This window comes from Pagrus major, chromosome 10 (assembly GCF_040436345.1).
Source record: "Pagrus major chromosome 10, Pma_NU_1.0".
Lineage (NCBI taxonomy): Eukaryota > Metazoa > Chordata > Actinopteri > Spariformes > Sparidae > Pagrus > Pagrus major.
Window position 1 is genome coordinate 1,884,962 of NC_133224.1, and position 143,493 is coordinate 2,028,454.

General features: G+C 37.9%; 10 protein-coding genes and 2 long non-coding RNA genes across 14 annotated transcripts; 9 read left to right on the forward strand and 3 right to left on the reverse strand.

Moving 5' to 3' along the window:
• The first annotated feature begins 6,797 nt into the window (after positions 1–6,797).
• LOC141003192 (butyrophilin subfamily 1 member A1-like) lies at positions 6,798–9,859 on the forward strand. Its single transcript, XM_073474477.1, has 5 exons — positions 6,798–6,936; positions 7,078–7,419; positions 7,869–8,150; positions 8,255–8,374; positions 8,806–9,859. Exons 1-5 carry the CDS (start codon positions 6,828–6,830, stop codon positions 9,276–9,278), a joined length of 1,326 nt encoding a protein of 441 aa, XP_073330578.1. The 5' UTR covers positions 6,798–6,827; the 3' UTR covers positions 9,279–9,859.
• Positions 9,860–22,615: 12,756 nt separating this feature from the next.
• On the forward strand, positions 22,616–25,076 carry LOC141003195 (butyrophilin subfamily 1 member A1-like). Of its 2 annotated transcripts, none has more exons than XM_073474481.1 (5): positions 22,616–22,677; positions 23,054–23,175; positions 23,881–24,219; positions 24,488–24,772; positions 24,886–25,076. In XM_073474481.1, the coding sequence occupies exons 2-5, from the start codon at positions 23,079–23,081 to the stop codon at positions 24,999–25,001; spliced, it is 837 nt and encodes a 278-aa protein (XP_073330582.1). In that variant the 5' UTR covers positions 22,616–22,677; positions 23,054–23,078; the 3' UTR covers positions 25,002–25,076. The 2 variants fall into 2 exon arrangements, with proteins under 2 accessions (XP_073330582.1, XP_073330583.1); XM_073474482.1 differs by having other exon boundaries at positions 23,054–23,148.
• A 1,458-nt stretch (positions 25,077–26,534) lies between these two features.
• LOC141004054 (high affinity immunoglobulin gamma Fc receptor I-like) lies at positions 26,535–31,541 on the reverse strand. The gene is made up of 12 exons (XM_073475549.1): positions 31,511–31,541; positions 31,286–31,345; positions 30,329–30,592; positions 29,991–30,236; positions 29,565–29,810; positions 28,682–28,753; positions 28,160–28,276; positions 27,829–27,903; positions 27,617–27,691; positions 27,406–27,480; positions 26,797–26,852; positions 26,535–26,599 (listed from the first exon to the last, which is right to left on the reverse strand). The coding sequence occupies exons 1-12, from the start codon at positions 31,539–31,541 to the stop codon at positions 26,573–26,575; spliced, it is 1,344 nt and encodes a 447-aa protein (XP_073331650.1). The 3' UTR covers positions 26,535–26,572.
• Positions 31,542–41,778: 10,237 nt separating this feature from the next.
• Positions 41,779–47,231, reverse strand: LOC141003191 (butyrophilin subfamily 3 member A2-like). Of its 2 annotated transcripts, none has more exons than XM_073474476.1 (7): positions 47,184–47,231; positions 45,781–45,881; positions 44,670–44,770; positions 43,938–44,279; positions 43,371–43,646; positions 43,147–43,266; positions 41,779–42,914 (listed from the first exon to the last, which is right to left on the reverse strand). In XM_073474476.1, exons 3-7 carry the CDS (start codon positions 44,767–44,769, stop codon positions 42,334–42,336), a joined length of 1,419 nt encoding a protein of 472 aa, XP_073330577.1. In that variant the 5' UTR covers position 44,770; positions 45,781–45,881; positions 47,184–47,231; the 3' UTR covers positions 41,779–42,333. The 2 variants fall into 2 exon arrangements, with proteins under 2 accessions (XP_073330577.1, XP_073330576.1); XM_073474475.1 differs by lacking the exon at positions 47,184–47,231 and adding an exon at positions 46,118–47,104.
• A 2,659-nt stretch (positions 47,232–49,890) lies between these two features.
• Positions 49,891–62,612, forward strand: LOC141003190 (uncharacterized). Its single transcript, XM_073474474.1, has 20 exons — positions 49,891–49,918; positions 50,594–50,696; positions 51,880–52,221; positions 52,394–52,687; positions 52,883–53,005; positions 53,735–53,901; positions 54,017–54,154; positions 54,382–54,486; positions 54,698–54,745; positions 54,911–55,024; positions 55,795–55,899; positions 56,937–56,981; positions 57,306–57,434; positions 57,923–58,039; positions 58,548–58,619; positions 59,087–59,203; positions 59,509–59,583; positions 60,129–60,257; positions 60,523–60,627; positions 60,762–62,612. Exons 2-20 carry the CDS (start codon positions 50,600–50,602, stop codon positions 60,912–60,914), a joined length of 2,475 nt encoding a protein of 824 aa, XP_073330575.1. The 5' UTR covers positions 49,891–49,918; positions 50,594–50,599; the 3' UTR covers positions 60,915–62,612.
• Positions 62,613–71,213: 8,601 nt separating this feature from the next.
• Positions 71,214–75,406, forward strand: LOC141004055 (butyrophilin subfamily 3 member A2-like). The gene is made up of 5 exons (XM_073475551.1): positions 71,214–71,340; positions 71,972–72,313; positions 72,737–73,030; positions 73,137–73,254; positions 75,394–75,406. Exons 1-5 carry the CDS (start codon positions 71,253–71,255, stop codon positions 75,404–75,406), a joined length of 855 nt encoding a protein of 284 aa, XP_073331652.1. The 5' UTR covers positions 71,214–71,252.
• A 698-nt stretch (positions 75,407–76,104) lies between these two features.
• LOC141003198 (uncharacterized) lies at positions 76,105–78,061 on the forward strand. Its single transcript, XR_012179691.1, has 3 exons — positions 76,105–76,188; positions 77,141–77,245; positions 77,992–78,061. It is a non-coding gene; the product is annotated as an uncharacterized lncRNA (long non-coding RNA).
• On the forward strand, positions 78,062–84,042 carry LOC141003196 (lamin-A-like). Its single transcript, XM_073474483.1, has 10 exons — positions 78,062–78,108; positions 78,783–78,887; positions 79,089–79,121; positions 79,530–79,589; positions 80,396–80,440; positions 81,605–81,661; positions 82,082–82,144; positions 82,913–83,035; positions 83,267–83,374; positions 83,579–84,042. Exons 2-10 carry the CDS (start codon positions 78,831–78,833, stop codon positions 83,723–83,725), a joined length of 693 nt encoding a protein of 230 aa, XP_073330584.1. The 5' UTR covers positions 78,062–78,108; positions 78,783–78,830; the 3' UTR covers positions 83,726–84,042.
• A 5,767-nt stretch (positions 84,043–89,809) lies between these two features.
• LOC141003193 (uncharacterized) lies at positions 89,810–104,928 on the forward strand. Its single transcript, XM_073474478.1, has 16 exons — positions 89,810–89,818; positions 90,914–90,989; positions 91,657–91,998; positions 94,859–95,146; positions 95,249–95,371; positions 95,672–95,763; positions 96,854–96,937; positions 97,249–97,323; positions 97,571–97,675; positions 97,883–97,927; positions 98,298–98,420; positions 100,829–100,933; positions 102,401–102,448; positions 103,282–103,395; positions 103,644–103,751; positions 103,905–104,928. Exons 1-16 carry the CDS (start codon positions 89,810–89,812, stop codon positions 103,986–103,988), a joined length of 1,821 nt encoding a protein of 606 aa, XP_073330579.1. The 3' UTR covers positions 103,989–104,928.
• Positions 104,929–119,226: 14,298 nt separating this feature from the next.
• LOC141003200 (uncharacterized) lies at positions 119,227–120,114 on the forward strand. The gene is made up of 3 exons (XR_012179693.1): positions 119,227–119,504; positions 119,608–119,727; positions 120,029–120,114. It is a non-coding gene; the product is annotated as an uncharacterized lncRNA (long non-coding RNA).
• Positions 120,115–128,391: 8,277 nt separating this feature from the next.
• LOC141003194 (uncharacterized) lies at positions 128,392–135,608 on the forward strand. Its single transcript, XM_073474479.1, has 12 exons — positions 128,392–128,461; positions 130,303–130,405; positions 131,143–131,430; positions 131,516–131,626; positions 131,931–132,112; positions 132,195–132,269; positions 132,473–132,577; positions 132,785–132,832; positions 133,274–133,384; positions 134,035–134,139; positions 134,299–134,343; positions 134,897–135,608. Exons 2-11 carry the CDS (start codon positions 130,312–130,314, stop codon positions 134,341–134,343), a joined length of 1,164 nt encoding a protein of 387 aa, XP_073330580.1. The 5' UTR covers positions 128,392–128,461; positions 130,303–130,311; the 3' UTR covers positions 134,897–135,608.
• A 1,181-nt stretch (positions 135,609–136,789) lies between these two features.
• On the reverse strand, positions 136,790–140,432 carry LOC141004056 (butyrophilin subfamily 3 member A2-like). Its single transcript, XM_073475552.1, has 7 exons — positions 140,369–140,432; positions 139,232–139,573; positions 138,788–139,075; positions 138,654–138,706; positions 137,796–137,900; positions 137,403–137,501; positions 136,790–136,810 (listed from the first exon to the last, which is right to left on the reverse strand). Exons 1-7 carry the CDS (start codon positions 140,430–140,432, stop codon positions 136,790–136,792), a joined length of 972 nt encoding a protein of 323 aa, XP_073331653.1.
• Positions 140,433–143,493: the final 3,061 nt, after the last annotated feature.

Here is a 143,493-nt window from a genome sequence, read left to right on the forward strand (position 1 = left end):
ATAGAGAGGAGGCCAAACAAGCTGAACACAGGTGAAGATTTTACAGCCAGACTTTGATCAGGCATGTCATTTCTGCTAAGGTGAGCTGATTCATTGACACATTCAAATCAGGTAGGTGAGCTTTGAGGAATTCAATTCTCGTTTATAAGATTTTTGTTTCAATGAAGATTATTATTAAGATGCCTGTATTTTGTACAAGAATATCCATTATCGTCTATTGATGGAGTTTTGTGCTATTTATCTCCCAAACGTCATGAGAGATTTAGCCGATGCTGTATGTAGCTGTATGTCAACAAACCATCCTACAGTTTTTACAGAAATGTCAGAGGCATCATTTATCACTGTGTGATTGAACAAGGCATTGCTTACCATTCATCACTATTACGAGTTTTAGCGCGGGTAATATTTATACTGCTATACAAGCTATATGTTGTGTGGCGACTTTATCAGCTCAGACACTGTACTTAAGAACAGTTTTTTATGTATATGCACTTGTGCTTTCATTTATTATCCTCCATTATATTCAAGAGGTAAATATTGTACTAGTACTACTTTAATTATTTGACAGCTTTAGCCACATTACATTAGTGTCATTGAATTTTACGCTAAATGTAACTTTGCATTAGTATTAAGGAATTTTACAACAAATGTAATTTTGCATTTGTGTTGTTGATGTCATTGAATATTAGACTAAATGTTAGTCTGCAAAGTGTCATTGAATATGACACTGAACTTTATTGAATATAACACTCAGAGTTACATTGCATTAGTGTAAATGTTACTTTGCATTAGTTATTGAATATCAATTATTACTTTGCATTTGCATTAAGATTTTACAGAAACATAAAATTACCTTATATAAGTGTTGGTAAAAAGACAAAATTATTATGTCTTCAAACTCGCTTCAGCTTGAGCAGTTGAAACATTAAATTGCAAGTTATACATTGATAAATCAATACCACTGATCTAATTTTGTAATATATAATTACAGATTATTCACGTGGGCGATTTTTCTGCAAAATTAGACGTTTTGGAGAATATTTTAATGATAATAGCTTTTTATTCATATTTGTCCTATGGAGTAAAGAGTCATTGTAGGGGGGGGAAAAAACAATGCAGAGCCGGGGAGGTGGATAATTGTCTGTTAAAAAAAGCGTCTTAATTTCTGAGGTCAAAGTCCAAAATTTACAAGAAACAAACCTCAAATGTTCTCTGAGATTAAAGTTTTAAATGTATGATCTTTCATAAACCTACAATGGCCCTGATACTGAATGATGTCATAGTAAAATCGTGACTGTATAACTGTTACTGTATTAGAGTTTTCTTCACTGGGGTATTGTTATTTTAGTAAAGGGTTTCAATACTTTCTCCATCACTACCTGTTTACATGATTATTAAAATATTTCACATTACTGTATGTCATTACTTAATTACTGATTGTTTGACAGAATATGTCATTATTATAACATCAGTTAATATTTAATCGATTAATATTTTGTATTTCAAATGTGTTTTTTTAAATGTTTTTTTGTCATTTAAAAACAGTTTTTTTTTTCTTCTGTTTTTTAGAACTTCAAGATGAGGACGCGCAGAATGGCCTGTACCTTGTGGAGTCTTTTACTGTTTTTAATACTCCTAGTCTTGTGTGGAGGTAAATCTTTCACCAGTGGGCTAGAGTTAAATACTCGAAGCATAATAATCATGTGATGTCTAAAGTTAACAGTTAACACTAAATTAATGAATTTCAAAGTGAATGTTTCATTGGATACGTGTCACATCTTTCCTCAGGTTCCTCAAGACCCTTAAAGTCTAGTGACAATGCAGAGGAGCAACGTGAGTCACAGTGACATGATAATAACATAGAAATGTTAACATTACCATAACTTTCTAATCACATTATATTTATTTAACTATGATAACAATTTCTTCATGTTTCTTAAAAAAAATAGCATCATAAATATTTCTTAATTATCTATTAAAATTGTTTTTGAATGCCTTTTTCTTTTTTTTTAATAATTTCAGCTGGTGACTTCTCCATCACATCTCCATCTTGTTGTCCTTACTGTATCATTGTTGGCTTGCTTAGTGGCATAGCTGGTGGACTTGTATTGATCGTTGGTCTCTTTATTGTCTGGAAATGTACAAAAACAAAAATCAGTAAGTAAAAAACATTTTTAATATTTTATATTAATATGTCAATATTATCCATGTTAATACAAATAATGTGTAAATCTTCAGAAATGTTTTATCCTTTTTCAATATTGTTGGTCTCTCCTTTTGAGAGTAAATCGTATATTACTACTACATTCATGAGCTGGTAAATCTTTCAGTTAGTATTATTTGTATGATATTTAATTCTACCATCTGTGTCTTTTTCAGCGTCCTACATTTTCTCCGCAAAAAAGAAGGATTTGTCTGACAAAAAGGATCAGCTCCGGAAACAATCCAAGAAGACACAAGAAGAACTCAACACATGGGTTGCAGCTTTGTCTCCGTTGATGGAACTGAAGACTGGAGTGGGGAACCAGAGAGAGGCATTCAGACTGCAGCTAGAAGAAATAGAGAATGAAAGAGAGGAAAACAAGGAGAAGGTTCAATTAGTGGAGAAGGAAATAGCAGCGAGTGAGATAGAAAAGGCAACTGACAAGACAGAGGGCTACCTGAGAGAAAAGAAAGCCCTTTTAAATGCTCAGTGGAAACTGGAGAAAAGAAAGGAAGAAGTAGAGAAGCAGCAGCTGAACATGGAGAAGCTGCTGCAGAAAACAGAGGGCATGATGGTGACAGTGACAGACAGGAAGAGGAAAGTAGAGAACCAAATGGAAGTGATTAACTTGTCCCTGGAAGACGTAGACAGTGAAGATGAAAACACTCACCTTCACAGAGAGTAGTCAGAAAGTTGACTTTTGTTTCTAGAATTGGTTATAAACACAGATTCAGTTTTATCATCATTAATGATTATATATAAATAAATATATCAGAAATAAATACTTTGTAAGCTGTACCTGATATATAAACCTTTTCAATTAATTAATAAATGGCTTATAAAGCATTTTATGGTATGTTAGAAATTATATATTTACTATGGTTTGATTAACTCTAATGTAGCATTTATTAATGATGGTTGTTATAAAATGTTATTCTTTCCTTTCTGTGGTTCATTATCAACGGTTTGAATAAAAAGTGACCCTTGCAGTCGAAATCTTAAAAAAATAATTTACAAGCTGTAAGTAAAAATGGTCCTACTTACAGAAAATATACGTGTTGATTTAGTCCAAATTAGTAAAAACTGTACTTGGACTTAAAACTGGCATTTGAAAGAAAAGTTGATTTTTGAGTCTCATTCCCAACTCGTCAAATAATTACGCTTTGGGTTGTTGGACGGGGCCGCCGCCATCCCAGAGCACCATTTAACAAATCATCAGGTATCACTCTATGCTAATGACATTCAGTATTTGTTCATTCTTAATAAATCTTTCTCACATGTAATTAATCATTTTTTTGCTGTTGGGTAGTTTGTTGATTTCAGATACAAGTAGCAAAATTATGTAACTATATAAAATGATATTCCTAATAAAATGATAATTATATCAAGTCATGTAACAATTGACTGCATGCAACATTTTCATTTGTAAGGTATCAATTGGATTTTAGTGTCTTTGATTTAAATGTTTTGTTATGTTGCATTTTGCATGTCTTCTTTTTTTAAAATATATTATTATGTTTTGATGGACTTCATTCCTCTGTGACAAGTAATACGTGTGTGTGTGTGTGTGTGTGTGTGTGTGTGTGTGTGTAAACACACTCCTGTAACTGCATGTCTTGACTATGATGTCTGTCCTAAATAAGTTTTCCATCAGAATAAACGCAGCAAATCACACTGAGGTTAATATTTTTACATTTTATTAATACAACAAACAATAGCAAACTTGACCTAAAATTACACAGGTGCAGTTGAGTCTATGTAAAATTAGTGTGTAAATATACAATGTCTAACGTTATAAATGTGTCTGTCCTCGTCATTGAGATCAAAATAAAGAGATTACAGTAAATGTGCCTTGGACCATGTTTTCAAGTGTGTGCACATTAAGACATTCAGTACACAGGGTGCAGACACTCGCTGCCTTCTGCTATTAGAGTAGGTAAGCCCTTATGGTCTTCTAAAAGGAAATTAAAGACCTTAGTTTTTAAGTTTTTTTTTTTTTTTTTAGTTTATTTCATTGACTTTTATTTGTTGATCTTTAATTTATATATATATTTTATTGTTGTAATTTTTAGACTGACATAGTTTTGTTTGTCGCTTACTTTTTATCATTATCTTTAGTCTGTGTTGTTTCAAGCACTTTGGGCTCCATGCTTGTACGAAAGATGCTACAAGAAACAAAGCTGAATTGAGATATGTGCTTAGAAACCAACCAAAACTGCAGGAGATGAGTTGGAGGGGAACAATCTTGTCCTCTGTGTCTGTGTTATGTACATCTTTAAACATATAAATACATATGCACTTTATTCCTGCTGTTCCATACCCATTTGTCAGGTTAGGAGAAAGTGGTGAGGACCCAAATGCATAGACATACCAAGCTGAAATCCAAAAACCAAGAAGTGCAAAATGCCCCCAAAAATAAAAAAGTAGCAACACAAAAGCTAAAACAGTGACTCAACGAGCAAAGCACAAGTCGGGAAAAACACGAGGAATGAAGCAGAAACATAATGCCAGGAACAAAAACCAGGAACAGGCTCAGGGGAATAACACAGGATGATCTGAAAAAGACTGCAGGGAGAACACAGGCTTAAATACAAACTAAACTAACGAGGGGATGAGGTGCAGGTGGAGTGAGACGGAGAAACACAGGTGAAGGAAATTAATGGAGAAACACCAGAAACAGGAAAGAGGCTGACTGCAAATCACTGGAAGAAAGTAAAGGCTACTGAGGGAGATGCAGTGCAGGTGTGGAGGGACAGCAGACTGGAGAGGAGCACAAGAAAACAGGAAACACATATAAAACACACTCAACCATGACACCCATTCCCTTTTATACATCTCATTACTTCACACCACATTGCTTTCTTTAACTATTTTGCTATTATTCTGTTTTCCTTTTATTTTATTTCGTTATATTTGATGTTGACTTACTTTGCTATTTTTGTAGCCGAGTCTCTCAACAAATAATTTCACGAGTGTACTTGGTGTCCAACCAGAGTGACAATAAACATGTTGAATCTTGAATCATCTGAACATTTCAGTTACAGAATAAAACCTATAATATTATTCATGTTATATATGCAACATACAGTAACTTATTTCACTGAAGTCTAGGATTGAACACAGTACAGTACACACCTTATCAGTTAGGTCAAAGCACACTTTTTTTTTATTGAAGGACTTTGGCCGTTTGGCTACGTTGTCTGAGGTGAGAACGGACTCAGGGATACAACAAGTAAGAGCCTTTTGTTGAGTAAACATATTTTTATTTAAATCTTAACGGTGCTTTCACTACTTTTTCATTTAAAGAAATGTGTTGTTTTATTTTGTGGAGCAAAAGCAAACTGGTTATTTACACCGTTGATAAGAGCAGCTTCTGTATCTGCAGCAGTGTGGCCGACTATTTCCTACAGTGTTTAGCATGTGTGTTCGATGTTTTCTAGCTTTGACTCAATTCATTTGGGTTTTTTTTTAATACTCTTTATTTACCATTTTTAGAAAAGAAAAGAAACAAACACACAGTAGGAAGAATCAACAAACAGAAGAGAAAAAAACAGACAAAAGACAAACAAAAAACTAAAAAACAGACAACACTTTTGTGTACTTGTGTCGGTACAAATGTCCACAGGGATTCATGCATGCATATCTTAATGCGCACCTCTACATTTCATGTGTTTTAGTTATTCACAGATATAAATGCTGTGAGTTTCAATGTTTGTTTTATCTTTGCAAAAAAAAAGTCTCAATCTCAATGTGGCTTACTCCACATATAATCTTAATGTAAGGTCTGTTACTATGAGTTACAACAATATAGAATTGTAATACAGTTTAACTTTACAACTAACTGTTCTACTGTGTGTCTATTGTTGCTGTTGAACTGTAGGTGAAACTAGTTTTAACAATGTGCAGCATGAAGGGCATGAACGTCATTTTCCACTTCTGTCCACAATAATAAAAGTGAAATATCATTAAGACCAGTTTCAAGCAAAATGATGCGGCTGAACCACTGCCTCCCCTTCTTGGTGATGTTTTCCTTCTTTTTAATGCGTCACGTATTTGTATAAGCTGTTATATTTAGACAAATACAAAACATAACTTCAAAATGGCGGAAAATGACTATCTGATACAGACAGAAAATGGCGGCCATCCTGCTCCGGAACAATAGTGACGTGAGGCGTGGTGGATTATGTTTTATTACCTAGAAATGTGGCGAGGGTCAGACATTTAATGTGCTATCTGTAAAGTTCACTGAAGGAGGAAGCACCGACCGGTGCCGGTTCTTGTGAATTGTGCCACAGGCCTTTTAGTTAATGAATAGTATTCTTAATGCTAAAGCATGCAGTGATATTTCTGATCACTGTTTGTGTGTGTATGTTACATTCTGATACCATTTTTGAGCTCAAATTAATGTAAATCAACATTAATATGGCATTGTATTTGTGCCTCAATTTTGTGCATGTGATGGAAGAGAAAAAAGAAATGACTGTATCTGCTCAGAAGTTAGTCTACATAGCTAACCAGCTAACTAAAGCTATGGCTGATTCAATGATTTGACAGCCAACAGCATTTTGGTCCTTTTTTCTAGAAATTAACATTTCAAAATGTTGTATTTCCCCAGAACTCCAGGATGCTTGGCCTAAATGATGGATTGTTCCTTAAACCTAAGCTCAGTTGTTTCAGAGCTTTGGTTCTCCAACACACTGTGATCCTCCTCCTACTGGCAGGCTATTGTAGAGGTAATTTACATCAGCACTATCTTAAGCCTGTTTAAAAAAGGGGAAAACAAAACAAACATATTCATAAGCCACTCATGAAAGCCAACAATGATTTTGTGAACAAGTTCTGATTGCAAGACTTAAGAACCTGTGTTTTTCCAGGCCAGTCTCAGGCGGCTCAACCATCTCAAAGAATCGTGACATTAGTTGGTGAAGACGTCGTCCTGCCGTGCCGCCTGGAACCTCCCCTGGATGCTGTTTCAAAGAGTGTGGAGTGGGGGAGACCTGACCTGGAGCCCAGATTTGTCCATGTGTGGCATGAAGGTCAAAACCTCCTGGTTAACCAAAACCCGTCTTACAGAGGAAGAACATCAGTGTCCATTGACAATCTGAAGCAGGGAGACCTTTCTCTGCATCTGTCTGCAGTGAAACTCTCTGATAATGGAGTATACAGATGCTACTTTCCCTCACAAGACAAAAAATCAAATGTTGAACTTGTTGTTGGTGAGTGGGCATATGCTTTTTGTGCATTTTTTTTTATAATGCTTCTACATCTCATTTGTAGTGCCTCCAATCATGACAGGAGAAAAATATTGCTTTTATTTAGTCCCCAAAAATACAGGTGGAAAATGTCCTGATGTCTTACTATAAAGATTTGGTTTTGCCACAAATATGGCTGGAAAATGTCTGAATATCTTGTTTAAAATATTAGTTTTTGGTCAGCACAAACATGGCTCAGAAATGTTCTGACGTTTTTTTTTTTTAAAAAATCAGACTTTGTTGCCTTGACGTATTGTCTTGGCATCCTTCCCACCTAGCTCAAAAACCATGTGAATATGGTATGGTATACTGATACAAATTTGAATATGTTTGTGTTTTGCAGAAACAAAACATGCCAACATAATATATTATATATATATATTATAGTAATTTCTTCTCTTTCTCATCCTCAGGTTCTGTTGCGTCACCAGTCATAGCTTGGGTTAACATAAACAGCACTGCAGAGGTTGTACAGTGTACATCTACAGGCTGGTATCCAGAGCCTGAGGTGTTCTGGCTGGACGCTGAGGGAAACCTCCTCTCTGCTGGACATACAGAGACAGTCAGAGGTCCTGATGACCTCTATACTGTCAGCAGCAGAGTGACTGTGGAGAAGAGACACAGCAACAGCTTCACCTGTAGAGTCCAACAACAGAGAATCAACCAGATCAGAGAGACTGAAATCAAGGTTTCAGGTTGGTTTTGTCAGTTCTTTTCTCTAATGTCCTTATTTTTTCTTCAAACGGCTGAATTATGGTTTAATATAACCACTGTTCTGTTGTGTGTTTTGTCATTTCAGCTGACAGCCTCGAGGCCACATCTTGTTCTGCTCTTGTGGGTGTTATAGTGGTTTTAGTGCTCCTTTTTATTCTTGCAGCAGCCTGTGTTGGGTGGAAATGGAGACAAATCCAAACCAAAGGTGAGTTTAACTGATGTCATGTGAACAACTGGCCACAAGATGTCACTGGTAGCTGGGATTTAAAAATAATATAAATAAAGGCTTTAGATCATGGTGTTTATTAAAGAAAAATCATTAAAGAGGTTAAAATATAACTCTAAGTTTAGTACACACCGGTGACTTGACCCGGATGAGCCTTGCGTCACAAGCTGGTATTGGTTCCAGTCCACCTTGAAACTGCAGACAGGATCCAACTGAGTATATCAGAAATCAGATCCTGTTACAGATGGTGTTTAATTTTGTAGTAAAACACTGTATATGCTGTAAAATATTTAAAATGTTTGTATTTTGTCTCTGTGATGTTCACTCTGACACCTTTTCTCTACAAAATGCATCAGCAGAACAAGTCTGAACTGAATCTAACACTGTTACCTGTTTTTATATTCACACAGACACAGACACTGAAAAGACAGACAGTCATCAGCTCATGGGAGACAGAAAGACAATCGAGGATTTGCAGGAAAAACTGGCAAGACTTGAAGAAGAGTCACAGAAGAAGGAGGAGACATTGAGGAAGAAAGAGGAAGAACTGAAAGACTTTGAGCAGGAGGTTCATAATAAACTGACTGAACAAAGTAAAGAACTGCAAAACCAGAGTGAGCAACTGAGACAACAACAGGAGGACATGGAGACAAACGTTAGAGATATGGAGAAGAAGATCGAGTCAGTGGAGAAGACGGCAGAAGGTGAACAATTCTTTAAAATGAAAGAAATCATATTAGCTGCCAAAAGTAAGCTGACCAATAGAAAACAAGAAGATGAAAAACTTCACATGCAAACACAGACAATACTGAGCAAAACAAATGATTTGTTAAAGAAGGTAACAGACAGGATGAAGGAGGAACCACAAGAAGAAACTCAGTGAGCAGCTGGAGGAGATTCAGAGGAAACTGATTATTAGACTATCAATAAAGTTTAAATATTTTCTGGTGCTGATAAAGATTTGGTTTTAGCGGTGATAAGAGACATGTCAGGTGAAATCATAATGTAATTCTCATAAAGAAAGATCATAACATTACATATTAAAGCTGCAACCATTTTTACATTTAGGTGGAATAATGCAATAATGACTTTATTATGGCTTTGACTGAACCATAATATTATTAAATGTAATTTTTCTTGTCATTATTTTCTCCAAAAGTACATTCAAAGCAATTTTGCTGCCATGTGAATTTGTTAATCAATGTCAGCTAGAAATTGTACAACTTCTTACAACTTAATGTACATAGTATGTGTTTGTGTGTATGTTTCTTTTGTGTGTATATTTCATTTTGTATTGTTTTGGCTTGTTTTTTCTTTACAACACCTTATATAGACAACTGTTCCCTGCTTAAAATGCATTTAAATATTGTCTTTTATTTTGGGGTGATGATAGATGTTCTGTAAAATGGCTCAACTCCTTTTTTATCTGTGAAATATTGATTAAAATATTAAAATAAAATCATATTCTCTGTCCAACAGAAACTCAATGCAGCTAAATTATTTATTATATTCTGCAGTAAAGGAAATTACATCACATACAGCAGATTATTGAAACCCATTCATTTACATTCTTTATAGCTTAGCTACAGTATATTTACAGTGAGTGATGAAAGACTCAGCAGCTGTTAGCATCAAAACCAAAGAGTGATCATAGTTCTCTGTGGACGAGCAAAGCCACAGCCTCTTTTCACAGAGCTGTGGAGACGCTCAGGTTATTGTGCACAGCATCCGTCAGGGTTACACTAAAAAAACTATGAAAAGGAATATGATTATAGAGAGATTGTAGGGTATAAAAACACTATAAATATCTCTACCTGCATTCATTTTCATCTCTTGATCATACAGCTTCATCTTCTGAAGGGTTTTATAAAAATATGACAAGTTTAAGAAGTTGAATCAGACAAACCAGATAGATTCACTTTTCATACACATAAGACGAGGCATACAATACCAGAATAAGTGATTTTCTGTACAGAACGTATAACATTAGTACATTATACATATAGTCACAGCATCTCGCTCGTCACTTGATGGACAGAAGTCTCCAAGATCACAGAAGCAGCTGAACAACATACAGTATGCTGCCCTACAAAGGCAAATCACAGATACTGACTCGAACTGAGAAAAACTGGTTCAAAACATTTTGACTGTCCAGCCAAATGCATTGTAAGTGGTTATGTGCTAATTAAATATGCATCATCTCTTAAAAATCTTGACCAGTTATTTGACCTGTATGACCCTAAGAATAAAGATACTGCAATCTGCATGAAACTTTGTTTTAATGTTGTTTGCAAGTTAAAAAAAATGAGATGAGTATTAATAGTAATAGTAATTAGGAAAAATCAAGCAATCTTCAAGTATGACTTTGTGAGGTTTAGCCTAATAAGATGGCTTACTGTATTTAGTTGTATTATTTTTAGAATTATATATATGCTCTCATATATTATAATCAAGTCCCTTTCTTAATAGAAATAAGCATCCATCAGGTTGGGAGGAGTTGTCAGAGAGACACGGTTACATGAGGTTAAAAGGTAACAAACAAATTCAGGGACCTGAATGCTATTAAAAAAAACTGAAAATGGTAAATGCCACAACTTAAAGATAGCATGAACGCAGCAGGTGTACATTTATATGTGTCTGCCTCAGGTCAAACAGCTCTAACAGCGTCATGTTGGTAGTCGACCACAGCGAGTGTATTTAAAAGATGCAGCAGCTCTGTTCTTATAAAAAGCGTTTTCAGACGTATGAACAGATGCCTGGAACAATGTGGTTTAACTGTCACGGTCTGAGAAACCACTCACTGCTAAAGATAGACAGCAATGCAGCATGTTGGCTGAAGCCCACAGATGAAGGGTTGATATTAATGATTAAAGTCACGTCTCTGTTTGTTGAACATCAACTATTGTGCAAAATGCAGTGCATTTGCCACAGAATGCCGGGTCATTAAAGATCCACTAGTTTACTGTAAAATATATAATATTACTCCCTCCTCATATCCATGTACAATAGCACAGCTTTAAGTTCCTCTCTAGGCCCAAGTTTCTGCTCTCGTCGACCTATAAGATAAACAAGACTCTCATTAGTTTTCAAATACAATCAAGCAATTACATTTTTATTTTTACAAGTCTCCTGGAGTATCTGGGTTCCACTTTCTTTACCAGCTTTACCATTTTCAACCCCACTTGTCTGATTCATTCGTTAAACAAAGGTCCAGTGAGTTGGATTTAGGGGCAGACAGCAACCACACTGCTAGATGCCACAAATCCTACCCACTGGACCTTTAAATTAAACATGCCTTCAATTAAGAACTTGTTAATGTTGGTAATATCATCCGTCATATTTATCATCCTGTCTAATTTAAACCGGTCAAAGGTCAGAATGTACCAGTATTATTGTTCTGTAATTTTGACAATGTTTTTTACCGTTGAAATTGCTCCTCCTGTCTGGAAAATAATACCAATCACATCACCACTAATTATCTGCTTGTTTCTAGTCCATGAGAATGATGCTTTAAGAACAGGAATTAGTCACATCATCAGACTTTTACCCTCAATCCCTGTATTACACTCACCTTATCTGGACTGTAGAATAGACGACATCTTTGTCTGTTAAATAAGATTTGGCGCCTGCTGAAGATGTTTGCCTGGCTGAGCTGCTGGATCCTTCGGGTTCTGCTTTAGAAACAAAGTCAGAACAAAAATCTAAAAGTTAGCTCTGTAAGATAAATAAGTTTTATTGTCATTCAACTTTGTCCTATGCATGTCTGACGTGTGGGGTGCCACAGGGCTCAATTCTCTGGCCCATATAGTTTGAGTTCAATTATAGCTCTGCTCATTTATGTATGTATCAAAATATATGATACAATTGGTTCTCTCAACATGACAGATCATACTGCCATTTAATAACTTGCGATGCTAAATATACATTTAATCTGTTTGCTGATGATCCCTATCTTTAGATTTCTGTTTAGCTATTTGGCTATTTATGTTCTCATACCAAATTCTGGAGTGATGGAATGTTTAAATATTTACACCTCGGTCAATCCACCAGAGGGAGAGTCGAATAATATGTAGTGCATCTCGCAAATAGCCAAAGTTCATCTTATATCACACCTACATTGGCTTAATTGTAGAGGTTATAAAAATAATTCCAAAGCCTAGTGAGGGAGTACTTTATATGTGTGTTTTTCTCATGTGGTTTGTGTCTAAAAACTCAAAGAGCAGTTCAAATGATCAGCTGCACAACATAATGAAACATGACCGGTTGGAATGATTTCATAATCGTCCGTTGTGCGTTTGTTTTTATATTTTTACTGCACACAACACAAAAACAATTTCTATTGTCAGACGCAACTACAGTTCTAAACAGCAGCAGGCACTTAAAATAAAACTGCATTTTAAATTTGTTTTACTGCAATAAAGACACTATTGTAATATTATGTGTTTTTACTAAAATGTAAAATTCTAAGTTGTTGCATCACCAATTTGCCACCCCAGTGCCCAAAAGAAAGTAAACACAGTAGTCTAGTAGTAATATAAAATAATGTGTGCAAATGATTGTACCTCTTTTCTTACGGTGTTTTGTAACAACAGCATATGTAGCTGTGTTTTGATCAGCAACACCCGCCTCCCCAGAGCCTGAAACATAAATAAAATAGAACCATAATTCTCCAAGTGTCTGTTAAGCATGAGCATTAGATATAGTATAATGCAGACAGAAGCATATTGCTAATTGAGCCAGTTTTTCTTATTTCTATTTCTATTTCCCTGTTGACGTTGATTTATAAAGATAGTCATTTTCATTTCTGGTAGATGGTTTGTTGTTGTCAACATAATTAGGTACTGTAGATGTATAAATATTGAACTATAACACTAAGTGTTATGCAGACTCTGGATTCAAGATAACTTTAATTGTCCTGAGCAAAGATTTTGTCATGGACATAATGGCTGACCCACCTGAATCTGTTCCTGATGTTGCGTCTGAAGAAAAGCAGCCAACTAAAGAACAAAAAATGAAAAATAATAGTGTGGATACAATAATGTATATGTCAGTAGCTCAAGGATTTAGCATATTTTTTTAGCCTTGGGGTGAATAGCGACACACTGATGTATTAATTGGTGCAGACTGTGGCGTGATTTGATTTATTTCTGAGTAAATAAATGAGGAGGCCCAACCACTGTGGCTGAACTGGCACAGAACTGTATCACATAGATTATTTTAAACATGCTCTGGTTTAATACATAGCAAAACTGATCTTTACCTTTGTGTTTCAGGCAGTGAAGTAGTCCCACCAACAACAACAGGACAGCCACAGACGAAATGGTGCAAACCACTGGTAGAAGGATCGGGACCTGAGGGGACTCGTCAGTTGAAGGAGTCTCTGAACTCTCTTGAATCTCTTCAGGTGATAAAGTAATATGTGCTGCAACGTGAGACAAAATGGTGTGGACTTTTAAACAGTAAGTAATATATGACATACTAGTCATATACTATACTACCACCATCCCTGTGGCTCCGGGTCTTGCAGACGTAAGTATAAAGACATAAAACCAACACCAGAAATATCCACCTCATCACAGTGCTGGATGAGAAGTCAGTCATCCCATAGTGCCTTAATGTTAGAATAGCATGTTTATTTTTTCAATTATGTGTCTTCTTGTAATTGTCGTTACTTTCAAACTATATTTTATATGCAGTTGAGACAAATATTAATATTAATTACACAACATAGTAACTTTTGCCATTTTCAACTTCTGAAAACAACTTTTGACAGATATTTTTTTTTTGGTTTGAAAACAGGTCATCTCACCTCCAACAGCCACCCAGCTCTCTGCTGATTCTCCACGTCCAGAGATACTACACTTGTAGAGTCCTTCATCAGATTTAGAGACACTGTTGATGGTGTAGGTTCCTGTATATCCAGTTGTAACCAAGAGGCCATCTTTGTAAAAATCAGCGAAAGGGTTGGAGGTCTTCATTCTGCAGTACAGACTCAAGTTGTCTCCCTCGGTCACAGGCAGAGCAGGACTCTCCAGGATCACATCACCACCTAACCGACATGAAAACATGATTTTGACATGCAATTTTGCTGTTATCTATGAATTTTCATTTTAAAACTTTGCCTCAGTGTGACAGTGTGTCGCAGACTGTGATTGTTGTTTATTGAAATAGATTCTAAGGCTTACATATTAGTTAAGTAAAGCTAGTAAAAACTACCCTGAAGTTTTGCATTGTTGCGAAAAGAACCCATTGCAAAATTAGGATGCATGTATAGGCACTCAGGAACAGTCTCTTTCTCTTTAGTTAATAATACCTGTGACTGTGATGTTGATACTGTTGCTTCTTTCCCCCTCTTTATTTTCACACCAGTATTCTCCACTGTCTGATGGAAAGGGTGGATTAATGGTAATGGATCCTGTTGATGGTTCCAATAATTGGGTGGTATTTGTTGAATCTTTCTTCAGCTTCCTCATCACTCTACATTCAGGTGAGCAGTCCAAATGTTCACACTTTACAGAGATTGGATCATATGCATAGAACTGCAGTCTGTTTGGTTCAATACGAGGGAAAGCTGCATCTGCGACAGAGACAAAGAAAGAGGAAGATAAAGAGGTATTTACCCAAACTTGTTATTTGAAAAACATGAAGCACACACTAAACAAAGTCACTGCTTGTAGTTCAAAAGCAGATCTAACTGATAAACTCCTGCCTTGTAAAGACGTAACAGGCAACAACTGTCATTTATTTGCCTGAAAATAAATAATGAGGAAACCTCGTGCAAATATCAGGCTGGTGTATAAATAACAACAGTAAGAAAATTATTTGAATAATACGTACCTAATTTTTGAGCATAAGAACAGTTCTGAACTTGTGCAGCAAGCAGCAGAAACACAGTCATCACTAGAGAGACAAATATTAGAGCTTAATACCAGATACAAATGATTTCAGAACTAATGTGTCTGTTAAGTAAAACATTTACATAACAATCAGAGGAACATTCATATATCATATGAATATGTGATTAAATTTTTTTGATCAATATGCAACATTACTTGGACTTTGTGCCTAGAATGATGTAACACAACTCTCATGAGTTTGATGACATACAAAGACATGTTCATTCTGTATGCCTCACACAGAATGCAGTTTAGTAATTTAATTAATATCACATAAAGGGACAGCAAATGTGACAAAATACAAATGTAACCACCTCTATATCTTGCAAGAAATAGTTTTTAGTAATTTATTACTGTCTTTTAGTCTAAAGGACATTTACAAATGAATCATGCTCTTCCTTTATCATGCCAGAAACAACAAAAATCACAAAGAAAACCACATTACAGTCTACAAGTATTTTATTCTGCTTAAATATAGTCAATATTAAAAGATTGTTAATTCAGATACTGATGTCTATAATGTGGTTGAGAACTACATAATTTAATTTGTCAGTACTCACACAGTCGGGTGCAGAGAGCTGTAGCCTCCATGTTGTCTTGCTGCTGACTGAACATCAGACTGAAACATTTTCTTAATCCCTCCCCTTCCTGGTTCACTTTCTAGAAAAAAAATACTTAACTAGTTGTGATGTTATTATTGGTGTGGATTCAGAACCAACAGCTTCACAGAGGATGCCTTATCCCAGGGCCGGCCCTGGGCATAGGCAGTATAGGCAAATGCGAAGGGCGCCGTCATCCACGGGGGGCGCCGCAAACGGGGGGAGAAAAAAAAAACAACTTACTATTTTTTACCAGTGCTATTACTTATATTATTTCAAAATATTATATAAGCCCCCAGCAACATAACCTTATTGCAAAGCCTATTAAATAATGGAGAGGCCTTTTTTCTGGGTTCCTGGCTCGTTGCACTGCACCTGCCCTCTGTGAGGGTGGGGGGCGGGGTCGAGAGGTGAGCTGCCTGAATCTGACCAGACCGTGACCCAAGAGAGAGATTTATTGATACTGTAGCGGAACCACAATGTCCAAAAGACTGAAGCCATCCGGTGTCCAGGGAAGGAAAAGAAGGAAAGCAGAGGAAGAAACACGTGAGAAAGAAAGAGGTACAGTAACGTCAATGTGATGAAGTGAATGAAACTAATAGTTTAATGCTTCATAGTTACCATTGTTGGAGCAGAGTGTTAACTTGCTCGCTGACTTCGGACGATAGTAGCATTGTTTAATAATCAGTAAATAGCTGAGTCGACGTAAGTTAATGTTACTCCACCTTAAATTCATCAGGGACATTTGGAAAGTCCTCAAACATCAGGCCTGTTCAGGTGTTATTTTAACCTGTCGGCTGTGTTTTCCTGCTTGTATGTCAGTTAAAATGCTGTTAGTTTTCCACATATATATATATAGATATATATATACATATATAAATTTCACTGCACTTTACTGCTTTTTGCACTCTGGTTAGACTGAACTGCATTGCACTGACGATAAAGTTGAATGAATCTCATCGTATTTTAAAATGTAACATCCAGTGGTCACATATACTTCTCTTCTCTCTTCAGATGCACTTTTAAAGTATTTCACCACCACCACCAGTGATACCGCCATGCTCCTGTCCCCTCTACCTCAGCACACCAGAGTGACACAGCATCAGGACTAAAGGCTGCACCATTAGACCCTGTTGACTGGCCATCTCTTCTAACTGACAAAGTAAGAAAGGAGTTAGTTCACAGAGGACCATTTCAAATAAAAAACAGTTACACATTTCCCAAAAACAAAGATGGGAGAAAGTGTCCACATGACTTTTTTACCAGAGTCAAAAGAAGCTGGCTGATGTACTCAAAAAATAATGATAGCTTGCACTGCTTGTGCTGCAAAAGGTTTCCTCCCAAAGAATACAGACTATTTTTATTTTGTATGTAAATAGAATATTCTTTAATGCCAATAGTATACCAGTGCAATACCTTATTTATATTGTATTTTTTATTTATCATTTGTTTCTTTCTTCAGTTTTTATTTGGTGTGATATTTTTGACTTAAAAGAAATAAAATCTTGAATACATACATGTAGTTTCTGTGTGAGTGTATGAAAATTGATTGTAAAATTGACTGCGATGCAAGGGGGCGCCAGCCAAAATCTTGCCTAGGGCACCAAATTGGTCAGGGCTGGCACTGCCCTCCGTGTAGTCTTCACACGCTTTGAAAATAAGAACTACATCAGAATGCTGTTTGTTGACTTCAGCTCAGCATGTAATACAATCTCACCCATGAAACTTAAAATTTAACAATCTGCACTTGAGTACATAACAGACCCCAGACGGTTCAGATTAGCAGCCATGCCTCCTCTACATTAGTGCTCAACACTGGAGCCCCCCAGGCCTGTGTGCTCACAATCCTTCTGTATTATAAACAATGATGAGAGTTCATATCAGGAGGAAATGGACAATCTTGCAGAGTGGTGCCTGCTCAACGTCAGCAAAACCAAGCCTTGCCTTGCAGACCTTACTTCTTAGTGACTAACCTGACCTGAACCCACAGGCTCTTTTCACACAGATGCAGAGACAGTGTGGTTAATCTGCACAGCGCTAAAGAGACATGTACTGTGACCAGAGTGGATAGTAGGCATGTAGACACTCGTGTTTAAAAAAAAACATAGAGACAGAGAAGTGCACATCATAGAGAGGCCATGTGGTTTGAAAACGGATATCTTAACTGTCTTCACCTCTGAGAAACGTGTTCTCATGATACACAAATCTACTTATAGGCTTAAAGTATCACACAATGTCAAACATCAGTCAATGGAGTGATATACTCACAGAAAACGGAAGACCCCACTCAAAAGTTTTTTATTATGTTTGTTAACAGAAAAGTACAAATCTGACATTTGCACACACATTTGCAGTATTCACTTTTATCGGATTCCCTTTATGTCCTGATCACTAACCAAGACATAAAACATACAAACATCTGAAAATAACATATCAAACAAATACAACGTATAATGTAACAGAGTTGAAAGTTGTTTTTATAAAACAGATCCTGGATTATTATTAAAAAGTTGTAACTGATTGTACAAGGATGTTACATGTTTGTGTATGATCAGTTTTAGTTGGAGGTCGTCTCAGCTTCTCTTCTGTCCATCTTAGTCATCTGTAGAAAGTACAGCAGAAAAAACAAACACGTTTGCTTGTGTTTACATTGTTTTGATGAAATGTATTATTATTCTGTATAATTTAAGTTTAGTTTTTTCTGCTGGTTTATTTACTCCACGGTAGCTTGAAGATTAATTTGCTTTAATTTTGCTTTAATTTGGCCAATTTAAGTAAAACAATGAACTCACTTGTCATTATGCTGATCAAAATTTACTCTGCTCTATCACCAAGCTACCACAGACCTACAGATGTGTGTCTCTACCAGTGTGTTGAACAAATCGATGATTGGATTACATCATTTCCTCAACCAAACACACAAAAACGCTAATTGAATTTGGTGCAAATGCAAGACAGCAAATCTGTGAAAATGTTTCCATCGTTTCATATTTTTATTTCTTTATTTACTCATTTTTACCTCGATGAGAGTGACATTTCCTCAACACCAATAGCAGCAGAGCCACCAATACAATGGTGGCAACAGTCCTTATGAGGAGGTAGAGGAGAACAGGAAGTTGGTCAGAACAAAAGGGAATATTCTCTTTTGGACAATCTGGAAAGATAATAGAAAGTATTTATTATAATTTAGTCAAACAAGCCTCAGAGTTTAAAAAAATAAGTTTTAAAAAAATCAAAATTATAATCTAGCATATAACACATTTTTGCAATACCAAATTTGGGGAATTTGCGTTCTATCACAAAATGTAACATGTATCTTAAAGTTATGAATTGAGTTAAAATATTAAAAATTTGCACTGTATCTGACCTCTGACAGCCAGCCAGCTGTCTGGTGATTCTCCAGCTCCAAATATGTTGCACTTGTAATGGCCCTCATCAGACTTGGAGACACCGTGGATGGTCAGGTTCCCATTTAAGCTGTTTCCAATAAAGAGTCCATCTTTATAGAAATCAGCTGTAACGCTGGTCGTCATCTTGTTCATGCAGCGTACAGTCACATTGTCTCCTTCCATCACAGGAAGGACAGGACTCTCCAGGATCACAGCACTAACTGATTAACATGTGTTTCATAAAAAATGTTAATCAGAAAAGCAGTTTATCAAACAACCAAAAAAAAGTTTCCCTCTTTTTAATTCCCCATTTAAAAACTATATTCAAAAATGTCATTGTATTGTCAAATTGATTGAAGGATTTCACCTTCATCCGTGTTAAATAAGTTTATTCTTTTTAATTTGGTTATCTTAATTCATGAAAAGCCTTCAGATGACACAGCTAACTTACTGTAAGCAGCGTACACAGTATCATTTATCATCTGCATAAAACTAATGTGTCTCACCTCCTACTGTCAGCCAGCTCTCAGCCGATTCACCAACTCCAGAGATGCTGCACTTGTAGGGTCCTTCATCAAACTTGGAAACACTGGGGATGGTCATGTCTCCCTGATAGCCGGTCCCGATATGGACGCCATGCTTGTAAAAATCAGCTATGTTATTTGTGGGATTGTTCTTCTTTCTACAGCGGAGAGTCACAGCGTTTCCCTCAATCACAGGGTAGATGGGAATCTCCAGGATCACAGCACCAGCTGATCAACATATGAAAAACATATTTCATTATTGTGGTCAGGTTTGTCAGGAATCAAAAATACATCCAGTGCATCTGCTCCTTATCATAACTGCCATATCTGCATGCATGATCTAATATCACCATGTTGGCCTTCACGTTTTTCTACATAATGGAATAGCTTTGCATCGTGGGGAAAAATATGGACATGGGAGAAGTTATGCTTTCAAATGCATGTTAAACATGGCAAAAGGGTGTATTTCATCCCCAAGCATCTGTTACTAAACCTAATCAACCAAAATGTTTTGTTACATAAATCTAAACAAGAATTTTTGTTGCCCAAACCTAAAAATAATGAATATACATTTTGATGATAAGTTGGTCATATAATATTTTCACAATATATTAAAAGCAACTGTACTAACAGCACATTACAGACAGTTCTTATAACTCAATATATAGACAGAATATTTCATTTTTTAGTGCATTGCAAGGTGATTATTAAATATATATTGTAATACATATGAAGGTGACTCTAATTTTAAACATTAACATGAATCAACTCTTCATAGCAGTATAATATGTAATTACAAGGTAAGAATATTGTCATAACACTGTTTTATTGACACAAATAATGAAACAAACACCTTTAACATCAATATATTATATCTAATGAAAAAAATATATATTTCCATTACATAAGGGGTGATTAGCGTTACAGTGAGTTGTTGTACTATATTTTGTATAGTGGCCCACCATATCATGCTGATCACAGAATTGAAATTATAGAAAACATCTATTTTTGTCCATCACTATGTTTCATAATCCCCTCACCTCTGACAGCCAGCTGGCTCTCTGGTGACTCTGCAGCTCCAGAGTTACACTTGTAGAGTCCCTCATCAGACTTGGACACATTGTGGATGATCAGAGTTCCAGTGTCACTGCTCCTGATGAGGACGCCGTCCTTAAAGAAATCAGCTGTGGGGCTGGATGAAGCCATCTTGTTTCTGCAGCGCAGAGTCACAGTGTCTCCTTCAATCACGGGAACAGCAGGACTCTCCAGGATCACAGAACCAGCTGATCAACACATTAAGAAAACTCGCATGAGACAAAGCTTGATGTATTTAAAACTCAAAACTAATACAGACTTGACAGGCATGAGACAGGATGAAAAACAGACTTAGATAAGGTAAGAACAAGTACACTGTAGTTCAAATTGTTTATATCGTAGTCTCATGGTGATAACTGGTCCTTTTTTCCCACGGTGAACTACTTCTTTAAGGTTTGGAAAGATTGAGGTTTACTGTTAAACCAAGACTACGATCTTTTGTGCCAAAAATTCTAACTATTTTAAAAATCATTTACACTTAATGTGGAGCAGATGTTTTTTTTTTTTTTATCATAATTTCCTTGAATTTCGTTCAGTGATGCAGTTTATTATCTACTCACCGGCTTTTTGAACTTCTACAAGAAGCAGCCACAACACGTTCATCACTGGAGAGAAAGAGGTAGAAAGCTTTGTGTCAATGTAAGTAAATGAAAAAGAGGAACGAAAGATGAAGCCCAAAGAGACTTCATGTTTTGTCAGAAACATTTTGTGTTAGTCATCTTGTCCACTGTGATAAACTTATTAGTTGTGTACATTTGAATGTCAATTGATACGTAAAGTAACAACTGAGGCAATATTTCCCTTTGAAATGTAGAGGTGTTAAGTTGAACAAAATATGGAGGACAAATTCCTTAAAAGGTCACTTAAGTATATAAACACAGTCAGTCAGTAAATGACTGTATATGATGTAACTAAATGAAGAAAACAAAGGTTTTTGAGTTGGGTTTGGTTAATGAGGACTTTATCTTAGCCTCAGTTCATTACATCATAATATGACAACAATATCCTTAGACATCTGCCTGCTTATGTAGTTTTACTGATCCTATTACTGATAATACTTTCAACAGGGAGACTCAGTACTCACATAGTCTGATGCAGAGAGCTGTGACCTCCATGTTGTCTTCCTATTGAAAGTCTGACTGAGGTGCAGCTCAAGTGAAATGTGTGTGAGACCCTCCTCCAAACCTAAACCCTTCCTCTGCAGCTCGTCTCTGGTGGTCAGACGATGGTAAACTGGTCTGTGTTCATATCTGATCTTACAGCTGTTTCTGGGTCAAAACCTCTTCTCAAGACTTTTTTATCTCATTCATGTATTGTCTCTGTCCAGATGTTAATAAGTTCCTAAAACATGAAATTATAAGTCATTTATTGTATCTCTCAAAATAACTTCATTGTATTTCTCACACTAACTCATTTCCTCATTGGCTCATGAACACTGTCGTGAGAAAGAAGCTCTATTCCACCCCCTGCTGCAGGTCAGCCACCATCACAGATATTCATGTTTACTGATGAATTATTCACTTAAACATGTCTTTAGATATAAAGGCTCTACATCATTAATTATCCTTTAAAGCTGACTGTTATGTCCAAAGAACAATATCAACCTACTGACCAGTAACTCTCAAAACAGATGATCATACCTGCTCACATCTGTCTCTGGGTTGGATTGACACACATCCCACAAGAAACTAAGACCCTCCCATTTCCTATGTGCTAGTGGTAACAGTGTTCACATCCCAAGAGTTCACACCTGCGCTGGATGGACTGCAGCTGCAACAGGTACGTTCTGCAGGTTTATAATCTATAATCTGTATATTTGTAGAATATTTTACAGGATATTTAAAGTTGTTGGTCAAAGTTTGTTGCTGAGTTGTAAACTGTTGGTGCCTGTTATATTTCCCAATATATTCCAAAATCAAGTTAAACTTAAACAACGAAGGCCAAACCGGTGATACAAACCCTGCAGAGCTTCAAGCTGAACCTTGCACTTAAATAAATGTGTATATGAGTTAAATCTGCAATCTTTAAACTAATTTGCTGTCAGACGTACATGTTGTCCTCTCCCTGAATTGCTTTTGTTACCCTATGTAATGCTTTATTCAGACAATAAAACAATATTTTTTTAAATAATTTGTTTTTTTAATTTATGTTTCAGAGGCCCAGGATGTGTTACTTAAAAGATGGACCATGTTTTAAATCTTCACATACTTGTTTTACTGCTGGTCCTTTCTCAAGCGCCCTGTGTTAAGGGTAACTTACTGCACACAAACACATACAGTAAGTAACAGCTTAATGAAAGTTAAAGTACATGAAATGATTTCATTTTAATATCTAAAATGAACTGACATCACAGTAATGTGAAGAAAGTAGTCACTGTTTTTAGATTTGACTTGTTGAAACACTCACATGCAAATTTTAACTGTCGCACACTCTTCAGCAGGTGTTTTGACTGAACATTATACTATCTCTCCTGATCCCACAGTCTTTACATAAAGCAAAATAGTCTGGACCCAAACAGAACACACAGGCAGGCAGGGTAAAGAAAAAATAAGGAGCTTTTTATGACAAAAGCTGAAACCAAGACCTGAAAAAATACAACATACAAAGCCGAAACACAAAAGCTAAACAGAGTTCAAACCAGGAAAAACACAGACATGAAGACAGAGGGACAGGCTCAGGGGGACAAAAGAGACAAACTGACAAAGACAGCAGGGAACACAGACTATATGAACACAAGGGCTGATTAGACACAGGTGAAACACATCAGGAAGACAATCAAACTGGAGGGAAAACACAGGGAAGGGGTAGAAAAGGAAAGTGAGAAAAGACACATGAGGATAGAACTTCAAAATAAAAGAGGAAAAAACAAATCCACAACTCAAACTCTAACAAACATCACTGTAGTTCCAGGACCGCTGAGGTTTAATTCGACCAATGAGATCATCAGAAATGTTGTCAGTTGATTCATTGTTTTTTCTTTAGGTCGGGTTCAGGTCGTCGGTCCAGCTCAGCCAATAGTGGCAACAGTAGGTGAGGACATCGTTTTACCATGCCACCTGGAACCTGCCACGAGTGCTTTAGAAATGACAGTGGAGTGGACGAGACCCGACCTGGACCCCAGATTTGTCTATGTGTGGCGTGACGGAGTGGAACTGGAGAGTAAGAAACATCCGCTCTACAAGGGAAGAACGTCAGTGTTCACTGATGAACTGAAGCTCGGAAACATTTCACTGAAACTCTCCAGAGCGAGAACATCTGATGAGGGACGATACAGATGCTTCATTCCAGATCTGGGTGACTCTTCTGTTCGGCTCATTGTGGGTAAGTTCATGTAAAATGTATCCATCAATGAAATCATCAAACTTTTTTTTTTGTTTTAGTACTTTTTACAATCACACAAATGTGAAATGACTCTTAACAAACTGGAGCAGGGCCTTAAATGAACTGACACTGAGCACACAACATGAGGAAGTGCTGTTAAACAAACATGCAAATGTGCCTCGATTACTCTGTTTTATGAGTTCAACGAGCAGATCTGTAAATGTGCATCAATAACCTGCCACCTGTTCCTCCTGTCCTCCATCCTCAGGAGCCATCTCCTCACCTTTCATAGTGAGTATAGAAAAAAGCAGCAGTGGACATGTGGTTCTACAGTGTGAGTCCACAGGCTGGTATCCAGAACCTGAGGTGTTCTGGCTGGACGGGGAGGGAAACCTCCTCTCTGCTGGACCTACAGAGACAGTCAGAGGTCCTGATGACCTCTATACTGTCAGCAGCAGAGTGACTGTGGAGAAGAGACACAGCAACAGCTTCACCTGTAGAGTCCAACAGAACCACATCAACCAGACCAGAGAGACACTCATACATGTTCCAGGTAAACATGTTATTATAAGCCTTCTTCAGTTTTAGTTTCAAAACACAAATGTCCGTTTTTCTATACTGTATATAATTTAGTACATTATGTTGTTTGTGTTTTTTACATTTCAGATAACATCTTCAACGCCCAGTACAGCTCCAGTACTGTCACCGCTTTGGCTGTTTTTTTGTCCCTTTCTGTCTTTACTAATCTTTTCCTTTTGATATGTTATCTTCGGAAGAGGTAGACAACTTGCTAATTTACTTCCCTGGATACAGATAATGTTTTTTTGTTAATCCTTGTGGTGTTACCTAGTTCGTATCTGTTGTGAATGTGTGGATGTGAAAATATATGCTGCCTAAATATGATTATTAAAACCTCTTTTTAAAAAAAATCCTGTTGTCTATGGCTTGTTATTAAGAACAGATATTTAATTCCAATCATACACTGAGTAACTAATTGTTGACACAACAACAGCTTCACTTGTAGAGTCCAACAGAACAACACCAACCAGACCAGAGACCAGATCATTTAAACTCTATGCAAACTGGTGTAGAATGATCGATAACAGCAATATTGACAGAAATATCAATCCATTATAACTAACAACACTATTAGCATTCTGTTGCTAATGTAACCTATATTAAAATCATTTGCATTGTCATTACCAAGATATTACCTGTTATTAGGGAAAAAAGTGACATGCCCTTCTGACTTAACATTTTTTCCTTTCTTGTTGAACAAATGATTAATCAGTCAGACTGTACTCTCTGACTCCCGTCCAGCTGGTGGCGCTCCAGGCCTGAAAACAGCCCTGCTGCTGCCTGAAGTCAGGGACAAACTGTTGATCACACTCTAGGTGCTGCAAACTTCTCTGCATGCATAATTTGAGGTTTAGATTGTAATTATTAAAGTTAGAAGCACATTTTCTGACATTTTTATGGGATTAGACTATCGTGATTTGAATTGATCAAATGCTAAAACAAACTCAAAGATCCCAAGTTTGTACAGGGATGCGTGTCTACATAGTTTCTGCCATATGCTGAAAAAAAAAGCACAAGATAGATGATGCTAATGTCTGCAACAGACTGTGGCTGTAAACTCTGTGTGTCTGCTTCAGGTCAAACTGCTGCGCAGTCACCACCACAAGGAGTCTTTTTAAAAGCAGCTGCAGCGAAACAAAGTGGTTAAACTGATACCTCAGTAATAGACTCATGCTGTGGGTTAGCTGAAGCCCTCAGATGAACACTTGTGATGATGATAGTATCATCAGCCTATTCTGAAATGCTTTAAAAAGGCCATTTATTTTTGATCCTTGTAACATAGGCTGCCATCAAACTCTGCACAGAAGGTACAGGAAGACTCATTAAACAAGTAAACTTTAAAACAACAGTTACTAAAGAGGTGTTTACATTATTATGTAAATATTAGACACCCACAGTTAAGTAAAAAACTGTTTATTAAAAAAGATTGACAATTGCTGTTACATTGCTGTTTTACATATAGTGACCAGGAAGAAAACGACCAGACAGAAATAAAATGATGCAAAGTCGTACTTGATGGAGGGATGACTGAGATAAAAAGAGAAACATAAAGATAATACAAACAAAAAGAACAATGACAAAACTTGTACTCGGCTTTGGATAAAATTCATCGCAAACTGTACTCTGGTTAAATTTACTGACTACCATATGTAATATCCATCTAAACACATGTTGCATACTGCCAACTGAAGTACTAAACACTAAAAGCACAAGTTTATTGATTACTGCTACAACTTCCTCGCACATACAACACAGCGTGATGTAAGCATCTTCTTCAGTACGGGGATTCTCCCTCCATAGTCTGTAACACACACAGGAAGTACATGGATAAATGATACGTTCATGTACAAACTAATATTTTAAATACCAGCAATTCAACGCCACATCACAGCTGACCACACATACAACAATTTTCAGTATTACATTTTTACCGTGGGTACATTTACTTGTGGCTTTAATATCATACTTAATTTTGAAGAGGTATCAAATGTGTCGTACCGTATCGATGGAAGCATATTGGGGATCTGGATCTGTTAAAGGTGGGTCTTCTGATTCTGGAAAAAATGGAAGCAAATTGAATTGTTTCAGCCTTTCCTTTGAATTGTTCATTGTAGAACCCAAAAAAATCTGCATTATTATCTTTGGTTGTTTAGTCCTATTTATTTGGGGATGGTTTGTCATCAGAAACATGTCAATGTAACAAATAACTAATAATGAACGCACAGTTTCATAACAACTAAGACGTGACAAAATGAATAAAAATCTCATTGTGTTCATATTTTATGAAAGTACCAATGGTTGTCGCAATTGAGATATCAAGTGATTTGGTCAAAAAACTGGAAAATGTTTTTCACCCAGTGAGTCACCCAGTCCTAGCTTTAATAACATGCTTTTGTGCAGATTTAAAAATATAGACATATTTCGTGTATTGTGATATAGCCTTAAAAATATTGCAATGTCATTTTAAGGCCATATCGCTCAGTCCGATCCCAGTTTAATGAAGCTTTAAAGAAGCTCTTTTACTGATGCTCTAAATGTGTAAAGGTGCCCTGAGGTACTATCTTGAGAAATTAATTTGATCTTCAATCGTTACAGGAACATGTTTACCATTTTGGAGAGCTTGTGAAGTGTCATCGTCGCTGAAAGAGGAGTTAAAAGAGTGAGGCAACGGTTCCTCCTGATCTGAAAGAGACACAAAGTAACACAAATCAACATACACAAAATGACGTATCATGTAGTTGGTTTCAAGCTAATATCAGAATGCTACTTTGGTCCTGTGGAGGACTGCAGACTGAAGGAGCTGAGGGGCTCATCTTACCTGTTTCTGTCTGTGGTTTTGTGCCGTGGTTTGCATCAAGATAGGGGCTCAAATTACCAGCAGCGTCTGCAGCGTCTGAAACGCAGCACCGTGACACATAGATGATGTGAACTTTTACAGCACAGGTTCTCAGACATTTGTGGTTACACCCTCAAACTGACATCTGTCTAGCTGCAATTGCTGTCACAGTTGTTGAACTATTTAGCAATTACCTTCCTTTTTCTTGTCTTTTTTGATGACATCATGCAGGTCCTTGTTTGGATCATTCATCCTTGCCTCAAGTAGGACTGCAACATATACAAAAAGTGTTTATTATCATCCTGTAGACTGTTTCTTTAAGAACAATCAAACTTCAATTTAAGAGAGGTAGGTCGCAGTGATGTTGTTGAGAGGTGATGTAAGCCCGTTATAGGCAGGTGGTTCGTCCAATCACCGACCAAGACTTGTATTTTAAACTGCCTCCTTCAATCATTTCTAAGCTTTTAGTCTTTGCTTACTTTGGCGTTCCCTTTGGATTGTTTGTATTAGGTATAATTTTGGTACCTAGCTGTTTCTTCCGGTAAAGAAGTCCAATAACCAGCAGCTGCAGCACCAATACGACAATGATGACGATCCACAGCAGGAGGAAGTAATGGTGGGAAAAATGAATCTGTTTAGATACTGGAAAGATGACAGAAAGTACTTTGTTCAATGAAAGGCTCTGTTTCCATGAGATACGTTACAAGGGGTTTGTAAATCAACACTATCTGGTGCATATCTGAGTGTGTGTTTTGTAAACTGCAACCTATTGGTCAAAACTTGCACAGTTCAGCTTTATGAATTCATCTCTCATCTTTACGTTTAAGTTATAAACCAAACAATTAATTTATCACTTCAGACAGTAAGTTGCAGATTAATAAAAATAGTCGTTAGTTGCAGCCCTACTTTGTACAACATGTTGTTCAACCACATCTTAGCACAAAAAGTACTTATGTCCTTTTGGTTTTGGTCGTCTGCCCTGACTGCTTTTGCCCTCTGCTGAGTGCTGTTTGATCATCGACCTAGTAAATCGACCTTTTGCCTTACCTGTTCTGTCTGTGCGTTCTGCGTTTGAGTCCTCACTTTTTTTCTCTGAGCCGTCATACTTTGGGCTCTCCTCTAGAATTTGAGATAAAGTTCTGTGAGTTCAGTGATTTGCTGCATTACATGGGTTTGTACGGACTCACCTACTCGCCTAGAGTATGCTGTTTTGGATTAAAAATGTCGAGAAAACCATCAGTTCCACATGTGACTTGATACCCAATCGACAGAATAAATGTTGGCCAGGTATGTTTCAGCAAACCATGGATATGTTTTTACATTTCCTAATGTTCAATTGTATGTTGTGACAACACTGTGCTTACGGTCTGCTTAGGTTTAGGCACAAAAACCACTTGGTTCGCATGAAGGAAACCTAATGTTTTGCCTTAAATGTGTAGAAACACTATCTCAAACAGTGGTCTCTGGCTTGGCAGCTTTCTTGCCAACATAATCCCCTGCACTTCCCAAAATGAAAGTCAACGTATATGCATTTAAAGTGAACATGATATAACACATATTTTAGAGATGTTGATATCATATGTATTTACAGATTACAGCTTTTGTATAAGATCGACAGGTGCGTAGGAGAAGACCGAAGGCTGACAAGATCAGGAAAAAGTCTCCTGCACACTGTCCACTCCACTTGCAACTAAGTTTTTGATGACAACAACGTTTTGTTACTACGACCTTCATCAGGTTATCTGAATTGCAAGTGAAGTGGACAGTGTGCGGGAGTCTTTTTCCTGATATCATATCTATGAAACATACATTTGAATGTATCTTTGGTTTGCAGGGATGAAAAAAGCCAACATGTTATTCTGGCGACTGGGCTGGTGATTGTCCCTGTATGTGCAGACCTGTAATCATGTTTACTGACAATATGCCTCACCTTTGACGGACAGCTGTCTCCCTGGTGATTCTCCAACATCAGAGATTTTGCACTTGTAGAGTCCTTCATCAGACTTGGAAACTCTGTGGATGGTCAACTCTCCAGTAGAGCTGCTCCTGAAGAAGTGGCCATTTTTGTAGAAATCTGCTTTGAGGTCGGTGGAAGTCTTCTGGTCTCTACAGCGCAGAGTCACAGCGTCTCCCTCCTTCACAGGAACAGCAGGACTGTCCAGGATCACAGAACCATCTGAACAATGCCATAAAAGATATTCATGACAATTTTATGCAAACAGATTATAGATGGGTCAGAGTTGCCATTTCAAGCACACATTGAAGGTGAATCAGTTAAGTTGCAGCTCATATTTGGAGTTGACTTGATAAAACAATGAAAAAAATACTAACACGCCTTTCACTTTATCACATATACCTCTCACATGCAGCCGGCTCTTTGGTGATTCTCCAGCTCCAGAGATGTTACACTTGTAGAGTCCTTCATCAGACTTGGAAACACTGTGGATGATCATCTCTCCTGTAGAGGTGCTCCCAACATGGAGGTCAACTTTATAGAAATCAGCTGGCAGGTTGGAGGAAGTCTTCTTCTTTCTGCAGCTCAGAGTCACATCTTCCCCCTCCATCACAGGGCTAACAGGACTCTCCAGGATCACAGAACCATCTGAACAACATTAAAAACTGTTTAGAGGCACAAGTGTGATAAATAAGGTTCTTTAGAAATACAGAATGAGGGACTTCATACAATCAACATACCAGTGACAGTGATGTGAACAGTGTTGCTTCTCTCTCCTCCTCCACCTTCACACCAGTATTCTCCACTTTCTGATTTATACACATACCCAATGGTGCAGGTCAAGGTTGACGTCACTGTGACATTTGAACATGTTTTCAAGAATTCGTTGGCATTCCTCACTCTCCATCCAGCCGAGACATTAACCCCCAAACACGTAAATGAGACGGACTCGTATTCAAAGACCTGCAGTTTGGTTGGAACGATACGAACAGCTGCATCTGACACTAAGCAACAGAGGACAAGATAAATTAAGACTCAGTTTATTTACAGTTCTTGTGCAAATATCTTAAGAAAGTAGACGTAAGGCAATCAAATAGGCTTGAGTCATTAGATTGTTTACTCAAATACACAGCTGAAACATATCTGGTTAAGACGGGAGTTTTTTTGTGCATGACTTGTCAAAATGACAGTTATTAAGTGCTTCGTGGAGCGTAAACGAAGATAGGAATACTTTAATGACACAAAAGGTAAGCAGTAAACCTAAAGAACATTGCAACTATTGCAGTGAAAATGCTTGTCATCAGAAATACATCTCAAGAGGGGATATCAACTGCATGCTTAAACAGAAGGAGGCTTATGCAAAGAGTCTAAAGCCATTAAGCTCTGATAACAAAGTCAGACATCTCTAGTTGTATGCAAACAGAACAGTTTAACACAGGTTATGATCTGACTAATACGGGGGTTAACAGTTCATAAAGGTAGAATTGGACCACATATTGGTTAGCCTTTAATGTTAGTACTAAAAACCAAACCAAGTTTACCATGGATTAAATAATATATCTTATTAGCTGTCATTTACTGTCACAGACTGCTAGAATTCCCAGGGGAGACTGATAAATTAGCGGAGAGTTGTCAGCATAAAAGTCAACTTTCAATTGTTGTATCCCGTGACATTTAATGAAGCAACTTGTACTCACCAGATTTCTGAGGGTAACTTTGCTGAACTTGTGCAACCAGCAGCATCAACAGGTTCATCACTGTGCAGACAAAAACGGAGAGCTTAACAGTTGCTTTTAAACTGTATACGTAGAATTTATAATCAGTTACTAAATCATATGTAGAGACATATCCAAGTTGCTTACTGTTGTTTACTGTGTTCATATGGAGACACAAGAAATGGAGAAGATGAATTCATTACTCACACAGTCTGATGCAGAGAGCTGTAACCTCCATGCTGTCTCGCTGCTGACTGAGCGTCAGACTGAATCAAAGCTAAATACAGCACAGTGCAGTTGAGAACCTCCCCTTCCTGTGTAGATTATTTCTGGTTTTAGGCAGGCCTTAGCTTCAGTGTTACAACCACTTCTGTCAGGCAGATGTACTCTAGAACATTAATTTATCTTTCACATTACTTGTAGTCATTTAGTGATGTGCTTTAGACTTCAAATGTCTTTGATAACTGCTTCACCCTGCAGCTACAACTTGGCTTTCTCCTTAGGCATTTTATAGCTTTGTCAAGCTTCACTGTCTGTCAATAACATGCTCTTGTGTGTGTGTGTGTGTACATATATATATATATATATATATATATATATATATATATATATATATATATACATATATATATGTATATATATTCAACTGTTTTGGCACCTAAGTACACTGATGAGCCCCGACATTTGACCCTGACAGGTGAAGAGAGTATCACTGATGATATCAAAGGACTTTGTTGGGAAACCTTGGGACGTGTCATTCATGTGAGTGAGAAGCACCGCCCACCCAAATACAGTTGCAGACCGAGTACACCCCCTCACGGCAACAGCACTCCTCAATGGCAGCGCCACCCTGAACAGGACAATGTGCCCTGCCACACCCTAAAAACTGCTCAGGATTGACCCAATAAATTTGACAAAAAGCAAAGTTTCACCAGTTGGATAGTCAAGGAAGAGGGAGGAGAGAGACAAAAGACCTAGTGTGACTTTGCATTGTCAAGTCTGCCAAGGGTATCTTCCTGTTTGAACTTTTGCTGAACTCCTGTCTGATATTGACGGTGTGGACATGAAAAAGATGTCCTCTTCTGCCCCCTGCAGACCTGTCGTCTATCTCATGCTCCATTAGACAAAACAATAAAGAATCTGTTATCATGGCTCTGGTTTCATTGGCTTCAGATGTGATCATATGTAGTATTTTACAGTTGTGGTCATCAGTTACCTGGCAACTGGATCAAAGTTCTTTTATGTAGGTCTATATGTTACACATTAACAGGGACACTGAACATTTACAGGCTACAGCACAGAGACATACAGCAGTATACTATTAGTCTAACATTTTAACGAACTAATCAATGAAACAAATTCATTGATTACCATTTTTTCAGACTTTTATATCCTGAAAACAACACACTTTAAGGGGTTTCCAAAACACTCATAAAACTATTAATCCTGATGTGCATGGACCCTTTTTACAGCAAGTCATACAGACTAGAATCTAATAGGCTGAGCGTGGGTAGGGACTTAAGAAGATAAGACAGAGCGGGCGCAGTGTGAAACTGACTGAGAAAGCAACCAAAAGGTAAGACGTTCTCTAAAAATAAAACTTGCTGTTCTGATTTTATTTTAGTTTAGTGGAAATTCCATTTTTTTAAAGAGAGTTTGCTGTCACATATAGTACTCTATCAAACACAACTAATTTTTTAGAGTCCAAGCAGGCCAACTTTTGTACACAATATCATATATAAAATATATTTTAAACATAGACATAACATTTACATAGCTCACAATGACTAAGTCACATAGTAGCTTAATTTAAATGTGTTATAGGACGGCACGATTTCAGACAATTGATATGTTTGTTTTGCCTGAACATCAAAACATGTTTTCTGTTGAAATATACGGTTTATTCTAATTTTCAGCACTGCACGATGCCTCACCAGATGGACAGGCTGACCTGTAAATCTTTGATTTTCCATCATGCTGTTGTCTTTCTTCTCCTAACACACTCTCGTGAAGGTAACTTATAGATTAATATTACGATGAAAGGTCATTGTTGTCAAACTTATTGTGGAAAAATGATGAAAAAACTATAAATGCTTTTAAATAACTGACTTTACCACAAATAGTCATTTTAGTGCACAGACCGACATTTGAATAAAATGATCTCACCTGTTGCAGTTCGGCCACAGTGGAGGGCGCCACACTCCCACTGTAGATAAACTGGTATTGAGTGGTGAAAATGAAAGTGAAACTAACCCTCTTGTTTACTGACTGATACTGCTTGTTTGACTTTGGGAGGTCAGTTAGATAACGTGCTGACACAAATCATGTCTGGGTTGTATTGAGAGTAAGATGCAATGGCATGGGTTTATCATTAACTTGTCCCTGTATTGCTGTGCAGAGTTTATTAGAGTGATCACAGGTGCCGGTGTTCTTTTACAATATGGTTGTTATCCAGAGGTCAATGCATATGTTAATTATTTATTGAAAACAAATTATATTTTTAGCCATGCTAACAGCGTAGGTGCGGGAATGGCGTTCATGGTACCCATAGGATGAATCCTAATGACTGTGGTCCCCTGACTTTAATCTGGAGCCACCAGCCGGTCAAAGTTTCACTTATCCTGTGTAAAATCTTTATATTTAGTTGAAAGATCAAACACTTGTACACTCATTCATGGTCCCCAGAGAATAATCAACATTGTGGTGTCACAACATACAATAGAAAATTGAACCTAAAGAAACATAATGTTGCAACATAAACAAACATGGTGTGGTGGATCGAACAATGCCAATGTTTATTCTGGTGATCGAGTAAAGTTTGGTATGCCAAACATTTTGTTTTCCTCAGGTCAGTGTCAGGGGAATGGTCAATCGTCTGAGATAATATGGGCATTGCTCGGTGAGAACATCACTTTGCCATGCCATGTGAGCCCTGCCACAGATGCAGTTAACACGATGCTGGAGTGGGCGAGACCTGACCTGGACCCCAGATTTGTCCATGTGAGGCGTGATGGTGAAGACCGTCTTTTTGATCAACACTCATCCTTCAAGGGCAGAACATCAGTGTCCATCGATGGACTGAGACGGGGAGACATATCACTGAAACTCTCCAAAGTGAAGTTTTCTGATGGGGGAACCTACAGATGCTACACTCCAGGATTTGGAACAGAAACTAGTATTGAGCTTGTTGTTGGTAAGCAGCAAACATGTTGAGCATGCTTTTTAAAATTATTTTTTATCACTTGCACAGTTTTGTTCTGTGTGCTCATAATTAACTTGTGCTAATCACAGTCTGGGTTTTCTCTTTCTTATTATCAGACGTTTTCATTAAGATAACCAATGTCAGTCGTGGAGTTCTACGGTGTGAGTCTAAAGGCTGGTATCCAGAACCTGAGGTGTTCTGGCTGGACGCTGAGGGAAACCTCCTCTCTGCTGGACCTACAGAGACAGTCAGAGGTCCTGATGACCTCTATACTGTCAGCAGCAGAGTGACTGTGGAGAAGAGACACGGCAACAGCTTCACCTGTAGAGTCCAACAGAACAACACCAACCAGACCAGAGAGACACTCATACATGTTCCAGGTATAGTTGAGTTATTTAAGGTTGATGTGATAACTGTTCAGTGTCACACAGCTGTGGTCTAGTTAAAATAAATATGTTGTTCTGTGTTTCAGATGATTTCTTCAAAGACCCGCCGGGTTCTGGTTCGTCTGCTGCTGCCATCATTTCTGCACTTGCTGGCGTCACGTTAGTTCTTGCAGTTTGCTTTGTTGTATGGAAACGAAAACAAAAGAGAAACAGTAAGTCAGTGATGTGATGTTACAGCATCATATCTCAACATCAATATAACAACAAAAAAATTGGACAATGAACAAGACAAATGAACAAAAAATTTTTTTCTAGAAATAAGACAATCAAGCACAGTCTCACTCCTGATGTGTCAAATACAGCAGCCTGATCAATAGCCTGAGGCTAGTTTGACGCTGTGGTTACCACTCTCACAAGTATAAAGAGCAAGAAAATCCAAGTCAGGATGTGGTTGGGATGGTTAGAGTATGAAGAAGACTTTCCCTTTGGCAACTAGACTTCACATCCTGTTTGTGATAGTCAAGAGTGATTTGTTTTTAATTTAAGTAACTTAAGCAAGTTAACATATGTAAATGCCATAAGTGAAGTCACGTACATGAATTGTATTAGTCATTTTAACCAAAATAATTATCTTTTCTTCTCCTGTTAGTAAGATAGTTATACTGAAGCATTGGGTTTCCCAACTCATTAAACGGTTTGGGATTGAAGGTCAGATCGCCCGCCATCCAAAAGCATCGGTATTTGACTAGTTGGGAATGAGACTCAAAAATCTATTTTACTAACACGAGCTTTAACCTAGGTAAGTCGTTTTTTTGGTACGGAGGGCAATTCCAGAGGAAGAATATAAAAAATATTGATGGTACTCTGTCTGTATTCTGACCCAAAGTGACGGTATTTGCAACCTAGGAAAGAGATTCAACAATCTGCTCTTCCTCCAGAATCGTCTTCCTTACCTTTAAGCGAGTTGGATAATAGAGCAACCTTGTTTAATGCTTCTTCTTTTATGTTGTGTTTTTATACATACTTTTAAAATTCTATGTAATTGATTTATTTTGTATTTATTTATTTATTTATTCCTATATTACTTCTCTATATGAGGCCATTAAGATTTGGATTATATTATCCAACAGAGGGAGACGAGACCAAAATGTACTGTGGTGATCAGGTTGTACTGCCACTTGTTGGTCGGTGCAATACTGTGATGCCTCTGGTAGGACAGGTATTGTGTCACCCTCATGCACAGATACATACAGGTCTTTCCTCAGACGTGTCCACAAGATAAGTTAAACAGGGACCATCTCATACAAAAACATAGTGCTACATTTTGTTTTATACACCCTTTAGAAATGTAAATGTTGTATTTTTATGTATCAATAAAAATCATAGCTATTTTGAATTAGATCATTTTTACTTTTTCATAACTGATGACTGTTTCTGCACACAGACTCAACAGGAGAGAGTGATGCTTCAGAAAAGGAGCCCCTGACGAAAGCAGCAGGAGAACCATTGAAGAATCAGAGCAAGGTGGAAGAGGGAATTAACAGTAAATCTGAACAAACAGGACCTTCAGGTCAGATGGAAGAGGAAAAACAGTCTGAGCAGCTCAAGATGGAAGCAGAAGCTAAAAATATTCTCATCCAGACACAATCTGAACATGTAGGAACAGGGTCTCAATGTGTGATGGAGAATGAAAGGCATCAACATGAATTCCAGACAACGGAAGATTTGGACAACAGAGAGAAAGAGACTAAATCACTAAGTGAAGGTAGTCCAGATCAAGCAGAGACAGAAACACTCATAGAGAAACCAGAGAAGAGCGAGGACATGGGAGACCGAGAGGAGGGGACAAAGTCTGAAACAGAAGGTCAGGGTCTGATGAAGGGAGGAGGACAACCACTGGTCGGGGCAGGTGAAGAAGCAAAGACTGATCCTCACAAGGAAGAAAATAAAGAGCGAACACAAACTCAATCAGCAGGTCAGAGTCCAGCTGATGGAGGAAGACAAGGCAATCATCCCCCAGCAGGAGAAGGGACAAATCCTGATTTGAAGGACAAGATGGAAGAGACTAAATCAGTAAGTGACGGTAGTTCAGATCAAGCAGAGAGAGACACCCTCATAAAGAAACCAGAGAAGAGCGAGGACACGGGAGACCGAGAGGAGGGGACAAAGTCTGAAACAGAAGGTCAGGGTCTTATGAAGGGAGGAGGACAACAACTAGTCGGGGCAGGTGGCGAAGCAAAGACTGATCCTCATGAGGAAGAAAATAAAGAGCAAACACAAACACAATCGGCAGGTCAGAGTCCAGCTGATGGAGGAAGACAAGGCAATCATCCCCCAGCAGGAGAAGGGACAAATCCTGATTTGAAGGACAAGACAGAAGAGACTAAATCAGTTAGTGACGGTAGTTCAGATCAAGCAAAGAGAGACACCCTCATAAAGAAACCAGAGAAGAGCGAGGACACGGGAGACCGAGAGGAGGGGACAAAGTCTGAAACAGAAGGTCAGGGTCTGATGGAGGGAGGAGGACAACAACTAGTCGGGGCAGGTGGCGAAGCAAAGACTGATCCTCATGAGGAAGAAAATAAAGAGCAAACACAAACACAATCGGCAGGTCAGAGTCCAGCTGATGGAGGAAGACAAGGCAATCATCCCCCAGCAGGAGAAGGGACAAATCCTGATTTGAATGACAAGACAGAAGAGACTAAATCAGTTAGTGACGGTAGTTCAGATCAAGCAAAGAGAGACACCCTCATAAAGAAACCAGAGAAGAGCGAGGACACGGGAGACCGAGAGGAGGGGACAAAGTCTGAAACAGAAGGTCAGGGTCTGATGGAGGGAGGAGGACAACAACTAGTCGGGGCAGGTGGCGAAGCAAAGACTGATCCTCATGAGGAAGAAAATAAAGAGCAAACACAAACACAATCGGCAGGTCAGAGTCCAGCTGATGGAGGAAGACAAGGCAATCATCCCCCAGCAGGAGAAGGGACAAATCCTGATTTGAAGGACAAGACAGAAGAGACTAAATCAGTTAGTGACGGTAGTTCAGATCAAGCAAAGAGAGACACCCTCATAAAGAAACCAGAGAAGAGCAAGGACACGGGAGACCGAGAGGAGGGGACAAAGTCTGAAACAGAAGGTCAGGGTCTGATGGAGGGAGGAGGACAACAACTAGTCGGGGCAGGTGGCGAAGCAAAGACTGATCCTCATGAGGAAGAAAATAAAGAGCAAACACAAACACAATCGGCAGGTCAGAGTCCAGCTGATGGAGGAAGACAAGGCAATCATCCCCCAGCAGGAGAAGGGACAAATCCTGATTTGAAGGACAAGACAGAAGAGACTAAATCAGTTAGTGACGGTAGTTCAGATCAAGCAAAGAGAGACACCCTCATAAAGAAACCAGAGAAGAGCAAGGACACGGGAGACCGAGAGGAGGGGACAAAGTCTGAAACAGAAGGTCAGGGTCTGATGGAGGGAGGAGGACAACAACTAGTCGGGGCAGGTGGCGAAGCAAAGACTGATCCTCATGAGGATGAAAATAAAGAGCAAACACAAACACAATCCGCAGGTCAGAGTCCAGCTGATGGAGGAAGACAAGGCAATCATCCCCCAGCAAGAGAAGGCACAAATCCTAGTTTGGAGGAAAAGAGAGAAGAGACTAAAGCTGAAGATGGAGATGAAGGAGTAAAGACAACATCTACTAAAGAAAACTAAACACCTCGGTCTCCAGTGGATGGACAAACAGGTCAGCTCAAAGACACAGATGGACAGAATACTTTGGACCAAAACGATAAACACAAGGAAGCAGAAATATCTACAGATAATGTAACAGCAGGTCAGGGACAGACGGCAGGACAAATACAACATGATGAGGACGAGGCAGACCAAGGGATAAAATCTGAAGGAAACACCGACTCTGAGTAATGGAAGAGAAACTTCACCTTCAGCAAATCAAGAAACAAACAGAGGGCAGCAAACTGGTTAAGAGCCAGAGAAGAGTCCTAAGAGCAGCGATGGAAACAAGAATAAGACATCAGGAGATGATTCAACGACACCAGACCAAACCCCAGCAGAAGATGGAGACAAGGCAGACAAAGAGAAAAAATCTGATGAAGACACTAACTCTGTGAGTAATGAAACAGGATCTCTATCTTCAGCAGATATGGAAACAACCATTCAACAACCAGGTTCTCAGACTGGTTTCGATGGAACAGTACGAAAGCAGGTGGATGAGGATAAAAGGTCAGATGATGGAACATCAGTTTAGAGTTAAAAGCAATTTACAGCAGAAAAGGAGGGACACGTCACTGATAAACCTGGGAAAAGAGATGAAAAACCTGGAAAGAAAAAAAACAGGAAAGAAAGAACGAAGGAGCTTCAGCGCTGCTTAAGATGCTGCTGTAGGAGAGGAAGCATCAGTCAGGGTAGAAGGACAGAGACAGCTATAAACAGGGTATAGGAGCGGAGAATATCTAATGAAAACACAGTCAGGTGGTGTTCTTCAATACTTTGTGAAATACATTGCTAAAAAGTTGATAAAAATCATTTATTCCACTTTCTTGTCGTGAAAATATCCATAATTATTCAAGATATTTGGGGAAATTTGTTTTTTTTTTGCAAAACTGTACTTTTATGGTCATTCACAGATACAGATTTTTTATGTTATTTTACATTAAATATGTAAAATCATAGTCAACTTTTGTGATATTATTGATATTTCGTTATATTCAAAAAATCTGTCAAATCAGGTAGAAACATTGTAGATTTTTTTTTCATGCAGAGAAAGAGAGAAATAACAAATGTCTATTCCAGGGTGTATAAAAAGTCACATTTAAAATTAATTATAATGATTGACAAAAAGTCACCAATCTGTCATGTGCTTTAGTCATGATGACCAGTCATTCATTCATTATCATTATAGACTCAATAATAGAATAATTATCATGGAATTGATCTTTTCTGTCTGGTTCAAGTTGTTGTTGAAACAAAGTTTTCAGTTTTCCAGCTTTAACAAACTCAAAAATCAACCAGGAGCTGGAACTTTAATTATCAATGAAACATTATTATTGAACATAAGAGACTAGAATTTGTGCAAAATGTTATTTTTCATACTTTCTAGATATTGTGATGTTTCTTGGTCTGGGTACACTGTGAAAGCTCAAAAGGCTCTGGCTAAAAAAAATGTAATCTGTTTATGTGTTGTTGTTTTTTTAAGCTTTTACCATCATATTAAAATTTCTGAATTACCAGCTTTTAATGTTTTATTAGTATGATGATTTCTCCATCTTAATCCTTCAGTAATCACTTGTACATTAATGAAATAAACCTTAAGATCTGTCTGTCTTGCACTCTTTCTTCATATATTAAAAGCATTAAGTTTGCATTTTCTGCAAACTTATTAATGTTTATACTAATTAACTATAAAGATTTGAGGACTCTGTAGCTGATAATGATGAGTGACGTGAGAAATATAGAGTTTTTAAACATGTAATGATTAGCTGATGGTGATCTGTGAACCAGCATACCGACTTGACACTGACAATAGATTGCTGACCAGCAACAATCAAATGTACTTTAATTAAAAAGGGAACAAAAATGTTCATATATGGACCCTTGTTACTTTATGATTATGCAACAATTATTAACAGCTGCTGTGGCCTCTCAAGCAAATAAAACATCATCCTGCAGAAATAAATGACTACAGAGTTTGTGATTGGAATTGTTCCTTAATAACAAACCAGAAGGAGCAGAAGTCTGAAAAAAGTTTTAATTATCATATTCAGACCACATATCCATTAATATTTACATCAATAACAAATGTAAACCAGTTATCTTGCAAAACACATTTGTTATTCATGAACATTCAACGTATGTCACACACAGTGGTTGTTACCACCAGGGCCTGTAGGGAGACCCCCAGCTGCCAAGAACCTGCGGGAACAAAGTATTTAAAGGTTTATTTAAAATGTAACACTGGAACAGAAATGCTGGCAGTCTGGATGGAAGTGGAGAGAGGAGAGCCCACAGGGGCCGGACTTTAAACTGCAGCTTGAGTCACAAACAGTGTGCAGGTCAATTCAACCACATGTAGATCATTAACTAAGATTAACTACACATAAAAATCTCAGTACTGAGTACAACAGTTCTACCATGAAGTCGACTTTTACGCTGACAATGATTCAGTCTTTTGGTGACACTGTCACTGTTAATCAAAATAAATATTTCAGCATTGCGATCATAATAATTGTTGCCGTTGTCCTGGATTGCTTTATAATCGAAGGTGTCCCTGTTTTGTTGTACTTTCCATTTATTTATTTATGCAGGGGGCATGATATCAACTGTGACCTCAGTGATAAACATGGAACTGAATTTACACATCTACAAAAATGTCAAAATGTAACATCAGCAGTTCAGATAAATGCAAGAATGTTGTATTGGGTTACAATAGATTGTAAACATAAAGTGGGCACATGTCAGAGGAAACGTTTGATCAGGTTTTTTACCCTGTCAGCTTTGTCTGAATCCTTAATATTGTTTTTTTATGTGTTGCACTATGTGAGCTTTTCTCTTTAATATAAATATATTCATGTTTCTATTGTCATGGTTTCACATCAGTAGTAGTAGTTCTTATGTTTTTTTAAAAAAAGACTAAGTTTTGTAAAAACCTTTAGTTTGACTCTGTTATCTAATATGTAAAGATGTATATGTTTCCCTTGCCTGGTTGACTTCATTTATTCAGTCCAACCTGCATTTTACATCTTAGTGTTGTATTTGTGTTTGTCATGTACTATGACTCCATCAATATGAGGTCAGGAACAATTTATAACAAACAAGTAATGCAAAAATAATACAAATGCGATCGATACAAACAGAAAAATTCAAAACAACTCTTCAGGCACATCAGCAGTATTTATTTTGAGTTTGTGTCATTTGTGTCTTCATCATCATAAGTTATCCAGTGTGTTACGTTTCCCCAGAAAGCAAAACCTGAAGGAAGGCGGTCGCAGGCTGGGAAACTAACAAAACAACTTACCAATCACAAAAAGCGTTAAAGCAAAATTTCTGACAAACAAAAGGATTAGACCCCAAACCAAAGGTAAAGTGAGAGTCACTGGACAGGGGGCAAAACAAAATGTATGGAAACTGGCCAAAAGAAGAATCTCAAACACACTGAACTCAGATTTTCACTCAAACAGAAAACACAGAGAGCCGACTGACGGTGTTGACTCCCTGGAGACACACAACCAACCGAGCAGGGGAACTGCAACCCCCTTATATAGCCTCCCACCTGAATGATTGCAGTCAGCTGAGGCAGAACATCACAGGTGCACCAAATAGCTCCTGATGACCTGCGACCGAGATCTTGTGAAATCTCACCCCTGAGCTACACAGCTGTAAAAGGGAACCCAATAAATACATGAACTATTAGTTTTCATCTGGTGAAATTAGGATCTCACAAAATGTCCATGTGCAACAGTATGTACACTAGTGTCTGTCTTTTTTGTTCCCTGAGCTCGCTGTGACTCAGCCTGAGGTTTCTTTTCACTCTCACAACTCTGAGCACTGAATATCTCAATGTTTTTTGAAACTGTTGCATCATTTTTTAACATTTTTGTGTCTTGTGTTAACTCCTTGTCTTCACCTCTAGGTTTTGTGTCCTGTGGAGGATTCTGAAATTCTTCTATTCTTTTCTGCACTAAACTTTCTTTACCATCTGATGACAGCTTTTTAACATCCTGTTTCTCTGAAGCTTCTCCCTGCATACTAATTTCTCTCTGGTTTCCTACATATGTTGTATCTGTCCCTTCTCTGTATTTCTGTCCATTTTCTCTCTTTAAAAGGTCTTTACAAGGTATTTCCTCTGAGTTTTTAACTGGTTTTAAAGTTAAAGTCTTATTTTCTCTTCCTTTGTCTTGATTCAGTGTTGCTTCTTCTTTCTTATTTCTTCCACCTCTCATAAGATCCTGATGTTCAGGGTCATCACTTGTAGATTTTTTCTTCTTCTTTTCTTCATCCTGTTTATTGTCTTCAGGAGAACAGGAAACACATTGTTTTACTTATTAATGTATTTATTTTATTGGAATGTATACAGTATGTCATTCTTTATTTGTATCTCATCTCTGCTTTATCTCTGTCATCTACTATTTCAATGTATTTTTATGATGTTGCATGAGTGAACAGAGGGGAAATAGAGTCAAGAAGTAGGGCATAAGATGCAAAAGTGCAAGGAAGAAAGACAAGAAGGGAGACAGACTTACTAGTTTTCTTCTGTCTCCATTTCCACAGAATAACGACTGCAGCTGAAATAAACACGATGCAAACAGCCAAACCAATAATGATGGGAGCAACAAAACTGGACTGGACCTCAAAGAAATCATCTGAAATTAAAAATGCAGACAACGTGATATTGATAGAAAAGTAGACCTCAGCTGTTTGAAACTAAAACAATGAACACATCATTAAAAAAATGATGATTTCCTACCTGAAACATGTATGAGTGTCTCTCTGGTCTGGTTGATGTGGTTCTGTTGGACTCTACAGGTGAAGCTGTTGCTGTGTCTCTTCTCCACAGTCACTCTGCTGCTGACAGTATAGAGGTCATCAGGACCTCTGACTGTCTCTGTAGGTCCAGCAGGGAGGAGGTTTCCCTCAGCGTCCAGCCAGAACACCTCAGGTTCTGGATACCAGCCTGTGGACTCACACTGTAGAACTCCTCTGGTGTTGTTATCCATCTCAATGACAGGTGAGGAGACAGAACCTGATGATGGAAAAGACGAGAAATGATTTTGGATAAAGGTTTAGTGACAAGTCAAATAAAAACACTATCTGATGTGTTACTTTTGGTCCATTTGCATGTTTATGTAAGTAAATAACAGTGATATGAGTTTGTGTCAGAATACTGAAGGAGGAGTCTAAATTAAAACTACACACATACATACTACATACTGGACCGTCAATATATAAAAAATGTGAGGCAGATGAATAATAAATCAGTATCCTTGATGGATCTGTGTTCAAACATGCAGTACAAGTTGCAATGGGCACTTACCAACTACAAGCTTAACTAAAGATGATCGACTCAGTCCAGGAATGAAACATTTGTATGTTCCCTTGTCAGATATTCTCACTTTGGATATGTTCAGTGAAATGTTTCCATGCTTCAGTTCCTCAGTGAACAGGAACGTTCTTCCCTTGTAGAACTGATGCTTTTTATTCTCCAGTTCAACACCGTCACGCCACACATGGACAAATCTGGGGTTCAGGTCAGGTCTCGTCCACTCTACGGTCAATTCAGAGGCATCCATGGCAGGTTCAAGGTGACATGGGAGAATTATGTCTTCACCAACTAATGCCACTATTGGATGATCTGGACTAGTCACCTTCGACTCACCTTAAAGAGAACATAATTCATTACAACAGATTGCTTTCAACACATCCTCATACCTAAACGACAGAAAAGCCAGTGAAGCCCAAATTACATATCACCACTTGAGAGTACCATATCAGTCAACTGTGCAAGCAGCCTATTACGCCTTGTATTTACCTTTATGTAGCCTGTAGTGCCTGTAGTAATTGTTACCCTTTAAAACACGACTCAAATTACCAGACTTCCTCCTTTGTGTGCCCTTCATTATTACCACAACCACTCGAAGTCGCTGCTTAACAATAACAGAAATAAGGGTCTAGTAGCTTTTCTTCTATATTTGATCTCAAGCTGTAATGAATATCTTTTATCTTTAAACACACTAGGATGTTGCTGATGTGTTTGTGTGCAGCTTACCTCCACAGGAGTGAGTTAAGAGCAGGAGGACGAAAGTGTGATGGAAAACCCGAGCAGTGAAGGGACGAAGCTTCAGGTGACGCATTGTGGAGAGCAGCATACTGAAACAAACCAAGTGTACAATATCATTAACCATATGTGAGGGTCATGCTTTTTAGAACAGTATTCATACAACATAATGAAAACCACCAACATTTTCAAGGAGGTGTTTGTGGCAACAAAAATATTTATTTCAAGCCAAAATATAGATCTTTTCCTAACCCTAACTAAGTGGTCTTTGGGCCTAAACCTAACCAGATCATAAGCACAGCACTGTTACAACATAAAATTGAAAACTGACCACCCAACTTCCAGAATATATGTTGGCAATGTTCACTTCTTTACATTATGTTTCAACTTTCCTTGGGTTCAATCTTTTCATTTTATGTTGTGACAACACTGTGCTTATGCTCTGCTTAGCTTTAGGCACCAAATCAACTTGGTTAGGGTAAGGAAAAATTCACATGTTGGCTTAAAATACCTGTTTTGGTTGCCATAAGCACATCTGAAAATGTCCTGCCTTTCTGTCAAAAACATCAGTTTTTGTTTCCACAAACACAGTGTCACACTTATAAATGATGAAACACTGTGGTCCCATGTCAAAAATCAGCATTTTTATGCATATTATGATAAATACGCATTTATCATTTGTAAATATTATAAATTTGCACTCATTTATAAATGTTGAAACACAGTCTTGAACTGTGGTCACTGGCTTGGCAGCCTTGTCGCTTGTAACTCCGTCACCACCCCCCCTCCATCTCTAGACATGAGTTAGGTCTTAAATATGTATTGTACATATGATATGACATGTTAATATGGTAAGTATGACACACACAAATGTGACCATATCAGTAGTTTGCAGAAACGTACATTGCCAACATTTATTCTGGCGGTTGGGCCCTTTGAGTTTCAAACTTAGAGGAGCAGTGAAAGGGTTCCATTTCTTCGTCTTACAGTTTTATGATCAACACTATGACAGGTACGATTCTGTGAGATTGTTTTTTTTTTTTTGTGGTATTTATAAATGAAATTCTTGATAAAGAATGTACCGATAATGAGTGTACTGTACCTTTTAGATGTTTATCAGTTGTCCAAGCTAAATCATCCAACATGCGACATGATTAACCACTCTCCCTCTTGGTCTTTCCTTTAGTTTCATGCTGATGTACACTGATAAACAAAAAACAACAATTGTGGGACAGACATTATTCAAAATCATACACACTGGTTACACCAACCATTTCTAAACTTTGGTACACAGGACTTTGTTACCATGTAAAAATAATAAATAGGTTATATAGCCAAACACATGCGCTGATATCACCACGTCGATGTTCATCATAATTAATGTTGCTCCAGGACCATCATTGAAACTGTTTTTGTAATGTCATAGCTTGTCAACTTACATAATAAGTGAATGTTGTGAAAAATTAAAGGCCTCCTGAGTGACTGTAAATAATCCATACATGCATGATGGTGTAGTCCAGGTTTAGTTTTGGATGGTGTTTCATAGGTTGAGATAATGGGCATGAGACAATATGAATGATGATGTGGAACAACACAACAATATCAGATACACCAATCCTGAACACAGCTGCTGTTCTGTTTCACACTAAACATCTCCTGAATGTCAAACAGGTCAACATAGCTGATGTGGGTGGTAAAGAAAACATTATCTGAAAGAAAGAAAGAAAGAAAGAAAGAAAGAAAGAAAGAAAGAAAGAAAGAAAGAAAGAAAAAATTTACAGTCAGGTGCCTCATAAAAAATGTACATTAACCTGGTCGTTAAGGAGTTTTATATTCTCTGTGTTGATTAACATTGAATGCTTCTTGTTAAGACTTAAAAAAGTTTCTCCTGTAGCTGGCTGTAAAATGATACATAGCCAAATACACTTGAACCTTTATTCTAAATTGTACATTCATTGTTGAGGCCTTGAAGGAACAGCTTTTCTTTAAGAAGGTCTATAAATCAACAGCACTGCTCTTTGTATTTCTATAGGCTGTAGTATCTCTACAGCATTAATGCCCACATAATTTCAAAATGTAAAACCTCTTTACTGTACTATTGTGAAGCACAAACAAAAAGACACAGAAAAAAGAATTTTATTCTTCCACTGTTACCTGTTTTTATACACTAAATATTTCTTTCTGGTTGTATACTTTTCATATATGACATGCTAACACTTGTTTAGCACATTAGCATTTGTATTCTCCTTAGTGTGAAATCTTCCTACGGTTCCGGTAACAGACTTTTGTAACCCAATCTCTACCCTTCAGATGCCTCACAGCTTACTTCATCAGAATTTTAAAGATAAAATCCTGTCTGAGATACAATAAAATTACAATCATGCTGTAAAAGACGACAGAAAAACAAAGAAACTGGTCGGAGAAAAAACGTATCGCAAATGATACATGTATTCTTACCCTAACTTTAAATCTTATTTGAAATTGAATTCAGAAAAGCGTGCATACCTGTTCCATGGTGCAGGCAGGCACCGCGCCAGAGGACATAATGTTATCTAGTTCATTAGAATGGACTTTAACCCCTCTGTGCAAGCTGCTGACTCCAAACAGCCGAGTTAATGTGCTCCACTTTTCAACCTATTCAGCAATGCTGTATGTTTTGCATTATAAATTAATATAAGATATTGAACAGGTGCAAACAATATAAATTTATACATCAAGTTGTGTAGCCTGAACATTATCTTTAGATATAAGTTCATGATGATGGTGTGCAGTTTTACTAGGGGGGGAGCAGACTATTATTCATAGTGTTATCTGTGTGTTTTTGCGTGTGTGTGTGTGAGCAAGTGAAACACACAAGGACTGCCTGTCACAATAATCAAAAGATGTTATTATGATCATTATTTTGTATAGAATATTTTATTATTTTAGAGTGAAACCACTTCTATCATAAGCAAAACAGAAATATTGCCTACTTAGTAGCTAACCAGCTTAATGATTAATTGATAATGAAAGTAGTTGTTTGACAGATTTAATATTTAGTAGACCGAACATGTCATGCAGCTGTAGTGTAGGGGTTCAATATAACTTAAAAGGTGTTATTGGTCAAATCAAGAGGAAGTTACTTCCAGAGGCCAGCATCAGCAGTCTCACCTTCTGGACAGGGGAATTTAGAGGTTCCTAAAGATTCAACTTTGTAGTTAACACAAGTTAATGTTTCATATTTTATTTTATTTTTATTTTTATTGTTATTTATTAATTTATCCATTTATTTATTTTTTGCATTGACACATACTTGTATACCCTCTACTTTGAAACGTATCTCTCTGAACAGATAATGTTCATGTAATGGCAACTCTTTTTATTTTCTATGGATAGAAATTATATTAATTTTCTTTTCATAAATGCTCAATTTAAGCCTGTATTATATAGTATATTACACTTCAGACACATTAATGTAATGGTTTAAATAATTTATATCATGAAGAAGAAATGAACATAAACGTGAAAAATTGTTTTTGTGATTAAGCATTTGCTACTCACCATATTTTTGAGTACAGCTCTTCTGAACGTGTTCACCTGAGAGAATGACCACAAAAGTCACTGCACAGAAAAATAAAGATATCAGGCAACAATGCATTCATATACAAGAATACATATATCAGGGCAATGTTGCATGCGCATAAGTGTGGGTGCAACATTACATCCATATGTTATTGTAGAATGTCTCATTCGGGCAATCAGTGCCATATCAAGGGCAATAACTCTTGAGGGTTAGGGTTTGAAAGTTATTTTAGAAGCATTACTGTTATATTTGTAGAAAATCTATTCACATCTGAACAGCAATCAATGACTGAAATTCTCTAAGAACAAAAAAAATAACAACAGGAATTGCAGAGAAAGGGCAGCCAACATTCCCCAAACTATCATACTAGTTTGCCACCCAGTCTCCAGGAAATTATATTAGCACTTAACGTTTTTGCAACCTCAGATATGTCCAAGGTTGACATTTGTACCAAACATGGTGTATCATATTCACATTGTATGCTTATTAGTGAACTTTAACATCAGGAGGTGGAGGGGAAGGGCCGAACAGGCGACCATAATTCAAGTGGGGACATTTCCAGCTGATTTTGGTCTAGTGTTTGCAAAAACGACTTGAAATGACTCCAATCAAACTGTGGTCATCTTTTTCTGACAAGAAGGCAGACCATCTTCAGCTGTATTTGTTGTGAATAAAACTGGCTGTTTTCCACGGGAACGCGGACTGTCTCCAGCCTTTTTTGTGGTGACCAACACCGGGTGTTTTTCAGGAAAAGCACATTAACTAGGTCAATATTCCAAGGCTGAGACTGGAACTAAAGATTTATTTTTATTTTTATTTTTTTTCACATGATGATGAACTCTTATCAGTCAATATCTGGTTTACAATCTAAATGCTCATGTGGGAACCAAACCAATCCTCCTTCTGGTGGTTTCCTGCTGTGACACACAAGCAACAGGGACGTACATGCTGAGTCCTGCTGTAGATACAATACACATTACACATTGGTGGTACTGCATTGGTGCAGTACTTGGTGCTTTCACTTGTTAAATGTTGAAATAAACAACATCTCACTGTTGCCTTAGCCTAAGGTTACAGTTCATCATCTCACAGAGATGACCAGGTTTAATCAGTGTCCAACTGTGCTGATAAGCTGTACATAAATGTGAAGAGAAGAAACAGCTAAATTATATCCAACGAAATAAGCACTTTTGCAAATAAGAAGTTCTACTCTGCCCCTGCAGTAAAATAATGTCTGTCATCTATCTTAATAGACATCTGCTTTTTCCAAGTTGCCACAACAAAGAAACGTTGTGAATGGTCCTCTGCAAGTGACATATTTGATTGCTGTGTATTACAACTGATTACATGGCAGCTGAGGTCAAAGTTTAGAGACACTCAGCTAAGCGATGAGTTCTTTTGCTTAACCAGAAACTCTGTGTATTAATGTTGTCTTAGTGGTGAGTTTGATACTGATTGCAACAGCAAGAAATGTATCCTGCTGCAGAGACATATTCACACTAAAAACAATATGTGGTGAAACATTGTAGAACTACTCTGAGCTGAAGAAGTGAATAAAGAAAAAACTGCTTGGAGCATTTGATACATCAGTCGTAGTAAAGGTCAGGAGCCTGTTAATGATTAACAGACCTCTGCCACCCAGTCCGAGGAGGCAACCGCGGCACTCAACATTCAACAAGTATGTGAACTTTATCATTTAATCAAAAATAAACTTTCTTTTTACAGCCATGAAAGGTTACTTGGATTTTGCGATTTTTAACCTGTTTAAACATCAAACTGATTAGATTTACTGTTACATGGAGCCTGTATTAGGATTATAATAATGTACTGGAGATATTTGTCTTCGTAACATGAAACGGGTTCTAGCATACCAAAAATATCATAGAAATATGGGAAGCTACTGAGTCAAAAGTGAGTGCATACTGTAATGCCACAGCACATTGTCAATATTTGTAGAAGAGTTGTCGTCACAGAGGTCAGAATGAAGGAACGTGAAGGGGAACTCAAAGGTGGAGCATTTGTTTGAATCAATGAATCGGTTACGGAGGATATGAAAATGGTGGAATTGAACTTACCAGTACAGTGCAGGTGATGGTTTTAAAGATTTGTTGGAGCCTGCAGCATGTGATGTTTAGTACATAGACACTTAACATTTCAGTAACGCATGTTTCAGACAGGGTATTCACAGTAAAAATGGAAAAGGTAAGACTCTAACTCAGAACTGGAATACATTTTTTCAAGCCTGTTTGAACCAATTACTTTATTTGTGGCCCAAGTTTTACATACAGATTGATTCAAAATCCTTTACTGCTGTGACTTAACACTGTTCTCACTGGTTTCTGTTGATTTTCAGAGCTTTATGATGCTGTTCCACACAGATGGAAAGCGCCTTAAATCTCATTTCACAACCTTCAGTGTTTTGGTTTTCCATCTTCATCTAACACACTTCTGTAAAGGTAACTCCACAACCACAAATACAATCCTAACAGGTCACTATTATGTTATGTTATTCACTAACAAGTCACTGCTATGGAGTGACCTTTCTCAACTGTCTACTATCAAAAAATACTAAAATGCTAAAAAGAAATGGGCCCAGAAGGGGTCTGTTATTCATGTATAGTGATGTGCTCATTGCAGTTACATCTGCAGGATAACCCAAGGATTGGGTGGCCTGTCATAAAAATGTACATTCTGATTATAGCGGATAGGATGCGTGAAATAATACATATTCAATGAGGAAAATGTTCATTAGATTACCTGCAGCTATCCCCGAGCAGATGAAGAGGTGCAACAGCTTAACTTCATTGATTATTGCACGCCAATAAGATCGGTCAAAATCTGTTAATTAATGTTCTTCTACACATCCAAAAAGTCACACACGCAGTCCAGGTTCATATTATTTAAATATGTCCTCCTGATGAATCCTGTGGACTATTCTTAAGTTGTCTCTGTCTTTATTTTGGATGCATTAAAAAAAGGTTTACAAAAAGAGAGAGAGAAAGACAGAAAACCATTAGGACACGAGAAGCGTTAAGTTTTGTGAACGTCACATGAGATGTGCTGGCTGGTGGGCGTTTGTGCTGTGAAACCGTGGAATGAGTATGGATCATTAAGGGTTGTGTGTGTCGGTGCAGCGCTGTCCATATTACTGAAATGATGATTGATCGATTCATAGACATTGATAGATGTGGCAGTAATCCACAGACAGAAGGGAAATGACAGGACAGTGAGGGTAAAGTCAGAGGGAGAGAGGGATCATTGAAACAAATCTTTATCTTTCCAGCAGTTATTACAGTTGTATTTTTCATCAGTTTTTTACTTATTTTTAAATTTTTGTTTTGAATTTGTATTAGCTTCAGTGAGTTTACAGAGTTAGTTGCTTGTGTCTGTTAATTTATTGTTTTTAAAGTTTTTGTTTAAAAAATGGATGGAAGTAGAATTCCTCCATCTTGTGATGACACTATTTGACTAACTTCTGTATATTTTCATTTATTTTTTGTTAGTTTAAGTACACAATACCGTTTAAGTTAGTTTTTGGTTTCCTAGTCTAGTTTTTATTTCATTTAACATTTTTTCCACACCTAGTTTAAATTATTATTTTCTTAAATTTCAGTAAAATATCATTACTCTGCTCTCCAGGTGAATTTCAGCTAATTGGCTCATCTCTGCCAATAGTAGCAACACTGGGTGATGACATCATTTTACCATGCCTGATGAGACCTGCGGAAGATGCGTCTGGTTTGACGCTGGAGTGGACGAGACCTGACCTGAGCCCCAGATTTGTCTATGTGTGGAGGTCTGGTCAGGAACTTGAGGGTAAAAAACATAAATTCTTTGAGGGGAGAACATCACTGTTCATCGATGAGCTGAGGCTGGGAAACATTTCATTGAAACTCTCCAAAGTGAAGCTCACTGATGAAGGACAGTACAGATGTTTCATTCCAGCACTGGGAAGGCAATCTTCTATTCAACTAGTTGTTGGTGAGTGCTTATGTGTCCACCGTGCATATTTTTTTTCTTAAATTCAGAAGGATTAACATTGTTTAAACACTAAAAGCCAAGGCAACTACATTCATATACCACCTTTCTAATTCAGTTTCATTTAAACTTCAAAATTATGTGCAGTACTATTTTAAATATTTATTCTCTTCAGGTTCAAATGCTGTCTCCACACCGGTCATAACTTTAACAGGAATTGATGAAGCCACCAGTGGAGTGGTTCTACAGTGTGAGTCCACAGGCTGGTATCCAGAACCTGAGGTGTTCTGGCTGGACGCTGAGGGAAACCTCCTCTCTGCTGGACCTACAGAGACAGTCAGAGGTCCTGATGACCTCTATACTGTCAGCAGCAGAGTGACTGTGGAGAAGAGACACAGCAACAGCTTCACCTGTAGAGTCCAACAGAACCACATCAACCAGACCAGAGAGACACTCATACATGTTCCAGGTACATGAGTTAGAACTTTGCACTGAATACTAACCAAGTGTTAGTAAGACGACCTCTGAATGAAACTCAACAATGAACTTTCTCCAGAATATCCCTCACTACCTTTAATTTATGTTGTCTTCATTGTTTTAGTTTAAAGTAGTTGAAGTCCAGTTTTATAGTCATGTCATGTTATTCTGTGTCTTATTATTTCAGATGTATTTTTTGAGGTCCAGTTGAATTTTTCTACCATCACAACTGGTTTGGCTGTTGGTTTGGCTGTTTGCATCCTGGTTATTCTGTTACTTGTCTTTTTTGTGTGGAGACAAAACAAAACTAGTAAGTCACATGAAAATGACAGTGTTTTCTAAATGTGATGTTATTCAGGTTTTATGTGTGTCTATTTTTTATTATTATTCAATTTTATACCTGATTTTAGAGGGAAATATCGTATATGCTCGAGGGATTTCACAGAATAGTTGACAACACTGGATCACTGTAGACTTATCATTCATCTGAGATGTAAGCCTGGTGCAGTAATAGGTGACATCATAGTGCATTACAGTAGGCTATCAGAGTTTGAGAGATGTTTTAAGATGGCCTTCTAACAACAGAAGGTGTAAATAACTTTAGCTGTTGTTGAACATAGGTTTGGTTAAACACTTTCCCACATCAAATAAAATCAGAGTGTAAGGTATAAGGAAAGACTCCCACCATCCCTGCAAGAGAGCAGTCATGTTGATCCTGCAGTCAAACAGTTATCCAGCTAAGACGTTCTCATTTGTAAATAGTCTCTTGGAGCCAACCTAGGACATTGCTATTTAATCTACTTCCAGGTTGGTCTCGCCGACATTAGTTAACCCTTTGCTGGTTGTATTTGAGATCATTTTGATGAGAATTGATAGTTGTTATTTGGTCAAAAAATAAGTCTACTGCGATTCATCAAGTATTCCACTTTTTTTGGATTAGTCGATGCCCTTGCAAATGCCCTCAAATGCTGTGATACCTTCCTGAAATGCAAGTAAATGTCTTTTGTTCTTTTATTTTACTGCCTTTATTTTTACACAGAGACAAAGAGAAGTCACAGGGATGAAACTAATAAAAGGGTTAAGAAGAAATGCTTGAAAAGTAATAAAACTGAAGATCAGTTTGTGACAAGACAGCCGCTCATGACACATGAAACTGTGCAAATGAAGGTTTTCAATGAGGGAAATGATAAAAACATCAGACCAGAGGTACGTCTAATGTTTGTCTTTCCTATGTTTCATTGTGTGATATCTTCATTTACCTGCCTGGATAAATCACGTGTTGCTGCTTGTCTCTGTTCATCGTTCTCCTTTGTCTCAGCAGATCCAGGAGGGGCAGGAGGTCCAGGAGGAGAAGCAGCTCCAGGAGGGGCAGGAGGTCCAGAAGGAGCAGCAGAGGAGAGAGGAAACTGAGAACAGAGTGAAGACCCTGAAAGAGGAGCTGGGGACCAAGAAGACTGAGGTTTATCTTCACTTTCATAATATAACTCACTGATTTCAGTTTGGCACAAATCCAGGTCAAACTAAAAACAGTTTTTGCAGGTAAATGACAAAATAAAGGTCCAAACATGATACGGAGCAAATCCAGATGCATGCATTTTTTATGTCACTAATTTGTTACAAGTTTTAAATGTTAATAAGTGAACACGTCTGTCATTGTGTCTCTGAACCTTCTCTCTGTCCCTCCAGGTTAAAAAGAAACAAGCTGATCTGCAGCTGCTCCATGAAGAGAAGCAGAGGAAGGAGGAGAACCTGCAGAGACTGAAGGAACATCTGGAGAACAAGAACACAGAGGTTTTCATCTTCATCTTTATCTATTTATTGAGACGTGTCATCATCTGTACTGTGTGAGAATACAAATACACCACATTTAATTTATTTACTTGAAGTTGACTTGACTTGATGAAGCTACTGTACCTGCCCTTAGTTTACCTGTGTTGTGTCATATTATTATTATTCACAAGCTTTAATGTTGTCCTCATGTCTCTCTTTCTGTCCCTCCCAGCTGGAGACAATCATGGCATCACTCACCCAGTTCTGGGTGATATCTCTGGTAAGTGTTCATGATATGATTGCAATAACACACTCTGGAGGTGACCTCAAATAAAAAATAACATACAAGTCAATTATTTTGATGGATCCATTATTAAATTGTTTGTTTTTTTACCATATGAGTCATAGTATTGTATGTTCAGTCACATCTCTTGATATTATCTAGAATCCCAAAAAGGAGGAAGAGCTGAAGAAGAAGCAGGAAGTTGAAAAAGAAGTTGAGACACTGAAGAAGGAGCTGGAGACTGAAGAGACAGAATTAGACACCAAAATCAAAGAGGTTTCTGTTTTTTAACTTTTCTTCAACACATTTGTTTCCAGTCACCTACTTGTTTGTTTCAGTTCAGATTCTCCATCTGAGTCCAAGTCAATTCCAAAGCCAAGTCAAGTAAAGAAGAGGTCTAAGCGGACTTTAGACTTGAGAAGAGTTCTTTGTCAGACATACACCCAAAGTTGCAACGGTTTTGCTCTAAAATATGACTGTAGGGTCTATAACTTCATGTCGAAAACCTCCATTTTTCCAACAATTCCCCGGGATGAACTGACAAAATGTGTCTGTTCCTCCAAAACTGCTGAAAAAATCTTTTTTGTTTGTTTTTTTTGTTTTTCTAGTGTTACAACACTGTATTTAAGGTTTTTATTTATGTTTAAGGTTTGATCCAAAACTGGTTTAGGTTAAAATCTTGGTTAGGGTTGAAATGGCCACTGGAGGTTACAGGGCTTTCACTATTATGGCTTCAATAATAACCATATGGTTATTGTTTGGAATGATTGTGGTTGGAAAAACAACGTTAAAATGAAAATAAACAGCAGTCCCCAGTGATGTTCTGTTGATTTGTCCATCCACCCATTGTCCCTACATAGACTTTGTTGCTTTAATAACATATCCTCCTCCTTTGCTCCTTTCATATTCACTGAAGTTGTGTTGTCAATTGAACTTAACTAATGTTGTCTGGGACACTTTCTGAAAGGATGGACGCTGTTGTTGGGAGTCTGCTTTGCACTGGTTGTGCACAATAAAATGGTTTCTCATCTTATCTTTCCTCACAGTTTGATGACAAACTACCTGAAGTCCAGCAGTTCAAGGGTGAGATTCAGATGATGGAAAGCACCCTGCAGACCCTGATAGAGGAACTGGACTCCAAAAACTTGGAGGTTCAACTTTCTACCTTAACTTTCCTGTGTCTGTTGAGAATTCTTGTCAAGAAAGAAGGAACTATTGTCAACATGTGAAAGTATTGTATGGGCTGGTTGACTGTAATTGTACACATCAAAAATCATTTTGCATTTTTCATTCATCTCAAAGATTCCTATCTACTGACTGTAGATGTTTTACTTTTTCTTAAAAGTTAAGTGGTTGTATCACCATTAAAAGACACTTCAGAATATTTAACCATAATTTGAACGCATCACCATTCATCTTAGCACCATAAATTCTGCATCACTTACAACTCCCCCGTCTCGATGTCTGATTCAGTAAAGATGTTGCACCGATGATATTACAGTGCAACCACGCCCATGAAGTTTTGCATCTGATTGCATGTGATTGACACAGTAATAGTACAGTATGTCACTGCAGCAAAACCTAAATCTGTAGTTATAACCTTGACAGGACAGAGGAAACTTTACAGAGGAACCAGAATTAAACTTTTGACTTCTGAAACAAACACAGCTTTGTTGGAGCTCAGGATTTATCAGACCAACACAAACCAAAATGAACACAAGGATAGGGGAAAGTCTGGTCCAGCCACACAGTGGGCAGGAGGACCCAGAACTTCCCACCCCAAACTAAGATAAAAACAAATCCATGAACTAAACTGATAAACAAAGCCATGATAGCAGGACTACCAGACCTACATCCTGAAAAGGAAAAAGAAGACAGAAACACTTGGTCTGCAAAAGAGGGAGCTCCTCCTCCTCCAATGACTGAGGTGGCACGGCCCAGTCACCTGATTAGGAGCACCTGAGAGGAGAAAGTAGAGAACAGGAGGAGAGAAAACACTGAAGGGGAGCATGTAACAGCTCTCATGCAACAAACAGGGATTCATTTAATGAACTACTCTTTGATAGTACTATAGGCCTAAACCTCCTTCCTTCAAGTTTGAATTTGATTTTTTATGGTTTTGATTTAAAAACATTCAAATATATATAATAAAGAACGTCTCTCTTGTAATTTCTCTATTTCTCCTTAGTTGGAAAGAACCGGAGTCTCTACAGTCCTGTCGTCTTCTTCTTCAGTAAGTTGTCATGTAGAATTACAATATATACAGTCTGACGTTTCAGCAGAGTCAGAAACACAAGACAAACTTTAGACTCAGTGTTTGACCTATAAGAGTCAGCTAGAGAATCATTTTTATTTCATCAGTTTTACTGGTCAAACTTTGGAGCTGCAGATTTTCAAACACAGGAACAGCTGAATGTTTTCTAATGTACTAAATCCAAAATCCACAAATATCAGATCGAAAGGTTCGTCATGTTTCCGTATGTTCAGGGTCATTCAGGATGATAAGAAACATGTCTCTCAACTTGTCTCCAATCTGTGTCTCCTCTTTCACTTAAAGTGGCCGTTAGTTTCCAGGCAGAAGTTCCAAGCGGAGCTGCAGAAGTTCCAGGAGGAGCATCAGAAGAGGGAGGAGGCTGAGAACCAAGTTCGGATCCTGGAGGAGAAGCTGGAGAAGAAGACCAGAGAAGTTTGTATTTGAATTCTTTACAAAACATTTCTTTCAAGCTACCTATTTCTTTGTTTTCAGTATGTGAATGTATTAAGCTCCTTTTGTATATCTTTTCAACGTCTTCTTGTTTCTCACTGTTTTGAGATGTGCTCTATTCGTCTCACATTTTCATGGTATTTTTTTTTTTCCTCAATTGATGATGATGATGACCTTACATTCAAATTGTAGTCAGGATTATACTCAGTCAGTCCAAGTCAACGTTCATAATGACTCGAGTCCTTTTCCAAACACAGGAGTCATGTTCATATTTGTACTTAACATGTCAAGTCAAGCCATCATGTGGGACCAGGGGACCAACTCTAGTTTCTACACAAATGTGTTAAAATGCATAATGAATCAAAGCTTTAAACAAAGATGACTTTTTACCTGAATGATTGTGTTTTATAATCTCTGCTAAGGCTAACAGAAGAGCAATTCATCTCATCTCCGTGTCTTTTTATTCCCAGCTAGAGGGAAACCAAGTTGACACCATCATGCAGCTCCTGCAGGAGAAACAGAAAAGACAGAAAGCCCAGAGGGAAGTGGACGCCCTGAAGAACCAGTCGCAGTCAAAGATTAATGAGGTCAATGTGATCATTATATACTATTTTATGTGAAACAGATTTGTTCCCGGCCTTGTTTGTCCTCGGTCCTTAAATGTGCCACAGCTGCACCTTTTCTACCCTGAACTATATGAATACGTTAAACTACAGATATCAAACAAGTGTGCAGACAAAGTAGATCATGTTGAAAGCTGGTGAGTCAAAACCAAAACCAGAACCACACGTTGTGCTTAAAATCAGGAGCATGGCATAAAAGTTTATCAGCTGTTGTTTATTGGCAGAGTGAGAACACATCAAAACTATAAAGTCAAAACATTGTTGTTAACTGAGATGGAAAGGCTGATTCAATTAAGACCTAATGTAAAATAATATGCTTAGATATTATATCTTTGCATCTTTTTCAATTTAGCACTAACATTGGTCCTTATTGAGCAACAACCTTCTGTCATGTCGATAGTGTATTACTTCACACACTTCAATAAGAGAAAAGATCTCTTAAATTCTGTCTGTATCTTCTCTGTCCTCTCAGGTGGACAGCCTGAGAACTAGGGTCAAGAAGCTCTCAGAGGAGAATCTGAAGCTGGAGAACAAGAAAAAAGAGGTTTACTTTTAATGATATGAGTTTTGTTTCCACTCAGATACAGTACAGTATGTTATCTTTTTAAATGAAACAATAACTGCTTTATTTATCTTAAGATTATTTAAATATATAAGAACATGAGCCACAGAAAGAGTCAAAGTATGTGTAGAAATATTGTTAATTATTGCAAAATCAATAGTTTTCTTTCCTTTTTATATTGTATTTGTTTTTTTTTCTCACCTCACAATATACAATGAAAATCCAATGTGACATGTCATCAGTTCAAAATTATGCCCATAAGAACTTTGAAGTATAAAATTAATCAAACAACATTAACTATTTTTTTAATCACTGTTGGATTCTGATTCACAAACAGTTGTGTTCAGTTAGTTCTGAGAACATCGAAGTTGAACAGTACAGATCTCAGGTTCTGTGCCAGGCTGTCACTTCCTGCACACTGTTGAATTCAACATCTGTCTGTCCTTTAGTATGAGGAGAAGGCACAAGCAGGTAACACGACGTGGAAGAGGACCAATGAAGAGCTCAAGGAGGCAAAGGCTCAAGTGAAGAACATGAAGGAAGAGATCAGCCAGCTTAGGACACAAGTAACGCGCACACACACACACACACACACACACACACACACAGGTTTGTGCAGTGTTGATACCAGAAAAGGTCCTCAGTAGGTAACAAATATACATACAAACACAGATGAACATGACTTCTTGTTGTCCACATTGTCAAAAACAGTAAAGTAGTGCTATGTTAAGTTCTCTCTGCTGGTGCAGGAAGAAAATATTTAAATCAGAGAACAGAGTTTTCATCACATCATCCAGCTCATCACTACTCAGAACTCATCAGATGTGCTAAATGGCGTAAAATGTGTCTCTTCATCTCTCCTCCCTCCCAGTACGATAACCTGCTCTGGAATGTGAAGGAGAAGGGAAAGAAAGCTGAGAAGGACCTGATGACCAAAAACACTGAGGTTCATCTTTTTATCTAAATATATATTTTTTCTCTTTCATATGACATTGACTTGTTGTTGAGACCACGATGAGCAAACTTGCCATGAGAGAAAATATCTGCAACTGGTCTCAACTACGTCATACCTGTCACCGCTACATATTTCTCCTACCGCAGTCACATTGACTTTTAACATTCTTTGTTTTGTGATATTGTCTTGACATTGTTGAGAATAAAAAAAAAATCTGTTTTCTTTAGTTGAATGTTCTCTAGTTACATGTTGAACTCACCAGTTAAGTTGTGCACCATTTGTTCAGCAGTCATCAGAGTTAAGTATTCATCTTTTAGCATTTCTAAAACAAAACTGGAAAGATTTCACATGAGAATAAATCAATATATTTCCATTGGTGTGAAAACTCTTTAACAAAGTCATAGTTCACTACTAGCTAAACAGTTCAGGTTCAGGTTCTCTGTCACTTCATATAGTAAAACAATGCTGAAAGATCACCATCTATCTTTCTCTTAATAGCCCTTTAATGAATGAATTGTGTGTTGTGTCCCATTTAGAGAGGTGCATGCAAATGTGAAGCAGCAGTGCATAACACCAGCTCGCCCAGTCAGAGATCAACCACAGGACCTGTAATTGAGGTCGACCCGCGGGGCAAATACGTTCGTCTTAAAAATGCTTCCAAAGAGGTAATGTTGTTTGTGTGCAGGTAATCACTGTATTTTAGTTGTGTAAATTGTGTACAGCATTTAAAAATGCATTAACCTGCATGTCCATGGTCCATAATTCAAATTGCCCGTTCAAACCCAACTAATGTTTGCTATTTGTGCCAGAATAAATATTCTCCTAAATTCATGCAAAGCAGGAATTGACATCCCCTCATTTATAAACGCAATTACTTTCAAACTCAATGTAACATTAATTTGTTAGTCTCTTTCTTTCATCGTTGTGCAGGACCAACATCTGGAAGGCTGGATGTTACAAGTACTGGTCAACAACAAAAACATTATGTACACATTTGAGAAGTCATTCAAAATCAGTCCTGGAAAAATTCTCACTGTGAGTCTTTCTTTATATCTCAATTTATGTCGTTGACGTTCCCCTTTGCTTATCCAAAAATGATAACGACAACAATAATAATAATGATGATAATTGATAACTGATTTTAAGTGTGTGGACTTTTCATTTCACAGTTATGGGACCCAAATCATGGTATACATTATCCTCCCACTGACCTGATTTGGAAGGACCTGCATTCCTTGAGCTCTGGAGACCAACTGCAGGTTATCCTCTTCAACAACACTCGAGAAACCAAATCAACTCAGTCAACATGCATTGAAAGATAATAATCAGCCCAGTTGTCAAGCAATTTTCTTTTTAAACTTTTTTTTTGCTCCTCCCAATTCAATAACTTTAAACACCAACAGTGTTAATGAATCATGAGACAAAATTACCAACCATAACACCAAAATGAATTCTGAATGGTAAACAGTGCTGTAATACAGCAGACTTGAAAATGCCAAATATTAAAAATCAGGAAAAAGCGGCAGATGTTTCTGTGAAAATAAATAGGCTATTTTAATAATGCAGTGACCCAGTCATATCACGGTTTGATCTGGAAACAAGAAAATGAGACATTTGTTGTGAATATTAAGTCAGATTTTATCTTTTTTGTTTGTTTTGGTATGTTCAACAATTCAAAAACAAATCTAATTCAATTATCAGCTAAAGGAAATGTATTATATTTTTACTGGATTGAAAATGTATTTGAAAATGTCTTGTCCTTTATGGAGCAACACTTAAAAGTTTGCATACACTTGTAGAGAACATGTTTGTCACGGCAGTCTTCAGTTCTGTGATTGAATTAGTGGACCACAAAGTGCTTTGTCACAAAAAAATTCATGAAGTTTGGTTCAGTAATGAATTTATTATGGGTCGCCTGAAAATGTGACCAAAACTCAACATACAGCAACTTGAACGATCAGTTTAGGTGATTACAGAAAGTTGTGTGAATGCAATGTTCTTTGTAGCCTCTTAACTTCAAGTTTGATAACAGCTGGTGACTTTTCTGGGCCCATTTTAATAGGGCTTGTTTGATAATCCCATAGACTCAGACACAAACGCTACAATGGGAAAGTCTAAGGAGCTCAGCATTGATCTGAAAGAGCACATTATTGATTTGAACAAGTGTGGAAAGTCACTTGGAACCATTTTAAAGCAGTTACAGGTCCCAAGATCAACTGTACAAACAACTGATCAGGCCCCGATCAGGAAGAAAACACAAACTATAATAGTCACATGGACAATAACGCCTCCCCTCTAAGGCAATCCCATCAACCCAGATAACCTTTATAACAACACTACAAATGATGTCAACACAAAGCTTCATAGTTCAGCAGTATTCTTGATTTGTTAATCTTCTGTTTCACACATCAGCAGAGTCTCTCCTCCCTTCTTCGGTCAGGTGTCAACCGTATCAGGTGTGGCCTGTGAGACAGAAAACACAAAGAGATATCTTCCAAACTCAGCTTCTTTTGAGAACTTTAAATGACTGGAACTTGCTGATGTGTTGGCCTGTTGTAAAGTTCTGTATTTAGGCCATCTGATGACACCTGAGCAAGATCATTCTCTGAGGAAGGCCATGACAATATGGTGGAAAGCTTTTATAAGAATAATTTATGTATACTGTAATGTGCTATTTGATTTGTGTGTCCAACATAAATAATTCAAAGAATATAAAGAATTCTCCATTATGACTTTTTAAAACAGAAGCTATTGGTGATAATTACTTTCTGAATATCTCCTTAAATCATATTTTATCCATAATATTGTTTAAAACTGTAAAAGAAGAGAAAAAAGTTAGGTGTTCAAACTTACTAAAATTGATGTGTTGACTAATCCCTCAAGCAATCAGGTGAGGGGGTTAAACTAGAAAGAGAATTAATTGGTAAGTCTAGTAGTTGGACAACGTTTTTGTAATTGAAAGTTAATTTGTTAAATTGTTACTTTGTCTTGTGAAATAAACTGTATATTTTGGGATTTGGGACTGTTGTAAGCATTTTTTCATTGGTGAAGCTTCATCACCTTCAAGGTCAGCAAGGTTCCTGCTCTGTTAGACTCAACTCTTTGGCTGCTGTGGGCTTCAGGGATTCAGATTTTGCTATTTAAGACACAAGAAATTTTATCATCTAAACCACAAAGTTATCTAAAGAAAAGGATAATCAGCAGGGTAATCACTCGTTAAAGTAAAGACCATCCTGACCTTTCATCTGGATGCCTTCAGTCAAACGTAGCATTTTTGCCCAACCACTGTAAAAATGTGTCCGTTTGTTCCCTCTCACACATTCAGAGGTTTCTGGGTGATGCTAACAGGGTTTTAACCTTTTCTAAGCAGGATATTTTGAGGTAATTTCAGTTGTTGCTTTTCAAATAATCCTTAATTTCTTCCAAACATCTGAACTGCGTCATCCCAGTTGCTAAATAAACCAAACTGCAGTAATAAAAACATCAGATTAACCAAAGGTCACTAATTACATTCTGCTGATAATGCTCTGCTTCCCTGTTGGTGCTATACGCTGCTTCTCCACACAGGAGGAGTGCTGACAGTCACTTACTGCAGGTTACACACTGATTAGAGATAAGTACCTCATACAACCCCACATCAAAACACACCAACTATGACTTTAAGGTTAGAAAAATATATTTTGTGGTTACGCTTAGGCATCAAAAGCACTTTGGTAAAGGTAAGGAAAAGATATTTTCAGTTTTTGAACGGTCACAACATTTAATCTGTAGGATTCACTTTGGTTAAGGTGTGGAGAGAATGTGACTTTGGTCATATGTTAAAATCAGTTCTTGAAATAGTGATGAAATTTAAGTACATAGACATGAATTGTCCATGTTAAAGTTCTGCTGAGTGTCACGGAGAAGAAAAAGACAATTCGAGCCACTGTACCCAATTTATGTTGATAAAATTACATCACTACATAATGTCAATCAACAGTGTGAGCAAAAAGAAAAAATGCATTTCAATAAGATACGAACCCTGTTGGCGATCATGTGACGTTGACTTGTTTTCACAGTGGCGTAAACCGTTTCATCCTTATCTGAAGGGTAGAGATCATGAGAGAAAGAGAGCAACAGACAGACACGTGGTTAAATGACCACATTATAAATACTCATACTGAACGACTAACGGGGTCAACAGCCCTGCTCACCTTTTTCTGTCTGTGGTTTTCTGCTCTGGCTTGTCTCAACGTGGAGATCGGTATCAGCAGCATCTGCCGAGTCTAAAACAAAACACCACGTATGAGGATATAAATATAATTCAGACGTGCGTCTCAACCTTTCATTTGTAACCACACATCAACGGCAACTTTCATGCAGTGAGGGAACTCGTCGCATCATGTACTTTTCTTAACCCTGAACAAAAAACCCATTTGTCTCTCCTAATAAGGAGTATACTTAATCTTATACAGTTACCAATATTTATGATGCAAATTATCTGTAATAGGCCTTTTGTTTTCCTTTTGTTTTCACAACATGTTAAAAAAAAAATAAGTCAAGTAAACCTTTGTTCTTCCTCTGTTTTGTGACGACAACTGCATATGTCACACTGCTTTGATCATCTGCAGATTCATCTCCAGAGACTGAAACATAAAACACAATGTTTATTTTCTTAAAATGCATTTTCATTATTACAAAAGCACAAGATTATCACAGAAAAGATGCACACTGACATCTTTAACTTTTATTATTGTTGTGTAAGTTAAGAAGGCAAAACTTTTGTAAGAAAGATTTCATGTGTTGCCGTTTACTTCAAAAGTTTTTATAAGTCAAAATGACATGAAACAATGATGTAATAATAACTACACAGGTTTGCTCTCACCCATTTGATTGTCCGGGCCTGACTGTGATGTCCTTGTTGGTATCTTTGAGGAGAAGTAGAGCACCACTGATTGATAGGAGGGCAAAGCTACTGACATCAGAGACACAGAGAAGGAATTTAAAGTTATTTGTTTTTCTTTATCAATTCTATTTACATAGAATATATTAGAAGTAATGTTTTTCTGTACCTCTGTGGTTCCTGATATGAAGGAATCCCACCGCGAGCAGCACCAGAACCACCACTAAAATGGTCACAGTAATCCCAGCCGGGTTGAGGGTCTGAGTGGTTCCAGAGTCACTGGGGAGAGCATCTTCATGATAAGAAAGAAAGATGATAGAATTGATGTTATGTAACATTACAAATGACACTGTATATGACACTTCAACTTTTTTTTACAAGAGAAAGTTGAAAAACATATATATTTAAATGCAGTATATAAAACACCTGCATATGCAAACTGGCACTAAACTACTACTCACATTTTAACTTTTTAAACCAGACAGCTCTAAAGCTACATTTTTTGTGACACTGGTTCAAAAGGATGTATCATGTATAATCTGAATCCTTCCTGTTCATGAAAGTAGTATGTTTATGTTGTTTTATCCCTCTTATGTCTCACCTCTGACAGCCAGCCAGCTTCCTGGTGATTCTCTGAGGGAAGGGAAGCCAGGGAAGCTGCACTTGTAGAATCCTTCATGAGACTTGTTAACATTGTTAATGGTCATCTCTCCTGTAGGACTGGTCACCATTGGGGCATCATCTTTGTAGAAAACAGCTGGGAGGTTGGAGGTCGTTGTCTTGTTTTTGCAGCTCAGAGTTAAAGCATGACCCTCCAAAACAGGCAGAGCAGAACTGTCCAAGATCACAGAACCAGCTGAACAATATGTTCAAAAAAAATATATTGTTAGACATGTTTAATGTGAAATATTGCAGTCACATAAAACAAGAGCAAGAATAATACAGTGCACATTCTAAAAATACAGATACGGAATAAAGGTCACACAAAAGAATTTAGAGCTGTGTGGTAACATGCAGAGAATTAAAGACAACAAAATTGGAAAGCGACAGGACAAATAAAAGGGAAATAAAACAGTAATGTACAACAGCTTATCTGCACAACAATGAATATTAAACACTTAACTTAAACTTAATTTAACCCTAATCTATCCCTATAAAGCTGACAACAAAAGCTAAATAACATTTACCATAATATCAAACATAAATACAGCTGGGATTGTTATAAGAACTAACATTTAAGAAATGTTTGAAAGATTTTAAATCATTTTAATATATATTTAATAAATATAAAAATTTTGTCTGAAATGGTATCAATACTAAGGTAAGTAGACTGTAGTTTACATTTTTTGAGAAAATTTCCTTCCAAGCATGTGACATCAGTGCTGTAACTTATAAGTGACTTTTATTATATTTGAATGCATATCTTTAAGCATAATATTGATTTTAAAAACCTAGTCATTTTTGGAGCATAGTCTGTGGGTTCACATCTATCCATCCATCTATCTATCTACCGTCACGTTGAGGCACTGACACCTGGTTAAGGTTTAATACAAAAGAAATCTGTGGCAAATTGAATTGAACATCTACTGGTACATAAATAGAGCACCGCTTTCACTCTAAAATACACTAACTGTGATCATAAACCAGGTAGCGATTATGAAATTTCGATTAAAGAATTTAGCACACGAACGTAATTTGTAGGAGACAGGGATGGATCACATTAACCTTGAAAACATCAGCCTCAGGCATCACTACAAATGGGAGACAAGCGATATTTCCCTGAACTTTTTGCATAATTCTGAAAAATATATATCAAATAAAAATCAGTTATTTATGGCCTAAACTGTATCAATAGATTGTATTAGTTGAGTTTTATACTGGAAAAATTTGATTTATAAGGTAACCGCTATTTTCAATCACAACCTGGATGACTGAGAATCTTCACCAACAAGGCAGTTGCTAGTTAAAAAATACATTTATAGTGATTTTAAAAATACAAAAAGCCTACCAGTGACAGTGATGTTGACACTGTTGCTTCTCTGTCCTCCTTTAGTCTCACACCAGTATTCTCCACTGTCTGCTACATAGATGTTACTGAGAGTACAGACAGACCCTGTTGATGTCCTCTTATTTTTACATGCTGGATTAATTTCCTCAGAATTCATGACTCCTCTTAACTGAGTTGAACCGTCACTTCCCTCACAATGAAATGAGACAGGGTCATATTCATAGTGCTGCAGTCTGTTTGGATTGATACGGACAAAAACTGCATCTGAAACACATAAAACATCCCAAACTATGATGAGGAAAATTATGATGTTTGCGAAAGATAAAGCTGAATCTCTTTATACTTCTCAAATCTTTAATATTCACAGTAACAGGTTTAGGTTAACCATCTACCTTTATTCAGCAGATGGAGAGACAAAATGTAAAAAAATATATATTTTGTTTTAAATGATTTTGTCTTTGTTACTCACCACCATACGCAGTATAACTCTTCTGAACTCGGGTCCCCAGTAGAATGAATTCAAGCATCACTGCACAAACAACCGGTCATATATGCTTTGAGTGTGTAGGAATATATAAAACGTAGAATAACAATAAGAAACCTGAGAGTCAGTACTCACACAGTCTGACGCAGAGAGCTGCAGCCTCCATGATGTCTTGCTGCTGACTGTCTGAACAGACTGAAATACTACTGAAGTAGGTGGGCCAGAACTTCCTCTTCCTGTGCAGTTTATTTCTGAGCCAGTGTCACAGTAGCTTAAACATACAGTAGTTTGTCAGTGTTGAGTAGTAAGTAAGTTGTAGTAGTGTCAAAGTATTTGACAAGTTGGAAATGAGACTCTAAAATCCACCTTTCTTACAAATTAGACCTTTAAAGTAATGCTAATGTTACCCCTTTTTTACATGGTTTTGAGTCACTGTTGTTTTTTCTTTTCTTTCTAATGCAGCTCCATCATAAGAGATAGGGGGCAGTGCTTTGCACAAATGTACTACTTCTGCAGAAACAGATGCATGGCTTCTTTGGTTCTGGCAGGGCTGTCTAGGACATTAGCATTAATGACATCATCAGGGTTTTCTTGGATTTGTTTTTACACTTCAAAAATCCATCACAGAAATAATGTAGTTCAATCTATATCAAGTGATGGAATGTAACAAAGAACATTTACTCAAGTGCTGTATTTAAGTTCAATTTTAAAATACTTGAGTATTTCCATTTTATGATACTTTAGACTTTCACTTCACTAACATTTGGAAGCACATATTGTACTTTTGGACTCAAATACATTTGTTTGATTACTTTAGTTACTAGTTACTTTTGTGGACCGCACGCTGCACGGAGCAAAAGTGGGGCATTTTTAAATTATATTTTTTTATTGGCGTTCAGATAAACCGCAAAAAGAAACAAGTGCTGTTACACCTGTTTATTCACCTTAAACAGCCAGATTGCTTTACCATACTGCAAGTAACTGCACGCACCAAGGTTGCTGCTACAGTAAGGTTGATAAACAGGAGTGAAGATAAATCCAACTTTTTAATCTACAAATTAAAGTCAGTAAATGGCTTGAGATCTGAGCAGAATCTGATATGAGTCTGGGTGTTTATTCCTCCAGAAGATCTGGCTCTGCATCCAACTCTTCTCCACAGCTGGACAGATTGAAGTAGCTGATCAGCAGCCCTGCACCCAGCTTCACCCAGCTCTCCACATACAAAACTAGTTATATGTCATTTATTTTGATTGAGGGACCCCTAGTGGCAGAAATTACATATTGTATGTTCAAGTATGACTTTTGGGTACTTTTTACAACACTGACTATAGGTGTTGTGTTTGAGAGAATTTGGCAATTTCTCAGGGAAGGCCCATGAAAGATACTAATGAGTTTCAGTATGTATTATGGGAAATGTATCTGGTGTTTTTGGAGCTTGCACCATTATTGGATTAAAGATCAGATCATTCTTATGTGTCCCCTAAATTTGTGGAAGAGCAATACTAAAAAGCTGAAGTAACTCATTTAGTCTGTGGTCAGAGCTTTTGGAAGTGTCTTAAGTCTACATTCTTCCTAATAGCCACCAGAAGGGTTACTCTACTGGTTTCAGAAAGAATTCTGATTGAATGTTTAGCTGAAGTTTATTTGAAAATGACCCACTTATCATTTGATTTATTACCTCAATATACAGTTTCCTAATGACTTCATGGTCTCAATCTGTAGTTTAAAGTGTTTTTCAACAGAGCATGATTCAACATAGCATGGTGCTCATTTTGTAAATTTAGGTCTGATTCAAGTATAATAGACAATAAAGTCGGGTATGCTTTAGAACAGGACTGCATTTGGATTGACGAGTCATTATGATGGTCTGTCCTAGAGTTCTCAGTCAGATCCTATCAGGATATCCTCTCAAGCAGCACCCTCTCGACCAAATATAGTCACATCTGGCTCCAAAAAAACAAACAAGATTGCTGTAAAGCCAAACCTGAGGCCTCAAAACTGGGTGTTGTCACGGGTAAGGTGGGTGCCCTTGTTTTTCTTCTTCTTTGGTAATTGCAGATTGTGATCTGTGGCATTGCACAGTATTGCTGAATATTACATCCATCATGGATGATTGGGAACCTCACAATTTGTGAGTCAACACTGATAAATGGACAGCTCAAAGCGCTTTACAACAGTTGTCACATTCACCAATTCACACAAACATACACTAGCAAGGTGCAAGGTGCCGACCAGGTCATCAGGAGCAATTTGGGGTTCAGTATCTTGCTTAAGGATGCTTCGGCGTGTAGCCAGGGGAGTTGGGGAATCGAACCAGCCACCTACTGACTGCTGGACGACCAATTCTACCTCCTGAACCACAGCTGCTACACATTCACTTCCAATGCAGGAGGTAAGGGTGTGAAACTTAAGGTGTTAGATGGCCATGCAGCGGTTCTGACTTTTCCTCTACGACCTCGCAATTTAGATTCACCTTTTTATTAACTGTAACCATCATTTATATACTGTCGTTTATTCTTTACCATTCTTTAATGAAGTACCGTATAGTATTTTGAACTTGTACTCTGTACGCAGTTTGGAATATAATCTACTATCTATCTACTATCTACTGATGACCTCTCTTATTCTCTCACTTTATTGAAAGGCCTGATAGATGTAATAAAAATGACAAAGAGTATTGTGTTGGCCCCTGCAGTAAGAATTGACAATACCTCATGACCACTCCCCTTTTCTTCTGATAGTTTTTATTGCAGCTGTTATATTTAATACTAGTGATCTGTTACCTGGCAACAAGCTCAAAGTTCAAATGTGTGTTGCAAAGACAATCAGAATGAAACTGAGCTTAGCAGACAGACCTTACACATGTTTTTTTAATTAATTGACAGTTTTAGCCTTTAATGGTGAATTACACAACCTAAAAAGTTATTTTCTTTGTACATTACATTTCTATTACATTTTTTAGAATACTTGTCTTAATTCCTTTACTAAACCTGAATGCTTTCTTATTAATGTGCTTATTTAATGTTGACTTTGTTGTCGTAGAAATGTAAAGGAAAACATATGGTTTACAGGGAGGTTTGGAAGTTTTACATCACTTGCATTTATAAACTAAATCTATGTAAACTATATCCATGAGCACGCTGCAGGTGATAAAACAAAGTGACCCAAGTTCACGGCCTGTCAATGATTTACAGACTTGCAGTCCGATAAACTGACTCTTCATACTACAGGTACGTCGTCGTCTTAATTTATTTATACCTTTTTCACATGTTTCAGCTTCTATTTCAAAAGACATTATCACCTTCTAGAATGGAAGTAGCTGATGTATTTAAACAGCATACAGATTATTACAGGTCATTAAGTACATTTTAAAGCTTGAGGAAATGTTTCCACACGTGGAATATATTTCAGACGAAGGTTAATTGTTAGTTGTAACTGAATCAGCTTTTAATGTTTTATCATTTAAACAAGAAGCCAAAGATTTTGACGATAAACTTGGATATTTAGAGTCTTGATCATCTTCCATGAATTATTACAGACACGGACCACCTTTGTACCATAAACATGATTCTATTGAAGCCTAAAATATTAAATAATTTGCATCAAAATACCTTAAAACTTACTCAATTTTAACCCTCACAGAATTTTCTGTAGGTCCGTATATGTTACCAAATTGAAAGTATAATTTCATACATGGACATGAAAAAAATTAGGTGAAAAATATGTTGCCATTGCTCATTTCTGCAAACCGCAGACACACTTCTGGACTTTGAGCAGCCATGATCAGAGCAAAGAACCAATTTTGTTTTTTATATATAAAATTGAGACATTTTATGGCTGTCATTGAGTCAAAACATGAGCTTTTCATAACCTTAACTACGCGTTTTTTGTGCTTGAACCCAACCAGACCATAAGCACTGTTTTTTCACAATATACAATTGAAAATTGAAACATAAATGAGAAAATTGTTTTAATATATCTTTATAAATTTAACATATAAAACATACAGATTTAACACAAGGCTCGCAGAACATACAATGTCAGTGAAGGTGTTTTCACATGATTGTGTCTTTTAAAAGAGGAAAATAATATAATTTAATTTTAATGGCCTATATAAAACGTGCAACTATAGGACAGAGAATAGTAGTAAAAAAAGACACAACAACAAAACAGAAAAGATATTTTCATTTTGGAGTTTCTGAGTTTATCTTCAAAAGGTATCTTTTCCATAAAATGGTGGTGGTTCCAATGTATTTGTGGTTTCTTTTAATTGTTAGACATGCAGGATGTTTGAGATGGCTGGACCCCTTCGATCTTCGCTCAGAATCATCAACGTTCTGGTTGTCCATCTTCTCCTGGCACACTTATGTAGAGGTAACCTGCACACAAATACAATTACATAGGCTCACAATAATTCTTTGGAAGAAATGTGCTGCTAAATACCAGGTAGATCAACCACATATCAAATAACTGTGTGAAATGAAAGGTTCTTATCATAGTGAAGGAGTATAACTGACTCCTCTCAGCTCATTGGAGCCTTGTAGTGGCTCTTTGTTTTGGTTTTCCTACATTTTTAGATTACTCCCACGGTTCTCATCGTGTTGCTTTTTGGATGCGGCTGATGTCAGGGGAAAAACAACAACAAAGTTAGCACCTAGCTGGTCAACACAGTGGAGGATTTAGTAGCTTAAGAGCCAAATATTCACCTTGGGAGTGTGTGGAAATCAATGTCACCCAATCAACAGTGTGCATGAATCACAACATCCATGAAACAAACCTGGGACAATGTGGAATTAACAAGTGTCCCATACATTTGCTTAAGAAATGTCCAGACAGGTAACACTTGGGGTAGTAATATGCTGAAATGCTATGTTAAGATTTGCGAGCTTACACATTACTGTTCTCTGCAGATATCTCTGAAGCAGCATAATTCCTGCTTTATATACAGCTGAACTGATTTAGTCGTACTGCAAGAATGGTCAAAAACCTTTTGTTTTCCTTCCAGGTCAGTCTCAGTTAACTGGTCCACCTCAGCCAATAGTGGCAACAGTGGGTGATGACATCATTTTGCCGTGCCATTTACAACCAGGAGGGGATGTTGCTGGCAAGACATTGGAGTGGACGAGACCTGAGCTGGATCCCAGATTTGTATTTGTGTGGCGTGCTGGCCAGGACTTCGTAAGTTTAAAAAATCCATCCTACAAAGGAAGAACGTCACTGTACACTGGTGAACTGAAGCACGGTAACATTTCACTGAAACTGTCCAGTGTGAGACCTTCAGACGGGGGAAGATACAAATGCTACATTCCAGATTTAAATACGGCCTCGTTCGTTGAGCTTGTTGTAGGTAAGTAGATAGATAATGTCTGTTTAGCTCAGTTTGGTGCAGTGTGTATTGTATCCAAAGAAAAATGTTGGTAGGATAAACACAGCCTCCAGCTATTGGGGTTGGGAGATGAGCAGACGCAATCATCAAACATTAGTGTAAATGATCCTCCATCCATCCCATTTCTTGTCATCTCTCTAAGCAGTCCTGTCTAATAAAAGCCAAAAAAACAAATTATAAAAGAAAACCAATCCATTAGCTGGAATCAATTTTGGTAACAGTCAAATATGTGACCCCTTTGCCATCAGACAGTCCCATTACCATTATTGATATTTAAAAGACAATCATGGTGTATGCTTCATCAAATTCAATAATTACATTGACAGTTTACATTTTCTTAACCGTATAACTGACTAATGCTTTGAAACATTTTCTATTGCTCAGCATCACGTGTTGTTTCCTGGCCTACCATCAGTCTATCGGGGATTGACAGAAACAAAGGAGCAGTGGTTCTTCACTGTAACTCTACAGGCTGGTATCCAGAACCTGAGGTGTTCTGGCTGGACGCTGAGGGAAACCTCCTCTCTGCTGGACCTACAGAGACAGTCAGAGGTCCTGATGACCTCTATACTGTCAGCAGCAGAGTGACTGTGGGGAAGAGACACAGCAACAGCTTCACCTGTAGAGTCCAACAGAACCACACCAACCAGATCAGAGAGGCGTTCACCTTTATTTCAGGTTAAAAAAAAATCTTACTTTTATGATGTGATCACTGTTTTAGTTTGAAACAGCTGAGATCTAGTTTTCTATAACTGCCATGTTATTCTGTGTTTTATCATTTCAGATGATTTCTTTGAGGTTCAGTCCAGTTCTTCCTCTACCACAGTTGGTTTGGCTGTTAGTTTGGCTGTTTGCATCCTGGTTGTTCTGATTCTTGTCGTTTTTGTGTGGAAATTCAGTAAGTCAGGAATTAATTGCACCTCTTTGCACGGACATCATTTTTTTTTTGTGGTGGTGGTGGTGGTGGTGGGGGGGGTGCTTATTAATCTGCCACGGTAAGTTGGGCATTTGTTCTGCCTGGGTCACGTCAGCTAGAGGGATTGTAATATCAGAGGTTTCATTTACATTAACGTTTGAATCGGTGTCCGTGTGTATGTGCGTGCGTGCGTGCGTGCGTGCGTGCGTGCGTGCGTGCGTGCGTGTGTGTGTATGTGTGTTTAGTAATTAGGCGCAGCCAGGATGTCTAAAAAAGAAAAGTGAACATAAGAGACTTCTTTAGAAGTCAAAGTGTAAGTGACTCAAAGAAATGCATTACACCCATCCTGCAACTGGCTCCCAATAAAGCAGCATATCCACTTCATGATCCTCCTCATCAATTACAAAGCTCTCAATAATCTTGTAAAGTGTCTTTGAGTTTTATTGAAAGTGCTCATAAATAACATGGATTATTATTATTATTATTATTATTATTATTATTATTATTATTATTATTATTATAAATGTAGAGCCTCAACAATGCAAAGATTTTAAAAAAGCTGGTATTTAATGCCAAAGAAATACACTTATTTTCATGTATTTTTGTGTTGAAAGGCAGCAACTGTTTAAAAAAAACACCAACAATGAAAGATTTAGGGATAAAATACAATAAAACCTTGGATTACAAATGTGATTTTATACATCCAAACTCATGAAAATTGTGAAACTATTTTTTTTCCTCTATAACAGTATCATCAAAATTGATGATTGTTGCACCCCAAATTGTCCCAAAAATAAGTGTAGTTGACTAACAAGGTGACACAGAATTGGGTGATAATGTTTTTCTACATGCTTTACAACCAGCTAAACCAAAAAAGAGAACAGTAAACTTAAAAGTAGCAATAGAAAACACAGTGAACTGAAAGACTTAGAGTTTTTTTAAAAATACTTGTGTCCCCCCCACCTCTGAAATCAAAGTTTCGTCCTTGCCTCTTTGTAAATGTCTGACAGGATTTATACAGAATAGTGATATGAAAACACTGTCAGTGATATAGTGCTGAAAAAAAAAACGTGGTGGTTTATCTCCTTTAATGTCCACTGAGTTAAATTGCCAGTTGTCTTACTTTTTTTTTTTTGCCCCATTAACTGTTTTTAGTCTACAATGTCTGATATGCTGTGACACCTTCCTGAAATTCAAGAAAGAGTCTTTTATTTTACTGCCTTTGATTTCACACAGAGACCAAGAGAAGCCACAGAGATCAAACTAATGAAGGAGACAAGGAAAACTGCAACAGAGCTGAAGATCAGTGTGTTACTGAAGAAGAAACAGAGAGACAGCAGCTCATGACACCTGAAACAGTGCAAATGAAGGATTTGAAAAAGGGAAAAGCTGCAAGAATCAATCCTGAGGTACATATGCATGTGTCACTTTGTGGTATCATCACTTACCTTCCATAATAAAATGTGTTGGTCTCGTCTCTGTTCATCTCTCTCCAGGAGCAGCAGACGAGGGGGGGGGCAGCTGAGAACAGAGTGAAGACCCTGAAAGAGGAGCTGAAGACCAAGAAGACTGAGGTTCAGCTTCACTTTCATCATTTAAGATTGTGATTTCAGTTTAAAGTCACATCTTTATGTGTTTAATAGTGTAGAGAGGTCAATGCTCCAGCAGTCTGGCAGGTCAGTCACAAACTAAATGTCCACATGAGGCTCAGCAGGCTGAATCCAGACACATGTTATTTTTCTGTCACAGATTTAAAGTCAAAATGTTCATAAGTGAACATGTCTGTCATTGTGTCTCTGAACCTTCTCTCTGTCCCTCCAGCTTAAAAAGAAACAAGCTGATCTGCAGCAGCTCCATGAAGAGAAGCAGAGGAAGGAGAAGAACCTGCAGAGACTGAAGGAACGTCTGGAGAACAAGAACACAGAGGTTCATGTCTTCATCTTCATCTGCATCTGTTTTATTCTGATTGAAGTACACAATGTTATCTTATTTACTTATTACAATGTACCGTATACCATGTAGTTGACTGTATACAAAGATACTTGTTGTAGATTAACTGTCATGTTGTATAATTATTCATCAGCTTTAATGTTGTTCTCATGTCTCACTTTATCTTCTCTCACAGGTGGAGAAATTAGAAGCTGCACTAACCAAACTTTCTAGGTTCTCTTCAGTAAGTGCTCATGATTTAAATACAATAACACACTCTGATGTGTCCTCATAGAAAAATAACAAACAGTCAATTATTGTAATTTATTCATTACTTTTACAAAAGGATCCCTCAGTGCCTTTATAACTAGACTGTGACTGAGATCAATGCTGAGACAGACAGACAGACAGACAGGCAGACAGACAGACAGGCAGGCAGACAGACAGACAGACAGACAGACAGACAGACAGACAGGCAGACAGACAGGCAGACAGACAGACAGACAGACAGACAGACAGACAGGCAGACAGACAGACAGACAGACAGGCAGGCAGGCAGGCAGACAGACAGACAGACAGACAGACAGACAGACAGGCAGGCAGGCAGACAGACAGACAGGCAGGCAGGCAGGCAGGCAGGCAGACAGACAGACAGGCAGGCAGACAGACAGACAGACAGACAGACAGACAGACAGACAGGCAGGCAGACAGACTGACTCTCTGCTGGTTGTTAATGTGTTTTCTTCATCAGATTCATTTATAGTTAACTAAATGCAGAGTTGAGCTTTCTCACTTGTTATTCAGTAAAAATCACAGCTTCATTTTTTACCACGAGTCATTTTATATTGTTTGTTCAGTCACATGTTTTAATATGATCCAGGGTTCCAAAAAGGAAAAAGGGCAGAAGAAGAGGGAAGCTGAAAATGAAGTGGAGAACCTGAAGCAGCAGCTGGAGACTGAAGAGATGGAATTAGACACCAAAACCAAAGAGGTTTCTGTTTTTATCTTTTCCTTTGAAACATTTGTTTCCAGCCTCCTACTTGTTTGTTTTCACTTTTATGTCTGAGTCCAAGTCACTTCCACAAACAGGTCAAGTAAAAAAGGTCTTGAGACCAGACTGGTTTGAGTCCTTTTCCAGACAAATAGAGAAAGTTGCAGCGACTGCAGTGTGACTGTAGAGGCTGTATTTTCATGTCTGCACTCAGTGGAGAGACTCAAGCAGGTGGTTTCATTCAAATGCAGCAACATGAAGAGAGTTTTTGGTGCTTTGACTCAGACTGAGTCGTAAATGTTGCACTGAGAGCAGACATGTGAAAACATCTGTTTCCAGATGTAAAGTCACTCTGCTGCTAAATTAACTTTCCGGTTTATGACAAAAAAAAAAAAAAAAAAAGAAGAAAAAACAGACAAAATGCAACTGAACAATGTCAGTTACCAGTGTACAACCAGTGGATTAGTTAAATAGACTAAATATGGAGCAATCAGCCTGTTGTGATCTACAAACTGTGAGGATTGATTGTCACAGTGTGTCTGCAGCTGCTGTTCCCTGTAAGAAAAGCTTCAGTTCACAGATATATGTGATGAATCTGCAGCCTCTGACTTGAGGAGTGACTCAGGATCATTACATCACAGCTGTTGAGCCCTCTAGACTGACACATGCACCTCAGCAGGATGATATTATTCATCTGTGTCTTCTAAATCTGTTACAAACAACTGAAAATCATAGTTACTATTGATGCTTTGTCACTTAAATGTTCATATTGTTCTGTGACACTAACTGAAGGGTTCATGTTGTTGTTGGAGGACAGTGTCTGTGTTGCTCTGGTCGTTGCAGTTGGGCCAATAAAATAGAGCCCGAGCAGTAACTGAATGTTTTTCTGTCGGCAGCAGCTTAACGTAGTCGTACAAACTGAAATGGACTCTTATCTTTTCTTTCCTTCCAGTTTGATGACAAACAAGTTGAAGTCCAGCAGCTGCAGGAGGAGATTCTGGAGAGGATGGAGACCGACCTGAAGACCCTGATGGAGGAACTGTCCAACAACAAGGAGGTTCATCTTTTACCTTTCTATTGTTGTTTCTGCTCTGATGGTTATGGTCTGTTCAAGAGGCTGTCAATACAAATTGTAACAACTCTGTTAAATTAACAGCTTAAAATAAGAAAATCGATGTATTTTTAGGTATTAAGATCTGAAACACTATTGTCAGTCAGTCAAACAATCATATTATGTCGGTGCCGATCGTGGATTGGTGTCATTACTGAGAAGAAAATAAAGAAACAGTGGATGATGAGTCCTTTCAGTCCGTCTCCAACACACACAACTATCTATCATCTTTTCTGTCACTAAGACTCTTTATGCTGCTGTTTTATAATCTGTCCACTGTCCACTTTTATGTTTCGCAGTAAAATCTTTAGTTAAAACTTTACAAAGGCTCTTTTTTGATTCGCTTGGATCTACAGACACAATCGGTGCACATGTCGTTCACTCAGTAACATAATTAACTAACCTGTGATGAGGTGTTTGACACAGACGGACACGTATTGACTGATCGGGTCTCACGGTTTACAATTTTCATCCTCTCTGTGTGCGACCTGAAGCCACAGATCTCTTCTTTAACGGCCCTTCATTGTTTGGGAAGTAAATAAAATCATAACTTTGGGGATTTTTTATTGTTTGATGTGAAAAATGCAACACAGCGGCTTTTAGACATGTCACTACTCACAGTTTTCAATCTGGCACCATCTCATCTCAAGTCCATCATCTAGTCTTTCTCCATGTCTCTCTTTAACTCCCAGATGATGGGAAACAACGATGAAACCAACAGGAAGCTCCTGCAGGAGAGATGGGAGAAAGAGGAAGCTCAGAGGGAAGTGGGGACCCTGAAGCTTCAGTTGGAGTCCAAGAAGACAGAGGTTGATCTGATCATTATTAACTTTATGAATTCAGATGACTTGTCGACTCATCTCTTTGTCCCTTCCACATGTTACACTGATTTGTCTCCAGCTCTTAAGATCAGGACCAAATTAAAGATGGAAGAAAAGTTTTATTTCTGTACATACAGTATTTATTTGTTGTTTTTGTTGTTGAGAGAGAATGAAACAAAAAAAAGCCAAAATATTGCAAAAGACTTTTTGCTCTTAACTGCAGTGGATTGGTTGATACACTTTACATTTATTCTCTTCCTTGTTAAATTCAAATGCAGAATGAATCAGAGCTTTACCTTCAGGCTGATTGTGTTGTATACTCACTCCCATTGCAAACAGAGACCAAAACAGAGAAGGTGAAGCTCCTCAACTGTTTCTTCCCTGAGAGAGAACGTCTCTCTAACATCACCTGAGTTCCTCCTTTGCTCCCGTCTTAACTCCTCTGGCCTCTAGAGGGCTTTGTCTCCTCAATGTGTTGTTTTGGGACACTTGCTGAGAGGACTGATGCTGTTGTAGGGAGGACAGTGTCTGCTGTGAACTGGTCGTTGCAGTTGTGTTATGATAAAATAGGGTCATAGAAGTTACATGAACACTTTTATTAATGTTGACGTCAAACTAGTTGAATAAATATAAATTGTCTCTCATCTTTGCTTTAATCCCAGTTTGAAAAGAAGCAAGCTGAAGTCCAGCAGCTCCATACAGATGTTCAGATGATGAACACCGACCTGCAGTCCCTGATGAAGGATCTGGAGTCCAACACATTGGAGGTTCATCTTTGTAACTTAACCTTACTGTAGATTTCTGTCTAATGAGGAGGCACTACAGTCAGTATGAGACAGTCCAGTTGTGAGTGTGCTGGTTCTCTGTAGAGGTGAAATCATGAATCACTTTGCTTCTAATCATTTTGTTCAGTTCACTTAAAGACTCGTAGTCACTGACTGTGTCTGCTCTTTACTTTATCTCCAAAGGTAACCTTCAGAGCTGATTCACACTGTCCTCAGGTCAGTACTTCATTCAGTCTGCTGCTGCTCAGAGCTCTCATGTTCAGTTCACTACAAACTGGCCTTCACAAGCACCGGACAGAGATGTAAAAATTGAAGAGTTCTGTGGCTTCGCATTTTTTGGGTATTAAATCAGAGTTAATGTAGTCGCGGTGTAACCAAATTTAAATACATTATTCAGATATGCACAGATAGATCACTGTGAACAGAACAGAACAGAGAAAATCATCTGAATGATTTCATCACAGCAACCCAAAACAACTTTTTAATAGAGAAACAGCTCCATGGTGCTACCAGAGCTCTAAACTCCACCGAGCCTTTAATCACGTTTTTACTGGTTGATATAATAAATCACTGAACTATCTTTAATGACAACATGTTGCTCTTAATCTCTCTCTTTCTTCCCAGGATCTAAAACAACACATCACTACAGTCCTGTCTGTTTCTGCCAAGTCCTCCACCTCTCGGGTAAGTTATCATGTAGGATGTTACGTTTAGGGGTAAGGCTAGGAGAGGACCCAAGCGCAGACACCCAGGAACACACACAGGAAGCAGTATAGGGGGGAAACAAAAGGCGAGCTTTTAATAAGCAAAGCTGAACTACAGACAATGGGGAATACATGAAACTAAAATGAGACCAAAAGACAAAAAACAAAGTAGCAAAAAAAGGCTAAAGCAAAGTGCAAACAAAAACAAAGTACAAATCAAAACTACAAACGGGAGCCACTGGGGAGGAACACAGGACATCACGGAGAAACACGGATGAACACAGAGAAGGTCGGAAAGGCACGGAAACAAGAACGGGACATCAAAGGTTCAGTTCAGTTCATTATCTTGACCGCTTTTCCGTGAGAGTCGCGGAGATGTTGCCGCTTTACCCCCCCCTTTCAGGGGGTTGCGGGGGCCAAATCCAGTTTTCATAGGGCGGAGGCCAGGGTATATCCATGGACGAGTCGCCAGCTCATCGCAGGGCCCTTTTGTGACGGCAGAGGCTGCCACACAAGGTGCCAACTGCGCGTCAGGAGCAGTTTCGGGGTTCAGTATCTTGCTCAAGGATACTTCGGTTCCGCCCAGGGGAGCCGGGGTTTGAACCAGCGACCTTCTGGTCACTGGTCACCTGCTCTACCCACTGAGCTACAGCCGCCGAGAAAATCTTCTGAATAATTTCATCACAGCAACTCAGCCTCTGAAGTCTTTTTAATGTTTGAGATAATAAATCACCTAAATATCTTTAATAAAAACATGTCGCTCTTAATCTCTCTCTTTCTTCCCAGTTTCAAAGAAGCCAGTCTGTTTCCAACCAGTCTTCTTCCTCTCTGGTAAGTTGTGATGTTTTGTACACACTCTGGGTCGGATCTACTAAGATCCCAAATTGCTTGTACTAATCTGCATGCGCAATCTAGAAATGTGCGTGTGGGGTTGAACCGTTTGCGGGCGATTTACTAAGAGTGATTGCATAAATGACAACAGATGCAAACGTCTTGGAGACACGCCTATTTAAATGAGGGTTTAGCGTGTTTCATGGTTTTCAGCATGGTTTTTCAGCAAGTTTGAGAGAGCGAAAGTGCAAAGTGAAATTGGAGCCTTTGGAATTAGAAGTGTTGGTAGAGGAAGTGAATAAACATTTCAATGAGCTGCAGCAAAGGAATCTGTCGGTCGCACAAAGGAACGCCGTGTGGGAGAAAATCGGTAAAAAAGTTAATGCTGTTGGAAAAAACAGGCGAACAGTGGATGAAGTGAAAAAGAGATACCAAGACATCAGAAGAAGAACAAAAGGAAAATTGGCGTATAATAAAAGGTCTGCAAATAAAACAGGCTTCCATTGTTTCGGCGTCTCCTTCTTGCAACAATAACCGCAGCCATGTGTGCGCAATTACGCATACAAACCGTTTGCATCTCCCTTTGAGACATGTTAAATATAGAAGCAGTTTCTATTAGCAAAATTGCGTTCAGGTTTGATTAATCACTTTGCGTGTGCTAAATTAATATATTTACATTTTCTCCACCCAGAACACGCACAATTGCGTGTAAACGCCCCATATTGCATATTCACTGCAAACGTACTAACTGGATGCAGACGTGCTATTTTGCACCTTTGACAGATGCAACCTTTTCTGCGCACTGTTAGTAAATCAGTTTGTACAATTTTTTGCGTGTGCAAGGAGTTTGCACACGTTTTAATACAGGCAAACCTTTAGTAGATCCGGCCCTCTGAGGTTAACTGTTGTAGAAAATAATAGTAAATACACAAAACAAACTTAGACAGACAGAACTGTGCAGCACTGAACAACACTGACTTTACTAGACTTTAGAAATAGAATTAAAATCAAGTAGAAAATAAACTGATTGTGCAAAATCAAACTCTTTTAGTCACAAAGCTTTCTGTGTGATCACTGACAGATGAAGAGCTGCTGCAGGACAGACTGAATGTTCTCCAGCTTTAATAAGAACATGTCTCTCTTAACCTCTCTATTCCTTCCCAGTCTGGAAGTAACAGAACCACTCAGGTCCAGTCTGATGCAGTCCAGCCTGTCTCTTTGGTAAGTTGTCATATAGGATTACAATTCATACACTCTGAGGTTTCCTGATATAGACATAAACTTGCCAAGATAACCTCACACAGACAGAACTGTGCAGCACTGAACAACACTGACTTTATGTCACAAAGCTTCCTGTAGGATCACTGACAGAAGGACAGCTGCTGCAGGACTGTTCTTAATTGTGCTCACAATCTCAAACCCACAAAAATCCAATCAGGAGAAACACTTGATGACAGACAATGAGAATGATACAACAATGAAACAGAATACAAAACCCTAAACTGATTCATGGTAAACACAGTAACAATAAGCACATATTACGTGTTGGAAATGTTCTTGCATTAATAAAAGGATGTTTGTTTTTTTAAAGATGAACTTTCTTGTCTGCTCTCTAATCTCTCTTTCTTCTCTCTGTTTCAGTCACAGTGGCCAGAAATGTTGAGGCAGAAGTTCCAGGAGAAGCTGCAGATGAAGATCAGAGAGGTTTGTCTTTGTATTCTTCACAAAAGATTTATTTACAGCCGCCTACCTGCTTCTTTAAGTCCCTCTTCAAATCAGCCTCTAACAAAGACAGAACATTTTTGTTCGAGGCTGATTTGAAGAGCTATAATGAACGTTTCATTATTTTTATCACGTTTCTGATATATATGAAAGTGTAACTTGTCAAACCTTTTTTGTGAACGACTGAGCCTTTCTAGGATGCTCCTTTCATACCCAATCATGATCCTATCACCTGTTAACAGTGAGCCTGTTCACCTGTGAATGATCCAAACAGGTGTCTTTGGAGCATAACACAACTTTCACAGTCTTTTGTTGCTCCTGTCCCAACTTGTCTGAAACATTTGAACAATTCAGAATAAGCATATATGTACGAAAATCAATAGAAACATTAAATATATTAGTTCTTAATGTTTTCTGAGTAAATGTTAAAACAATTGTATGATTTACACAGCGTCCTAACTTTTTTGGAATTGATGTTATATGACAGACAAAAGTCTAAAAACAAAGTGTGTTTCAGTCAGCAGTGAAACAGCTCAGGTTCTCTATCAGTCCGTCACTTCCTGCTGTAAGATCAACATCCATCTGTCTGTTTGTTGGCTGGAGAAATCTGAGAGGAAGCTCTGAGGCTCACACACACACACACACACACACACACACACACACACACACACACACACACAGGGATATGAGCAACATATTGAAATAAGTTGATTCATCTTTAATAACTGATCTGTGTGTGTTGTCTCCCAGAGAGAGTCCGAGGAGCAGAACAGCAGCAGCTCGGTCAGACAGAGCTCAACCACAGAACCTACAGTTGGCGTTAAGTTCGACCCATGGGGCAAATATATCCAACTCATAAACACATCCACTGAGGTAACGTTGTTCATGTGTGGATAAACAATTTATGAGTTTTATATAAGATGAAACAATATTGTAACCAAGTGTATCAGGAACATTTCATGTGTTCAAACCAAACCAACATGAATCCATGTTCTCATTTTCACATCATTTATAAACACAAGAGATTCAACACTCGGTCATATTCATTTGTTCTCTCGTCTTTCTTTCTCTTCCTCCATCTGGCAATGAATTTCCCTCCTGCAGGACCAACAACTGGGAGGCTGGGCCTTACAAATACAGGTCAACGACAATAAACCCATCAAACACACATTTAAGGACTCATCCAACCTCAAGGCTGGAAAAGTTTTTACCGTGAGTTTTTCTTGATTTCTCGATAAATTTTGTTAAATTTGCCCTTTTCTTTCTCTTTTATTTCACTACTGTTGATGTGTTCCATTTGAAATAAAAGTAAACTTAAGGAAATAATAATAACAATAATAATGATAATAATAATAATAATAATAATAATAATAATAATAATTCAGCTCATATATCTGTGACCTTTGCATCTTACAGGTGGGGTGCAATGATTATCGGAGCCCGCATTGTCTAGCTGACCTGGTGTTGAAGGACCTGAGGTTCTGGAGCAATGCAGACAAAGTGCAGGTCTCCCTCATCAGCAACACTGGAAAGATTCAATATAACTTAGATCGTAAATACTGAAAGATAATAATTAGCCCAGATGTCACAGCATTATTTAGCTTCCCTCTTTTCTCCATATGAACTCCAACCGTCTCCTCTTTTAGAGATTAGAGCCATCAGAGAAATGAACCATCCATGAACACAAAGATTCACTCTGAGGGGAAACAGCTGAAATCCAGCAAACTGAAAACATGAAACATCTGGAACAGCAGGACTCAGATGTTCCTGTGAAAACACATGTTGTGCTTGTAATGCAGTAAACATGACATCACATCACTTTCTCATCTGGAAACAAGAAAGAGTAAACTTTGTTATTAATATTGAATCAAACATTATTAAATTTTTGTCTTGTGATATATTAAAAATATTCAGTTGTCAACAAACTGAATATTTACATTAAACTTTATTTTACAACACAAATGTATATAAGGTAGTTATGTAACAGCAAGTGTATTCTGGATCTTCTTAACAGTAAAGATGTTTTTTATTGTCAACTTCCAGTTATGTTTTTATTTTCTATGAGTGATATTGTGTTCTTTGATGATTTGTTGACCACCACATCTTTTTTATTTACACATTTTCTGTTCAAACAAAACAAATATGATTCTGTGTATAATCTGAACTTTATTAATACTAAGAAAGATATTTAAATAAAATTGAGGCGAAGGATGGCTGCTGTTCCTTTTTAGTGAATGATCATAAATGTCAGTGAACATCAGTGGATTTTATGGTGTCACCCGGGTTCAAATTCAGAAATCATGATGAATGTAATGTTCACACAATAACATGTTGCCTGATTCTCTCGTGAACTATATGAGGATATTGAACAAACTGAAGCTATGCTACTCTACCAGAGTTATGTATTAATAAAGTCCTTCTTTAACAAAATCAGGTACTGTAAAATGCAAATTTGAAGAAAGAATTAATGTTCCTGTTTGGATCCTTATGTCTTTATTTTGAGACAAACATTCACTGACTTCATAAGAACTTACCTGGACTTTTATTGGAAGTTTGCTGACTTTCTTTGCAAAACATGGCTTTGTGTACTTCCTACTGAGAAACCACTCTCCATTATTAATGCCCAACATTTTATTGTGAAACTGAACTTTTACAAAGAAAACAGTTGAAAAATACAACCTAATAAAGTTCTCTATGTGTCTAAAGTCTCTGGTCTCTCACTATGTTCACCTCTCTGTTATATTTTTATTATTATTTCAGTTTATTAGTTCAGTTTGTTCTGCTATTTTAGGACCGACAGATAAAAACAAAAACTCAGTCGACACAGTAACACAGCAGATGGTTTAATGTGAATATTTAGACAGGCTGACTTTACATTTCCTTATATACATTCGAGACACATCTGACCCTTCAGACTACTCAAACCATAAACTATTTGTTGTGTCCACTGAGCCTCCTGAACGCCTCGTCTACATACATACAGACGTTTTCTCATGTGGTTTGTGTCTGAGGAGCTCAAATTATCACTTTCATCTGTGACTCTAAAACAGAACACAGAACAGCATTTACTGACTGAGAGAACTGACATGTGGCTTTGTAAAAATAATCAATGCATCAGTCAGTACCTCTGTGGTTTTTAAACCTTGTCTGAGCCTGAGAAAGTCAAACAGCCACTGCAAGACTGGACACGTAGCACAGAGAAGCTTAACACCAAACTAAAAATATAACAAAAGTAAAAACAACCTTGGTGACTGTCTGAAGTGCATCTTTTCTGACCTGTCAGACTTCTCAGACCCAAAGCATGATCGGGGATCGTAATGACTAAACAAGCTTCCAAGACTCTGTGTTGGTCATTTATCAGTCCGTTTCTTGTATACAAGTTTGAGTTATTTGTGTGTAACTCTGAGTTTCCCACAGTGAAGCAGTCCCACCACCAGCAGCAGCAGAGGCACCAACAAAATGGTGAAAACAGTCCTTAAGAGGAGGAGGACATGCAAGGACGACCACGTCTCTCTTGGCAGCGCTGCGAAGACAAGAGAATATATCTGCTGTAAGAGCATGGCAGCATTAGCAGGATGTAAAAGGCTGTCTCTGAAAATCTACTGGGTTGATGTTCTGCTCTTAAAATATCTATTTTAGGTTTTTTGATTTGAATAATTTGAATGTTTTACCTCTGTCTGCCAAACAGCTCTCGAGTGATTCTCCAACATCAGAGATGTTACACTTGTAGAGCCCTTCATCGGTCTTGGAAACAATGTGGATGGTCACGTCTCCTTCAGAGCTGCTCCCAAAGAGGAGGACACCTTCAGGGAAATCAACTGTGAGGTTGGAGGAAGTCTTCTGGTTTCTACAGCGCAGAGTGACCTTGGTCACAGGGAGGACAGGACTCTCAGGGGTCACGGATCCGGCTGAAAAACAAAGGTTGGGTAGCTTTTTTCTTACATTGTTACACTCATAAAATCATGTTGTGGGAATTAGCACAAAGGTTGATATCAGTTTCATCTCTTATTTTAGTTCTGTCTCTTTATTGTATTTAAAAATAAATACACCATTGATAATGAGCTGGTGTTCTGCTTTTTACAGAACCATTAGAAGAAGAAATCAACATTCAGTTGCGCTCTGGTGGCACTACAGACATGCTTAACATAATTACAACTATTATAACCTGAAATAGTGCAGATTATAGTTTTACCTTTTACAACTAACCAGCTTCCAGGTGATTCTCCAACACCAGGGATGCTGCACCTGTAGATTCCTTCAACAGACTTATTGACATTGTGAATGGTCATGTTTCCTGTAGGACTACTCTCCATGAGGACGTCATCTTTGTAGAAATCAGCCTGGACGTAGGTTGTCTTGTTTTTACAGTGCAGAGTCACATTTTTGCCCTCCAAAATAGGAAGAGCAGGAATCTCCAAGATCACAGAACCAGCTGGACAACATGATGAAAAAATTTAATATTAGTTTTTGCAGATACGAGAAAATAGGCTAAACATAACATGTAGGGTTAGGTGGTGACATTCACAGAATGGAGAAAAATAGTGCATCATCTGCATAGAAATGAAATTAAACCACATGTGATATTTCCAAAGGCTGCATTAAGTAGTAACGATTGAGCATTTTGACATTTTTCTACATATTTTTGCATGATTCTGTAAAAAAAACCCAAAAAAACCCACTTTGAAATAATATGTTGATTACGTCTGACAGTCTGGTTGGTCTGAAAATAATGAATATATCAGTTGAGTGTCCGGTATGTAACTGGACATACTGGATTAGATACCTACAGATAATTACAAATAGTTATAGTACTAGTAGTAGTTACATATAGTTACAGTATGTACTGGTTTTAAAAACACAACAATCATACCAGTGACACTGATGTTGACACTGTTGCTCCTCTCTCCCCCTTTAGTCTCACACCAGTATTCTCCACTGTCTAATGAATAGACTCTATCAGATGTGCAGGAAGACCCTGTTGACGTCCTCTTGACATCACATTCTGGATCAAATTCTGTAGTATTTTTGATCCCTCTCAATTGAATTGAATCATCAGTTCCCTCACAATGAAAAGAGACAGGCTGGTTTTCAAAGTGCTGCTGTCTGTTTGGAGCGATACGAAGAAAAACTGCATCTGAAACCAAGAAAAAGATGATAATGTCTGTAGAGAAATATTCAGAACGGGAATTTTATGATGTCTTTAGTATAACAGATGGAACAAGATCAGTGAAGTCTCAATGTCTCTGAATTTTGGCAGAATAAACTTGGATTTTTTGTAAAATATATTCTGGTATTTGTTAGCAACATGTCCATTAATTCATTACATTCAATAAATCTTGAATATCTATTAGAGCATAGATACAAACAGATTTAAAAGGTTTAGGTCGATATTCAGTGTGGGTCCTTTAGGTAGAAAGCATAATACTAACAAAATGTTAAAGAGCATCTTTCAGAATTTTCTCTTTCTCACTCACCACTTTTCTGAGTATAACTGTCCTGAACTTGTGTCCCCAGCAGAATAAATTCAAGCATCACTGGATAAAAACAGGAGCAAAGTTAAATATCAGACATAGATGGTTTGATCTACAGGATTTAAAACTTAGAAGAAAAGAAGAAAACCTGAGACTCACACAGTCTGAAGCAGAGCGATGTGACCTCCATGGTGTCTTCCTGCCGACTGTCTGACTGTCAGACTGAAATACAACTGAAGTGTGTTGGTGAGAACTTCCTCTTCCTGTGTAGTTATTTCTGATGTTGATGCAAGAGCTTGAGAGAGTCACAGTCACTTTAACATGATCTGTCAGTCCTTCAGTTACAGACACTCACTCAAGACAGATGACCATCCCTGCCCCTGCAGTTGGCTCATGAATCCCTTAGTTATCTTAACCTGGGGTGGCTGTGTCCTTGTGTAAGACACTAAACCCCATATTGCTCTGAATCGTTAAGCCACGCTGTGCACGGCAGCTTGCTGCCATTGTTGTGTGAGTGAAGTCTGATTGTAAAGTGCTTTGGACAAAACCACTGTGTAAAAGCATCCTGTAACTTCACTTCTGCAAGAATCCCAGAAAGCAATTTTGCAAACATAAATTCTCCCAGTGATGACGGAAGTATTCAGTACAACTATCCAGTCAGATTAAGTGAGGAAACAGTAGTAGTCCTTTAATGTAAAATAAATACTCAATTACAAGTAAAACAAACTGTAAAACTCTGCTTATGGTAACATTTTAAAAGACAGTCAGGGTTAGTCACTAAACCTTATGTAACTATAGGTAATGCATAATGATCCTTCATGTATTAAATTCATAATGGAACTGCTATGACAACTTCTGGCCAGAAGATGTCCTTGTAGAGCATGATGAATCAAAGAATTGAACAGAGAACAAGAGAGGTGTGTCATCAAAACTACTGTTGGGAAAATCTGAATGGAGGAGTGTAAACAATAACTGTCTAGACCACCACAATAAAAAACAAAGGCAAGAGTTGATTTGATGAATGAATGAATGAAGGAATGAATCATGTCAAACTAAATGGCTCTTATTTCAGTCATGCACTTTGCACTAATGCTTCACATGCACACAGGGAAAATACGCTGTACAAAGCAGGATAATAGAAAAACTGAAAAGACTCATATACAGTGGTCCTGACAGTCTAAATGATTTGTTAAATGATGTTTTGTGTAGTGAAATGTTGTTGTGTTTTGGCCCTCAGGACCACCTGATGTTTTGTTGTTGATTATTAATAATACAATGAAAAAAAGAAGCTGGAAGTTTCTTTGGGAACATCCACCATGTTTCACTGTGGCTTTGCAACACTGTGGTATCATTCTCTCTCCTGCTCAGCTATTTGCATACACCCTTCTAAAATCTATAACCTGGATTCATTAGTAAATATGACGTCTTCCATCATCAACTGTGAAATTCTGGTATCCCTAAGCCCTTCCTAAGTGTTTGTCCTTGTTTCCATCCTGAGAAGTGGTTTAGAAACTGCTCCCCGTCCTCTGAGACACTACAAGACAGCCATCTTTTGCTGATCTTTTGTGTTGTTTATTTAGCAAATTCTGTATCTGTGACAAAGACGCTTTTCTAACTCTCAGTGAACCCAGGTTGATGTATTGATCTTCTGATTGTGTGGTCACTTGGGGTCACGTTTAAGATACAACTGATCAAGTTTCTAAAAATCCAGTTTTAGAGTTCAATGCACTGCACCTTTAGAAACCTTCAGCCCCTCTTTGCTCAGAATAACAATTTGACTTTTGACAATTTCATTTACTTTGCTACGGACTAGTCAATCTGCATTTTTTTTTTCATGTAAAGTCTCATACAGTGTTTATAATTCAGTTGGTCTTATTTTTTTTTATTATTATGTTAGAACATAAGCTTTCGTCAGCTTTAGTCTTAAATTACATTTTTGTAATAATGACATTACATTTGGTGCACATTTTAAATATAAACTAATAATTTTGCCAAACATGAAAGCTTTTTTAATAATGTTGTTTGGATAGTGAATCTTGTTCCACAAAAAAAAATCTGAAAAAATAAAACACATGTAATGCAGGAGTGGTTGGCCGTTGATAAGAGTGTGATAAAGTCACAGCCTGTCAATGATTTACAGACTTGGGCTGTGCAGTCTGATAAAGTAACCGACATCATGCAGCAGGTACGTCGTCGTCTTTATGTTTTGGCTATTTTATCAGCTTTCAAATATGTAATATTCTACAACACTATATTACTTTACAGATTTCTTTACCAGTCTTCATTCAGAGTTGAGGGGTCTGTAGTAATACTCTGTAACACTGCATGACATCTGTGTTGTCAAAAGTGAAAGTTAAACTGCAGTACATGTTGGTGTCATTATTTATAGTCAGTGAAGGTGTTTCTGCAGTTGTAGTAGTTTATATAAAGTATATATGAATATATATATATAATGTGTATATATGATATGGTCAAAATGTCTGAGATCAAGTTACTTTTAACTTCTATGTCCATGAATTTCAGAATATCTTAGTATTTGGTATATCTTCATTTTGCTTTAATGACAGCATGCACTCAAGGTCTACAAGTTGTTCTGTCAAAGTTTTGAGGTGGGTTTGGGCTCATTATCATGCAGCAGTACGAATCCTTCTCCACAAAGATCAAACCAGAGGGTGGAGCATGTCTCTGAATGGAGTGGTGCTTCACCTCGGTCAGGGTGGAGTCAGTTCTGTGCAGGAGTCCAAAAACAGTCCCAAACTTGAATATTCCCACCACCATGTTTCACTGTGGCTTTGCAACACTGTGGTATCATGCTGTCTCCTGCTCAGCTCTTTACATACGCCCTTCTGTTGCTGAAAGAAATCTATAACCTGGACTCATCAGTAAATACAACGTTTTCCATCATCCACTGTGAAATTCTGGTATTTCTCAAAGTGTTTGTCCTCGTTTTCATCCAAGTGGTTTAGAAACTGCTCCTCGCCCTCTGAGATGCTACAAGACAGCCTTCTTTTGGTGATTGGAGTCTCGTGTTGTTTATTTTGCAAATTCTGTATCTGTGCCTGCTGCTTTTCTAACTCTCAGTGAACTCAGCTTGATGTATTGATCTTCTGATTGTGTGGAGCTCCATGCACTGCCCCTTCAGAAACATTCAGCCCCTCTTTGCTCAGAATAACAATTTGACTTTTGACAATTTAATTTACTTTGCTACGGACTAGTTCATCTGCAATTTTCTTCCAAGCAATGTCTAACTAGTCTATGTTGTATTGTTTTTTTTACTCAGGGAAATGGACTTCAGTCTCCACTCAGACCCCTCAGTGTTTTGTTCTTCCATCTTCTCCTAGCACACTCTTGTACAGGTAACACACACAAACGCACACTCAATGTAACAGTTTAATTTACATTAGTTTAATTGAACACTAACAAATCATATATATATCAATATACTAAATAGTAGGTGAAAGTAATGTAATGACTTTTTGGGCTTTGGTACTTTAAATATTCAAACACTTTTCCTCTGAAGGCGAGAATAATGTCACCAGTTGAGTTGACTGTGGGCGTATAAAGCGCCATCGGAGATGATGAGGCCTCTGTAAGTTAATGCTAATTGAACACTTGGTTCTAGAGGAGATATTATGCTCATTCTCAGGTTAATACTACTAGAATAGTTTACATGTTTCGAACGCTCATAAAACACATTATCTTTCTCAATGTATCTTTCTCATGTTTACAATGGTAATAATCTCAGTTTGCATGTAAGCATGCTAACACTGCTAATTACGAATAAAGTACTGCTGAGGCTCATAGGAATGCCATCATTTTTTACATAAAGTAAACTACTGGACCAGTTTTGACCTGGTGATGATGGAAAGTTGAAAAACTCTAATAATCTCTTTAAGGTTTCTGTTCAATGTCCTTCATTTACACTCAACTTGTTTTAGATTGAGGCTCTGCTGCTATGAGCACAGTACAGTGGTGGAGAATTTAACCTTTCCTGACAGAATAACCATATTTGTTTCTTTCCAGGTCAGTCTCAGTTAATTGCTCCATCTCAGCCAATAGTAGCAAAAGTTGGCGATGACATCATTCTGCCCTGTCACCTGGAACCTGAAGTGGATGTTGTTGCCATGACGTTGGAGTGGACAAGATCTGACCTAAATCCTAGATTTGTCCACATGAGGCGTGCCGGTCAGGACCTCCTGCGTATCCAACATCCATCATACAAAGGACGAACATCAGTGTCCATCGATGAACTGAAGCACGGAAACGTTTCACTGAAACTGTCCGAAGTGAAACCTTCTGATGCAGGAAGATACAAATGCTACATCCCAAAACTGGACACAGGATCTGTCGTTGAGCTTGTTGTTGGTAAGTAGACACACATTGTGTGCGGTAATTAAATCTATAGCTATAGCGCATGTGCTAAAGACACATGGTGCAAGTGCATTCAGAGCATGTCCAACTCCCTTTTGCTAGTTAAACAGAGCATAATCTGGACATATAATGAGACACAAGGTACAAAGGAGTCGTATTTTGTCCTAATTAATCATGGGTGTTTTGGACGCATATTAATTAAACCAGTCAGTGTGTCATCTCCTGTTCCCTTTAAAGGCCAGGTCCACCTACACCTACACATTGCTATTTAAACAGCAGCACTTGTCTTACCATAAGGATAGGTATGTAGTCCTTGGCTGGTGGCCCCATCTCCCAATCCTTTACCCCATCAATAACTCCATTTAACTACAAAGAAAAGCTAACATTATATTACAAAAATGTGCTTTAAGATGTCCTGGTTTAGCTCCCATTAGCACATTTCCAACTTGATTCAGGATTTATAAAGAACATTGCCATAACTGACTGCAGACATTTCCATTAATGAATTCCAATTTTATAAATGCAAATACAGTTAAAAAACACATTCAGACAAATTGAAGCAAAAATTCAGCTGCAGTAAAGGGAAGCTGTTGATGTGGGGGGTGGGACAGTGTTGTTGCTCAGTAAATTGGCAAACTGGCTGCATTATGATCATTAGTGTTTATGCAGGTGTGTGAATCAGCATCACTGTTCGCTGAACGTTTAAGAGCCGAACACATGGTCATAAATCTGACAATGCTGAGGACGAGACAAACAATGTCTGGTCAACCTACCCTTGACGTTTTGTGTGTAGTTTCGGTCACAGAGCCTGTTGAGACTAACAAGGGTTAGCTAGCTAGTTTTAGCAGACTTCAATAATATGAGGCCTGTGGCAAACTTCTGCAAGGTGATGTTGTTCTCTCAGGAGAGAAAAATCACCTTCCACTGTGTCAGGTAAAATCAAACAGCCAATCAAGAGATGGTCAACATTCATACTGACCAGTCAAATGAAAGATATCAGTCGTTGTTGATTCCTTCTGCGCCCTCCAAAGTCTCAAATGTCAACTTGACAAGCGAGCATAGACGATGAAGCACAGGTGACTGTTAAGCAGTCATGCATGCACAGGAAGGGTCGAGCTCACGCTCCTGACAGACATGCAGCAGAAATGCTTGCTCGTGAGGAACGCTCACAGATACTGTTCTGTGCACTTGTATCACATGCATGCACCTGGTATTCATGTGTCTGGTTCTGAGACTAATTTAATGCCACAGGTTGAATGCTTTTGATAATAACAGCTCAGTTTAATTGTTCTTAACATGATCTTATATGCAGTAATCCATGGTTACATTAAGATGTAAACTGTTTTTACATTTCTATTGGGTAAATAAGTAAAATATGTGTGGCAATCTCAGTTGAACTGCGAGTGACAGATCTAGAGAATCTATGTAACACCAACAACGCCACCTTAGGACTTGCACCTAAAGAGTACACTCTTTTAACTTTAACTTCTCAGAGGGTTTCCCAAAAACACAACCCATGCACAGGTAGGTACACAAAATGAATACAGGCATGATGTAAGATCATTTAACAGATTTTATTTATTACTCACAATAAAATAATTTCTTTATTAAGTTCTGTTTTCTCTAAAACAACAATTATATAATTCTTTTTATTTCCAAAGAATATTATGTTCAGCCAACACAGTAACCCACGGTGGTTCAGTTAGGAAGAAAGGCAATTTCAATAGCTTAGCTGTAGCAGAGGTCACTGCACACTCAAATAAGCAAAACGAAACCAAACAACATCTATATACAAATGGGACGCAAACTCAAATCAAAACGAAAGAAAAAGAAAACATGCTTAAATTTGGCAGGTCCTCCACTATAACTGCTGTACTAACCCCCCCACCAAGAGTCTGATTGGGGCTGACCACCTTGAACCACAACACATTACATTAAGAGCGTCTAAACGACGAAGAGAGAGAGCGCAAAGCGGCTATTTATTATCGGCCTGAATGAGCGAGGCGAACAAACAAAAAGGAAAGAAAAGGAGGCTAGAGGCAAGGCAGGGCAAATGGCAGCCTAACGCCAGGCAAGCTTTAAAAGAAACAGAGCCAGCTGTTAGGAATAACACATAAACACTAGCAGACAACTAGCACTAAGCTTGAGGCTCTGGTTACCTGCGTGGTTAGCTGTAGCCTGCTCACATTGATAGTCTTGCCGCTAGCAGCTATGATGGTAGCAGCGGCTAACCGGAAGGGACACACACACACGGCATCTCAGCTCGACACGCCAACCTACAACAGAGGACTGTCAACACGGCACCTTATAACATCTTCCCATCATGATGAGACTGTGCTACATACCTGGAGAACGAACACACGGCACATACCACGAACCACCAGAGCCACACACCGGCCAGCACTTGCTTCGGCAGAGGAGAGAGAGCGACTAAACAAACAGCGGGGATATATAAACAGGTCCGCATTAGCGGCCAATGACGCGGCTACACTACAGGTGCCGGTAAGGGGCGTGCCACACACCTGCTGCGATCGTCTTGCCTGCTGCAAAGACTGAGGGACACAGAAGAGAAATGAAATATATATAAACATAAAACCATCCGGTTACATTCGTGAGCCCTTTGACTTCATGCAGCACCATGATCAGGTCAGGGATGAACTGTTTGTTGGTCCAATAAGAGCTGGTGTTACATGTAAAGGACTGATCTGCTGATGTGAAACAGTGAACTGAAAGTCCAAGAGACTGAGTGGCCTAAAGAAAATCATTTTTAAGGTAATTTTACTGTGATTACATGTTTTACCACGTTCAATTAGTAGCTTTTAGCTGTTTTAATTGTACCTTTACCCCTCATCAGGCGCTGCTTCCTCACTGGTCATCAGTCTATCAGAGATTGATAGAAACAAAGGAGCAGTGGTTCTACAGTGTGAGTCTACAGGCTGGTATCCAGAACCTGAGGTGTTCTGGCTGGACGCTGAGGGAAACCTCCTCTCTGCTGGACCTACAGAGACAGTCAGAGGTCCTGATGACCTCTATACTGTCAGCAGCAGAGTGACTGTGGAGAGGAGACACAGCAACAGCTTCACCTGTAGAGTCCAACAGAACCACATCAACCAGACCAGAGAGACACTCACCTTTATTTCAGGTAAACATTATTACTTCTATGATGTGATCACTGTTTTAGTTTCATATATCTGAAGACTAGTTTTCTTTAACTGCCATGTTTTTCTGTGTTTCATCATTTCAGATGATTTCTTTGAGGTTCAGTCCAGTTCTTCTTCTACCACAGTTGGTTTGGTTGTTATTTTGGCTGTTTGCATCCTGGTTATTCTGATTCTTGTCTTTTTTGTGTGGAGGCAAAACAACATCAGTAAGTCACAAGTTAACTGCTCTTATTTGTCAATGTCAAGCTACACAAGTTTTATGTGGAAAAGTGATGTGATTTGTGTTATTGTGTAAATGATCTTTCTTTTGAACAAAATATCCATATTGCACTGGTTATAATGTTGATTAATGGTGGTTTGAATACTTTTAATTCAATCAGTCAAATTGCCATGAGTCTTTTCTTTATAACATGATTTTAGACTGACTGCCTCATTTGCTGCGGTTCATTCCCAAGTCAAGTAAATGTCTTTTATGCTTTAATCTCACTGACTTTATTTGTGCTCAGACACCAAGAGAAGACACAGGGATGAAACTGATGAAGTAGAGAAGAACCAAGAGTGTGAGCCACTCACGACAGAGGAAAGGAAGCCAATGAAGGTATTGTAAGAAAAAGGCAAAAAAAAAGAACAAATGTGAGTAAATAAAAAGCATCAGAAAAGAGTCAGAAAAACACCGTTATAAGCAAGGGGGATACAATATCTTTACATCGAGAAACAGGATCTGCAGCAACTATGACAGCGCAAACTTTAATTGATGTTGGGACAATCAGACATTCAGTATATTTGGTCATATTTTAATACAGAGCCTTGTTTCCCTTTTAAAGGAGGCACACTTCAGGCAGACAGAGGGATTAGGATAGAAGTAAATGTGGAGATTAAATAATAGCAACAAAAAAGAGATAAGACAGAAAAGCAAGGGAAAACAGATGTAAGAAATGTTACCTGGAGAATTTGAAATTCTAATTCTCTTTTATTTGACAGTAACCAGCTTTTGGTATCAAGGGTCTTGAAATGGCTGAAGACAAAACTAGGACTTGAAATGAAAGAATGTGTTTCCTGTAACCAGTATGAACCACTGCAGACTCTCTCAAACTAACAAACAATTCAACTTCCAAATATCTCTACCTCTCCATCATAGGAGAAATGAAATCAGTGGTTAAACTTGTTTAAAAAGGATGATAGTTATCAGTCTTCATGGCCTCATGTACACTAACACATGTAGTCAGTAGCCAGGCTCTGATTGGCCAGCTATGCACATGCATATTTAGTAAAAAAACGAGACAAACTCATTTTCATCACATGAGTTTTACTGGTCAAGCTGTGAAACTTCAAACACAGGAACAGTTGAGTTTCTCATTTCTACCCAAAATCCAAAATCAACAAAAATATCTGACTATCACCTTATAAAATGATAATAATAATATAATTTTAATAATAATATTTTTTAAACGGCACTCGTAAACCAGGTACAAAGTGCTGTACATGGTTGAACCAGGATTAAAAAATGTCAGGAGACAATGAGGCCAATAACATCATTAAAATAATACTAAAGTAAAACAGAATAATAAAAAACAGATATTGCATGTTTGAAATGTGTAAGTGTTCATAAGAAGCCTTTTTTAAGAAAACAAAAAAAAAACAACTTTATTCTCTTGTTATTCATTTTTATCTGTTCTTCTCTGTCCAAGTTAAAGGAGGAGCAGCAGAGGAGGGAGGAAGCTGAGAACAAAGTTCAGGCCCTGGAGGAGGAGCAGCAGAAGAAGACCAGAGGGGTTTGGATTTGTATTCTTCACAGAACATTCATTTTCCTCCTCCTTCAAATCTGTCTCAGATTAGAACATGAAGGTTTTCATCACTGAGTGTTTTTATCTGCTGTCTCTGATAAACATGAGTGTGTCACTCGACAAAGTTGTCCGTTTGTCACTGCTGTTGTGTTTCCTTGCTTGTCCTAATGAAACACTGTCTCTTCACTCAGCTCCAGGAGGAAAAGCACAGGAGAGACAAAGCTGTGTCACTTTGTGGTATCATCACTTACCTTCCATAATAAAATGTGTTGGTCTCGTCTCTGTTCATCTCTCTCCAGGAGCAGCAGAGGAGGGAGGCAGCTGAGAAAATACTGAAGCTCCTGAAAGAGGAGCTGGAGACCAAGAAGACTGAGGTTCATCTTCACTTTCATCATTTAAGATTGTGATTTCAGTTTAAAGTCACATCTTTATGTGTTTAATAGTGTAGAGAGGTCAATGCTCCAGCAGTCTGGCAGGTCAGTCACAAACTAAATGTCCACATGAGGCTCAGCAGGCTGAATCCAGACACATGTTATTTTTCTGTCACAGATTTAAAGTCAAAATGTTCATAAGTGAACATGTCTGTCATTGTGTCTCTGAACCTTCTCTCTGTCCCTCCAGCTTCAAAAGAAACAAGCTGATCTGCAGCAGCTCCATGAAGAGAAGCAGAGGAAGGAGAAGAACCTGCAGAGACTGAAGGAACGTCTGGAGAAGAAGAACACAGAGGTTCATGTCTTCATCTTCATCTGCATCTGTTTTATTCTGACTGACAATTCAAGTCATCTTATTTACTTCTACTCAGTAACATGAAGCATATACCATGTAGCCGACTGTATACAAAGATACTTGTTGTACTTAGATTAACTGTCATGTTGTATAATTATTCATCAGCTTTAATGTTGTTCTCATGTCTCACTTTATCTTCTCTCACAGGTGGAGACAGCAGAAGCTGCAATAGCCAACCACTGGTTCTCTTGGGTAAGTGCTCATGATTTAAATACAATAACACACTCTGATGTGTCCTCATAGAAAAATAACAAACAGCCTTATTGTAGTTTATTCATTACTTTTTAAAAAAGATCCCTCAGTGCCTTTTATAACTAGACTGTGACTGAGATCAATGCTGAGACAGACAGACAGACAGACAGACAGTCAGACAGACAGACAGACAGACAGTCAGACTGACTCTCTGCTGGTTGTTAATGTAGCTCTGAACTCATTTATCAAAGCAGCAGAGAGAATCTGAATTTATAAACCTGTTCAGTAAAAATCAGAGGCTTCAGTTTTTTCACCACATGAGTCATAGTGCTGTTTGTTCAGTCACATTTTTAAATATGATTCCAAAAAGGAGGAAGAGCAGAAGAAGAAGAAGAAGAAGAAGAAGAAGAAGATGGAAGCTGAAAATGAAGTGAAGACACTGAAGAAGCTGCTGGAGACTGAAGAGATGGAATTAGACACCAAAACCAAAGAGGTTTCTGTTTTTATCTTTTCCTTTGAAACATTTGTTTCCAGCCTCCGACTTGTTTGTTCTCACTTTTCTGTCTGAGTCCAAGTCACTTCCACAAACAGGTCAAGTAAAAAAGGTCTTGAGACCAGACTGGTTTGAGTCCTTTTCCAGACAAATAGAGGAAGTTGCAGCGACTGCAGTGTGACTGTAGAGGCTGTATTTTCATGTCTGCACTCAGTGGAGAGACTCAAGCAGGTGGTTTCATTCAAATGCAGCAACATGAAGAGAGTTTTTGGTGCTTTGACTCAGACTGAGTCTTAAATGTTGCACTGAGAGCAGACATGTGAAAACATCTGTTTCCAGATGTAAAGTCACTCTGATGCTAAGCTGAATTTCTCTGTTTATGACACAAAAAAATGCAACTAAACAATGTCAGTTACCAGTGTACAACCAGTGGATGAGTTAAATAGACTAATTATGGAGCAATCAGCCTGTTGTGATCTACAGATTGTTAGCATTGATTGTCACAGTGTGTCTGCAGCTGCTGTTCCCTGTAAGAAAAGCTTCAGTTCACAGATATATGTGATGAATCTGCAGCAGGCACATGCACACATAGGGCCCAAGGGGTGCTTGAGCCCCTGCCCTTTTTGCCTCGTATTAAAAAGTGCCCTTTTTGTGTGTTGTGCATAGGGATGTAAAAAAAACGGCAGTATAAAAACGCCACGTTTATCTACCGTACGCATTTCCTTGTAATACGGTGTCGTGTGTGTGTTGAGCCTAAAGCCGCTGCGGCTCAGCTCTGTCTCTCACAGAGGGGCGAGAGAGAGAGAGAGAGAGAGAGAACTCCACCACGCACATAGATGAGATGTGACAGTGGAGCGACTTGAACCTTTGTGAGTTATAAATCCATTAACATAACTTCCTTGTGGGGGCTAACAAGTCGCCTTCCACTTATTCAATGTGCTTAAATATGAGTCATATTTCAGAAAAGTGCCCATTTGTGCTTGTTAAGCTAACTGCTTGTTAATGAGAGTTAAGAATAATCTAATCTGACAGCTGTCTGTGCAGGCTGTTTATCTTGCCACAAATCTTAAACTTCCACATATTGAGTTTATTGTGACTTTGCTGTTGTAAACATTGCTGTTCCTGCTGACATTCACAGTAGCAGTCAAAGTAGTAGTAGTTCGAGTTTGCACTTGACCTCCCATGATTTTCTTTTGGTTATGCAAGCTGTGTTAATGTGCAACCTTGGAAAAAATATCATATTAGTCGTAGCCTAGCAGTTCGGAAGTCATGACTTGGTTTCAGGAAGTCGGGAAATTGATCTAGCTTATTGTCCAGCTAGGTCTCAGGCTACATTAGCTGTGTGTGTGTGTGTGTGTGTGTGTGTGTGTGTGTGTGTGTGTGTGTGTGTGTGTGTGTGTGTGTGTGTGTGTGTGTGTGTGTGTGTGTGTGTGTGTGTGTGACCAAGCAGCAATGATACTGTACCATTTTATATGCTGGCTTACTGTAGGGTTGCTTTAGTAGTAGTAGTACTAGTAGTAGTTGTAGTTGCATGAATACTACTAAATTGCAATTGCATATCACTCACAGCTACACAGGATACACAGCTAAGTAGTTAGCTTTCTATAAGTACTCTGTTTATTAATTTTACATTAATCTACATATTGTGTTACTAAGGCCTGAAAAAAAATTTGGCGCGCGCACATACTGTCCTTTTCTGACTTTGAGCCCCTGCCCCTCTATAATCATGTGCACATCCCTGATCGGCAGCCTCTGACTTGAGGAGTGACTCAGGATCATTACATCACAGCTGTTGAGCCCTCTAGACTGACACATGCACCTCAGCAGGATGATATTATTCATCTGTGTCTTCCAAATCTGTTACAAACAACTGAAAATCATGGTTACTATTGATGCTTTGCCACTTAAATGTTCATGTTGTTCTGTGACACTATCTGAAGGATTCATGTTGTTGTTGGGAGGACAGTGTCTGTGTTGCTCTGGTCGTTGCAGTTGGGCCAATAAAATTGTAGCCTTTTCCCAGCTACCGCGAGTCCTCTCAGAGACCACACACACACACGGATCTGGGTTTAAGCCCTTTTTATTGTTAAACCCAGTCAGGTACAACACTACGGTCAGGAGGAACCGAACGTGGCCTCTCCCCAGCATCTCCTCCATCTGAGGTCCAGCTCGCTACTGCATATAAAGGCGAGACATTGATTACTGATCAGGTGCCAGCTCTGTCAATCGCTCACCTGGTGCTGCTCTCCTGAGCCCTCACCACCTCTGGCTCTCCTGCAGCCGCACCTCGACCACACCCATCTCCACAAAAATGGAGCCCGAGCAGTAATTGAAATGTTTTTCTGTCTGCAGCAGCTTAACGTAGACATACAAACTGAAATGGACTCTTATCTTTTCTTTACTTCCAGTTTGATGAAAAACAAGTTGAAGTGCAGCAGCTGCAGGACGTGATTCAGGGGGTGGAGACCAACCTGAAGACCCTGATGGAGGAACCAGAGTCCAGCAACAAGGAGGTTCATCCTTTGACCTTTGTATTGGTTAGAGGAGTGCTATACCCACAGAGTCCAGTAGAGCATGTAGCCTGTGTGAGCTCATGGTGCTACTAAAGGTCTAAAACTCCACAGAGAAGCTTTGAGATTAAATATGTTAATGTTAATGTATTATTAATGTGACCGGGGCAGCTGTATACCCCTGACAATGCAACAACACCACTCTGGGACTTTCACCCTGAGAATACCACACTGAATACAGGTTCTTTGGTTCTGTCCCAGGCCAGTCCGTCCTAGGCCAGTCTGGTCCAGTCCAGTCTGGTCCAGGCCAGTCTGTCCCAGGCCAGTCTGTCCCAGTCAAGTCTATCCCAGTCCATTCTGTCCAAGTCCAGTCTGTCCCGGGCCAGTCTGTCCCAGTCCAGTTTGTCCCGGTCCAGTCTGTCCCAGGCCAGTCTTTCCAAGGCCAGTCTGTTCCAGTACAGTCTGTCCTAGGCCAGTCTGTTCCAGGCCAGTCTGTGATAGGCCAGTCTGTCCTAGGCCAGTCTGTACCAGGCCAGTCTGTCCTAGGCCAGTCTGTACCAGGCCAGTCTGTCCTAGGCAAGTCTGTCCCAGGCCAGTCTGTACCAGGCCAGTCTGTCCTAGGCAAGTCTGTCCCAGGCCAGTCTGTACCAGGCCAGTCTGTCCTAGGCCAGTCTGGTCCAGTCCAGTCTGTTCCAGTCCAGTCTGTACCAGGCCAGTCTGTACCAGGCCAGTCTGTCCTAGGCAAGTCTGTCCCAGGCCAGTCTGTACCAGGCCAGTCTGTCCTAGGCAAGTCTGTCCCAGGCCAGTCTGTACCAGGCCAGTCTGTCCTAGGCAAGTCTGTCCCAGGCCAGTCTGTACCAGGCCAGTCTGTCCTAGGCCAGTCTGGTCCAGTCCAGTCTGTTCCAGTCCAGTCTGTACCAGGCCAGTCTGTCCCAGGTCAGTCTGTTCCAGTCCAGTCTTCCTCCTTTCTGGTAAGCTGTCATGTAGAAGAACAACTTATTCATTCTGTGGTTTCCTCATGTAGTAAATCAGAGATTCAGCAGAGTGAAAACACGAGACAAACTAGATTTCCTTCCATCAGTTTTACTGGTCAAACTGTGAAACTTTCAACCACGGGAGCAGTTGAGTTTCTCATTTATACTTAAAATCCAAAATCAACAATAGTCCGACTCTCATTTAATGAAATAATAATAAAAAAATCTTTAAGCACTTCTAAACAGTGTTACAAAGTGCTGTACATAGTTGAACCAGGATTAAAACATGTCAGGAGACAATGAGGTCAATAAAATCAGATGATTAAAATAAAATAGAATAAAATCCAACATGAGTATATGGTAAGAAAAATAAAAAAATAGATATAACATGTTGGAAATCTGCTAGCAGCTATACAAAGATACTTGTTGTACTTAGATTAACTGTCATTAACTGCTTTAATGTTGTTCTCATGTCTCACTTTATCTTCTCTCACAGGTGGAGACATCAGAAGCTGCACTAACCAAACATTCTTGGTTATCTTGGGTAAGTGTTCATGATTTAAATACAATAACACACTCTGATGTGTCCTCATAGAAAAATAACAAAAGGTCAATTATTGTAGTTTATTCATTACTTTTACAAAAAGATCCCTCAGTGCCTTTTATAACTAGACTGTGACTGAGATCAATGCTGAGACAGACAGACAGTCAGACAGACAGACAGACAGACTGACTCTCTGCTGGTTGTTAATGTATTTTCTTCATCAGATTCATTAACAGTGAACTTGTGCAGCTCTGAACTCATTTATCAAAGCAGCAGAGAGAATCTGAATTTATAAACCTGTTCAGTAAAAATCAGAGACTTAATTTTTTACCAAGCAGGCTTAAGAAACAAGTTCACACACACACACAGACAATGGACCACTGTCAGTTCTTATCAGCACTCTATAAGTCTAATTCTTTGACAGTCTTGAGTGAAAAAATGAAGTCTTGTTTTTGAATAATAATTCTACTATTCTACTACAAATATGAATGATGAAGTTTGTGGTCTGCTGAGAACTGGAGTTTCTGCATTCTGAATTTTGTCTTCAAGAGGCTTTCAAACCTCGCTCCAGCCTTTATTGTGAATGACTGAGCCTTTCTAGGCTGCTCCTTTCATACCCAACGTGATCCTATCACCTGTTAACAGTGAGCCTGTTCACCTGTGAATGATCCCACACACACACACACAACCACACACAACCACACACACACACACACACACACACACACACACACACACACACACACACACAACCACACACACAGGGATATGAGCAACATATCGAAATGAGTTGATTCATCTTTAATGACTGATCTGTGTGTGTTGTCTCCCAGAGAGAGTCTGAGGAACAGGACAGCAGCAGCCAGAGCTCAACCAGAGAACCTGCAGTTGGCGTTAAGTTCGACCCACATTCCAAATATATCCAACTCATAAACAAATCCACTGAGGTAACGTTGTTCATGTGTGGATAAACAATTCATGAGTTTTATATACGATGAAACAATATTGTAACCAAGTGTATCAGGAATATTTCACGTGTTCAAACCAAACCAACATGAATCCATGTTCTCATTTTCACGTGAAGAGTGAAATGTAATCATTTACAAACACAAGAGATTTAACACCCGGTCATATTCATTTGTTCTCTCGTCTTTCTTTCTCTTCCTCCATCCGGCAATGAATTTCCCTCCTGCAGGACCAACAACTGGGAGGCTGGGACTTACTAATACAGGTTAAAGACAGTGAACCCATCAAACGCACATTTAAGGACTCATTCAGCCTCAAGGCTGGACAACTTTTCACCGTGAGTTCTGATTTCTCAACTGATGTTGTTAAAGTTATCCTTTTCTTTCTCCTTTCTTTCACTACTGTTGATATGTTCCATTTGAAATGAAAGTAAACTTAAGGAGATAATAATAACAATAATAATAATTCAGCTTGTATATCTGTGTTACAGGTCAGGTACCGTAGCTCTGAAGACAAAGTGCAGGTCTCCCTCATCAGCTGTCCTGGAAACATTCAATATAACTATTCATATTAACTGAAAGATAATAATTAGCCCAGATGTCACAGCATTATTTACCTTCCCTCTTTTCTCCATATGAACTCCGACCGTCTCCTCTTTTAGAGATCAGAGCCATCAGAGAAATGAACCATCCATAAACACAAAGATTCACTCTGAGGGGAAACAGCTGAAATCCAGCAAACTGAAAACATTAAACATCTGGAACAGCAGGACTCAGATGTTCCTGTGAAAACACATGTTGTGCCTGTAATGCAGTAAACATGACATCACATCACTTTCTCATCTGGAAACAACAAAGAGTAACCTTTGTTATTAACATTGAATCAAACATTATTACATTTTTCTCTTGTGATATATTAAAAATATTCAGTTGTTATAAAGGATAAAATAAAGTCAACAAACTGAATATTAACATTAAACTTTATTTTACAACACAAACGTATATAAGGTAGTTATGTAACAGCAAGTGTATTCTGGATCTTCTTAACAGTAAAGATGTTTTTTATTGTCAACTTCCAGTTATGTTTTTATTTTCTATTTGCTCTGAGTGATATTGTGTTCTTTGATGATTTGTTGACCACCACATCTTTTTTATTTACACATTTTCTGTTCAAACAAAACAAATATGATTCTGTGTATAATCTGAACTTTATTAATACTAAGAAAGATATTTTAATAAAATTGAGTGGAAGTGTGGCTGCTGTTCCTTTTTAGTGAATGATCATAAATGTCAGTGAACATCAGTGGATTTTATGGTGCACCAGGATTCAAATTCAGAAATCATGATGAATGTAATGTTCACACAATAACATGTTGCCTGATTCTCTCCTGAACTATATGTGGATATTGAACAAACTGAAGCTATGCTACTCTACCAGTGTTATGTATTAATAAAGTCCTTCTTTAACAAAATCAGGTACTGTAAAATGCAAATTTGAAGAAAGAATTAATGTTCCTGTTTGGATCCTTATGTCCTTATTTTGAGACAAACATTCACTGACTTCATAAGAACTTACCTGGACTTTTATTGGAAGTTTGCTGACTTTCTTTGTAAAACATGGCTTTGTGTACTTCCTACTGAGAAACCACCCTCCATTATTAATGCCCAACATTTTATTGTGAAACTGAACTTTTACAAAGAAAACAGTTGAAAAATAAAACTAGTATAGTTCTCTATGTCTCTAAAGTCTCTGGTCTCTCACTACGTTCACCTTTCTGTTATATTTTTATTTCATTATTTCAGTTTATTTTTTCAGTTTGTTGCTATTTTAGGACAGACAGATAAAAACACAAACACTGTTGACGCAGTAACACCGCAGATGGTTTAATGTGAATATTTAGACAGGCTGACTTTACATTTCCTTATATACACTCAAGACACATCTGACCCTTTAAGCTACTCAAACCATGAACTATTTGTTGTGTCCACTGAGTCTCCTGAACGCCTTGTCTACAAACTGTATATACAGACATTTTCTCATGTGGTTTGTGTCTGAGGAGCTCAAATTATCACCAGCATCTGTGACTCTAAAACAGAACCCAGAACAACATTTACTGACTGAGAGAACTGACACGTGGCTTTGTAAAAATAGTCAATGCATCAGTCAGTACCTCTGTGGTTTTTAAACCTTGTCTGAGCCTGAGAAAGTCAAACAGCCACTGCAAGACTGAACACGTAGCACAGAGACGTTTTACACCACAGTTAAAAAATCGTAGAAATAAAAACAGATGAAAATGAAATGTAATAAATCTTGGTGATGGCATAGTTCTGACCTGCCAGATTTCCCAGGTCAGAAAAGATGCTTGGTCACTAAGCAAACAAGTGTGATGTTGGATCATTATAACCAAACAAGCTTCCAAGATACTGTGTCGGTTATTTATCAGTCAGTAACTTCCATATATGAGTATGACTTATTGGTGTGTTACTCTGACTTTCCCACAGTGAAGCAGTCCCACCAGCAGCAGCAGCAGAGCGACCATCAAAATTGTGAAAACAGTCCTTAAGAGGAGGAGAAGATAGACGGAGTGATCCGAGAAAGGACATGTCTCTCTGTGAAGAGCTGCAAAGACAAGAATATATCTGCTGTAACAACATGGCAGCATTAAAGAGCCATTAGTAGATATAAAATCAATAAAAACTGATCAATGAATAGTTGCGCTACCCTTGGTGCAAGCACGCTAAAATTGTATATTTGAATCCATTTTTAGCTATTTCAATATTAAATAGTGCAATGATTTACCTCTGACAGCCAACCAGCTCTCTGGTGATTCTCCAGCTCCAGACATTCTGCACTTGTAGAGTCCCTCATTACACTTGGAAACACTGTAGATGATCATTTCTCCTGTGGAACTGGTCCCAATGACAAGTCCATCTTTATAGAAATCAGCTGTGACGTTCGAGGAAGTCTTCTCCTTCCTACAGCTCAGAGTGACATTGTTGCCTTCCATTACAGGCAGGATGGGACTCTCAAGGATCACAAAACCAGCTGAAAAACAAGAGATTTGTGGCATTTTCTGAAATTTGATAAAATACAGTCTTACTTCTTGTTACTTAATACTTGTCGTGGGACTTAGACAGGAATATTAATATCAGTTTCATCTCTTCTTTTAGCTTTTGGTCTGTTTTTTTTTTTTTTTTTTTTTTTCTAACACTTCGAAACATAAATAAAGATTTTGATAGAAACATAAAGACACCAATGACAGGAATGTTGTTTTGGTGCACTGCTTTTTAATCTGAAACAGTGCATTGTTTACCTCTGACAGCCAACCAGCTTCCAGGTGATTCTCCAAGGCCAGAGATGCTACACTTGTAGAGTCCTTCATCAGACTTGGAAACACTGTTAATGGCCATCTCTCCAGCAGAACTGTTCTCCATGAGGAGGTCATCTTTGTAGAAATAAGCTTGGAGGTTAGGGATAATTGTCTTGCTTCTGCAATGCAGAGACACAGTGTCTCCCTCAATCACAGGAGGAGCAGGACTCTCCAAGATCACGGAGCCAGCTGGACAACATGTTAAAAATAAAAAAGTTAGTCCTATGTCTTATGCACAAACCTGTAGTTAGGTTAGTAAATGGGGGAGAATTAACAAAGAATAATGTAGGTTTGGGTGGTTACATTCACATGATTTTTTTAAAAAAAGAGAAAAAAAGGCAAAAATCATTGCAAATTATATATGTATAGTACTGTATCATTATATAGTACTGGCGCATTAAAGGATTTGTAAATGTTATTGTATAATTACCACTCAGTCACAACCACACAAATAACATCAAGTGATTTAACACTGTGTGGTAGCTCAACTCTCTGAAGTGTATGTACTAGTGTCTGTCAGCAAAAGCCAAATATAACTAGTTACATCATTTATCAGACTAAATACTGTTAAATCGAAAAGTAAATATTGAATTTTTTAAGTGTGTTAGTAATAATAGAAGCTATTTAGAGGCCAAAAAGCTGCTTGATGTAGGGTAACGCAAGTACAGTATTTTCTGGGGATTTATAACTGCTACTCTTGTTACAACTATGTACAACATTTTTTGTCAACAGTGATAGCTTGCTGCAAAATATTTACAGAGAGAATGGTATCCCAGACAAAGATTCATATACATCTGTACTGTAGTGTATTGGTGATTTTTTTCATGTTTAAACACTAAAATATCATGATTGAAGAATTTTTGATTTCCCCGTGGAAACATTTAAAATACAGATTTGAGCAGAACCCTGCATGAATTCCTAGGAAATGCAGACTGAAGAAGCATTAATGTTGAGCGTATGAGTAGGTAAGTTTCTTCTTGGGAATAGGCTACTCTGGAGCATAGACAATGGTTTATTACAATTTTTGTTATTTCTGCTATTATTTGTCCTTTCATTTAAACATGGGTCCCTCGGGATAGTGGTAGTTTCACCGCCTTAAAAATTTATTATCGACAAGTTACATTACATGAAAAATCTGTTAATGACATGAATTTACAGTCTGGTTGATCTGAGAACTTTGAATTTTGTTAAGTTTCATACTGCACATACACGATGAGAGACCTCAGGTAGTTAGAAATTCAAAAAAAGAAACAGTATTTAGGGGTTTCAGTAATACAATAAACATACCAGTGACAGTGATGTTGACACTGTTGCTTCTCTGTCCTCCTTCAGTTTCGCACCAGTATTCTCCACTGTCTGCTACATAGATGTTACTGAGAGTACAGATAGACCCTGTTGATGTCCTCTTATTTTTACATGCTGGATTATATTCCTCTGAACCCTTGACTCCTCTTAACTGAGTTGAACCGTCACTTCCCTCACAATGAAATGAGACAGGGTCATATTCAAAGTGCTGCATTCTGTTTGGATTGATACGGAGAAAAACTGCATCTGAAACCAAGAAAAAGATGATAGTGTCTGCATGTAAAGAGCAATTAGAACTGGAATTTGGTTATGTCCTTATTATAACAGATTAAACAAGATCTAAATCTGTGTGGCTTCGAATTGTGGCAGAATAAACTTGGATTTTTTGTAAAACATATTTGGTATTCATTTGCAACATGGCCATAAATTCATTACATTAAATTAAATTGAAATCTATATTACATCATAGATACACTGATTTAAAAGGTTATATTCAGTGTTGGTCCTTTAGATAGAAACCATAATACTAAAAAACAAAATGTTAAAGAGCATCTTTCAGAATTCCTATTTTTCACTCACCATTTTTCTGAGTATAACTGTCCTGAACTTTTGTCCCCAGCAGAATAAATTCAAGCATCACTGGATAAAAACAGGAATAAAGTTAAATATCAGACATAGATGGTTTGATTTACAGGAATTAAAACTTAGAAACAAGAAGAAGAAAGCCTGAGACTCACACAGTCTGTAGAGGAGAGCTGTTAGCTCCATGCTGTCTTCCTGTTGACTGAGTATCAGACTGAAAAACAACTATGTAGTATGTAGCTGAGTACTTCCTCTTCCTGTCCAGTTTATGCTCCTCCTCACGAAGTGTTCTTGACACAAAAACCACAAAACCCTAAATTGCTCCCAAGGGTTGCACCTGAAGTGTCCTGCATGGCAGCATGTTGCTATTTTGGGGTATGTGTGAATGAAAGTCAGAGTGTTGACATAAAAACACTGTCTGAATTTAATACATGACCTAACTTCTGCAAAAATCCCACAAAGAAAATGTAGATCTCGGATTTGGAGACAAATTGCAGCTAAACTAAAGAGATCTCTAAAGAGATTCAATTTAACGACTTCTCAAGAGCCATGAGAAAATCTTGCCATCCATCACACCAAAATGTATTCTGACTTGTTAATAGCAGGTGTAATCCAGCAAAGTTGACCCCAAACTTGAAATATACGAAAAAAAACACATATCTTTTTATGAAAACACATATTTTAGAAAAGTAGTAAAGAGGAGGTCTCATCAGCTTAACATTTTAGTTCTACTTATTAAAAAGGGCAAATAATACACCACAGGCTCCACCTCTTAATGCTGATGCTTGTTAGGGCTGTGCATATTTAACAGCTAGAGAAAATATAATTTAGTATAGTCTGACAGTGCATCAGTCAGGCACATAATACTAAGTGCATACTGCGATAAGTGTATCAGTGTGGCTATAAACTTATTTCAGTTGCTTCAGGTCAAACCAATGTAAATTTATCATGTGGTGGTTGACCACAGTGTGAGCAGCAGACTGTCTGTTCTCATGAACAGCGTCTTCACACATGTAAACAGACAGATCAGCTAGAGTGGTGTGGTTTAGCTGTGACACTGTAATAAAAATGATGTTGATGTAAGTTAAGTTTACTTTAAACTGTTCTGTCTGACCTGATCTAATTAAATTTATTTAAGTTTTGTCAAAGACAAAAACACAAAACAAAAATGCAACACTGTAAGATGGAAAAGCTTTATTTATGTAAAAAAAAAACATTGGATTCCAGGTTTTTGTTAAAGTGATGATGTTTTCTAATAATTTTAATGAGGAAATATTTTCATGCATATCATACTCGAATAAGAAAATATAAAAATACAACTTTGCAACAAATCTACAATTATTATTTGTTACTTCTTCTCTTGCAGACATTAACATGACAGAGCAGTCTCTCCTCTCTTCTTCAACCAGGTGTCGGTGGCCTGTGAGACAGAAAACACAAAGAGGATATTTGTGGTATAAATATAATAAACTCAATGTTCTATTTCTCAGCTTTTCTCTGAGATGTCAGCCATATTTCAGGTCATTTTGATTGAATGGATGTAATGACCTAATCAAAAACGTAAGTACAAAACATCACTTCACTCCATGACACCTGTACACTCATTTGTAAAAATGATCTTAGAGTTATACTTGAATTTAGTCTCAAGATCATTTCCAATGGTGTGTTTTCAATTTTTAAAAGGTGCTGAGCATAAGAAGACTTGGTTCTGAGAATCCCATTTGTAGATTACACACCTGTGATCTATAACACTCAAATCAACTTAAATTGACAGCACCTGTCTTGTGATTTTGAGGGTTTAGTCAGGAACATCCGTAGACCAAAAGAGAAAAACTGACTTTCTGGAAAATGAGATCATGTTAATCGTAGAGGAAACTGAAGCTGTGTAACACATTATTCAGTGGATTAAAAATGCGTTGACAAATGAAGTCAAACGCACAGTTTGGGAACATTAAAGGGAATATTTATGAATGGCTATATCCAGATTTACTTTTATAAGTATATATAACAGTATATATAACACATGTAAACACAAGTAAACACATGGAGCTCAATAAGCCTGAGAAAGAGAAATCAGTCAAATTAAGAGGACGATGCTGCTGGAGGCTAGAATTCCCATCAGTCTTACCTTGTGGACAGCAGAATAGACAATGTCTGACTCTGTTGAATTTGGGTTTGTGGCAGCTGTGGGATTCAGGGTCCCTGTGGAGCTGGATAATCTTGATTCTGCTCAAGAAAAAAGAAGATTTCATGTCATTTTTGGGGATTCGGGGAATCTTATAATCTGCCAAAAAGATTTCAATAAGAAATATGTGAACAAACTGGAATCAGGACATTTCAAAAGATTGGGACCCTGCACACCTGAATACAAGACAGGTAAGAATATAATAATATAATAATGTAAAGGTTAACACAGACTAACATTTTGTGAATAAATAAATATTCCTGCAGTAAGTGAGACAATGTGCAGAATTCTGCTGGTGTTGCTGTTTTGAGGTGTTTCTCTGTATCACTGATGTCACTTGTTCTGGTTCAAAGTTGTCCAGATTGTATTGGTCATTAAAACTTAATTATTTTTCATAGCTCCGTGCTGAGGATGAATTAAGGAGTCTCATAGCCTGAGTAAAGAAGCTGCTCTGTCTTCTGGTGGTATGACACTAAAACAAAATGTACTTTGTTTCTGTGATAAAATATTAGCTGAAGATAAAATGTCAAAGCTCTGTTGCTTTCTCTAGATGAAGATTTTGGCGCATCACTTAACTGTGTATATAGATTTTTAGGAAATGTGTGAAATGTTACAAATAGTCAACATCTTTTTAATCACATACAAACCAGGTTGGGGAGTTTTTGGGGTCTTACTTATGGTCACAGCAGCGTAGACAGGTTGGTGTGAGGACTCATCCTCATCTGAAGCAGAGAAACCAACAGTAAGACTGACAGATAGATTAACTGAAAAGAGCTAATTTTAAATACGGACAGACTAAAGCGATGAGGGGCCCACTCACCCCTTTCTGCTGTGGTTTGTCTCGAGGTGGAGGCTCAAATTATCAGCAGCATCTGCTGTGTCTAAAACAAAACACCACGTACACGCTGAGAGGACTCAAAAATAATTCATCTGTGCTGCTTTAGAGCACGTCTCAATCTTTACTGGTAACAGCAGCTCAACCACTACTTTCAAAATGGATGACAGTGACACAAAGCAACTCTGGTTATTAAAGTCAATATGAGGTCAAGTGAACCTGTGTTTGTTCTCTGTTTTGTGACGACGACTGCATACGTCACATCGTTTGGATTGTCAGTGTCCCCAGACACTGAAACATAAAAGATATGTTTGTGAAAAGAAAGAAAAAAAGACAAAAAAATTAAATATTATAGATTTACATACCAACAAGAAGAAGGTCAGCAGGTAGACACGTATAAATGTTATGCATAAATAGAGAGCAATATATATTTTTTACATTTATACACACATAATTCTATATACATACTGTACATATATATGTACATACAAACATGCATGCATACGAAAAACTTCTATTGTTATAACAATATACTATATACTTTATGTGTGTGTATGTATATATATATATATATATATATATATATATATATATATATATATATATATATATATATATATATATGTCGGTACTATACACACACACGTATGTATATGGTGCACTCACCAGGATGATTGTCCTCTATTGAGTGTGACGCTGCTATAGGTATCTTTGAGGAAACTGATAAGAAAGCAAAAAATATTGATATAATCAGCAAAGAAAATAAAAGGAATGTAAAGGTTGATATGATGGAGCAGAATGTTCTTTAAAATCCTTTGTAGTCTTAGTTGCACCTTGCACAACAACTTTCCTGCAATGTTAAACTAAGTGATAGAGCATGTAAAAATATAGGAAAAGTGAAAAAGTAAACTAAAAAATAAGGTGACTTACATGAAGCTACACCCAAGTTAAGCCTGTGCTTTAAAATGCACATAAGCAACAATATGAACATCATATTCTGAAAGCTTATAGGCTGAGGAATTGTTCAACATGATAAGACTGCCTTAGTGCAGCCACACAATATTTTTGCCTGTAAGTGTAAAATTGTAATGGGGTTCTTTCTGCTTTATTGACTTGTTTAAGTATTTAGCAGTTGTTTTCAATAAACATGTTGTGGTGTGCTAGCTCATTTTACATACCTCTGCATTTACTAATATGAACAAATCCCACCACCACCAGCACCAGAACCATCATCACAATGGTGACGGCAACCCACAGGAGGATGAGCACATGAGGGGAGTCGGAGCCATTTTGAAGGGTCTCGTTACGAGGGGGTGTAGGGATGATAGAAACAGGATTTGCTGTAACTAAACAAATAAACGTCAAGTTGATAAAGTGAGCTCAGGTGATGAACAGTGCGTGGAATTTTTGGGTTAATTTTTCAACTACATGATGTCAAGTTAGTGCAGATGGTCACAATGTTTACCACAGTGGCATGTGTTGTACAAAATTTTAATTTTTTTACAAAGCTTAAAAAATTAGACTTTTCATAAGACAGGGTACCATCACCATGTATCATCATCACCCATCCTGACCATACAACCTGGAAAATATAATCCTTGTGCTGTTTTGTAACATTGTCATGTCTCACCTTTGACAGCCAGCCAGCTTCCAGGTGATTCTCCAACAGCAGGGATGCTGCACTTGTAGAGTCCTTCATCAGATATGTTGACATTGTGAATGGTCATTTCTCCTGTAGGACTACTTTCCATGAGGACGTCATCTTTGTAGAAATCAGCCTGGAGGTAGGTTGTCTTGTTTCTACAGTGCAGAGTCACATTTTTGCCCTCCAAAATAGTAAAAACAGGACTCTCCAAGATCACCGAACCAGCTGGACAACATGATGAAAATTTTTTATATTAGTCTTTGCAGATACGAGAAAATAGGCTAAACATAACATGTAGGGTTAGGTGGTGACATTCACAGAATGGAGAAAAATAGTACATCATCATCTGCCCTCCCAAATAGGAAGAGCAGGACTCTCCAAGATCACAAAACCATCTGGACAACATGATGAAAAAATGTAATATCAGTCCTTGTTTTATGTTACTTACAATACATGAATGGGGATAATTTAGACAGGTGAGGAATAAAACGGCAGATACAAGATGCAGATAAAAATAGGCTGAGAAAATAGGCTAAACATAACATGTAGGGTTAGGTGGTGACATTCACAGAAGGGAGAAAAAAAGACGGCAAAGACAATTAAACTTTAAATACAAAATTATCAAAATATAGCAGTGCATCATCTGCTTAGAAATGGATTGAAACCACATGTTATATTTCCAAAGGCTGCATTAAGTAGTAATGATTGAGCATTTTAACATTTTTCTACAGATTTTTGCATGATTCTGTAAAAAAACAAAAAACACTTTGAAATAATATGTTGATTACGTACAGTCTGGTTGATCTGAGAATAATGAATATATCAGTTGAGAGTCCAGTATGTTACTGGACATACTGAATTAGATACCTACAAGATAATAACAAATAGTTATAGTAGTAGTAGTAGTAGTAGTAGTTACATATAGTTAGAGTATGTACTGGTTTTAAAAACACAACAATCATACCAGTGACACTGATGTTGACACTGTTGCTCCTCTCTCCCCCCGCAGTCTCACACCAATATTCTCCACTGTCTAATGAATAGACTCTATCAATTGGGCAGGAAGACCCTGTTGACGTCCTCTTAATATCACATTCCTGATCAAATTGCTTAGCACTGGTGATCCCTCTCAATTGAATTGAATCATCAGTTCCCTCACAATGAAAAGAGACAGGCTGGAATTCAAAGTGCTGCAGTCTGTTTGGAGTGATACGAAGAAAAACTTAATCTGAAACCAAGAAAAAGATTATAGTGTTTGTAAAGAAATATTCAGAACGGGAATTTTATGATGTCTTTAGTATAACAGATGAAACAAGATCAGTGAAGTCTCAATGTCTCTGAATTTTGGCAGAATAAACTTGGATTTTTTGTAAAATATATTCTGGTATTTGTTAGCAACATGTCCATTAATTCATTACATTCAATAAATCTTGAATATCTATTAGAGCATAGATACAAACAGATTTAAAAGGTTTAGGTCGATATTCAGTGTGGGTCCTTTAAGTAGAAAGCATAATACTAACAAAATGTTAAAGAGCATCTTTCAGAATTTTCTCTTTCTCACTCACCACTTTTCTGAGTATAACTGTCCTGAACTTGTGTCCCCAGCAGAATAAATTCAAGCATCACTGTATAAAAACAGGAGCAAAGTTAAATATCAGACATAGATGGTTTGATCTACAGGATTTAAAACTTAGAAGAAAAGAAGAAAACCTGAGACTCACACAGTCTGAAGCAGAGAGCTGTGACCTCCATGGTGTCTTCCTGCTGACTGTCTGACTGTCAGACTGAAATACAACTGAAGTGTGTTGGTGAGAACTTCCTCTTCCTGTGCAGTTTTTTCTGATGTTGATGCAAGAGCTTGAGAGAGTCACAGTTGCTTTAACGTGAACTGTCAGTCCTTCAGTTACAGACACTCACTCAAGACAGATGACCATCCCTGCCCCTGCAGTTTGCTCATGAATCCCTTAGCTTAACCTGGGGTGGCCATGGGTCATTGTCAAGTGGGATTCCCACTGATCCTTGGGCTGGCGTTTCAAACATCAGCGGTTCCTACCACAGTGTCCTTGGGCAGGACACCAAACTCCATATTGCTCTGAATCGTTAAGCCAAGCTTTCCGGTAAGGGTAACGTTTAAAAAGACAGTCAGGGTTAGTCACTCAATTTTATGTCACTATAGGGCATGCATAATTATCCGTCATGTATTAAATTCATAATGGAACTGCTATGACAACTTCAGTGCAGTCTGATAAAGTAACCGACATCATGCAGCAGGTACGTCGTCGTCTTTATGTTTTGGCTATTTTATCAGCTTTCAATTATGTAATATTCTACAACACTATATTACTTTACAGATTTCTTTACCAGTCTTCATTCAGAGTTAAGGGGTCTGTAGTCATACTCTGTAACTCTGCATGACGTCTGTGTTGTCAAAAGTGAAAGTTAAACTGCAGTACATGTTGGTGTCATTATTTATAGTCAATGAAGGTGTTTCTGCAGTTGTAGTAGTTTATGTAAAGTATATATGAAAATATATATAATGTGTATATATGATATGGTCAAAATGTCTGAGACCAAGTTACTTTTAACTTCTATGTCCATGAATTTCAGAATATCTTAGTATTTGGTATATCTTCATTTGGCTTTAATGACAGCATGCACTCGAGGTCTACAAATTGTTCTGTCAAAGTTTTGAGGTGGGTTTTTGTTCATTATCATGCTGCAGTATGAATCCTTCTCCACAAAGATCAAACCAGAGGGTGGAGCATGTCTCTGAATGGAGTGGTGCTTCACCTCGGTCAGGGTGGAGTCAGTTCTGTGCAGGAGTCCAAAAACAGCCCCAAACTTGAATATTCCCACCACCATGTTTCACTGTGGCTTTGCAACACTGTGGTATCATTCTCTCTCCTGCTCAGCTCTTTACATACGCCCTTCTGTTGCTGAAAGAAATCTATAACCTGGACTCATCAGTAAATACAACGTTTTCCATCATCCACTGTGAAATTCTGGTATTTCTCAAAGTGTTTGTCCTCGTTTTCATCCAAGTGGTTTAGAAACTGCTCCTCGCCCTCTGAGATGCTACAAGACAGCCTTCTTTTAGTGATTGGAGTCTCGTGTTGTTTATTTCGCAAATTCTGTATCTGTGCCTGCTGCTTTTCTAACTCTCAGTGAACTCAGCTTGATGTATTGATCTTCTGATTGTGTGGAGCTCCATGCACTGCCCCTTCAGAAACATTCAGCCCCTCTTTGCTCAGAATAACAATTTGACTTTTGACAATTTAACTTACTTTGCTACGGACTAGTTCATCTGCAATTTTCTTCCAAGCAATGTCTAACTAGTCTATGTTGTATTGTTTTTTTTACTCAGGGAAATGGACTTCAGTCTCCACTCAGACGCCTCAGTGTTTTGTTCTTCCATCTTCTCCTAGCACACTTGTGTACAGGTAACTCACACACAAATGCACTCTCAATGTAACAGTTTAATTTGCATTAGTTTAATTGAACACAATAACAAATCATATCAATATACTAAATAGTAGGTGAAAGTGCTGTAAAGACATTTTGGGCTTTGGTACTTTAAATATTCAAACACTTTTCCTCTGAAGGCGAGAATAATGTCACCAGTTGAGTTGATTGTGGGCGTATAAAGCGCCATCAGAGATGATGAGGCCTCTGTAAGTTAATGCTAATTGAACACTTTGGTTCTAGGAGACATATTATGCTAATTCAGATTAATACTACTGGAATAGTTTATGAATGCTCAAAAAACACTATCTCATTATATCTTTCTCATGTTTACAATGGTAATAATCTCAGTTTGCATGTAAGCATTCTAACACTAATAAAGTACTGATGAGGCTCATAGGAATGCCATCATTTTTTACATAAACTAAACTACTGGACCAGTTTTGACCTGATGATGGTGCTGGATACTTGTCTTAAAAATATATATAATGAAAAACCTTAAGCAAAAACCTCTGTCTCTCTTTCAGGTTTCCATTCAATGTCCTTCATTTACACTCAACTTGTTTTAGATTGAGGGTCTGCTGCTATGAGCACAGTACACTAGTGGAGAATTTAACTCGTCCTGACAGAATAACCATATTTGTTTCTTTCCAGGTCAGTCTCAGATAATTGCTCCATCACAGCCAATAGTAGCAAAAGTTGGCGATGACATCATTCTGCCCTGTCACCTGGAACCTGAAGTGGATGTTGTTGCCATGACGTTGGAGTGGACAAGATCTGACCTAAATCCTAGATTTGTCCACATGAGGCGTGCTGGTCAGGACCTCGTATGATCCAAACATCCATCATACAAAGGACGAACATCAGTGTCCATCGATGAACTGAAGCACGGAAACGTTTCACTGAAACTGTCCAAAGTGAAACCTTCTGATGCAGGAAGATACCAGTGCTACATCCCAAAACTGGACACAGGATCTGTCGTTGAGCTTGTTGTTGGTAAGTAGACACATACTGTGTGCCGTAATTAAAATATCTATAGCGCATGTGCTAAAGACACATGGTGCAAGTGCATTCAGAGCATGTCCAACTCCGTTTTGCTAGTTAAACAGCGCATAATCTGGACATATTGTGAGACACAAGGTACAAAGGAGTTGTATTTTGTCCTAATTAATCATGGGTGTTTTGGATGCATATTAATTAAACCAGTCAGTGTGTCATCTCCTGTTCCCTTTTAAGGCCAGGTCCACCTACACCTACACATTGCTATTACAACAGCAGCACTTGTCTTCCCGAAAGGATAGGTATGTAGTCCTTGGCTGGTGGCCCCATCTCCCAATCCTTTACCCCATCAATAACTGACATTGCACTAGATATGTTCATTTGGCCGGTAAGCCACGGGAATGAGGGCTGATCCAAATGCAAATACAGTTAAAAAAACAGATTCAGACAAATTGAAGCAAAATTATGTTGCAGTAAAGGGAAGCTGTCGATGTGGGGGGTGGGACAGTGTTGTTGCTCAATAAATTGGCAAACTGGCTGCATTATGATCATTAGTGTTTATGCAGGTGTGTGAATCAGCATCACTGTTACCTGAGCACTTAAGAGCTGAACACATGGTCATAAATCTGACAATGCTGAGGACAACGAGACACACGACGTCTGGTCAACCTACCCTTGATGTTTTGTGTGTAGTTTCGGTCACAGAGCCTGTTGAGACTAACAAGGGTTAGCTAGCTAATTATAGTAAACTTCAATAATATGAGGCCTGAGGCAAACTTCTGCAAGGTGATGTTGTTCTCTCAGGAGAGAAAATCACCTTCCACTGTGTCAGGTAAAATCAAACAGCCAAAGACTATGAAGCACGGGTGACTGTTAAGCAGTCATGCATGCATAGGAAGGGTCGAGCTCACGCTCCTGACAGCCATGCAGCAGAAATGCTTGCTCGTGAGGAACGCTCACAGATACTGTTCTGTGCACTCGTATCACATGCATGCACCTGGTATTCATTTGTCTGGTTCTGAGACTAATTTAATGCCACCGGTTGAATGCTTTTTGTAACAGCAGCTCAGTTTGATTGTGCTTAACATGATCTTATATGCAGTAATCCATGGTTACATTAAGATGTCAACTGTTTTTACATTTCTATTGGGATCAGTAAAATATGTGCACCCTTTGACTTCATGTAGCACCATGATCAGGTCAGGGGTGAACTGTTTGTTGGTCAAATAAGAGCCAATGTTACATGTAAAGGACTGAACCTTTACATGTAACGGTGTGAAACAGCAAACTGAAGGTCCACAAGACAGAGTGGTCCAAAGAAAATCATTTTTAAGACAATTTTACTGTGATTACATGTTTTACCATGTTCAATTAGTAGCTTTTAGCTTTTTTAATTGTACCTTTACCCCTCATCAGGTGCTGCTTCCTCACTGGTCATCAGTCTATCAGAGATTGTCAGAAACAAAGGAGCAGTGTTTCTACAGTGTGAGTCTACAGGCTGGTATCCAGAACCTGAGGTGTTCTGGCTGGACGCTGAGGGAAACCTCCTCTCTGCTGGACCTACAGAGACAGTCAGAGGTCCTGATGACCTCTATACTGTCAGCAGCAGAGTGACTGTGGAGAAGAGACACAGCAACAGCTTCACCTGTAGAGTCCAACAGAACCACATCAACCAGACCAGAGAGACAATCACCTTTATTTCAGGTAAACATTATTACTTCTATGATGTGATCACTGTTTTAGTTTCAAATATCTGAAGTCCAGTTTCCTTTAACTGCCATGTTATTCTGTCTCTGTGTAATTTCAGATGATTTATTTGAGGTTCAGTCCAGTTCTTCTTCTACCACAGTTGGTTTGGTTGTTATTTTGGCAGTTTGCATCCTGGTTATTCTGATTCTTGTCTTTTTTGTGTGGAGGAAAAACAAAAGTAAGTCAGTAAGTCACAAGTTGACTGCTCTTATTTGTCAATGTCAAGCTACACAAGTTTTATGTGGAAAAGTGATGAGATTTGTGTTATTGTGTAAATGTTTCTTTTGAACAAAATATATTACACTGGTTATAGTGTTGATTAATGGTGGTTTGAATACTTTTAATTCAATCAGTCAAATTGCCACAAGTCTTTTCTTTATAACATGACTTTAGACTGACGGCCTCATTTGCTGCGGTTCATTCCCAAGTCAAGTAAATGTCTTTCATGCTTTAATCTCATTGACTTTATTTGTACTCAGACACCAAGAGAAGACACAGTGATGAAACTGATAAAGTAGAGAAGAACCAAGAGTGTGAGCCACTCACGACAGAGGAAAGGAAGCCAATGAAGGTATTGTAAGAAAAAGGCAAAAAAAGAACAAATGTAAGTAAATAAAAAGCATCAGAAAAGAGTCAGAAAAACACCGTTATAAGCAAGGGGGATACAATATCTTTACATCGAGAAACAGGATCTGCAGCAACTATGACAGCACAGATTTTAATTGATGTTGGGACAATCAGACATTCAGTATATTTGGTCACATTTTAATACAGAGCCTTGTTTCCCTTTTTTAAAGGAGGCACACTTCAGGCAGACAGAGGGATTAGGATAGAAGTAAATGTGGAGATTAAATAATAGCAAAAAAAGAGATAAGACAGAAAAGCAGGGGAAAACAGATGTAAGAAATGTTACCTGGAGAATTTGAAATTCTAATTCTCTTTTTTGACAGTAACCAGCTTTTGGTATCAAGGGTCTTGAAATGGCTGAAGACAAAACTAGGACTTGAAATGAAAAATGTATTTCCTGTAACCAGTATGAACCACTGCAGACTCTCTCAAACTATAACAAACAATTCAACTTCCAAATATCTCTACCTCTCCATCATAGGAGAAATGAAATCAGTGGTTAAACTTTGCCTTTGCTGAAGGAAAAAGGATGATAGTTATCAGTCTTCATGGCCTCATGTACAGTAACACATGTCATCAGTAGCCAGGCTCTGATTCACCAGCTATGCACATGCATATTTAGTAAAAACACGAGACAAACTCATTTTCATCACAAGAGTTTTACTGGTCAAGCTGTGAAACTTTCAAACACAGGAACAGTTGAGTGTTTCTGTGTGTCATTTGTACTTAAAATCCATAATCAACAACAATCAGACTCATTTAATGAGATGATAATAATAATGTTTCTTTAAACAGCACTTGTAAACAGTGTTACAAAGTGCTGTACATGGTTGAACCAGGATTAAAACATGTCAGGAGACAACGAGGCCGATAACATCATTAAAATAATACTAAAGTAAAACAGAATAATAAAAAACAGATATTGCATGTTTGAAATGTGTAAGTGTTCATAAGAAGCCTTTTTTAAGAAAAAAAAAACTTTATTCTCTTATCATTAATTTTTTATCTTTTTTTATCTGAAGTGGAGACCCTGAAGAATCAGTTGAAGTCCAAGAACAGAGGTTTGTGGTGTTTTTGGTCTTTGGTTTCATTTTTTGGTTTTATTTTGTTCACTTCCTGTTGGTTTCCCCCCACTTCCTGTGTTTTCCTCGTGCACTCCAGGTTTCTTTACTAACACACCTGTTTTGAGTTTCTCCCATCACGGTGCTGCAGAGAGCCACACCAGTGCCGCGTTTGCCAATCAGAGCTACCTACAAGAGACCTGGGGACGCTCTCTACAGTGCCAGAGTCTTGTTCACACCACCAGTTGGTAATACAGCTCCAGGTCCTTCGTGCAATCTTTCCGAGAAAGAAGTTTTGAATTAGCCCAGCAGTGTTGTTGGTTTTTTGTGTTTTTGTCTCATGTGCTCTCTCTTGTGTTTTTCCAGTGCCTTCCCGAGGAAACCACCCGCAGCTCTCTCCCCTCACGCTCACTCCCGTGCCTCCCCGTGGATCTTCACATTACCACTTTCTCTACAATAAACATTGAATTCTCCACTCATTCTGGTTTCTGCGCCTGAGTCTTAGTACCACCAAACCTAACAAGGTTAATCCTAAACCATCCTAAACCTCATTAAACCTCATCAAGTGTAGTTACAGAAACTCTTCAGCCAGTTGATGTGAATGAGGAAGAACAGTGAGACAGACTGACTGAACTCTGCTGCTCACTCATCAGTTTCCTCCACTGACCTACACACCAACAGACCTGAGACCTGCTCTTTCTACAGACTGCTGCTGTTCATTAACATCAGTGTTTCACCTCTCTGTTATACTTACTGTTGTCTTACTGTTTATTAGACTGACATCCTGTAATAAGAGAGACGGTCTCTCATCTTCTGTCTGTATCTTCTCTCTGCTCTCAGGTTGTTGGTCTGAACGATCAGGTCAAGAAGCTCGAAGAGGAGAAGAAGAAGAGTGAGGAAGAGCGACAGAAGCTGCAGACCATCATAAAAGACGTCCGTCTCTTATTGATGATGATTTTTGTTTCCACTGAAGATTTTCCACCATTTCTTTGTTTTTAGCTTAAAATCAAATATTTACTTCTTTATTTTATTTTTAGCTCATTTAAATGAATAACAACATTAAATTAATGATATTTTTAAATTCTCATCAGAATCAAGAACCACCATGAATATCTTTAAGATGTTTCTTGTAGTGAAAGTGGTCCTATAGTCCTCAGTGTTTACAGTATGAATCTACTGAAGTTCACCTGAAACACAAACAGGTGTCACACTGAATCTGTTTATTATATAAATATGATGATCAGATTCTGTTCATGTACATTGTTTCTGATCATCAGTTAAGAACAGCACTGATTGTTACAGCTTGTATTTACAGGATATATTTACAGTATAAATGTGCTCAGAGCAAACAGAAGCAGATATATGTGACCATTATTAACAGATAATAAACCTTCAGCCAATCAGAGCTTAGTTTACATCCTGAGTACTGAATGAAACAACATCTGATCTAATCTCTGTTTCCCTCCCAGTGGGAGAACAAGTTCAAGGAGGAGGAGAAGAAAAGAGAGAAAGCTGAAGAAGACATGAAAAAACTAAAGACCAAGGTTCCTTTCTTTCTTTCTTTCTCTCTTTTATTTTGTACATTTTTTTTACATGTAGGTGTGTTTGTAGTTATTTTCCACAAAGACAGAATATTATGAACAATCCAACAACATAATATTGTTTCCAGCTGTTTTAAGAGCAGAAGGTATGAAGAGCCACTGTGCAGCACCTGCTCAGCAGCAAACAGCAGACAGACACAGTCAGAGACTAACTGGTGAACAAAGTGGTGCATTTAGCTGTTAAAGAGACAGATATTTCCCTCAGGAGCTGCTGGAGACTCACTACTGTAAGATGCTCTGCTGCTCATTGATCCACCTGATAAACTAGTTGATGTCAAGAAGCTCACAGAGCAACAGAAGCTGCAGACAGAGCTGCAGACCAAGAAAGAAAGCAGGAGGGAGAAACATCTATTGTTAAACCTTCATCTGAATCAATAAAGGTTCAATATTTTCAGTGTCCATGTTATAAACACTATCACACACTGCTGATGTGCTGCTGTAGAGCATCAGTGAGTTGTTGGGTAAAGAGCCACAGCTCCATGTAATAATGTGTAAACCTCATCAAGTGTTGTTACAGAAACTCTTCAGCCAGTTGATGTGAATGAGGAAGAACAGTGAGACAGACTGACTGAACTCTGCTGCTCACTCATCAGTTTCCTCCACTGACCTACACACCAACAGACCTGAGACCTGCTCTTTCTACAGACTGCTGCTGTTCATTAACATCAACATTGAACTTCTCTATTAATGCTGCACAAATCAGAACATGGAGTTATTTTATTGTTCATTTTGACTCATATACTTTAATAAGAGAGACGGTCTCTCATCTTCTATCTGTATCTTCTCTCTGCTCTCAGTTTGATGATCGGAACGCTGAGGTCAGAAGGCTCGAAGAGGACAAGAGGAGGAGTGAGAACACGAGAGAGCAGCTGAAAACACAACTACAGATCAAGATAGACGAGGTTTATAATTCATTGATACTCATGTTCTTATTGGTTTGTATGCTGTTTAAAATGTTTGATTTATTGCTTTATTTCATCATCACCACTGAGAACTCATTCAATGATGATGTAGTGTTTGTATTATATTACATAATGTCTCTCTTCCTCTCTCCTCCATTACAGTTGGAGAAGCAGCTCCAGGATGAGAAGAAGAAGTCAGAGGAAGCTCAGAGAGACCTGAATGATCAGGTGAACAGAAACACTGAGGTTCATCTTTTCACCCTCATCACACTTGTTTTATCTTCTTCATATTGGTTTCGTAGACCAATGATCAAACTAATGATGAGAGACAGTAAGTTTCACTGTAAAACAAACAGTTTCATGTTGAATCTGTTGATAACATGAATATGATACAGATCAGACTTTGCTGATGGACTTTATCAAGATAAACATTGTTTTGTGGAGTCCTTCTGACATTAATGACTTTTTAGACATTCTGTTTTTATTGAATGCTCTTATTTTCTAATAACATGTTGATGTCATCAGTTAAGTTGTTTTTATATATTAACAGTATAAATGGTTTAACAGGATTAACCTGAGCCAAACTAAGTGCACACTAAAAGGTAATACATCACAACCTGCAGCCAATCAGAACTTAGTTTTCATTCAGACCAGGATATGATGTGAACTAAATTACTGACTAAATATGACAAAATGTCTCTCATCTTGTTTCTCTTGCATTTTAGTCATTTGAAGGTGAATGAGGAAAAACAGACAGACAGGCTGGACTCTGCTTACATACAGAACTGACTTCTTCTGCAGGTTCTTCTTCTTGTTGAACATGAGTTGTTCACCTCTCCGTTATACTCCAGTTAAAATGCTGCACAAATCAGACCATGGAGTACACTCCTCTTTAATCTGAACTTTAATAGAGGAGGAGGTCTCTCATCTTCTGTCTGTATCCTCTCTCTCCTCTCAGGTGGATAAACTCTCAGCTGTTGTCAAGACGCTCACAGAGAAGAAGCAGAAGCTGCAGACGGAGCCGGACAACATGAACAGAGAAGTTAATATTTTTATCGTATTTAATATTGTTTCCCCCTAAATACAGCCTGTGTCTGTTTTTTTTAGCTTTAAATCAAGTAAAATGTATTTTAAGATTGTTGAATTGAATTGAAGCCATTGGGTTTTGTTTGCTTTGTCTTAACTTCCTCATTGTTTGAGAACACACAGAACCAAACTGTTGTATCAGCAGACAGGAGAAATTTCAAGATGAACAATTTCTTCCCTTAAATATTGTTTTCCTTTTTATTCTGACCTCAAAACACGAAGAAAAGTATTCACACTGTTACCATTAACACTGACCTGCAGATCTGATAAAAGCGACAAAATACAGAAGATATTTTTACTACACTAAATAAGAATATATCATGTTTTATATGTTATAATGGATATTTATGCATAGATATGAATTCTCTTGATTGCCTAACAGTCATGCACAGACTTAGTATGATATTCTACACAGTTACGTTATTTATGTTTGCAGTCAGTCAGAGGTCAAACTTCCTGTTAGATCTCCTTCAATAAACTGTATTACATTTCAAAGAAGAGAAATTCAAACAGATGTGTTTGGGATGAAGGAGGCAGAGTATTTCACAATGTGTCATCTTCATCAGAAGACTTCTGAAACATATAATCAGTTCAAACTGGTGTCATTAAGGAGTTTTCTTAAAATTGGGGAAAGGTGAACGCAAAGCTGTGAAGGTGACAAAACTGTTAAATATGTGTTTTTGTGTATTTGTGTCTGTTTCTGTCTGTTAGCTGGAGGAAATCAAACAAGCAGCTGACACCCAATGCAAGGAAACCAGTGACAGGGACAAAGACTGTCCTCCACCTGGACAACAAAATAAAAAGGTCTGCAAGCTTAAGAAACGAGGACACACACACACACACACACACACACACACACAGTGGACCACTGTCAGTTTTTTATTGTTTGTTATCTATAACTCTTTGACAGTCTCAAGTGGAAAAGTGAAGTCTTGTTTTTGAAATATAATTTGTAGCTGCATCACAGCAAAGCAGGTCTCAGCCCTACAAACATTAATGATGAAGTTTCACCGTTGGTCCGCTGAGAACTGGAGTTTCTGCATCAGTTATTGCTCTTTCAAAACGAAAACAGTCCTGAGTTTTGTCCTCAAGAGGCTTTCAAACCTCACTCCATCCTTTCTGGGATGATTCTTTCATACCCTGTCATGACCCTACCACCTGTTACCACTGAGCCTGTTCACCTGTGAATGATCCAAACAGGACAAAGCAGTCTTCTGTTGCTCCTGTCCCAACAGGTTTAAATGTGTTTCAGAACAAGCAGACTTTTACAAAAATCATTGAAGTTGACGAGGTAACACATTAAATATATTGTTGCTGTAATGTAGATGTTTAGGATTAGACAATCATCACATTATGTTTCATTTATATTTCACCTCCAGTGATCCCCGTCCTCAGCTACCAGTGGGTCCATTTCTAGTAACCCAGCTCTCCGCACCTCTACAGCCAACAGCCGTGCCCGATGCTCACCTGAGTTTCCACCAGCTCCACCGCGAGCTTCCTCTCCTCCTCCTACCACCTCTCTGACAGAGTCTCCAGCCAGAGTATCTCTCCACCCTCATCTGTATATACCTTGTGAAGTACAAAAAAACTCCTGTGCCTGCCTCGTTGTCCTTTTGGGTCCAACCAAACACTACGAGTTGTAACAACTGTATATAAATGTATTTATTTTTTTAAACTGTTCATTAAGGCAAAGTTTCATTCTGAAATCTAAAATAAGTGTGAAATCAAAATGTGAGATGATGCAGCTGAGGGACTTTAACTTTGTCCTGGACTGAATATTCACATTTTGTGTACTTTGAAGTGCAACGACACACAAATGTTTACAGTGGTTGTATCTTTTCTTGACAGTAAATATATTTTTGTTAATGGTTTTGTATTTGTAATGTAGTTTATACTGTCACTTTAGAACTTGTAGCACTGTAGAGATAAAATCAACAATTGATTTCTCTCAAGATGCCAATGTTCATCTTTGACAATGTTTGCTTTGAGAAATAAGACAACTTAAAAATAACAACTTCCAAATCTGTTTTTTATTTGTATTTGTGCAGCGATTTGTTAGTTTCCCGACCTGCGACCCCTGTCCTCCAGGTTTTGCTTTCTGGGGAAATGTAACAGTGTGAATAAAGATAACATTTTCATTTTGTATAATGATATTTGTACATTCTTTGATATTTTGCAAAATTAGTTGTGTGGCCAGACTTTCAACGATCATTTTTCTGATTTACACAATCTGAAATACTAGAAGATTTTTAAAAATAGACCAAACCTAAACTAAACTAAACTACAATATATATTCACATTCATTATAAATATCTGTCACAGAATCCAGTGAGAGCAGCTGCACGGTCTTCAGAATTAGCTTAAGAATGCCAGAGTTCATTAAATCACTCAAATCTAAACAAGAACGACATGAAACAAATAACCCATCATAGTGATGTAAATGAAGATTATTTGTATACTCACAACTGTGGATAAAACATAAATGTAAATGTAACTCAAAAGTTAAGACTAAAATTAAACCTAAAAATTGAAAATTAAACTGGTTGACATGGCGAACTCCACCATAACCAATAACTGAAAGACAGCTGAACATTTATTAGGCTCTGATCAGAGAAGAGTCACTCCTGCAGAGCCAGCATTAAAATCAGCCTGAGATCTGAGGGTGTGATCTACTGATGAAGCCAGATGTTTTGTTCCTTCATTGCTATGACAGCAAGGAAACACTGTTATTGTCAATGATGGGTTGGACTGCACGCCCCCGAGGCTGCGATAGCCAGCGGCTCTGTGAGTTGCGAGGCGACGGCCACAGGAAACTCCCCTGAGTCACCAACAGTCACCAGAGTTTCAAGGGCTCCTGAGAGACTTGATGTATCAGTGAAAAGCAATGAGAAATGTGATTTACATAAGAGGCTTTGGTTCTACCCAAACACAGAGACACGAGGATTGGTGTAACGTTAAAATGTCCACAGAAAAGGTGAAAGACGAAGACAAGGGCACGAGAGCCGGGGTAGAGTGATCTCACTGGGTTTCCAGAAATGGAGCAGGAATCACAGGTGAGCAGGGGAAGGCAATGGAGCTGATCGCAGACAGATCACAGCACGAGATTACGGTACTCGAGAGTCACCTGATGTGGTGGAGAGATCAGGGCCATGTAGCAGGAAGTGATGAGCTGATAAATCTCAGGTGCCTCTCTCTGCTGCAGCAGGAACCTGAGAGCCACGCCCACGAACACACACATCGACAAGGCGACAGGTGAGGGAAGAAGGACGGGGGAAACCGGTTTGGAAAAACACAACATGGAAACAGAAACAAGACAAAACAAAACTGACGTGGCACACAGCGTGACGTTACAAGTGTTAAAGAGAACAAAAGGGCTGTACTGAGTCGAGTTAAACGAGAGGCTGATGTTGAAAATGTGTTGGCTTGTTGCTTAAGTTCAAAGTCATGTTATGAAAGATCTTGCTGAGTTAAAAAGAGCAGGTGTAGTGGTAAGAACTACAGTACCCATAATGCAATGTAGGGGACTTCCTGGTTGTTCAGTAGAGCTTACCTCGCCTACCGTCTCCTTCATTATAGAAAAAGATCACCATACTGTGTTGAAGCATTGATACTCTGCCAGATTTGGATCTGATTCGGTAAGTGATCTGAAACATGTGGTTACCAGGGTCTTTTTGTTCTTTCAGCTCCTGGGCTAATATTCTCTACGTTTGTTAATCTGGTAAACATGAAGACTTTTGTATTGATGTGGTTTTAAGGCTGTAAATTTCTACACTTACACCCTCAATACACAACTTATGGGGAAATACTGATTATACTGTCAGTTGGGGAAGATTGCAGGAAAAGAAAGTTGTGAGCAGAGCTTGTCAATGATTTACAGATTTTGAACACACTCTCTGTTGAGATGTTGTGATTGACATGGTGACACATGTACGTCTCATTCATTTCTGCCTAATGTACATGAAGTTTAACTTCAGTTTGTCAGTGTATCTGCCTTCATAGCTGTCACTTGTTTGTTTTAACACCAAACTCAGAGTTAGTGAGAGTGTTTATCATCTTTAAACTCATCTTTTCAGTCAGGACTTTGTGTCAGTGTAGGTTGAAATATTCATTGAATTCGTCAGCTTTAAGAAACTTTTAAATACACTTCAGTGCTGCCTTTGTTGTTTGTAACAAAAGTGAAAGTGTAACACTACCTTTACTGCATAATACACTATAGACAGGATAAAGTATAGCTATATGTCCATCTGTGCTGACCAAAGTGAAAGTATAACTTCATTACACAGACACGTCGTCCAGGCATCTCACAGATGTAGGCCTCTGTTTAAATTCAACAGAAGGCCACAAGGAAGAGTAAGATTTGTGTTAATATTGTTCAGCAGTTGATAAACAGATCAAATAAGTCAGTGAATGAAATGAATGAGTGAACATTATAATATTATTATAATGTAGAGACCACTGTTTGAGCCTACGTTTCAACATTTCCAATTGTGAAACCATATTTATTATATATTATTATTATTATTATTATTATTAGTATTATTATTATTATATATTTTTGTTGAGAGATGACTGAAATGGCTTTTCCACATTTGTAAGCCCTAAACCTCTGGATATTTTTGACAAGAGACCACTGTTCAAGACTGAGTTTCAACATTCTGGATATTTTTGATGAGAGACCACTGTTCAATATTTGATTTTGTACATTGTAAGCCTGTTCACTGGATGTTTTTAAAGTGAGACCACTTTTCGCCATGGTGTTTGCACATTTGTACGCATGAAACCAGTGGACATTTTTGTCAAGAGACCACTGTTTGAGATGTTGTGTTAGTATCTGTAAGTGCTAAACCGAGCATGAAATCAAAAATATTCAGTAGATTCAGGTTTCATATTTTTGACAAGGCTAGTACTTAAGATGAGATGTCAATATCTGTAAGCAGGAAACCACTGGATATTTTCAACGAAATGTTGGGACATCTTTAAGTCGTGTTTGAGGCAACAAAATATTGATATTGATATTTTTGACGTCTCATTGGGACATTTTTTATCAGTGTTAGTAGCAACAAAGCCAGATATCTTTGAGAAGACCTGGGTCATTATCCAGCTGTGTTTTTAGCAACAGAACCAGCTACTCCAAAACAATCTTTTCCTAACCCTAACCAAGGACCAGACGATAAGCACACTGTGTTCCAACACGCAACTGGAAATGTAACCAAATATAAAAACTTGAAAAATTTAAACATATACCATGTTTAAGCATGCTTTGCCAAAATGTATTCTGGTGATTAGGTCGCCTGGGAGATAGGGAGGTAGGTAGAGTTGTTGCAAGTAGAAAATCAGACAATATAAACAAATTCCAATGTCTTGAGCCTGATCATGTTGACTAATGACAATCTTCGACTGGATAAGTTGGTATTTGTCTGGAAACCAACCCAGAAGCATTGTTTTCTTTACACTGTGTCATCTGCTTCATTTACAGAACTTTAAGATGTTTCCCCTGATAGACAGACTGTCCCTTCAGCCTTCGCTCAGACCCCTCGGTGTCTTGGTTTTCTTTCTTTTCCTGACACACATTTGTAAAGGTAACTTGCACACAAATACACTCTTAAAAAAAACACTACCAGATCTAAGTTATGAATCTTTTCAGTGGTATTGAAAACTTTTCAAGGAGTCTACATCTTAAAGCTCTCTGACAGCCACTGGGTGAAACCTGGGACAGTCTGTCCTTTGTCCGGGGCCAGCGTACATACAAGTACAATTTTAGAAAATCACCCACAGAGAAAAGGACTTACATTATCAATAGCTTTAGATAAATGTGACCAAAGTCATCAACAGACTGCAGGATTTCAAGGGTTTGTACTATTGAAGGGGATGAACAATAAATAACTGCTTGAATCTGCATGAAAACTGATTCAGGATTTGGTGAATTATCACAAAGATTATTTTACATGTATGGAGAACATAAGATGTCTTTGTATGGAACCCTGGGGCACACCTTTTGATACAGAAAACAAGGACAATTTGTGTTCTAGCTGACTGTGACTGTGATAATACTGACTTACACACTCCACATTTGTTATCATAAGTCCTGTTATTTGCTTTATTATAATAAATACTTTAAATTCTCAGTCAACTATTGTGTCCATCCCGTATTTGTCATGGCCTAAGAGCCGGGTCATGACACTGACAAGTAGTTTGAAAACCAAGTTAGAAATTTTTTATTTTCTTATTTTTTATAATTTCGTGATTGTTAATTATTGCACACAGTATCAATATTTTCTTTCCACTGACGTCACTGTTTTAACCTTTTTTTGGTTAGCATCAGATGCCATCTCCTGCCCTGTCATCAGTTTACTGGGGATTGATACAATGGGAGTGAATTTAAATTGTGACTCTAAAGGATGGAAGGCAGAACCTGAGGTGTTTTGGCTGGACGCTGAGGGAAACCGCCTTCCTGCTGAACGTACAGACACAGTCAGAGGTCCTGATGACCTCTATAATGTCAGCAGCAGAGTGACTGTGGAGAAGAGACACAGCAACAGCTTCACCTGTAGAGTCAAACAGAACCACACCAACCAGATCAGAGAGGCACAGATCTATATTGCAGGTAAACTTTTTTGACGTGATCACATTTTAGCTTAAAAAAACTGAGGTTGAATTTTGTCACGTTATTCTGTGTTTTATCATTTCAGATGATTTCTTTGATGTCCAGTCCATTTCTTCTACCACAGTCGGTTTGGTTGTTGGTTTGGTTCTTTGCCTCCTGATGAATCTGATTCTCGGCTTTTTTGTGTGGAAATTCAGTAAGTCAGAAATTAATTTCAGTTCTCTGTAGATTTTAAGTGATTCTCACTGGTTTTATGGGAAATAGTGATAATAGTGATTTGTGTAGATTGAATTTCCTTAAATCAAAATATCACTATTTTACAGGTCATGGTGTTGATAAAATGTAGGAGTTTATCTACTTGTATTTCCAATCAATGAAACTGACAGGTGTCTTATCTTTATAGCCCCTTTTTACCATTTGTCTCATTTGCTGTAATACCTTTCTAAAACGCAAGTTGATGTCTTTTGTACTTCAATGTTATTGCCTTTATTTTCACACAGAGACCAAGAAAAGCCACAGGGATCAAACTAATGAAGGAGAGAAGAAGAACCGCTCTAAACGTTACAGAATTGAAGATCATTGTGTCACTGAAGAAGAAACAGAGAGCCAGCAGCTCATGACACCTGAAACAGTGCAAATGAAGGATTTGAAAAAGGGAAAAGCTGCAAGAATCAAACCAGAGGTACATATGCATGTGTCACTTTGTGGTATCATCACTTACCTTCCATAATAAAATGTGTTGGTCTCTGTTCATCTCTCTCCAGGAGGAGCTGAGTAGGGAGGCAGCTGAGAAAGCACAGAAGGCCCTGGAAGAAGAGCTGGAGGCCGCCAAGACTGAGGTTCATCATTGATTTCAGTCTTCATGACATCCACAATGTAAACAATGTCTAATGTACAGGAGTTTGTGCAGGTCTATTACAAACAAAGGCCTTCCAAACGCAGCCAGACGGATGTGCTCGACAATTTGTAAAGGAACATTTGAAATGTTAATAAGTGAACATGTCTGTCATTGTGTCTCTGAACCTTCTCTCTGTCCCTCCAGCATGAAAAGAAACAAGCTGATCTGCAGCAGCTCCATGAAGAGAAGCAGAGGAAGGAGAAGAACCTGCAGAGACTGAAGGAACGTCTGGAGAAGAAGAACACAGAGGTTCATGTCTTCATCTTCATCTGCATCTGTTTTATTCTGATTGACAATTCAAATCATCTTATTTACTTCTACTCAGTAACATGAAGCATATACCATGTATTTGACTGTATACAAAGATACTTGTTGTACTTAGATTAACTGTCACGTTGTATAATTATTCATCAGCTTTAATGTTGTTCTCATGTCTCACTTTATCTTCTCTCACAGGTGGAGACATTAGGAGTTGAACTAACCAAACATTCATGGTTCTCTTCAGTAAGTGTTCATGATTTAAATACAATAACACACTCTGAGGTACCGTAAAAAAAAACAACAACAACAAGCAAGTCAATAATTGTATATATCTGTTGTTGCATAAGGATGACTCAATACCTTTCACTACCAGACTGTGACTGAGATCAATGCTGAGACAGACAGACAGACAGACAGACAGACAGACAGACAGACAGACAGACAGACAGACTGATTCTCTGCTGGTTCATTAGCTGATCTATTTACTGTATCAACTTTATTAGTAGTTCAATTGTGCAGCTCTGAACGAATTTATTTATTTACGAATTAATTTAAGTAGCACTTTCTCCTACATGTAGAGTTGAGCTTTCTCACTTGTTATTCAGTAAAAATCAGAGGCTTCATTTTTTTTACCACATGAGTCATAGTATTGTTTGTTCAGTCACATGTTTTAATATGATCCAGGGTTCCAAAAAGGAAAAAGAGCAGAAGAAGAAGGAAGCTGAAAAAGAAGTGGAGAACCTGAAGAAGCAGCTGGAGACTGAAAAGATGGAATTAGCCACCAAAATCAAAGAGGTTTCTGTTTTTATCTTTTTTTCCTCAAGTAAAGAACAGGTTGAAGAGGGTCAAAGTCTCAAGAACCGTTGTTGCAGCTAACGCTGGGATTTCCAGTTTAAACAGTATGACTGTCGAGACACAAGCAGGTGGTTTCATCCATCGGGTTGGTCTTTACGTAAACAAACGCAGTGTCATTACATCATCCAGTACATGATATGCAACAAAAGAATGACAAAATATGTCAGCAGGGCAACATCATTCTTCTTTTCCTTCTAAAAATGTTACAAATTACTGTTAAAAAGTAGTTTTTGCTGTGACAAACACTGTTTGCAGTAGTGGCCTAAAGGTTGGAGAAGCAATGGTGTCTGATCAAATCCCCGGGCCAGCAGGATCAGTCCAGGTGGGGAAAGTGAAAGGCAGCATTGCTCTGCTCATCACCAGCACTGAGGTGCCCTTGAGCAATGCAAAAGCTTTGCACTGTTCATCGTAATTGTGTCAGTAAAATAGGAGTTACTTACTTCTGACATGTTCGTCTTTTGGCAGAAGCTTCAATAAGACGTAGAAATAAAACCATTACATAGTTTGACTGTTTCTCTTTTAGGGTTATTACATTGTAATTAATTTAAATATGCATTAATAAGAAAAAATGTTTCTCTCTTCACTCCCAGTTTGATGACAAACAAGCTGAAGTCCAGAAGCTAGGGGATGGGATTCAGACGATGGAGAACAACCTGAAGACCGAGAAGGAGAAGCTGGAGTCTTATAATGTGAAGGTTTATCTTTCTAAGTTGAAATGAAGCAAAAAACATTTGCATAGATGACTTTTTAAATGTCATATTGATAACATCTTCATGTAGACGAATCATTAAAGAAAAAAAAAAAAACATCTGCAGGATAATATTAATGACATAACCTGCTCTCATCCTTCCCAGTTTGAAAGAAGTGGAGCTGCTCCAGTCCAGTCTTCCTCCTCATAGGTAAGTTGTCATGTAGAAGTACAATTTCAACACAATTTAGCAAAGTCTTCTCCGCAAGACAAATGACAAAGTTATTCAGTTAAAGAGCTTATAATTTCATGATTTGTATTGGTCAAACTGTAGAAATGTAATGTCTAACACAAGAACAGTTGAAGAACAGCTTGCAGAGCAAAAAAGAGAAATTTGATCAAGTCATCTCTTTGATTTGTGAAGGGATGTAGTGTTAATAACAGGTATTAACATTTACTGTCAGGCAGACCTGTGGCCTGAAAAGCAAGTTTTCTATCTTATCTAGTGTTTCTAGTGTCTCTCCATTCCTCTCAGAATCAGTTGGAGTCCAAGAACATTGAAGTTAATCAGACTAATCATTGTACTCTACACATGAAAATGCAATTTATTGGAACATGACACATTTTTTTTAATTCTAGCAAGACAGAAATAAGACTTCAATTTCACCATTATTAACAAAATATTAGCTATGTTATTGCCATTGTATTACGTTCTGTTATCTTGTTGTTCCAGAGGTGTAAATGTGTTTCTGTGTGTGTTGAAGGTTGAAGGAAACCAAATGTGAACTGCTGGAGCTCAAACATACTAAGAAACAGTTCTCCAGGACAGACCGACACCAGCCTGGACTGTCAGGTACTGACACTGCACACAACATGGCCAAACGAGCAACTAAGACTCACACGGCAACATCTCCGATCAGCTGACACCGTTGTGGGTGAATTAACAATGAACAACTACTATACTACAAGGTTTTCTATGTTCGCATTAAGAGCACAGCGTATTAAATGTTTTACTTTCTCATCATTACATCACAAACTAGTATTGTTTTAGTATGAATGATGAACGTAAGACGGAGACACTAATGAAGCTTCAGTGTTTATCAGACAGGCTGAAAATGAATCAAATTGTTTAATATTGATTTAACACTCCATTTTTCCTCCATAGATTTTTTAATTCACATTTTTTTTGTAACATTCACTGCTCAAACACTCCCCTGTTTCTGTGTGTGTGTTTTCATTATGACTGTACAGAAATGGCTCCACCAATCGTGTTCATTGTTTTTTTATTCAATAACTCCACTTTAATCATAATCTCCTGTTTACATTATTATTAAAAAGGATTTGATCAAAGCCAAATGTAACTTTGATGCAGTCATATCACTGAGACCTGAAACTAGAGATATTTTAGATATTCTGTGTTTTGTATTGAATCTAATGTAAACTGTTAATAAAGGTGTGTTTCCTGCTGTTATTTTATTACTGTTCTCTTTGTTTGTGTCATAGTGAGATAATAAACCAGATTAATTGATGTTTAAATTGATTCTGATGTAGTTTTATACATAATAAATACAGATAGTTTTGTGTTAATAAAGTAATATTCAGTGATATATGTACATTTAGGCCTTTTTACAATTTGTTGTGCATAAAACTTTTGTTAAATCAAATAATTTCTTTGGTCTAATGTGATTTCTTTCACAGTTAAGTCCTGAAAATGTTTTCTCTTTAAATGAATTGTCATCCTTCACATATGAAATTGAACTTGAAAATAGTCTTCTCAAAACTCTGATCTTGATTGCATATACGAGTGGTGCATAAAACACTTTTTAAAGTAAAGTGCTACATTAAGCTGTTCCTGTTGCTGTGTATGTGCTCCCCTCTCCTTGCAGGCAAGGTCTCCATCTAGTATGTATGTGTCAAAATGTGGCACACTTTTCAAAAGGGTATACTGAATAGCTTGAAACTAGTGATTTAGACCATAAACTCATAGGGAAACTGTTTAATGAGGTAATAAATAAAGTGCGAAGTAGGATCAGTTCCTTGAGATTTGTTTAAGCTAACATACAATCATCCGCATTCAAATTTGTTGAATACAAAAGAAAAGAACAGAAACAGCAATTATGCACGAAACTTAATGTTTTATTATGAAACGTAATGAATTTCCACAGTCATTCTTCTAACTAATAATTTATACCGGCCCTAAAATACAATGTAGTTTAAATGCAGAGCACCCAGGCATTCATTTCAGCTTCACAACAAGAATAATGGCACTGAAACAAAGTACAGTACAAGAAGTCCTACAAACACAAAATGACTAAACATTGTGTCAGTGACAAAGTTCAGGTGGTCACATTAAGTATTAATATTATGATGAATTATCACTACATATTAATGTTCAACATATTAAAATGGTTAGTGAGGGATGATGTAGGTACATAATTCAAATCCTTTACAAAACAATGATAAGGTAGAATTACATATACTGCTGCCAGAATCACCTCAACTATGTTTATTTTAACGCTTTTGAACAAATGGATTCATTTATTTTGTTTTTGTTTGTTTTTAGATTTTGTTTTCTTATGTATATAATTATTTATTGTCTTCGGCTGACAACAGCACACTTTAACATATCAGCATGCCTCTTCGTCACTGTGGACAGCTTACGACATCAGGCCCTTTTTCTGTTGGTGATAATAAAAACAAAAGACACAGTTATAACATAAGCAAAGGCATGGGCATAATGAAATAATGCATCTTGATGTGACATGCTACATGATGTCAGACCTCTCCTGCAGCAGTTATTAGGAGGACTTTGTCTGTAGCACCCCAGGACTTCTGATCTTTCCAAACTACATCAGTTGGAGGATTGTGGTTTCCTCCACCATCTGAAGCCCAGATCTGAAAAAGCCCCCCAAAAAATAAAATATTAGCATTGTAGGTTTCTGCAAGTCACGGACAGGACATCACAGTTAGGACATTTCCCAGCTGTTTTCCAGTGTTTAAGTCAGTCTTTGTGCCTAAACCTAAGCAGTTGCAACAAAAAAAATGTGAAGTTTCAACATATGTGTGGATTTATTCTGGCGATCGGGTTCATCACTCCACTGATTTTACCCCTGAAGTTTTCCAATGTTTAAAAATAATAAGTCAACAGTGTCTTTCAATACATTCAGAGTAATGAAAGACACTGGGGGAGTGCCCCATTTAGCCTGAAGATTAGACAGAATAATTGAAAACAGAGAAACATGACATTGAAATTAAACACTTGAAACTTACAGTGACATTTTTTCCAGCGTCAAGGATAAACCCTTTAGGAAAACTGTAGACCATGTCTTTTTTGTTGACCTCTATCTTGCAGTTGCCCAGCACTTGGTTCTGTTTGAAGGAAACTCAGTTAAGAATGACATGATGTTACAACATGAGACTAACAAATTAAACACCAATGAGCATAATCATGAAACATCTTTCAGAGTGGCTTATTCCTGATATTAAACAACTTCAGTCTAAACTGTGTTTTTATCATTAAGCATTGCTGCCTAAAGCGAGATCCCGAATTTCTGGTGTTAATTCAGACTGACAACAACCAATTGTTTACAGGACTCACATATTAATTTACACCAATTACACTTGATATAGCACACATATAGTGCTCATTTACTATAACATTACCGTGGTAGACTTGCTTATGAGACGAAGAAATCTGCCATCCGGGTCAGCCTCTTCCAAAACGACATCTTCGCTGGGTGAAATTTCCTGGTTCTCCTGGTTGGATGTCTGAAAGGAGGAGGTATGGACAAAAGGATTAAGAATTCAATTTAAAGATTGAAATAACATCAACACACAGATTTGGTTGAAAAGGCTTCACAGATTAAAGCAGACACATCTGGCCACATGGAGACGAATGTTTTACAGATTTTACATGATTTATGGTTCAAAGCTTGTTTCATTCCAAATAGAGAAACTTGAAACTTGAAAATTATATTTTGATTTGTATAAAATAAGAATAGAATAAAATTGAAACTATCGAAGACCAATTGGACTAATAATTGAAAAATAATACAGCAGTACACATGCAGTTCCCCACTTGTGTTGTACTTGAACTAAAGTGCGCTACCATCTCAAGCAGAGAAACAGTGGCAATTGCTGGTGGCCATCTCAGCAAAGTATAAATAATATTTTTTTTTATTACTTACATTTGTCTCCCTTTTTTGCTCCATCGGAAGTTTTATAAGAGGCTTTTTTTCTCTTTCTCTGTCAGCATCAGGCCGAACCTCAGTCTTACTTTTAGCTTCATTATTCTTTTCTACTTCAGTGTCCTGCTCTTCGTTCATTGCAGTCTCTGAAAATAAAAAAAATGCATAAGACAATTCTACCTAACATACAACATTATGTGTGTTTTTTTTAAAAAAAAAAAAAACATCTGAAAGTAACCTGACAAATGCCTTTAGTTTGTGACTTACTGTTTCTGCATGGTTTCAATTTCCACACAAGGACAACTACAGATGCAATTAATACAAAGGAAACAACCCCACTAAAAATGGTCCAACCAGTACAACTAGACGGAGCCATGAAGAAATCCTCTGAAATGATAAAACACAGTTATATTTGATTAGATGTCAGCTGTTAGTAGTCACATAATCAGTATATTAATCATCTTCTACCTGGAACATGTATCTTTGTCTCTCTGGTCTGGTTGATGTTCTTCTGTTGGACTCTACAGGTGAAGCTGTTGCTGTGTCTCTTCTCCACAGTCACTCTGCTGCTGACAGTATAGAGGTCATCAGGACCTCTGACTGTCTCTGTAGGTCCAGCAGAGAGGAGTTTTCCCTCAGCGTCCAGCCAGAACACCTCAGGTTCTGGATACCAGCCCGTAGAGTTACACTGTAGAACCACTCCACTGGTGGCTTTATCAATCCCTGCTAAACTAACAATAGGCAGGGAGACAGCAGCTGTTGGTGAGAAAGTGATCACATTATGAGATAAATATGCAGTGCTGCATGTTGATACAGAGATACAGTGATAGGTTTTCATTAAAATGTCTTTGGCAGGCCAATACATTTTGATATTTGTGACGTTGATGCTCATCTCCGAATTGTCTGACTTACCGACAGTGAGTTGGATGAAAGCTTCTTTCCATAATGAAGGAAGGAAGCATTTGTATTTTCCTGCATCAGAGGTTTTCACTCTGAAGAGTTTCATGGAGACATTTCCGTTAATCAGCTTATCCACAAACAGAGCTGTGCGGTAATTATACAATGGATTTTGACTCTGATACACCAGCCGTCCATCTTGGTGAACATGGATGTACTCAGGGTCCAACCCAGGTTTGGTCCACTCCACTGCCCTGGAACTGGCACTGATGGGAGGATCAAGGCGACAGGATAGAATGACATCATTGCCAGCCAAGGCAATGATTGGTTGAGATGAACAAATCAAGTTGGACTGCCCTTCAGGGGGTGGAAAAAAGACTGCTCAGTGACATATAACCATAAATGTTCAGTCTGCAAATGAACTATGTCAGTACCGCGGTCAAAGGTTAGGCAATTATTTCCTCCTGTAATACTGGGCTGACCGTGAGCCGCCAAAACAATACACAATGTTTTCATGGTTTTGTTCTGCAGTTGAGACTTAGTATAAAGCCTATAGCCTATATTTTTGAATGGCTGTTATAATTTAAGAATACAAATGTAAATGTTTTTAATGACATGCATGCCTGTGTGGGCTTTAGCTTCAAGTTCTGGTCTGGCATCGTCAGTCACAGTAACTCCTGGTGCAACTCCATTTTCATCCTGCCATAATGTGCACTGTGTCATTTTATAAAAAGTGGGAACCTCTGTTAACTCTTAAGCATAGTTCAGTTGCTAATGAAACAATAGGCTCATAGTATATTGAAAAGGTTTGTATAGATATGTTTTTGTTTCAGCATTTAGAATTTTTTTTCTTCAAATTTAGCTTTATTTTCAGTATATTATGACGTGACTTTCAATATTCAGTGTGGCTGAAATAATTAAGGGTGTTCTTTGAAATGCGATGTGGAGAAATCACTGTAATATTCCTTTTAAAGCTCTCAACTATTCTTGTTAACAACTGAAACTGCAGTTTCTGTGCCCTCTCCTAACTCTAACCCCTCAACCCGAAGCAGAGGGTAGAAAACATTCATATTACTTGTTATCAAAAGGGTTTTGACAACAAACATATTTGTCCTTTACACTTATGGACTTTTTGGCACACCCTTCATTTACCTGTGGTCATTGGAAGGCAGAGGAGGATAATCAGACAGACTCCAAAGAAGATGCACGGATACATTTTCCCCTGTGAACCAAAGTCAAACAAACAGGCTTATTGGACACAGTTGAGTCAATTCAAGTTGAATTCAAATAAAACTTCACACTAATATATATATATAATATATGTCGGTTATCAGCAGATAATGAAATTATAGCAGATAAATAGATAAAACAAAGCCAAATTGCTTTAGTTGACTTGACAAGTGCAGCATTTACACACAGTATGTGGCGGTATGCGCCTTTAAAGTTGCCAGTAAACACAGTGTTCATGACGTCGAGCTGCTGCACCTGTGAATAGCCACACATGTCGTGGCTGGAGTGGGCGTTGTTGCAATGAATGTCTTAGTAGAGCTATGAATGATAAATCATCCATCTTTGCCCGCTGCATCGTAGCCTTTTGACCCTCAGGGCTGCATAAACTACAGGTTATGAACTTATTTTTAAAATACAAAAATGTGAAATTATTGTTGGGGATCTGTATCAGCTGTGAGAAGCAGGTTATTATCGGCTGAAAAAAAATCCATATCATGCATCCCTATATATACACACATACACATGTTACTTTATTGATGCCAGTGGTATTACTAAAGACACTGCTTGATTATATATTACATTTAAGCCACCTCATCTTAAAATGGTGTTTTGGCTACTTATTTACAACGTCAAATTAATTTAAAAGATGATTTTAATTAAAATAATGTAGAAATGTTTTATTTTTTTACTGACAATAGAAACAAAGATGCAAACTGTCATTTCTGATTACATCTGGAAAATGTTCCCGATAAAACTATCCCACTGATTCCCTGACAGTATCTGCTCCTGGCATCTTAATCACAATTTCTTCTTACCTTTTTATTATATTGTTTATTTTTTACTATTATTATTGTTTATTGTAATATTGAACTGTCCTTTGGCTGCTGTGATGCACAAATTTCCCCATTTGCATGACTAATAAAGGAAGTTCTGATTCTGATTCTGACAATTTATGGTCACGGTTTGGCACTAAAAACCTTGTGCATACAGTAAAGGTCAATAATATTTTTTGGCTTCATTCATGTTAAAAAAATGCAGTGATGTTAAACACAAGACTTATTTAATATTTAATAGTATTTTTTGTTGTTCAAGTATCACAATGTAGCGCCTTCACCTACGTTCGTTGGTTAAAATGAAACTTTATAAGGTTTATCGAAATGACTGAGTCACTAAGTCTGGACTCACTTTTGTCACTTGAAAGCCACAGGCAGATTACAAAACCATATTTGGTAGAAATTGGTCAAACAATACAATACTAAAATCAAAAGGTTGCAGGCACTCGGTTCAAAGCTGGTCAGCTGTCAGTGTGAACTAACTAACTAACTAACTAACTAAACAAAGAATCACATTACAGATGAAATACGGATCACACAATTTATTGCTTTAAAGTCAGTCTGTATTATATTTGATATAAAAGTCATTTTTTGTCAGCTTACCTTGAACGAAAGTTTGTATTGACTTGCGTTGTCCAGTTTGGAAACAGAAAGCAACTAATGAATGGCTGTTATCAATTAACTCTTTTATGACCAGCAGACGCAGTTACAGTTTAACAGAACACAACAAGTCTGGGAGGAAAAACTTGGTGCTCCCCTTTCATTACCTCAGTAAACAGTTTCCTGGTGAGCTTATGGTCTCAATCTCTAGTTTCAAGTCTTCTTCAGTATAGCATGATGTTCATTTTTGTAAATAATGGACCCATTTAGAGTGAAATCGACGATGAAGCAGGGGAATGCTTTTGGGCGTGGCCACCTTGTGAATGATAAGTTGATACCGACAGTGTGTCATCGGTCACATCCGAAGAGGATATCTCCTCCTCAGCTCCACCCACTCGGCTTGAGCCTTGCCGTCATCCAACAGTGCAACGATCACTTTATTGACCTGTACATTTATTAACTCAAATTATAATCCCAAATCATCCAGAATATGTGAGTGTTACGATACAGTACTTTTCACTGGGAGAGATTTGTAATAAAATAAAATGATTCAAATATTGTAATTAAGATGAATGATGTGATGTTTTGAAAAAGTAACGCAGACATCAGAGTGAGAAGAATGAGCTCAAATGACATTAAACATTTGTGGGGAAAATGTATTTGATGTATACGTTGAGTTTTTCTTTTGGCCCCTGCTAACATACTGTACATGGGCCTGGGTTTATGAGCTATGCTGCAGGAAGCCACCAGGGGGCAGTCAAGCTGTTTTGGCTTCACTTTTGGGAGCTGTCATGTCATCCATCCATGCTGTAGTGTATAGTCAATGATTGGGCATCCCAGGTGCCACCCCACCATCCAAAACTATGGCTGTTCGCCCACCTGGTCAGAGGTGTGACCATAATTCAAACTAAACTTGTTTGATGACTGAACCAGACTTTTAAATAAAACTTTATAAAAGTGTTTGTAAGCCACCACAACAGCCAAAAGGCCTGTTGCTTCTCACTGTAGCACATTTTCTGCAAAAGATTTGTAGGTGAGATTCAAAGATTTAGATTTTCATTATTTTTTTAAGCGAGTGAAATATCTGACATTTGGAGCAGACCTTAAACCTCTCGTGACTATTTCCAGTTTCTGTATTGGTCGACCAGGTGTCAGTCTTCTGTATTAGCTAATCGGTGACGAGCGATGGGAGGGACTAAAGTGACAAATTAAGACAGGGTTGCCAGTTCCACCGATTTCCCTTTATGTCCCCATTTTTCTACTCTGCCGCAGCCAAACTTCAATTTAATTATAAATACATAGCTAGGTATCATTAATATATGATGTTTAAGGTAGAGCATATGGTGGCAGGAAAATTGTTTGATATAGGCCTTGACCATGATGAATTAAATCCACCTTATTATTGTTATTTATAATGCAGTATATTCGCTGGGGGCGCTGTGTCTGTGTTATTGTAACTTACTGCAGTCCCAGCATTACATTAGACGACACAGCTGGCACCTGATAATTAAAATGTGCTAATAGAAAACAGCAAAAGTCGTTGTTGGTGATTAATTGTGTCAGATTTAGATGCTTTATTTGATTTTCTTGGCTCTATGTGATTGAATGTAAGTT

Bases quoted from the DNA above. Each gene is read 5' to 3' on its own strand.
- LOC141003192 (XM_073474477.1), top strand. From the start codon at position 6,828: ATGCTTGGCCTAAATGATGGATTGTTCCTTAAACCTAAGCTCAGTTGT. The intron at 6,937-7,077 runs GTAATTTACATC...GTGTTTTTCCAG, and splicing joins ACTGGCAGGCTATTGTAGAG to GCCAGTCTCAGGCGGCTCAA. The intron at 7,420-7,868 runs GTGAGTGGGCAT...TCTCATCCTCAG, and splicing joins AAATGTTGAACTTGTTGTTG to GTTCTGTTGCGTCACCAGTC.
- LOC141003195 (XM_073474481.1), top strand. From the start codon at position 23,079: ATGGACCATGTTTTAAATCTTCACATACTTGTTTTACTGCTGGTCCTT. The intron at 24,220-24,487 runs GTAAGTTCATGT...CTCCATCCTCAG, and splicing joins TTCTGTTCGGCTCATTGTGG to GAGCCATCTCCTCACCTTTC. The intron at 24,773-24,885 runs GTAAACATGTTA...TTTACATTTCAG, and splicing joins GACACTCATACATGTTCCAG to ATAACATCTTCAACGCCCAG.
- LOC141004054 (XM_073475549.1), bottom strand. From the start codon at position 31,541: ATGGAGGTTACAGCTCTCTGCATCAGACTGT. The intron at 31,346-31,510 runs GTGAGTAATGAA...TTGTCTGCACAG, and splicing joins AGCTCTCTGCATCAGACTGT to TGATGAACCTGTTGATGCTG. The intron at 27,904-28,159 runs GTACCAAAATTA...TATATGTTGCAG, and splicing joins TTACCGGAAGAAACAGCTAG to TCCTACTTGAGGCAAGGATG.
- LOC141003191 (XM_073474476.1), bottom strand. From the start codon at position 44,769: ATGCTGCTCTCCACAATGCGTCACCTGAAGCTTCGTCCCTTCACTGCT. The intron at 43,647-43,937 runs GTAAGTGCCCAT...TTCCATCATCAG, and splicing joins TTTAGTTAAGCTTGTAGTTG to GTTCTGTCTCCTCACCTGTC. The intron at 43,267-43,370 runs GTAGGAAATCAT...TTTTAATTTCAG, and splicing joins GACACTCATACATGTTTCAG to ATGATTTCTTTGAGGTCCAG.
- LOC141003190 (XM_073474474.1), top strand. From the start codon at position 50,600: ATGATGCTGTTCCACACAGATGGAAAGCGCCTTAAATCTCATTTCACA. The intron at 55,025-55,794 runs GTTTCTGTTTTT...CTTTCCTCACAG, and splicing joins TAGACACCAAAATCAAAGAG to TTTGATGACAAACTACCTGA. The intron at 56,982-57,305 runs GTAAGTTGTCAT...TTTCACTTAAAG, and splicing joins TCCTGTCGTCTTCTTCTTCA to TGGCCGTTAGTTTCCAGGCA.
- LOC141004055 (XM_073475551.1), top strand. From the start codon at position 71,253: ATGTTTGAGATGGCTGGACCCCTTCGATCTTCGCTCAGAATCATCAAC. The intron at 72,314-72,736 runs GTAAGTAGATAG...TCTATTGCTCAG, and splicing joins GTTCGTTGAGCTTGTTGTAG to CATCACGTGTTGTTTCCTGG. The intron at 73,031-73,136 runs GTTAAAAAAAAA...TTATCATTTCAG, and splicing joins GGCGTTCACCTTTATTTCAG to ATGATTTCTTTGAGGTTCAG.
- LOC141003196 (XM_073474483.1), top strand. From the start codon at position 78,831: ATGATGAACACCGACCTGCAGTCCCTGATGAAGGATCTGGAGTCCAAC. The intron at 80,441-81,604 runs GTAAGTTGTGAT...ATTCCTTCCCAG, and splicing joins ACCAGTCTTCTTCCTCTCTG to TCTGGAAGTAACAGAACCAC. The intron at 83,375-83,578 runs GTGAGTTTTTCT...TGCATCTTACAG, and splicing joins AGGCTGGAAAAGTTTTTACC to GTGGGGTGCAATGATTATCG.
- LOC141003193 (XM_073474478.1), top strand. The intron at 95,764-96,853 runs GTATTGTAAGAA...TCTCTGTCCAAG, and splicing joins AGGAAAGGAAGCCAATGAAG to TTAAAGGAGGAGCAGCAGAG. The intron at 102,449-103,281 runs GTAAGTGTTCAT...GTTGTCTCCCAG, and splicing joins AACATTCTTGGTTATCTTGG to AGAGAGTCTGAGGAACAGGA.
- LOC141003194 (XM_073474479.1), top strand. From the start codon at position 130,312: ATGTTTCCCCTGATAGACAGACTGTCCCTTCAGCCTTCGCTCAGACCC. The intron at 132,113-132,194 runs GTACATATGCAT...ATCTCTCTCCAG, and splicing joins CTGCAAGAATCAAACCAGAG to GAGGAGCTGAGTAGGGAGGC. The intron at 133,385-134,034 runs GTTTCTGTTTTT...CTTCACTCCCAG, and splicing joins TAGCCACCAAAATCAAAGAG to TTTGATGACAAACAAGCTGA.
- LOC141004056 (XM_073475552.1), bottom strand. From the start codon at position 140,432: ATGTATCCGTGCATCTTCTTTGGAGTCTGTCTGATTATCCTCCTCTGC. The intron at 139,076-139,231 runs GTAAGTCAGACA...TCTCACCAACAG, and splicing joins TTTCATCCAACTCACTGTCG to CTGCTGTCTCCCTGCCTATT. The intron at 136,811-137,402 runs GTAAGTTTCAAG...TATCACCAACAG, and splicing joins ACGCTGGAAAAAATGTCACT to AAAAAGGGCCTGATGTCGTA.